Raw genomic sequence first — 124,994 nt, forward strand, 5'->3', positions numbered from 1 at the left:
TTGATTGATCACACAAAAGAGGAAAAATATTTTGCCGTTATTTTGATAATTAATAATAGTTAAAGTCGTTTTAGTCTTTTTTTCAAGAAAATTTTGGAAATAACTGCCAAACAATCTCTGGTTGCAGCTTCCCGAATTAGAAGATTTTGCTGCTTTTCTTTGTTATTATTTACTGTACACTAACAATGTCTAAAATTCATAAATTTATGGCTTTACCTCTGGAAAGTTATGGTGTTCTTTTTTTTTGTTTTTTTCATTTCATAGATCATTAGTCATGAAACTAATCCTCATATGGATAATGAAACACTTTGGGCGACATGAGCTTCAATATTCAACTTCTTGAATAGTAATCAGAAAAGACATCTAATCAGAAGAAACACTAACTGGCAAATAACAGATTCAACATACTAAACCTTTCTCTCTCCCTGGCCATAGTAAGCCTTAAACCACAGACCACACCTGTTTGCATGGGTATTTTCTTTCCCTTCTTGTTTGCCCATGTACTTGATCTGCAGAGGGCAAGGTGTGACCATTAGGGTGTGTGACTACATGTGCACATGCAAAAGGAAATCAACCACCAAACTAATCATATTTGGCTTCTTAACCAACAAAAAATACATCTGAAAAAGATAACCCACATAGGAGTAGAATATGAATATATTTTATTGGCACTCTTTATTTTAACTTGAATAAAATTACTAACTATTACAATGTTCACATCTATGCATTATTTTTTAGCAGTTATTATTTAGCAGTCAAATCTTTGTTTTCCTTGTTTTAGCTGTAATTCTACAATATATTCTGCAGTGACAGCAACTGAAACTGAGGCATGTGTACACATACTTGTCCATTAAAACGGTTTTATTCTCAGTAGAGTCCTTGTCAAATGCATTGCTCTCCTGTGCGTGAGTATTTTGTTAACTGTGAAATATTTCCAGACCATGACTGTCTGAAAAGAGAAACTAAAAGACCCTGCGCACTCTTGCAAGAAAGAACTGGTATTTATCTTGTAATATGCCACGAGAATAACAAACAGGTACACAGTCATTGAATACATAAAAACAGATTTGAGTAGGAAAAGCGTATTAAAATGTCCAGCATCTGCCAGTGACTCCTCCTGCAGCCTACCTGCGGCTCCGCAGTCGGCACAGTTTCCATTCCCAGGTTTCCCCAGAAGCTGTTTCACACGCTGCCTGTTCTTTTCTTGATCTGAAGCCATTGTCCAAATGTTTCTGCCCAGATGCCTCCTCAGCGGCTGAAAGCCTCAAACTCTCGTGCATCGAAAGTAAAAACTGCCGCCAGGCTTGGTTGAATTTGCGAGAAGTAACGCGCCTAAGCGACTGACGAGAGAGCTGTCATTTTTAGGCGGAGGGTGGCTGAGTATTGGAGCATGGTCTGTCCACTGTAGATGCTGTAAACCCCATTTAGATGCAACAACAAACACATTTCAGTCACATCTCCGTCTTTCTCTGGAGTGAGACCTCCAGTGGTCATTGTGATGGTAGGAGACACGTTCACGACACTACCAGACACAAACATTTACCCACTCCTCCACTTTAACGCGAGGAAATATTTACTTAAAAGAAACTTTTCCCTGCAGATATTTCAACGAGCTGAACAGACGCGGCTGGTGACGCGTCTATAAATTTCCTGGACTTCATTACTAAATTTTATTTTGCCTAAAATGCTCAAATTCGATCTGAAAAGTGGAGTCAGGTTGAAGGTGGGCGGGGCTACGTTGGGGTTTACCTGAGGTCACCTGATCACGTTGGATAGCGTGGATTTAGGTACGGTGGGACACATTTACCCAGAAGCCTACTTGCCAAAATCGATTAACCCTTTGAAACATGAGCATGGTTTGATTTCTTTGAAAAACACATAGAGAAAAGGCAGTGACCCATCTTGCAAGATATTTTCCACAAATTGAAAAGAAATTTGTGAAAGGTGACAAGAAAATGACCTGAAAATGTTTTTTAAAAGGGGGACTGTAGATTATTCAAAAGTCTGTCGAGGATAATGATTATAATTTAATATTTAAAATAAATTGTGTCACCAAAAAAGGTTTTCTTTTGTTTGTTTGTTTTTAATGGATAAAAAGTGTATAGTTTTTTTTTTAATTTAACAATTTTTGAGTCATTTTACTTTTCTTTTTATTTTGATGTACTTTACCCTTTTTTAAACCTATTCTCAATTAATTTTCCTGTACATTTTTTTCTTTTTTTCTTACTAATTTTTGGCTATTTTGGGGGCATTTCTTGTTAAGTTGCCCATGAACTTCTCACTATGTTTTTATTTGTTTTGTTTTGTTTTATTAAATAAAAATAAAACTGATTTGCTCAGTTTTCTTAGGGTTAACTCAGTCAAGCAGTGTCACCATATATCATCTGAGGCCTTGCTGAGATCATTTAACAATGGAATGAAATGTTAATATACATTTTTTTTAAGGTACACACCTTCAAACATACCATGTCTACCTCTCTCACTCAGGCTGCACGATCAGGTTAAATGGGACAGCTTGTGTGGTTAAGTGGGACAGTTATTTTCATATTTTAAAAAAAAGGCAGGCTTCCTGGCTACTAATTAAATGCAAAAATATTTATAAAAAATATTTTTAACAGAAAATAAGTATGTAATTCAATGTAGAAGGAGCTATTCATTTGAGAATGTTTTGGCAAAATGGACTAGGTCTATACTTTTTTTATCTGTATGCTTGTAACCCTTGTACCTTTTTCCAATCTTTTTTTTTCATCATTTATTTACTTATTTTGTCATTATACAAAGACTTGTTGTCTTTTATGTGTGCTGCTATCATTTACCTGATGTTTTGTAGGCCCACATGTTCATTTTGTTGAATTTAAAAATTGGTGCCAGTAAAATTAACTGTTGTAACTGTATATTTTTACAGTAAAACAAGTTTACAGTTGTTATTATCATTTCGAGTCATCATTAGCAGAAGTAATTAGGAGATTCCTACTGATAAAATGTTTGTTTTTTTTTCAAATTTTAACTATTGCATTTGAACATTGTACCAACCAACGCCCTGATGGAACTGATGTGGCACAAATGCAAATCACCTAATTCTTAAAAATAAATAAATAAACAGTTGTGTACATTAAAACCTATTTATTTATATCTGAGACTTTACCTTTTGATGTGCTGCTGGTTAGAATATCCTAAATTAAATTATGTTATATTATGAAATATTGAAGAGAGTGAAAAGTGTGCCAACCCACAACATCTCCCCCAAATGTGAAATATGTCCCACCCTAAAAGCTGCAACAAAACTCACAGGAGCCTGAGGGCAATGTCAGTTATGCACAGTTTGTACAGACCCACAAAGTTCTTCATAAACAGTCTAATCAGCCAAAAATTATTAGAACTACTTGTGCGCAACCCAACGTGAAATATGTGTAACCATAGAACGGCCTCTCCTTCATGCTTTGTTACAAACCCCCCCCCCAAATTTCCAGAATTATAACAGGGGATAACAGGAGTACTCAGTGGCTCTGGGGTGGACATAACAAGTACAAGACTGGATGTTAATAACTATCTGAACAAAACTGAACATTGAAAGCTACACAAATTGACTTATTCCAGGGGCTTTTGACATACATTGTATTTATATTGTGTTCCTGTTACACACTACCTTTACAGTGTTAAGCCTACAAGCATCCACAGTATTTATAGCTATAGTTACAGCTTCCAAAAATCTAAGGTACACTAAAGAGGTACTGTTTTTGTGCACACTGTTCCCCTTGTACCAACATTACGTTTAACGGTGAAGGCCTCTTACAATCTTGACCTGATTGTTACACAGTGAATACGTTTCAGAATTTTTATTTTTCAAAATGTTTAAAAATTCAGTACATGGTAAAAAGAAGTTGCACCTTATTAAAAGAAATATTTGTAGATCTCAGTAGAGCCCTAACTCTGCTTGAAACAAAACAACAAAACTGACTCAGCTTTTAACAATCAGCCTAAAACAAAGTAAGAAAAGAAACTTACATTTGCACAAAAAACAAAAAAAAAACAAAAAACATTTCTGCTTTCTATATGCACGCAGATGTTCATGTTGGCTACAGTGCAGATGTTTTTATTTCTGGTGAGTCCGTGAGGTCTGAAAAGCAGAAACTTCAGCTGATCTGGTGTCAGAGAATCTAAGCGATCATTTCGTATCAGGAGGCGGGATATTCGTCTATCTGGAGGAGTTAGAGCTGGAACGAGAGCGGTGACGTCTGCGACCAGGAGATCTGGAGCGAGAGCGGCGACGTATTGGGGACCGCCTCCTTGGAGAGCGGGACCTGCAAGGACACAAAAAAAGTTTAAAAAAATAAAATTTAAAAAAAAAAACTTAATATAAGCATATTTTCACAAAGTAGTGTTTAAGTCAAATATAAATGGACATTCATTCAATGTACCTTCTCCTCATGCGCGGTGGACTGCGACGCCACATATGCTGCGGCGGGGGCATCCTGCGGGGTGGAGAAGGTCTACGAGGTGGAGGACGCACTCGCTGAGTTAGCACAGCAGATGCAGTGATTTCCTGTCCGTCAATCTGGCCTGTCAATGACAAAGTCATCACAAACATATATTCAACTAATATACCCAAAGTCACGGTGTGAGACAACGAAAGCCTACCTCCGTCCATGTGTTTCAGGGCTTTCTGGGCCTCCTCCGGATTCTCAAACTCCACATAAGCGTAGCCTCTTGACAGGTGTGGGTGGACCCTGTCCATTGGCATTTCAACCATTTTGATTTTTCCATAAGTGGAAAAGATCTCCTGGATGTGGTCCTGTGCAGAGACAGCATACAGTATGCGTATCAGAACCATGTTAAAAATTGTGATTATCTCTCAAACCACTGCTGGATTGCCTCAAGGACATCAAAGCTTGTATGGCGCTAAATTTTCTTAAATTTCAATAAGAGTAAAACTGAAGTCCTGTTACTCGGACCCAATGGTCCATGTGATTCTGCCCATGTAGACCTGTGTTCCCTTACACCATGTGTTAAACCCACTGCCAAAAATCTGAGTGTCATAATGGACAATGACTTCAAACTAGATATACATACATTATCAAGCTTTTTCCAACTGAAGCTGTCATCTGTGGTCAATCCTTTTTTTTCTTATAGTGACTTTGGAAGGGTTTTACATGCTTTTAAAGAGTATTGTCTATCGACAATTGATATGCTCGTTATTTTGGTGTTTGCCGTGCATTTATTTCATGCTTGCAATTAATCCAGAATGCTGCAGCACGACTTTTAACAGGAACAAGCAAGCGAGAGCACATTTCCCCCATACTGGCCTCCCTTCACTGGCTCCCCGCTGGTTTTGGGACTGATTTGAAGATTTTAGTGTTTATCTACAAAGCATTAAATGGGCTTGCTCCATCATATCTCTCTGACCTTTTACAATTGTACGTTCCGTCAAGGTCTTTGAGGTCCGCTGAGCACTTGTTCCTAGCTGTCCCAAGATCAAAGGGAAAACGCACCTTTTCAGCTGTAGCACCCAAACTCTGGAACAAGCTGCCTATACATATTAGGTTGCCTGTTTTTTAAATCCTGACGTCAAACACATTTTTATTCTCTGGTTTTTCACTCACTATGAGTACAGCTTTTACATATTATTGTCCTTTTGTCTTTAAAGCTGTGTTTAGTGTTACTACTGCATTGTTTACATTGTCTTGTTATTATTTATAACAAGACTATTATTTACTTGTTATTATTGTCTTATTTTAATACAGCAATTTATGATACGTGAATTTGGACAGCACTGAGCACTTTCTGTAAATGCACCCTCAAAGTTCACAAGTCCGCGAGTGCGTTGTAGTCCCGACATTTGGATCACTATCCGCTCTCTGTTTTGGATGCACATTGCTCGACACACTTCCTGTGTGCCATAAATCAAGCCTTCATTGTGCCCTACATAACTACACGGTGAAAGAAAGGCTTATAATTGAAACGCTGATGTCATCATTATTTCTCTAGCCATTGTGTTGCGTAATCAACATTTACTTCTTAAGTCAAAACACTTGTCTATTTCCACTTTAATTAAAATAAAAGCACCTTCTCAAAAATGTCTGTGTTCTGTAACTTTGGTCCAGGATATTAAGAATGTGATGTTCTTATCTATCTTATTGTGACATTTCTGAGGTAGTGTTTTTAATCTCAATATATCATTCATTCTGCTATGAAAAGTTTAACACTTTCTCATCTGACCTTGGTGACGTTCCTGGTCAGCCGCCCTAAGTGAACTTTAGTTGGTTTGGGGCTGGGGCTTCTTTTCCTTCGCTCCTTATCATCTCCCCTCTTCTGTGTTTTGGACCTGCAGAATCACAAATGCTTTAGTTTCATCATGATAAACAATTAAAAAAAAACAAGACTTCACAGTGTACAAATATCGTGTAGCTGCGTTAGATGAAGTGACTTACGTTGAGCGAGAACGGCGGCGGTTGTCATGGCGTCTACGGCTGGGGCTAGGGGAGCCTGAGGAGCTGGAGGAGGAGGAGGAACGAGAGCTTGAAGATCCAGAGCGGCTGGAACCAGATGAGCTGGACCCACTGGAGGAGCCTGAGCTGGAACCAGAGCTGCTGCTTGAAGTAGAGCTAGATCTGGATCTGGTTGTAATGAAAACATAGAAAAACATGTTAGGTAAATCAAAAAGTCATATTTAAGAATTTTTGTCACTGCCATAAACAAACCTGCTGCTGCTGCTACCAGTAGAGGCACTGCGGCGTTTCCTTGCTTTCTCCCGTCCTCTCTCTTTGTCTCCTTCCTTAGCACCAGTCTTTTCTTTGCCTCTGTCTTTTGCTTTTTCCTCCTCCTTCCGCTTTGTGGGTGATGGTGCCCTAAAGTCAGAGGCAAGCTGCTGTTACTTTGACATCAGATACGTTGTTATCGGTGGGGGCCACAATATACAATCATTTTAATGAGTTTAGTCTACAAAAAGTCAGCAAGTAGTCAACACTGCATGTAACAATTCCTCAAAGACCAAGAGAATGTATTTCAATGAAATTTAATCAAATTAAAAACTTTTGGTGTAGAATATAAATCCTTTCATGAGGGAAAAAAGGTAACGCCTGCACACTTACTCCATGCCACACAAGTTTATTAAAAACAACATTTTTATCCTGCTTGGATCTTCTTCAGGTCAGGTTTATATCCTTTTTCTATAGGATAAAAATCCAACACATCAACAACAAACAAGCCACACCACAAAGCAATACCATACCACTCATGTTCATTATAACAATAATTAGACAAATAGTCAAAAAATCAGCTTTAAAAATATCCTCTGTTGCTGACCAGAACTTATGCAATATATTTTTAAAATAAGGAGCCTGCAACACATCCTCTTCAAGCTCATCCCAACAAAGTGTGAAGAAGTTTTTTTTCTCTTTTCAGAGAAACAACTTTGTGGAAGTACTTTTAAGAAGTTCACTTTTAAATCATATCCATTATTTCAAAAGTGGATAACAGGCTCAGCTGAAATGTCATATACTCTGTGAACATGTTTACTGATCTCAGTAATGTTTCCTCTATATATTAATGTAACAGTGTCTGACTAACAGATCAAATACCCAAAGACAGTGTCCCTACTATGTCACAAAATGGGACTTGCAAAACTTTTGAGAAGCTGGAACCAATAATGAATTATATTTTTGACATTTTGATAAATAACAATTAATCACTCATTAAAATTCTTGGCCACAATTTTTTCTCTCGCCTAAGGGTTATTTATGAGAGGAGGGGGGTGGTTTAAAATGGGGAAGCAACTTCAGATTTTTTTAAGCAATGAGGAGGGACTTTCAACTTTAAATGGTTGAATTTTGTATTTATTTTGAATAGCCTCAAAACCTGCAAGTAGGTTAGAGAGGCAAGTTTTCTTTAAAAATGTCAAAAATCACACAGTTTAACATAGCCAGAAACTGTAAACTATTGTTATTTATGGTGGAGGGTGGATTTGTTAAAATGCTGAGTTTGGCACCTTGTTTTTAACTATTTGGCAGCTTATTTATTACTATTTATATTGATCTTTTGCTTGCTTATCCTGTACACAACTGGCTGCTGTAACAATGCAAATTCCCAACTGTGGGATTTCTCTAATCTTATCTAATAAAGTACTGTCTGAAAAGTGAGCTCGGTGTTTCCTAAACACATGAACCTGCAATATTCTTGTGACAATTATCAGGGACATACAACTAAAAAGGGATTAAGTAAGTAAAGAAAGTCACGTATAGAGAGTGTAAACCAGTGAATCGGAGCTAAACCGCGCCAGTGTTGCATGAAAACGATATTTGCATTTTTAATATTCTCGTCGGTTTTAATTTAAATATATTGGGAATTAATGTAAAATCTTATATTATTATTATTATGACGAAGCTATATCAGACTAACAAACTTAATTGCCACTAACGTTACTATTGAACCGATACCCGCCGCCATTGATTTTCATTCTCCTCAAAACAAGGCGCCACGGGGACTGCTGTTTTATCGATTACCAATGTACTAATAAGTGCACAAACGGTTATAAAAACGTGACTCGACCTTCGCTATATAATAAAATATGACCTGGAGTTGAAACTAGGTTGACGGCAGTCAATTAAAACGCGAAACTTACATATTTTTCAAACGAGGTGATTTCGTTTCAACCACTTGCAGCCTGAGAAGACGTCGCTCGGTGATGACGTCGTAGCGGAAGTTACGTATGCACACGAGCCAACTCATTTGTTTATTTATGTTGTCGATTAAAAAAAAATGTGACTTTACGTGTGTATGACTACATCGTTGCTATGCTAAAGCGACATATTTAATTTCAGTACCTGAAATGATATAAAAACCAATCGATCTTCCCTTTTGTCGACAAGGTGAGCGTTTTACTGATAAGTTAACGTTAGTGTGATAGCTGTTGTCGTTAGCTAACGTTAGCTCAGCTTCCACCGTTGTGAGAAATATTTTTCACCAATTCTGTACAACTTTTATAATCTGGATAAAAGTGTAATGTTACTCGTTATGTGACGGTTATTTCCATGTTCAGATCCACTAAAAATTAGCCAACCCGCTTTGCCATTGATTAATCAAGCAAATATATGCGACGACAGAATAATTGGGCAGCTGTTAAGATGTAAGTTAGTTTTTTTATGTGTGTATTAATAACGTTAAAAGTGGCTTAAGTTCCTCTTTTTACTGAGAGACTTTAATAACGTATAATAGCAAGAGCGGCACACAATATAGCATGAAGTAGCATGTTATTATAATGGGTGGGAAAAAGTTATTTTGGTATTGAATAAAAACGGGGAAATTTTGAATAAAAGGTTCTTATAAACTGATATTACTGGTATTTTCACATACGATGACATCCGAAGCAGCACCTATAGTCACAAAATGTTCATTTTTTCTACCTCTATTTTTCAGTATTAAATACAGCCAGGAATCAGCAGAGGCCCCACATTACAATACTTTGTTCATGATACATCATTGTGATTTTAAATGTTTTGCAGTACGCTGAGTATTTCAATAACCTATTGAGATATATTGCTATATTTACTTTTTTTTCAACAGTAAATTATGTTCTCAAAGAAAGAAAAATCTCATTATCTGTTTTATCTAATCTAATATTTTCAAAATAAAGTTTCCCACTTGATATACATGATTTTTATTGCATGTGTAGCAGCAGCAGCAGCAGCAGTATCTAATGGAGTAAAAAAAGAAATTTATTTTAATATTCTAGTAGCCTACCAAAAGTTAAATTTGTTTTTGCAACATTAATAAATTGTATCTGTGGTGTATAATATCACAATACTATGCTGTGTCAATTTTCGCCCCCATTCCTAGTATTTTTAACTATTTGTAATTTATGAATCTTTTACAGATTACCAGCCAAATTCTGAGAGGCTCTCTGGAGTGAGAGACCATGGGCCGACTGGATGAAGCTGCCAAACACAAAGTGGTGGAGCTGCGGAAGGCTGGTCTCAGTTTCCGTAAGATCAAAGCTGTGCTGGAGTTGGAGAACATCAAGGTATCTGCCCAGGCCATCTATCTGTTCCTGAGGGAGTTTCAAGGGAGGCCACCAGGGAGAGTCAGACCTATAGAGGCCGGAAGCAGCACATCATCTGCACAAGTGCAGCCTCGAGCCGGGTCAATGCAAGAGAGCTGGAGTAACGTTCATCTCCAGAATCTTCTGCGAGAGGCATCTCATCATGCTGGCTTTACATCAGCTGCAAATTTTGCCAAACAGACTTCCGCAAATCCAGACACTGGTGCAAAGCCATGTGGGTCTGGGGAGACTAGCGGAGGCAGCAGGTCGGAACAACAACAAGAGGGAGATAAGGAGGAAAATGACATCCAGATTGTTAGTGTCACTTCGCTTGCACAGAACAGCCAACAGAGAGGTCCTCAGTCCACTGTAACAAGAGCAGAGGCTGGTGCTGTGACTTCCACACAAACAGCTTCTGGTGCATTCATGAGGAGGAGAACTACACCTTCTCCTGCCATTAATTCAATGCTTGCAGCTCGAAAGAGGCTTTTGGACAAAGCGCTGTCACACAGGATGAAGGTAACAGCTTACACATATTTGTCAAAATTTCAGTTCTTATGTTTGTAATTATGGTCCGCAATAGCACACATCCTGTGTAATATGTTGAATATTATCATAACCAAATCATGTGCCAGTCTCAACTTGCATGTGTTGTATTTCAACAGTCATTCCACCAGGTGGCGTCATTGTTAAGGAGAGATCACTCAAGTGTCCAAGGTGATGATTTGAGAAGTGCGATGCCACAACCACCTGAAACATATGATCTGACAACTGAAAAGGTGAGAAAAGAGCAAACCTGACCTCTGCCTTTATTCATCTTGACTGAAGTCTGTGTCAGCACTTTATCGATGACAGACATCAGTCACTTCTTGTGACCAGGCCACTGTACATGTTAAGTCAACGGGTAGATTTGTAAATGAGCTTTCACATCAGTTGCTGGTACCGGGGAGTATTCCAGCATATGTCCTTATTCTGGAACTATTTAATGTTATTCTAAGTTGTATCTTAGTAATGGCCAGGACACATGCGCCGTCTTTAACTGTATGAAAAACGCAAGGTTGGGCGCTGCTGAGTGCTACACTTGTGCCACCTTTTAAGGAGGCGGAGGCAGCTTGCATCTGAAGTTGCAAAGCGACTATAACCAGCACTATATCATGCCCTACTTATCAGAAATCCCATTAACTTTTTATAGGTTTTCATTATTGTCATTTTATTTTGTTCTTTTGCACAGACTGTTATGGAAGGTCAGTCTGGTGGAGGCAGTGCCCCCAGGCGTTTCCTCACACAGAGACCAGGTCTGTCGGTTCGTTCTCTTCACCCTCTCCCTCGGGTTGGCATTCGTCTTCCCAACCGGTCTCCAGCACCTATAACATCCTCAGCTCCTGGGGTTGCTGTCATCCGTCTGCAGACGCCTGGAGGCCAGGGGACCACTCGTAGCGAAGGGAACCTGAGCCCCCAGCAGGCAGCCCAGGACAACAGTGGGAGAGGGGGTCTACAGGAGCAGATTCAGACCCTGGGCTCTGAGGTGCGCAGCTTGGGTCAGGCAGTGAAGATGCTGGTGGAGCAACAGTGCTCCCTGGAGAGAGAGCAGGTGCAGCAGACACACATTCAGAAGCAGATACTGAGCACTCTACAGAGCCTTGCTGCTAAACTGGGACATTGTAGCTTTGTCCAACAACAGCACAACAAAACTCCATCACCTTCTGGTTTGCCAGCAGCATCTGCATCTACCTCCTTCAGCCAAGACACCTTCAACTTCAGTCAAGGCACGTACACTCAGTGCAGCCAAACCCAGCCAAGCTACAACTCTTTAGAGAGTTTAGAAAATGTAGAGGCCTTTAAACTGCCAGGACTGAGCCCTTCAAGCATGAATGGCTTTCCACCATGTAGCAATTCTGATAGCCTCCCACTTACTCACACTCCCCCTCAAACACAACAGTATGTAGCTGCATACACACAGCAAAACAGTCAAACACTCATGCCACCCTACACACAGGCCTATGTCCCTTCATACAGCCAGCCACATTCTCAGACTTTCCGAGGGTCAGAGAGCAAAACATCTGATTTCCCAAGCAGCTGTTCAGCAAGGACTCTCCAGGACTGCAGTGTGTCCACCCAGCCTGCGATGAACTCGAATCATTCTTCACAGGATCAGCAGCTCAATATTATCAAAGTGGAAGGACCTTAGAGGCCTTTGGATGCCACACAGTGTTTTGGGACCATAAGGGCTTGGATGTGCTTTTTTAGGGTCACATTAGAAGTCTTATTTAAGATAAACTTTTTTTTTTTTACAATGAACACACGTTGTACATTTCCTAAATGAATTCATTTAATTTCCAAAGTACATTGTAGGAGAATACAAACAGCAATAGAATGCAATGCTTTAGTAATAATGTGTGTATGATTTGTCTTTACCAATAGGCAATGATTATAAAAGTAGCAAAAATGATTATGTGCTGGCACTTTGTCTTTTTTTTTGTCTATCCTGTTGGTTATTTTGTATCTATTATTTTTGTACCATTAGGACTGGCGTTACAGACTGTTAGTTTTCATAATTCTATGCTAACCGGTTCAAAAAATAAAGAGATGGTTAAGATCCAAAGCGTGTTCCCATTTCAGTATGCAAGGCAATTTATCAGAAGCTAACAGATTGTTTGTGGATATGTGTACAGCTGAAGCTTAATAAAAAGAAGTGAAATTTACATCAGATGCTAAACTTAAGATCTTGTGAAAAATTATTGTAAAATTTCTCAATGGAAGATAGCAGTGTTACACCCTTCTGATAGCACAGAGCTCGTGAGGTGACGGGTTCTTGGTGAAGCCCACATCTGGAGTCATATCCAGTTCTTCCCTTGTGACTCCAGGCGGAGGTATGAAACAAAAGTGCTGGAGAAGGGCGGTGAAGAAGAGGAAGAGCTCCATTCTAGCCAGACCTTCTCCCAGACACGCCCTGTGACCTGCGAGAGAACATGTTGAGTAATCTGAAATCTTCAGTTGGCACTGACAAGAAGTGTTTGCTAAGCTAACTTAGCTGAGCTCACTAACCTGCTGAGAAAGGCAAGAAGGCATCTCGCTTGACAAACATCCCATCCTTGTTCAAGAAATGGGCAGGATTAAAGACGTGTGGGGTCTCCCACTCACTTTCATCCCACAGAACAGATGTCAAAAGAGGGTACACAACGGTCCCCTGAAAAAGACATTTTATTAATGATAACAATGTTTTAAAGAGCAATACAAACTACCATCTTAAACAGTTTTCTTAACTGGGAGGCCAGTTTTAATCAGTAAGATTTTGTACCTTTTGAATAAAGTAGCCCTTGAAGGTCATATCTTTGTTGGTTGTGTGAGGAAGAGCAATGGGAAGGATATTCGCCATTCTCTGTGTCTCATGGATGACTGCATTAGTGTAGGGCAGGTTAATCCTGTCCTCTGCCAACACCTGACGGCTTCCAACCACCCTTCTCAGCTCCTTCTGGACCTGGTCTGGAAAATACAAAATCAAAGAGGACACAGTCACTAAAACAGAATTACCACTGCAAGGTTATATGTCTCCACGCACACGTTACACATCTTAAACGCAGCAGCACAGAAGCACATACAGTCAGGACAGTTTCAACGTAGACACCTAAGATTAATGTCACCAATTCAGTATCTGACCCAATGTCTTACCTTCTGTTCCCGATTTATGCTGTTATTATGTCACAGTGAAGATGACCTTTGACCTTTTGCATAAAAATTTCAGCACATCATTGTGATATCCTGGTAGACATTTGTGTGAAATGTTGTCATAATTAGTGTATGAATTCATGAGTTATGGCCAATAACATGTTTTGTGAGGTCACAGTGACCTTTGCCTTTGACCATCAAAATCTAATCAGTTCATTCTTGAGTTCAAGTGAGGTTTGTGCTAAATTTGAAGAAATTCCCTTCGATGTCAAGTTCACGAAAACATTGTGGAAGGACAACCTGAAAACATAATGTCTCTGGCCACGACTATCACCGGGGCAGAGTGAATTTAATCTGTGATCCATTGTTTGAGTTCAACAGCATGTCAGTCTGTTTTAATGCAGCAACATTTATTCTTTGTCATGCCAGGTCACAGTGACATCGGGACAAAAGTTACTGATTTACTTATCTTGGTTTACCTGTGGAGATTCAGGGTACAAAATCCATCAAAACAAATGATATGGGAATAATAAAACAAAAATACACAACATCTCAATCTAAAGCATGCCCAACAAACTTAAACAAATGAATTCAAGAACTTGAAAAAAATAGATTGCAGATTGCATAATGAATACCTGTTTATTCTGAAGTCAGCAGCCTGCACCTCAGTGCCACAAATTTCAGACCAACTGTGAAATAGTAGTAATTTTTTAGAAGTATTTCATGCTGCTTTCAGTGCCTGTCAGCTCAACAAAACTGTCCTTATTAAACTCATTAACAAGCTTCTCTTAATATATACTCATATTTCATCCCTGTACTTTCACGACCAGATCTTAATGTAGCTTTTGCCAAATTTTTCATTGTATTCCTGTTGACCAATCAGAAAACAAATTTGGTGTCTGTGGCCTGGCTCTCACATGGCTAAAATCTTACTTATCCATAATGTAGCAACTTCAAATTACCATGAGCTGCTGACAGGCTGCAACAGGTACTCCATTTGTAAGTTGTCCATTTTTATTTGTTCTTTCTGTATTTATTTAGTTTCACCTTTATGAGAATTCATAAGATTTATCAATTAAAGAGCTCACAAATATGAATAGATTTAACAGGCAATGTGATATCACCTCTAGACTAATAGTGACATGAAGGAGCTTACGTGACCTGGTTTAAACTTCTACTGCAGTATAAATTAATATTTCAACTTGAACCATTATGTGAAGCACCTCTGTTGGGAATTGCACCAGGAGTGCAATGGGTTTGACCCAAGCATATTACTTACCTTGTATTTGAGGATATTTGGTCATGAACAACACACTCCATCTCAGTGTATTTCCTGTAGTGTCAGTACCAGCCGATAAGAGGTTCCCAATACATGACACAAGGGTTTCCATGTTGTAGTATGAGTCTGTAATCCCAGAATCCTAATAAATAGGTAAAAAGTTAAATATGTTTAATTTGAAAGAAGCTCTTACCATCCAATAATCTCCCCCTGCTACTTTTTCATTGACATGGAATGGTGATAATTTACAAACTAATGTTGAGTATAAAATCATCAGTCATAAAACTTTGAACAGAAACAGAATTTTTATTTTTATTTTTTTTAAAAAAACATGATAATACACCAGATTTTAATACCTGCAGCTTCTGCATTTGGTTCAAAAATGAGTCCACATATCCTCTGCACAACTGAGGATTCAAAGTTTCTTGTAAATGTCCAATCAGTTGCTTTATTTGATGTCTATTTTCAGCAACATTCTTCATGAAGAGCACCCTTTTGCCCACCCATTTGAACAACCTGGGGAAAACACTGTACAACTGAAAATGAGAATAGAAAAAAACAGTGTCAGCTTGTTTCTATTGTTTACTGTGAACATTTTCGATGAAATGGAGAAGAGGGATTTGACCAAAGTGCAAACAGTTGTAGGCAGCAGGATGAATTCAGTCTTTGTTAATGGCAGAGTACAAATGGCAGGTGGGTAACAGGCAGACAGAACACAGCATTGCAATGATTGCAACGATGGTCCCACCATGCACAGGTAATTTAGAAAATAATCACACCAACTTGCTCAGGGTTCAAAGGGTTTCCTTGGTTAGCTTTACCAGTGAAAGGCATCTAAAAGTTGTACAGGAAAAGTGATGTCACTCCAGGGTTCAAAGAGTTGAACCAAAGAGTAAAGCTGAGTAATGTATTGCTTGGGAGTGGGGCAGTTAAATTTATTTAACCACTGAATTTATTTAACCACTGATCCACTCACATGGATCTTTTTAGCTGTTTTATTTTGGTGGCTATAAATTAACCAATAAAGACAGTATTTACCATTTTTTGCATGTATGTCATACAGGGGTTTTGTACCTGCAAGTTATTGTAAACAAACACTGTGAATCAGCTTATATGTCAACACTAAAACAGTTCCAAAAAATCCTTAGCCCAAACGAAGTTTTACAAAGGTTGAGTTTTCAGTTACCTGTACTGCAGTTTGCGTGTGGTCAAAAAGCCAACATGTATAGAAAAAAATGGGATTTCAGATAAACACGTACATGCGAATTAGGCCTATGACTATCTGACAGAGGAGTGCACCGGCATATTTGGAGTGTGGCAGACGATGAAATGAGATGCAGGTGATGAGGTGGGTGGGGATGTCAGGTGACCAGAGTCTAAGGGTGACTAGTGGATGGTTTGAGAATGGCAGTATTTGGGAGTGAGAGGTGAGTACATGGCCTTTAGGAGGTATGCAAAGGCTAGAGATGGGCACAGAGAGCAAAGCCGAGCAAAATAATCAACTAATAATCAGCTTTAAAGTCCTCATGACAAATTCATCACACAAACAGCACAATAAAAGGTACAGATCCATGCTAATGGATCCCAGAGTTTGTACTTTGCATCACACCAAAACATACATCTTATGGTTGATTTCCACATAGTGGTACCTGCATTGAAGGACAGCCTGTAAGTTTAAGGTTGTCATTGATCCGGTCCACCATACGTGTAAACTCTGGATCACTGTATTCAGACCTGCTGCCATAGATCATTGCACTGATGATATTGGCAACTGCATAATTTACTGCCTTGGATGGATTGAAGGGTTTACCTAAAGAAAAAAGGGGAATAAGTTGAGTAAGACAACAAACAACATATATTCCCAAAGAAATAATACAATAGAAGGGAAGAGTTACCTTCATGCTTTTCAAACACTTTGATCAGATAGTGACACTCCTCAATGATTTTCTCCTCTGCTGTTTTTCTGCCCATCCCAAAGTCTTTCAGGTTGGTCAGAGTAAAACGCCTCATTTCTTTCCATAATTTTCCATTGGAAAATAAAGGTCCTCTGTCTAAAGAGAGATCAGGAGAACATGTTGTATCAAAATCTAATTTGTGCTGCTTGTAATGTGATTACAATATTCTCAGAAAAAAAGTGAGTAAGTGTTTTATAGCAAGAGTTTTTCTACTGCACAGTGAAAGAGTTTTCCAGAGATATATTATATTCTCCAGGAATATAATTAAAAAACAATACAATATGTTTGCTATTGGGGAATTTTAGTGTTGTAACTCAAAGTACTACAGTTGTAGGGATGACAATGTCAGTCCACTGCTTAAGTCCAGACTGAGATATCTCATCAACTATCAACTTGGATGAATCGCCATTAAATTCAAGGTCCCCAGAGGATGAATCCCAAAACATCCCTTATCTCTGTGGTAATGAGGGTCTTGATTTTTTAGGATTTCAGGACATTTCTAGGATTTTAGCTCATTTCTAGGATTTAAGGACAAGAGGGGCTTAGCTAGGATCTCTATCGGGGGATCCTCCACTAGCACTTTTTTTGATAAACAAGTTCTATTTTGATAATGTTTTATGCATTCTGGCACATTATATATACTTATAGTACCATAACAATTCCCTGTGTGAATCAGTTGATTTTTAATGTGTTTTTATTGCGTTTGCATGTGCTTTGTGCATTGCCCAACATGGCAGTTATCGAGGCTGTAGACTGATTGACTGATTCAGTTTAACATCACTGAATCAACTGACTGTTTGTCATCTTAATAAACTAATACTTTGAGTGGCTGTCTCTGCTTTACACTTACAACATGCATCACATAAGTCATGGACTATGGGATCAACGTATCTGCCTCCAAACTCCTCAGCATGGTTGACCAGTGCCTCCTTCACTGTCTTGTATCCTGAAAGGACTACAGTTTTCTGGGGCCCAAAATAAAATATGAACACTGATCCATATTTCTTGGAAAGCTATGGAACACAAAGCAGACAATGTTGTGATCATTACAACTTTGCAAAAAAAGCCAAGCTATTATGACACTATTTAAAGTTTTACTGCCATAATTTACCCAACCTGGACTCTTTATTAACTGCATTAACAGATGTATTCACCTGTGCACACACTATCAGGGTAGCATCAGAATGGGGATAATTATTTCACTTTTCAACAACATGGATTGCACCATAGCAAAAGAAAAATTATGTGTTCTTTTCCAAAATCTAGCAAACCACAGTTAATCAGGAAACAGTGTAATAACCAACACACAAAACCAACTGTACAAAAGCTTGATATGGCACAGTTAGATGGTTGTGAGAACTATGCTGTTTTTTTGAATGGTCTTTTATGATTGTAGGTTGTAGAAACTTCTCTTTAAAAGAAGATGGGTTTTTTTAAGTGTTAAAAAATCTGTTTTTGTCAGGAATAACAAAACACTGTACAATGGCTCAATTAAACTGTCAACAGAAGGGGCAGAAATCTCTGAGAAACTGGAAAAACCAATAAGAATTCAAGGAATCATGAGCTACTGGTGAAATAAAGCTGGGCACCAGAAAACAAATTAAATCAGATTTAAATACAGCATCTTGTTTAGTGTCAAGTGCACAATAATACCTATAACAAGTTGGATTAAACAAGTTTGTGTTGCTTTCAGTAATAAGGGTTACTGTGTCTTTTCTGGACTAGAAATCAAGTTGAAAAATGCAACTTGGAAAAAACATCAGTATTCTCCCATGTAATGCAACATTGTCAGGAAAAGATGGAATTCTAAATAATCTTAATATATAACAATATAATATAGTGGAATCAAATATTATCTAAAGATAATAATTGATTGCACACTTATATCTACCTAATATAACAAATGTATCTTCCCATATCATTTACATACCTTGTAGAGGGTACTGCTGGGTGTCTTTAAATCCAGCTCCAACAAATTGCCCAACAAAGGCAGAGGCCTGGGTCCTGGAGGATTCTTTCCTCGATTATCAGAGTTGGAGAAAAATGTGTACATGACAAATAGGATCAGAGCAGTGCCCAGTAGAATGGATGAACTGGTGGACTGCAGCAAAAGATTTTCCATGAAATCCATGCTTTTAACAAGACCAGAGACAGTATTTATATTTTATTAGCTTTAGACTAAAGCACAGTGCAGCTGATTAGATCCAGTTCATTCTCTGAAATTCTAGATGATGGAGTGGCACATATGCACAGAAGGAGGGAGAAGGGGATGACATTTGGATAGGCTCCATGTTTGACGTAGCTTCACTGAGAGCGCACACACATGTGCCACATATTTACTTACTCTCTTCCTTGTTGGCGACACCATGTAATTACCTCTCTCCCCTTAACTGTTTCAGCATGACCAAATAAATATATTACATTTTGTGCTGTAGATTGTTTTGTTAAAAATCCTCACTAAGAAAAAAAGCAATGGAAAAAAACACCCTGCACAACTGCACAACACGAACAAACAGCAACCTTAAAATATGTGTATTAAAAGCATTAGGTCACTGATAATGATGCTGAGAGAGATTCACAACGGTTTTTTTTTAAACAACTGTAAATGTTGTGACAAGATGTCCAAGACACACACAAACTGATTTTATGTCAAAGTTTATCTGTTCTCAGATAGGCTCAGAGGATAATAGATGATCTATCACATATCATCCACGCAGAATATGAGCTCTTGCCCTGTGGCAGACGAGTTCCCAACTGCAAACTCAAGCATCCTCTATCAAACTTTTAAACCGTGCTGCTTAAGGCTGCAGGGATTGTGCATTGGTTGATGTTTTTTGCAGCAGGGTGTGTGCAACACTGTTATGTGCAATGAATGTCCAAGAGTTTGTGTTTGCTATTCGGACTATGTGCAATTTATTGGCATGATTTGGTAGTTAGTGCTGGTTGTTTCACAACTGTGAAGGCATGAGTGCAGCATCTGAGTACTAAACAAATTTCTTTATAGGAGACAATAAAGTATATTATGTCATATTGTATTGTATATTCATAAAAGAGCAAGCTATTGAAATTATAGCTTTTCTGAGGGCTCTTTTCTAGGCTAACACTGACCCCTGGTAGAAAAAGTCTTTCACTGCAACCTTACTGGACTTCATTAGAGCAAGAGGAGCTTGACTAAAATTCTATCCATTCTATTTGGATATATTATTAGCCAACATACACACTTGTTTCAATGTAAGACAGAACATTTCCAAAGCAACACAAATGTAAAACAAAGTAATGGGTAATTGTACTGTAAGATAATTTCTAGGCTTTCTTTACATTTCATATAAGTAACTCTACAATTTACTTTGTGCATAACAGCTGTTTGTACTTGATATCTATTTTTTCCCATTTTGTCTTTTCTTCCTCGTATTTCTCATCTTACCTTTAAAGTCACACTTTTGTAACATTTTAATGACATTCATTTTTTTAATTTCTGCTGCCTGATACCATCAGCACTTCTTTAGTTTCTAGTTAAATGCTGATAATCGGTGGAATGTCCACACAGAATTCTCACACAACATCCCCTCCCACGTCATAGGTGACTGAGTGACCCATGTGGCATAGCAGTTCCCACTCCTGCCATTAAATAAAAACCATAAATACACTAAACAATAATCAAGTTCAAATTCTCTTCCTCATCAACCACTGACAGCACACAGCTCATGAAGTAAAGGGGTAAGGGTGAAATCCACAACTGGTGTTAGATTCAGTTCATCCTCTGTAATCCCAGGTGGAGGAATGAAACGAAAGCGCTGAGGGAGGGAGGTGAAGAAGAGGAAAAGCTCCATTCTGGCCAGACTCTCTCCGAGACACACCCGGCAACCTGTGTGTACAAGGAGTTACAGCAAATTAGCCTGGATCACATCTTTTAAATTTTAATATATCAATTCAAAGTTGTTTTACCTGCAGAAAAGGCCATAAATGCATTTTGTCCTCTTTATACAGGAAGTGTGAAGGGTTGAAAGTGTGTGGTGTCTCCCATTCACTCTCATCATACAGGACAGAGGTAAGGAGAGGAAACACAGAAGTCAACTGCAGGCAAAAGAAGAGAGCAAGGTGCATTGTTTAAAAACTTGGAACCAAAGAGAAGAAAATGCCTAACAAAATCAAATGTGTGTGCGTGACTGACCTCTTTGATAAAGTAGTCCTGGAAGGTGACGTTTTGTGAGGAATGGACAACAGGCCAATGTTGGCCAGTCTTTGTGACTCGTGGATGATTGCATCAGTGTACAGCAGGTTCTTCCTGCCCTCTACTCAAACCAGATGGCTTCCAACCACCCTGTCCAGCTCCCCCTGGACCTGGTCTGGACTCAAATAAAATTGAGATGTATTTAATCCTCTGAAACCTCTAATGACAGAATTCTCGTGCTGCTCTCAGATGCATTTAATCCTCTGGAACCTAGACAAATTGATTTAACTTCTTTTTAAGGAAGGCTAAAAGCACTGAGAAACTTGGCAAGAGATGTCCTACAAATCGCAAGAAATTAGAAAACAGTGAGAGAGACATTTGTGGAAGTTAATAATAAATAGGAAAAAAATCCAGACAGTTTGGGTTTTGTTATTATTAATAATACTAATAAATACAAATAAATAGTAGTAGTAATAATAATAATAATAATAATAACCGAAGTGTATTTCCTATAGCATCTGTCCCAGCTGCAAACAGATTCATCACACTGTAGACCAGGTTTTCATCATGATTGTGTGATTCTTTGATTTCAGATGCCTTTAACATACAGAGAAGAGGGATTATTTGCTACAACTGATTGATCACTAATATCACCCTAAGAAAGGAGACAACTCACCTCCAGATTTATCTTACAAGTCAGAAATGCATCAACAAAGCATCTGAACATCTCAGCGTTCAGAGTCTCCTCCAGCTCTGCTACAATGCTTTTAAGTTCCCCCCTGTTATCCTCCATATTCTTCATCAAATCCCTCTAAGTTTTAAGATAAGAGCCAAACCAAGGAATTACATTGTAGATCTGTAATGCAATACAAAACAGACAATCAAATGTTTATATTTTAAGATATGATACACATCTGTTGTAACATAAACCCAAGGAGCTCCAGCTGTTTGCAGTGTATTTTTTGTTTGGTTTGACATCCAGTTTTTGATAATTTAAATTAGAAAAATATTTTTTTATGGGTTCACAAACTCCAAATACTTGCTCAAAGACAACTTTACAAATTGGTATGAATTTTAAGCATATGTATCTACATTTTGTATGCAGTAAAGCGTTGGCAGTGTTTAGCTGGTACAAATTTGAAGAAATAACATCAACATGGTCTTAGGGTATCGTGTCACTTTGGTACCTGAATGGATGCGGATCCAGCCAGACGGATAGACTCATGATCTTGCTCCACCATAGCTTGGAAGACAGGATCTACTCAAACCTCTTTCCAAACATGATAGCTGATATAATATTTGATGAAGCATAATTAATTGCCTTGGCATTGTTGAAGGCTTTACCCAAGAGGAAAGAGTTAGATAACATAAGTATATATAGATATCATTATCATTATATGATATTATTTAAAGAAACATAAGGGCTGACACACATACAGTAAACAAATATCTTTTTTTTCGATCTTCAAATCTTTCTAAAAATCTGTGCTTACTGGTTAAAATGTTGTCTGGTCAGCTAAATAAACTTTGGTCAGTTATAGTCAGTTTAAGGTGATTGTGTAATCAGGGGCTGTAATTAGTTTTGGCTGAATGTGCTAAAGTACTGACTTCAAAATTTTGTGTGTTAAAGCTGACATATTCTGGGGAGTGCTGAATAAATCTGTGCAGTGCTTCGAAGAAGATAATGTTACCTTCATGCTGTTCAAATTCTTCAATCAGGTAGTAACATTCCTCAATGATTTTCCCTTCACTAATCCTTTTGCCCATCCTAAAATCTCTAAGTGTGGATCGTGCAAAACGTCTAATTTCTTTCCAGGTGTCACCATTGGACAATAATATGCCTGGAGAAAAAAGGGGCAGTTGGCTTCTTTAGACAAGGACAAAGCAAGTTACTTAAAAAAATCTCAAAATAAATTCTTACTGTGTCCTTTGTTGAAATCATGGAATATGATAGTGACCCCTCGGTCTCCAAACTCCTCAGCATGGTTGACCAGAGCCTGTTTAACTGTCCTGTATCCTGCCTGGGACTGGGACCCAGACTACTGGGACAGAATCATTGATATCAATGTAGATACTGATAATCATTAGTAAAAGCAATGTATGTACTTTCATGCAGGGGAGAGCAGTGTCTAATAATGACAGATGTCCACACAAACATTTTTACTCTTGATACAAATGGGTACAACATAGAAAAGAGAAACTCATCCTTTTTTACAAATCAATCCCAGTATCTTTATCACTATTTTGGTATCAATCCATCCACTCCTGTAAAATATAGGCAGGAGTGGAGTGAGAAAAACAAGGATATGCAAAGGCTTTTGAGTCATATAGGGATGCAGCATAATGTAAAAGCTTGGAAACATCATTTTACTGCTTTGTCCTCAGGAGACAAAACACAAAGCTTCACAAACATGAATATGTGGGGAAAGTAGCTAAGAACAATTTTGAAAATGGATTCAGCAAAAATACAATCGAACAATTTTCTTTGGTGTATAATTAATGTAAAACAAGAATCTTTTTGTGTTTATTACCTTAAAATAAGCCATTGATGTCTACCTGCAGGTCCTTGTCCACAGTGATTGCCATGCTGCACCACCATGTTTCTACAATAGTCACTTATTACTGTAAGTCTTTTGGTTAATGAGCAACTGTTAAATCCATCGCAACACCCAGTCCAAAGGTTTGTAAGCAAGACAAAACTTTGGGTGAAATAAGGTAATCATTGGTCAATGTTTTGTCAGCTGGGAGAACTTGTATAAACAAGTGTGTACCTTTCTTAATTATGGCCAATCAGTTGAATTTGCCACAGGTGGACTCCAGTCAAGGTGTGGAAGCATCTCAAAGTTGAGCAGGAGAAATGGAAGGCATCTGGGCTGAATTTCAAAAGTCATAGCAAAGTGTCTGAATAATTATGTCAGTTAAACAAAGTCAATTATAAAGCAACCATGTGTGTGACAGAGAAAAAATATCTAAGTAATGTGTAGTATTATACATAAAGTCTGTGTAAAGATATCCTAGTCTGGACCTGGCAACACTTGGTGCCGTGACAACAGTGAAACTTCTTTGCACTTGTCTGGTCCCTAGGGTGCAGCTGCTGACACCCTGCTCCATCTCTACTTTTCCCCGACACCAGAGTTATTGATTTGCCTATAAATGTTAACTTAGTACGTCAATTTTCAAGTCACAGAATCCCCAAAATATGGTCTGGAAAAATACAAAAACCCCCCCCAAAATATCAACTAAAGCATGCCCAACAAAATTACAAAGGACATGAATAAATTGAAACAATAACATAAGCCAAGAGCAGATGATATAATAAGTATACTGGAAGTCAATAATGCAGCCTGTGCAAGACCTCCCTTGACGGGAGTAGCAGAAGGCATACATAAAAAGTGCCTTCCTCACAATTTTAAATGGGTTATTATATAAATGCTAATGTCAGTATTTTAAAAAAGTATATATTGATCCAAAATCCAATTTCTTCACAGCGGCAAGGAAAAAAAGTCTCTGCATACAGGGTGCCTGCTTTACCAGGTGAGCTAATGGGCAACCTTTCCCTGTGTTTTTTTGAAAGCAATCAAACCAATTTGCTTAGATTTCAAAAGGTTAAACTTGTTAAACTGTAGGAATTATATATATACAAAACATGCCAATGTCTTTATCTGTGTATGACAGCATTCATTCATCACATTACCATTCTAGATAAGTTGCTGATCTTGAGGTGTGGAACATCTGCGACCTGCTCTGATGTGGGGGGTGAGTTAAGGCAGTTATCATGGCACATTTTTTCCTAAAAATGTTTTGGCTAGCCCCGCCTTGCTGTGCTGTGATTGGCTTCTCCTCCAGCTCTTTTGCTTATTTGCGACTGATGGCACACAGCTCATGAGGTAAAGGGTTTAGGATGAAGCTCAAAACTGGTGTGAGATCCAGTTCATCTTCTGTGACTCCAGGTGGAGGGGTGAAACGAAAGCGCTGAAGGAGGGAGGTGAAGAAGAGGAACAGCTCCATCTTAGCCAGACTTTCTCCAAGACACACCCGGCGACCTGTGTGAACAAAGAGTTATAGCAAATCAACATCACATCAGTAGTTATTTACTTTCAGCAAAAATGTGCACATGCATGTGTGTACCATTCACAGGCACTTTGCGTGTGCGAGATGTGGCACGAAGAGGTGAGGCTTACATTCCCATTGATGAGGCTGGTGAACTTTTTGTATACATGGACTTTATGTCATGTGAAGGGAGGGAGTGTTTCCGAAACCGTTGAAACCATTCATTTAAGAATTTATGAGAAACTCGAGAGTTTTAAATAAAGTTCAACTGAAAAACACAAGCACCCTTCCCATTTTACCAGTATGCTAAATAAGTTTGTCTGTGAATGTGAACAGCGTCTCTCTTAATAAGAAGTCTGCTGCAAAATAGAAGCATTCAGCTGCTTAACAGCTCTGCTCTGCTCTCTCTCTCTGCTATGGTCAAAATCAAGGGGAAAGGATTTTTTTCCTCATTAATGATGAGTGATTTCACACACCTGGAAACCCATCAGCACATCCCCAACAAACAAAGCATACACAGGCTGTGAATCTGCATATGTGGGCGCATCTTGCTATCTGCCTTTTAAATAGCAGAAAAATACTACGCATTCACTTTCTGCTGCCCAAAAGAACAATGCTCCATTAATGCGCTGTACCACACTTCAGTTTACAACCTACACTCCCATAGGTAAGGTAAGGTAAGGTAAGGTAAGGTAAGGTAAGGTAAGGTAAGGTAAGGTAAGGTAACGTAAGGTAAGGTAAGGTTAGATAAGGTAAGGTAAGGTAAGGTTCGATAAGGTAAGGTAAGGTAAGGTAAGGTAAGGTTCGATAAGGGCTTTATGACAGTTATAATGTCGCATTTTTGATCTTCACATTTCAAAATGGCTGTTTGGCCTGCATGAACTGTTCTGGCACTTAATAACCGATGCGTGAGAAGCAGTGATAGATTTAACCAAACATATTTATTTTACGGACACAGGAGGATGAGCTGATTCATGTGTCTCCACAGTAAACTTAGTTTTTAGCTCCAAACGTTATTCTGGCAGTGTTTGTCCCATAGCACAAACTGAAGTCCTCAGGGATGTATTTGACAGCCCTTAAATGTTTTCATTCACCAAATGCAGAAAAATGAATTAAACAAAGTTTTAAAAACTGATTTTATTTTTCAGTTGCTATTTATTATTTTTAACTCTTGATTTTTCCTGTAAATATTTCCTAAAATAAAGGCTTCAACAGTGTCAAAAACACCCCCTCATAATGCCACGCCAGGACGTGGGGGTGAGCCAGGTGTGGGGGTGACGGGTTCACCCCCATGCCCCAGGTTTCGCACACGCACACACAGACACACATCAAATGTGACCTGTAATTTCGACCCAAGTCTTGTTATAGTAATAATATTGTAATATATCCATACAAAGCTGTTGTACCTGCAGAAAAGGCCATGAATGCATCTCGTCTGGTAAATTTACCCTCCTTATTCAGGAAGTGTGAAGGGTTGAAAGTGTATGGCGTCTCCCATTCACTCTCATCATACAGGACAGAGGTAAGGAGAGGAATCACAGTAGTCCCCTGCAGGCAAAAGAAAAGAGCAAGTTATATTGTTTAAAATCTTGGAAGAAAATGCCCAAAAATCAAATGTGTGTGGATGACTGACCTCTTTGATAAAGTAGTCCTGGAAGGTGACATCTTGGCTGGTTTTGTGAGGAATGGACAATGGGCCAATGTTGGCCAGTCTTTGTGACTCATGGATGACTGCATCAGTGTACGGCAGGTTCTTCCTGTCCTCTATTTGAACCTGACGGCTCCCGACCACCCTGTCCAGCTCCTCCTGGACCTGATCTGGACTCAAATAAATTTGAGATTAATTTGAAAAGTGAATCCCAATTTCATATACACACTGTAAAATTAGTATCACCAGAGATGAGCATGTGGGTATGTTTTTGCACCTTGAAAATGAGGGTACTTAGCCATGTAAAGGAGGCACCACTGAAGTGTACTTCCTGTAGTATCTGTCCCAGCTGTAAGCAGATTCATCACACTGAAGAGAAGATTGTCATCATGATAGTGTGAATCTCTGATTTCAGACTCCTGTAACATACAGAAAAGAAGGATTATACACAACAAAGTTATTCATCAGTAATATCAGCCTCGAAGAACGTTCACTGGAGTCAGACAACCCACCTCTAGTTTTATCTTACGGGTCAGGAATACATCAACAAAGCATCTGCACATGTCAGGTTTCAGAGTCTCTTTCAGCTCTGCAATTAAGGTTTTTATGTCCTTTGTGTAGGCCTCATTAGCCTTCATCAAATTCCTCCAGTTTTTAAGACAAGGGCCCAGCCAAGGAAACATGTTGTAGATCTATGATGGAGCACAATACAAACAATGCATGGTTGTAGGATATAACATAAATATAACATAAATAACAGTCACAGATCCTAAGCTCCAGCCCGTTCAATCAATGTTTACGTTTGCTTTTTAAATTCAGTTGTTTATCATTTAAATTTGCTGCTGATTTACTTGCAAAAAATGTTACATTTGTCTTGCTGTAGTTCCCAAGTTCCCAATAAACAATTAACAAAAAATTGACTGTCTTTCTATATTCCCTTTAGTTGGTGTCAAATTTGATTGTTATTTCCAGGAAATTTCTTAGGGAATTACTGATTAGGTTAAGAGTAAAGAAGAATCTACAAAATGCAGTTTTACCAAGTACTTAAAGGACAAAAAAAGCAATATTATTTTTCTCTTTAGCCTTAAGTCAAACAAATCTGTTTTATGCACAGCACTTTAAAATGTCCTTGTAATGAGTGAAAGTTACTCAGTCTGAATGTACCTGAATGGATGGCGATCCAGTCAGACGGATAGCCTCGTGATCTCTGTCAACAACATCCTTGAAGGCAGGGTCCTTGTACTCAAACCTCTTTCCAAACATGATGGCTGTCATAACGTTTGAGGCTGCATAATTAATTGTCTGGGTGTTTTTAAAAGCTTTACCTGAGAGAGAAAGAGTTAGAGCATAAGTAGTACAACTAATGCTAGGGAGTGCTGTATAAACCAGTGCAGTGCTTTGAAGAGGATAATGTTACCTTCATGTTGTTCAAATTCTTCAATCAGGTAGTGACATTCCTCAATGATTTTCCCTTCACCAATCTTTCTGCCCACCCCAAAATCTCTCAGTGTGGATAGTGCAAAACGTCGCATTTCTTTCCAGGAGTCACCATTGGAAAATAGTAAGCCTGGAAACAAATCTGGTTGATTAATTTAGAAGAGAACCAAAACAAGTCAGTAAAACAAAGAAACGAATTTAAAAAATGTTTACCGTGTCCTTTGTTGAAATCATAGAATATGGGAGTGATCTCTCGGTCTCCAAACTCCTTAGCATGGTCAACCAGAGCCTGTTTGACTGTCCTATATCCTGCCAGGACCACCACCTTCTTCTGTCCCAAGTAGACTGTGAACACTGGTCCATATTTTTTGGACAGCTAAAGAGATGGAGGATGGTAAAACTTAAACTCTAAGTTCTATAAAGGAAATGTTATTCACTGGAATTCACTGAATATGTATTTATTTATATAGCACTTCGCCCGTACGTTACAAATAGATTAAAAAAAAGAGAAAATATATAAAAAAAACATGAATAATATAAATAAATAGATTTCTTAATAAATAGATAACTAGATAGATACATACAATTCACTATATATATATAAACTATATATATATAGTATACTATATATATAGTTATATATATATATCATATACTATATATATATATATATATATATATATATATATATATATAAAAGCTTTTCTCCAAAATAAAATGAGAGATGTAAAAACAGTGGTAGATTTAGCAAACCTAGAAATGGTGAAAGGTCTGACTAGAGCTTTCTTTTGCTTGGACTGACAAGAGATGGTCCAGCAATTTATATCAGAAAGGTATGCTGGGTTAGGGTGCTATGATTAGGGAATTGTAACAGGGCATATGACTGGGCATACATGGACAACAAAAATGGACCAAAGATTAACCCTTGAGGAACACCGTGAGTGCAATGAAATAGAAGATGGGGAATTTCCAGCAACAACAGAAAAGGTTAGACAGGTAGGAGGACATAAAGCAAACCCTTTCAGACCAACCGAAGTTCAAGATGCTTCTTGTTTTTTTTTTTTTCAAAGCAATGAAAAGAGCCACATTGTTTTTCTCACATCAACAAGGGAGCAGTCGAGTCTCTTGAGATCCAGCTGAAGCAAGTTACCAAGTAGGGGAAGAGGTTTAGGTCCTGGAGGCTCCCTCCTCTTTTCATGGGAGCTGAAGCAGGAGTAAAAAAGGTGGAGGACCAGCAGGCCCATAATGGCCACCAACAAGGAGACTGAAGAGGAGGACTGGAAAACATCTTCCAACATGATCCTATCATCACCTGGAACTGACTCCTTTAAGGAAACTTTTCACTGAGCAGAAGGTGTATGTTGACGATGACTCAGTCACCTCCTTCGGAAGGGTTGATGACAAAGAGTCCACACCTCTTTCAATGAAGACTGCACCAAACACATCATGAAAAACACCACTCTTACCTCTTTATTAGGTGTGAATCAATAGATCAGTTAGCCTGTCACAGATATAATCAAATTTTCAGTCATGATTAAGCACTTCAAGTGCAAGGTCTGGAAAACACAGGCAGGAAATTTCAAGAGTAGATTGAGAAAAACAGTGCAAAAGGCATTTAAACCTTTGATGGATAGGATCATGTTTAAGGGCTTTGTCCTCAGGGGACAAACACAAGTCTGCACAAACATGAATGCATTTGTAAAGTTAAACAAATATCTGATACCACAAAGTTTGCATTTTGTGCTGTCATTTAGTAATACAGGATTTTCCTGAAAGGTTGTACTGATAGAGTGTGCTCTTATGATGTGTGAATTGGCTTGCACCAATTTTATTTGTTGAGAAGATTTATCACAAACATAATAAAGGTAATTTGTTTGAATCTTTGTACTCTGATTCTTTAGAGTCAAATGCACCTTATAGAATTCTTCTTCAAACACGAATTCCACATGAAAGAAAGTATTGACACGCATTGTGTTTATCTAAGCAGAATCAACGTTCCTTTATTTTTTTGACAAAATAAACTGGGCTGCAATGACTGATCACCAATCTGCAGATTGTTGCAATTAAATGGCAGGCTATGCAAAGGAAGAATGTGCTCAATACAAGATAGCAAGATGAAAAATTAGGGTTTGGAGTAACTAAATGAATCATAATTAAAAAACTGTTTAAATATATTTTTCCCTTCAGTAAAATCTAAGAAGTACTTCAATGTTGTCTTTTCCCTCAGAAAGTACTGAAGAAAAAAGTTTTTTTTTTTAAATTTATTAAGTAATTCCCTAGAAGAAGAATAAAAAACTAATAGTAACCATGTATCAACTATATAAAGAGACAGGTAAGAATTTCTTTATAGTAACATTTTGTAAATAACTTATGCCATTTGCTTCACAATGCAAAAAATTGAACCTCTGACAAATTACAATCTACATAATAAAGTACATGTGTCTGTGAAAATAAGCACAGATATACAGGCTGTGTCATAATTAAAATGAGTAGTTCAAAAGTCCAAATCCAAATTCCTAAAAATTGTTCAAAGGGTCAGTGTAAGACCTAAATAGGTAATTTAACTAACTATACAGTATTGTCATTCATAATTTGTACACTGGATGACATTGCACTTGTATTTTGTATTTTTGTAAGATTTGTTTGTTCACGCTGAACTTGTACATTCTGTATTTTGATGAAAACAAAGAAATGGAACATTTATTAATATCTATGCATCATACTGTACATATAGGCCTATAGTAAAGGGAAAGGTGTGGCACCGATCTGAAGTGAAGCGTGTCATTCAGGTCAGGCCAGGTTAAATACCTCATTAGCTGCGAGTAACAGACACAGGTTTTACATCTATTGTGGGATTTAGTGGCATACTGGTTAGGTTGCAGAACTAAAACTCCAATGTGCCGAGAGTGTATTGGAGCTACGTTCATGTGAGTACACAAATGGTCCTGTCTAGAACCAGTGTTTGGTTTGTCCATTCTGGCTACTGTAGAACAACACAGCAATCTCTGTGGAAGAGGACCTGCTCTGTGAGTACGGCTCACTCTAAAGAAACAAAAACACAACATTTCTTATCTCCAGGTGATTATAAGCTAATGAAAACAATATAATGAATATAATATACCATTTCTGCCAACAGATGCCCCAAAATCTTGCATACTAGATGTGTACAAACTAAAAAATACTTGTCAGTATCTCCACCTGTGTATGACAACATTCTTTTGACTCAGTGTCATTTCAGGTAATTAGCCGACCTGAAGTCAACTTTCTGTCTCCTGGTGGTATTCTTGAGGATGGGGACATCTGCTGGCTGCTAAGTGTGTCATGCCTCTGCCATGCCATGCTCTATCTCTCTTTCTCATTGACGACTGACGGCACACAGCTCATGAGGTGAAGGAGTGAGGGTGAAGCCTACAGCTGGTGTCAGATCAAGTTCATCCTCTGTGACTCCAGGTGGAGGAGTGAAACGAAAGCGCTGAAGGAGGGAGGTGAAAAAGAGGAAAAGCTCCATCTTAGCCAGACCTTCCCCAAGACACATCCTACGACCTGCAAGAATGAAGACATTTGCAGTTAATCTGGATCAAGTTGTCCAAAATACCTTGAATCTTTAAACAAACAGAACATGACAAAGTTGTACCTGCAGAAAACGGCATGAAGGCGTCTCTCCTAGTAAAATTACCCTCCTGATCCAGGAAGTGAGAAGGGTTGAAAGTGTGTGGGGTCTCCCATTCGCTCTCATCATAGAGGACAGAAGTAAGAAGAGGAAACACAGTAGTCCCCTGCAGACAAAAGAAGAGGACAAGGTGTATCAAACAAAGTCACTTTTCAAGTTTTTTTAGGTCGATGGAGAGAAGTGAAACATCTTAGCACCTTACCTTTGGGATTGAGTAGCCCTGGAAAGTGACATCTCGGCTGGTTTTGTGAGGAAGGGACATGGGGACAATGTTGGCTAGTCTCTGTGTCTCATGGATGACAGCATCAGTGTAGGGCAGGTTTTTACAATCATCTACACTGACCAGACGGCTTCCAACCACTCTGCCCAGCTCCTCCTGGACCTGGTCTGAAAACATAAATTGATAAATTATTATACCTTGTCTCTTTTTATTTTAAAATGAGTTTACAACCACATAACCAGCTCTGTGGAGCGAAACTTTTGGTTGATGGGAATGTCATAAACCAAAGTATTGGACAAAGGTAACAAAGGACAAAGAGATATGATACAATACAATATGATGCCCTAAAAAGCAATATATTAACTCTATATAAACATATGAAACTTTTTTTACTCATTATAAAGGCGCATACCCCCACAGCGAGAGAGACACAGGGACAAAAAAAAAAAAAACAAAACACAACGTCAGTGAGGCGAAAACCAAGAAGAGTGAGTCTGAGGTTGGCTTTTACTCTTACATTTGCTGGTGAGCGTGTTCAAAATCAGTAATTACTATTTCATTTCACTCTGAGTGGGGCATGAATGTGTGCACCAAGTCCTGTGCTTGTGTGACCCATCCACCACCCCTGCTATCCACGCTATAGTAAATATTACACAGACTTTGTCGCTTTCTTTATCACATCATGTCACTCTCTCCTCTGCTCCTGTGGTTTGTGTTATGGCCACTAATGTGCGCCGCCTTTCAGAAAGTAAGCGTGGGTCGTAATAACCTGCTTGGGAAGTCGGTCCACATGGCTGAAAAAATGTGTCACTGAAGGCTAGCACAGCTTAAAAAAACACAAAAAAGGATATTTTAATACATCTACACCAAAAAAACAATCCATAAGAAAAACTTTAAGTGATAAAAAAGAGGTGTAACACCATCAGTGCACTCAGCACTTGTAAAGCCACATATTTTCTTGAAATGCCATCGCTAACTGTAAAATTCAACTCCTCTCCTCACCTTGTATATGTGGGTATTTAGCCATGAGCAGCAAACCCCATCTCAGTGTAGCAGCTGTGGTATCAGTCCCAGCAGCAAACAGGTTGTTAACTGTATTAATCAAGTTCTCCTCATGGTAGTGAGTGTCCCCAACTGAAGAGTCCTGAGAGGAAGAACACCCAAATATCACCATAAAACATGTGCAAAAACAAACAAACACAACAAAAACAAAACAACTACAGATGCTGTCGTACCTCTTCTTTCTGCTTCCGAACCAGAAAACAGTCCACAAGCCCCCTGCAGTCGTTAGGGTTCAGTGTGTCTTTCAGATGCTTGATTAAATCTTTGACATCTCTGAGAGTTGTCTCAACATTTTTTATTACCAGCTGCCGGGTTTTCACCCAACTGACAAACCTGGGAAACATGTTGTAGAGCTGTGATGGAACAGTGCAAAAACAGTGGTTAATGAAGATAACAAACCAAGTAGATTTCATTGATAAAAATTCAATAGCACACAATGCTTGGCCTACTGTTGGACTAAAGAGATGTAAATACTGCTATATAATGCTGATTCTGTTAACCATTCTGCACATTATTCAATAACTGTATCAAAAGATCCAGTGTGTGGGATTCAGGGGAATATGTTTCTGCAGTCCCCTTAAAACAGCAGCAATTTTAAAAGTAGATATAAAATCCACCTGGATTGCTGCAGAGCCGACAACACGTATGTTCTCATTGGCTCTCTGCACCATCTTTGTGAATCGGGGGTCATCATATTCAAACCTGCTGCCATACACAATAGAGCAGATGATATTCGATGTTGCATAATTCACCGGGTGGGCTGTGTCAAATGATTTCCCTGTAAAATGACATTGAGAATTAAATATTTAACACTTCAGTAGAAAATGAAAAGTGCCATTTTGTACAACTTTGAGGTGTCCTGACTGAGTGGAGTAGGCTAAATGTCAGCTCGGCATTACCACGAGACCTTCTTGACATTATCTCATTTTGTATATCTGAATGACCTGTCACTTACATACCTTTGTGTTTTTCAAACACTTGAATCAGATGTTGGCATTCCTCCAAGATTCTATGTTCAGCCAGTCTTTTGCCCATCCCAAAGTCTCTCAGGGTGGTGAGAGCGAAACGTCTCATTTCTTTCCATGATTCTCCATTTGCAAACAGAATCCCTATCAAACATGGCATTCGAGTTAATTTGAGTATGTATTAGTCATATATATATTCAATAAAATACTTAGTTTTGCCTAAATACTGTAAAACAAAGTATAGATTAATAGACTAAACATTGAAACAGAAATAAAATTGCAATATCAAACAGGTGACCAATACATTATTTGTGTTTGTCTTTTGCCATAACTGTGCATTTATATAATTTGATTTTGTGCTTATATGTGCTGTATATTAAGTATATTGTAAAGATAGATCTTACCGTGACCATGACTCGTATCAGAGAAAATAGGGGGGATTTCTCTGTCTCCAAACTCCTCTGCGTTGCTGACCAGAGCCTCTTTGACTGTCTTGTAACCAGCCAGGACCACCACTTTTTTGGTTCCAAAGTACACCGTGAACACAGACCCATGTTTCTTTGAAAGCTAGAAAAATTACAAAAATGTGGTCTAATATGTCAGAAAATGTGCAAGGACATTACTTATTGCACAAGACTTTCAAGTAAATGGCTATAACTGTTACAAAATGCATTTTCTCTACAGTAAGAGTGCTTAACTCACCTCACAGAGAGTATTATAGGGTCTCTTGAGATCAAACTGCAACAAGTTGCCAAGCAAGGGAAGAGGCCGTGGTCCTGGAGGCCCCTTCCCCATTTCCTGGGAGACAAAACTGCTTGAAAAAAGATAGAGCGCAAGCAGAAGGACAACAACACCCAGCAAAGTGGTTAAATTAGAGAAAAGGGATAAAGTAAAATCTTCCAAAAGAGACATTTGTTTGGCAGTTGCTGGTGCTCCTCTGACTGAGTCTTGCAGTTAACCTAACAGGTCTTAAAAGCTAAACAACGATACTTCTGTTTCTTGCCTACTTAGCCCTACAAGCTCTGTTGACTGACTTACACAGGAGGCGAGTTACCTGACAACAAAAGTAGAAAAACTTGTTTGGCCAGAGTCTGATCCCACTTTTTGTCATGGGATAATCAGGGTAATGTAAGGTAAGTACACCATAGCCTCTATGATATCAGTTGCCAGTATATTTAAAGATTCTATTGTTTACTTTTAAAGCACTCCATTGTCTCTGCCCCATTTATTATTTCCAACCTTTTAGCTCCATACGATCCAGTATGCACCTTGAGATCCTCAGACAGCAGCAGTTCCAGATGCTCGGCTGAAAACACGGGGGGACGGAGCGTTTTCAGTCCGGGCCTCGAGGCACTGGAATGGGCTGCCAGCTGAAATCAGGTCCGCTGATTTAGCACGCTCCTATTAGTCTCTTCTCAAAACCTATTTTTAATTGAAGAGCTTTTCCTGATTTTTCTTCAAATGTAATTCGATATTTCCCTAAAGTGTCTTGTGTCTACCTTCCTTTTCTACATGGTGGAAATGGGAGTAGCTGATTTGACCCTTTGAAATGTGGATTGTAAACTGGTTTGTTGTACACATTTAGTTTTGTTTGTTATAAAGCACTTTGTAACATGGATATTGAAAAGTGCTCTATAAGTAAAGTTTATTAAATTAATTATTATTATTATTATTATTATTATTATTATTATTTAACTGTAAGATAAAATATAGGTGACCTATATTGTGGGTTCAATTTTCCTGACAGAGGTCAGGGTTCAAAGTTCAGCTGCAGTCTCTTGTGGTGGAAATATAAAACTACATTATTATCAACTACATATTTTCACATATACCACACACTCTACTCTACATTTCCTTTTTTCCTAACTTGTGTATGACTCAGCTAAGTTCTGTTTATTGAAAAAAAAAGTTTTAGGGAATGGTTACAAATCTAGAGGAGTGATTCAATGTATCTTTTGATTGGTGTGAAAAAGGACCAGTCCCTGTGAGAAGTTTTATCACTATCTGTCAGATGTGGCATGTTTCAGTTGTTTTGCAAATTAACTCAGGTCATTGTTTAAAGATCTTTATATTTCTTATGACTACACCTCTGAAAAGTTTCATTTTGAATTAATAAGTTCACAACACTAGTGCACTGTTTTTCAGGTGTCTACAGGGTTCAATGTCCAGCCCAATATTTTTGAAGCGCAAAAGGAAGACCCTCTAGAACTGCTTTCAAATTTGTGTGCAGGACAGCTGGTTATTCTCCATGCATTGAGTGCAGCCACCAAGCAATCAAAGCTGCTTTAAACAAAAAGCAGGCAACCATGTGTACAGAGAGCTATGTGTAACTATGTATTCTATGTGATTATCTATGTGAAGTTTAATTACCTGCACATACCTGCTGCAGCACACCCAACAGCCAATGCTAAGCGAAAAAGCCAAAGGACTGAGCTCTGCCAGCAAGGGCTATATCCAAACCTTGATTAGGAGAGTGGTTAGGTAATGAGGCCTGAGGCTGCATTCAACAGCGCTACATGACCACACTGACAAATTGGAAAAGAGGAGCACTTCACCACACAGGGATGATATTGAGGGTCTGTCTCACTGCATACAGGGTTAAATTTGTTTCTGTGGAAGAATTCTCAGTTGTTTTTTTGTCACTACAGCAGCTCGAGCAATACTGTAGCAGCATTGTTGTTGTTGCTTTCGTTGTCGGTCGGCATGATTGCTGTCAACTTTCTGGGTCACCAATGTGGGAGCGCAGAAAAAAACGAGACGGAGAGACTGAATCCAGTCAAGTCTGTTTATTCTCACTTCCAACAGCAATAAAACAGGTACAGGGACGACCTCGCTGCTAACCCACTGGATGTGTTCAAAGTAAAAAAACTCAGGTATGTCAGTGTCACCACCTGTGTATGACAACATTCATTTGTCTCAGTGTCATTTCAGGTAGCTTGCTAACCTGAAGTCAACTCTCTTTCTCCTGGGAATATTCTTGAGGATGGGGACATCTGCTGGCTGCTTAGTCTGTCATGCCTTATATGAGGGTGAATTATAGACTGTATATAAAGATGGGCATGACATTTCCCCCAAAGTCAACATTTCAGTTTCAATCGCCCCCTGGTGTCTGGCTGCAGTATAGGTCATAAAGCCCGCCCCTCCATGGTAATGAATGGGACAAATGTGCCAAACTAAAAACTCAGAGTACACACTAAATACTTTTTTCCCAAAGATGGTTTCTGTCACTGAAGATAGCTCTCATCGCCCTGTTGTCTGTTCAAGTGATCATTTTTATGTTAAATTTGGGTTCATCATAATTATTTATATACTTCCTTTGGGTGAATAAAGGCAGTTAAGATGCCATGCCATGCTCCATCTCTCTTTCTCATTGACGACTGACGGCACACAGCTCATGAGGTGAAGGAGTGAGGGTGAAGCCTACAGCTGGTGTCAGATCAAGTTCATCCTCTGTGACTCCAGGTGGAGGAGTGAAATGAAAGCGCTGAAGGAGGGAGGTGAAAAAGAGGAAAAGCTCCATCTTAGCCAGACTTTCCCCAAGACACATCCTACGACCTGCAAGAATGAAGACATTTGCAGTTAATCTGGATCAAGTTGTCCGAAATACCTCAAATGTTTAAACAAACAGAACACGACAAAGTTGATGTACCGGCAGAAAACGGCATGAAGGCATCTCTTCTGGTAAAATTACCCTCCTTATCCAGGAAGTGGGAAGGGTTGAAAGTGTGTGGGGTCTCCCATTCGCTCTCATCATAGAGGACAGAAGTAAGAAGAGGAAACACAGTAGTCCCCTGCAGACAAAAGAAGAGGACAAGGTGTATCAAACAAAGTCACTTTTCAAATTTTTTGAGGCTGATTGAGAATAACAGAAAAAAAAAACCCAAATGTTTCTGGGTGTTTTTGTGGAAAAGTAGTGACTGTCTGAGCACCTTACCTTTGGGATTGAGTAGCCCTGGAAAGTGACATTTTGGCTGGTTTTGTGAGGAAGGGACATGGGGACAATGTTGGCTAGTCTCTGTGTCTCATGGATGACAGCATCAGTGTAGGGCAGGTTTTTACAATCATCTACACTGACCAGACGGCTTCCAACCACTCTGCCCAGCTCCTCCTGGACCTGGTCTAAAAAAACATCATTTGATAAATTAATAATCCTGGTCTCTTGTCATTTTAAAATGAGTTTAAAACCACACGACCAGCTCTGTGGAGCGAAACTTTTGGCTGATGGAAATGTCATAAACCAAAGTATTGGACTGAATTTTACTACATTATTTCATAAAAACCAATATATAAACTATATAAACAATAAGAAACTTTTTTTTTCACATTTTCATTGCTCAGGACATTTAAGGGCGCATACCACAGCAAGAGACACAGTGCTAAAAAAAACTCCTGCAAATTCAAGTGAGGTGAAAACCAACAAGAGTGAATCTGGGGATGGCTTTTTTTCTCTTACATTTACTGGCAAGCATGTTCACATCGGTAATCACCCTTTCACTTCACGCTGAGGGGGACATGAATGTGTGCATCAAATTTTGCAAAATTCCAATAGTTCCAACAGTAAATTCCAAACTTAATGTCCCCTATGCCCTCATGGTGGCTCTAAAGGAAAACTCAGGGGATCATTGACACCATTAGGATTCATTCTCAGGCATCATGAGCTCTGAAAAAATTCAACGCTCTGTTATACCTTAATCCACTCTATAGTATTACACAGACTTTGTAGTATTTGTTATGGCCACTAGTGGGTGCTGCCTTTAAAAAAGTAAGTATGTGTTGTAATAAGCTGCTTGGAAAGTTGGTCCACATGGCTGAATAAATGTGGTAGTGAATCGTCTGAGTGACAGAGTGCTTTGTTAAAAAAAAAAAAAAAAAGCCTTAAGTTCTCAAAAAGAGGTGTAACACCATCAGTGCACTCAGCATTTGTAAAGCCATATATTTTCTTGAAATGCCATTGCTGACGGTAAAATTCACAAGCCTCATTTCACCTCTCCTCACCTTGTATATGTGGGTATTTAGCCATGAGCAGCAAACCCCATCTCAGTGTAGCAGCTGTGGTATCAGTCCCAGCAGCAAACAGGTTGGTAACTGTAAAACTCAAGTTCTCCTCATGGTAGTGAGTGTCCCCAACAGAAGAGTCCTGAGAGGAAGAACACCCAAATATCACCATAAAACATGCGCAAAAACAAACAAACACAACAAAAACAAAACAACTACAGATGCTGTCGTACCTCTTCTTTCTGCTTCCGAACCAGAAAACAGTCCACAAGCCCCCTGCAGTCGTTAGGGTTCAGTGTGTCTTTCAGATGCTTGATTAAATCTTTGACATCTCTGAGAGTTGTCTCAACATTTTTTATTACCAGCTGCCGGGTTTTCACCCAACTGACAAACCTGGGAAACATGTTGTAGAGCTGTGATGGAACAGTGCAAAAATAGTGGTTAATGAAGATAACAAACCAAATAGATTTCATTGATAAAAATTCAATAGCACACAATGCTCAGTCTACTGTTGTACTAAAGAGATGAAAATACTACTATGTAATGCCAATTCTGTTAACCATTCTGCACATTATTCAATAACAGTATCAAAGGTCCAGTGTGTGGGATTCAGGGGAATATGTTTCTGCAGTAGCCCAAACCAGACAAACCAAACACTGGCACACTGGCGCTGGCTGCCGTAATTAGCAGCCTCTCCGTGACAAGCAGTGTTAGAGAAACACTGATGCTGAATGTAATGTGTAATGGGAAGATGGTTAATTCAGTGTTAGTATGGGTTTGAATCATCGGGTCTATTTGTTTTAAAGAGGAAGAGACCTCTGCGGATAATTCAGCTCTGCATAAAAATCTTCTGAACAATCAACACTGAAGGAATTCTAATCCTGAGGGAAGTTTTAGCTGGTTGCAATCTGCAAATCTCACCACTAGATGCCACTAAATCCTGCCAAATCTTGCACACTGCTCCAACAATTTTGTCATAAATTACAGTAATCAACTTCAATCCCCTTAAAACAGCAGCAATTTTAAAAGTAAATATAAAATCCACCTGGATTGCTGCAGAGCCGACAACACGTATGTTCTCATTGGCTCTCTGCACCATCTTTGTGAATCGGGGGTCATCATATTCAAACCTGCTGCCGTACACAATAGAGCAGATGACATTCGATGTTGCATAATTCACCGGGTGGGCTGTGTCAAATGATTTCCCTGTAAAATGACATTGAGAATTGAATATTTAACACTTCAGTAGAAAATGAAAAGTGCCATTTTGTACAACTTTGAGGTGTCCTGACTGAGTGGAGTAGGCTAAATGTCAGCTGGGCATTACCACGAGACCTTATATATCTGAATGACCTGTCACTTACATACCTTTGTGTTTTTCAAACACTTGAATCAGATGTTGGCATTCCTCCAAGATTCTATGTTCAGCCAGTCTTTTGCCCATCCCAAAGTCTCTCAGGGTGGTGAGAGCGAAACGTCTCATTTCTTTCCATGATTCTCCATTTGCAAACAGAATCCCTATCAAACATGGCATTCGAGTTAATTTGAGTATGTATTAGTCGTGTATATATTCAATAAAATACTTAGTTTTGCCTAAATACTGTAAAACATAAGATTCTTTGCAGTCTCTGGCGAAGCTACAGGGAGGTGGGAAGCGGATCTGGATACTATAGAGCCTGAGGGCTGGAGTGCCCTGTGTATATAACAGCGACAACAGTTGAATGTAATTTTTAAGCACCAACTACATCTTGGTGCAAGAACTTGCCGGTTGAGACTAAATCATGAGTTCTTCACCGGTTTTCGCAACAGAGACCTTTTGCATCTTCTGCTGGACTATAACGACTGTTGAGCACAAGAGCAGCTTAAATTGGATGAAATGCACAACTGACCAACTGACTGAGGAGGTTTATATTGTGATATTACTTTAGTGTTAGGCAGTAAAAACCTCAGAAATGTATTATGCTCACGTCGATCACCGCTAAAGCTCCCACTCTTACTTAGTGGCTTAAAGCATCATTCCATTTGAAGCTTTCTCTACAGCCTAAAAGGATAAACCCTTTTTTCTCTACCAGACCTGGTACCCATTTCTTAATTACCTGGGTGCCTCTGCATCTCGAAGAATGAGGTTGGGGCTTATAGAGGTGGCCTGGAAAAAGAATGTGAAGCCATAGCTTGGGATGATATCGAAATGCAATGTGTAATAGGATGTCTTCTGTAGACTTCCTGGACTCCAAAAATCTTTACTTTTATTTCATTTTATTTTTACTTTTTTTTAAAAAAAAATCTATTTATCTATGTATTTTTATTTATTTTTGTCCATCTGTTTTTGTTTGTTTTCTTGTAAGGTTTAGTTGCCAGTTATTTGTATACCATTTGTATTATTGCTGTGTATTATGTTTTCTTTGTTTTCCCTGCTGCAAAACGTTCAATAAAAATATGTTTGAAAAAAATATTGAATACTGAAACAAATGAAATTGCTATATCAAACAGGTGACAAATACAGCATTATCTGTGTTGGTCCTTTACCATAACTGTGCATTTATATTAATTGATTTTGTGCTAATATGTGCTGTATATTTAAGATTTTGTAAAGATAAATCTTACCATGACCATGACTTATATCAGAGAAAATAGGGGTGATTTCTCTGTCTCCAAACTCCTCTGCGTTGCTGACCAGAGCCTCTTTGACTGTCTTGTAACCAGACAGGACCACCACTTTTTTGGTTCCAAAGTACACCGTAAACACAGACCCATGTTTCTTTGAAAGCTAGAAAAATTACAAAAATGTGGTCTAATATGTCAGAAAATGTGCAAGGACATTACTTATTGCACAAGACTTTCAAGTAAATGGCTATAACTGTTACAAAATGCATTTTCTCTACAGTAAGAGTGCTTAACTCACCTCACAGAGAGTATTATAGGGTCTCTTGAGATCAAGCTGCAACAAGTTGCCAAGCAAGGGAAGAGGCCGTGGTCCTGGAGGCCTCTTCCCCATTTCCTGGGAAACAAAACTGCTGGAAAAAAGATAGAGCGCGAGCAGAAGGACAACAACAACCAGCAACGTGGCTGAATTAGAGAAAAGGGAGGAAGTAAAATCTTCCAAAAGAGACATTTGTTTGGCAGTTGCTGGTGCTCCTCTGACTGAGTCTTGCAGTTAAAACAAAGTGGTGAATCCTCTAATCATCTCTTTGCAGCAGGGGTGACTAATCATCAACCCACCCCTCTGTACACAATGCACAGAGGTGGCGAGTTACCTCCTAAGAGAGGCAGACCTGACAACAAAAGAAGAATAACTTGTTTGGCCAGAGTATGATCCAACTTTTTGTCATGGGATAAAATTAGATTCAGGAATAAAGCTCACAGCTAACCAACCGGCAAAGGCTAATCCGCACCAACCACCCATCATCTCTCCAATCAAAACCATTAAGAACTGGACTACTTCCATCTTTCTCACTAAGCCCCAACCTTTAGAGGACAGTCCCAACTGGGGGTGTCGTCTGGGACGTCTGTTTTCTCAAAAGCCCCAAATTTATGCTGTAACCTAAAGAAATATAATATAACTGAGTAAATGTCCTGAGAGAAAAAAAAACAAATTTGTGACACTCATGCATGGTGCAAGAAAAAAATCTGTTGAATTTGGTTAAAAAGTATTCAGAACATGGCTATTTGCATTAGAAACACTGGCCTTCACCAGGTCTTCCTGAAGGTGCAAAGGGAAAAACAAGAACCAAGCAAATGATTGACAAACTTGGTTGTGGGTGTCACCCAATCCAGATCAGTAAAGTGAATGCAGGTGGGTGACACCACGTTGAACACGACACACCTCCAAGTCTTCAGAGAATATTTTTTTAAAAATTGGAATTTTGTTTGTTACTTCCCATTTACAAAAATGGGAGGTAACTAAACAAATGTCAAAATTACATAAAAAAATAAAAATAAAATAAAATGATAAATCCATTATTCACATTATTTTAATTGTATCAGTACAAAAACATGTTTTTGAGTGCCTGAAGTTTGTTTATTCCTCCATGTGCCCCTTTCCCTCAAGAGCATGTTTTTTTTTGTCTGAGTTTCATATGAAAAAGACAGTCCTCAAGCACATCTCAGCCTCATTTTCACTGAGAAAATGTTCTTTTGCTGGACAAAATTTAAATTCAGAGTATTGAAGACCACACTTACTTTGGATTGTTGGGGATCCTTGATTTGTTTAAGCTGTTTGAGCAGTTCAGATTATTACAGCATGAATTTAAATGTGGCAGATTTGACAGTTTAACGTTCATTGAACTGAACTCCAGCATATATAAAAAAGATTGGTTTGAAATTAGTAATGCTGTTCACACCATATCCATCAAAGAGTGAAAATGAGTCATCCTCAACATTTGTTGTGTTGGTTTCAGAATGGTGAAGACAGTTTGAGAACAACTAGATGCAAAATAGGATTTAGGCTATACAAGATGTTGTTTTAAAAAATAAGCTGCATACTGTCTACCTCTGAAAAGAGGGGACGGCTGGGAAAGACATCACACATAAGTTGATCACGTTTCAAGTTGAACTGTTTGATGAGTGAACTGAATTTTTGTTTCTAGGTGCAGTTCAGTCTGAAATTTGAGAGACAATAATGTACTGTATACCTGACTAATTTTACATGCAAATACTTATTTAAGTTTTTACTTTAAACACTGTAGGTACTTCATACTTGCTAGTGGTCTATTTACTGTGGCGGAACAATTCCTTATTCTATATTTGTGTAGTGTCACTATTGTGATTGGTAGATCTATATATCTCTTAAACTTAAGTATAAACAGGAATATAAGACACTGCAATGTTTGTAATTAAAGTAGGTAGGGAAGTGGAGACAAAAATGTCATTTAAAGCTATTGCCATGACGAGCTGTGGCATCATGTGTGTCACTTGCTGGAGAAATCAAGACAGTGGTATTTGCTACCATTTGCATAGAGCATTATTTAATTTAAAAAGAATAGCGATACATATACAGTTGACAAGGTCAGTTTCATGGTACAGTACAGTACACAATGACAATTATGTAAATTCCCTTTTTTTAAATATGATACACTGCATTTCAGCATAACTCAATTCTTCAACATCAGCAGCGCAAACCTCTCCGCTTCTCCTCAAACTATGTATCCAACATTGTACTTGATTCAAGTCGTACATGTAATGAGAAAGAAAAGTGCAAATACACAAAAAAATGTAACAAAAGTAAAAATTAGGAAGTCAAATCCTGTAAAGACCAACTAGCCACATAGATCTGTGTCTTTCTGGAATGTCAGTCTCTTACTTTTCTACTCACACGCACATCTGGTGACACGAAGAAAGCAGTGCAAATCATATGAAGCTGTTAATTAAGTTGAGTGCTTTTTGCTTTTGTGTAAGACAGCGAATACATTCATCTCACTTCTGTGAAGTCAGTGATCTTTTTCAGAGAGAAGGAATGTTATTTCCAGTTAAAATGATTATTGATTCACCCCAGATTATAATATTAACCTCTAACATGGATGAAAAGCAAGAAATTGAGATACACGTCTTATTATTTTGGGGGGAAAATTCCCTATAGAATACATAATTATTTTAACAACTTCTTGAAAGTACAAACAAGACTGAGTCAGTGATTAATTGGGCACGCTCCGAGAAAAGGTTCATAGTAGCACATCCAGTTGGAAGAGAGACAAACATTACGCTGGTCATTCTTTCTCAGAACAAGGCATCTATTTGTATGCAGGGGATCTGGTGATGTTTTTATTATTTATACTACTGTTGGCCTTTTTTATTGCATTCCCTGGCGTTCCCCGAAGGAGCAGCTCAACATTAAAGATGACATTGGGTGACCAAATTTCAATATCAGTACGTCTATGACATAAAAAATTGATGACAAATGATGTTTTGTTGGTTTTAAGTTGTTAAGTAACCAAAATCCAACTCCAAATTCCTCGTCGCAACATCATCTTGACATAGAAAAATTACATTTAATTGGAAGGTATGGAGAAAAAAACCCAATGTCTACAAAACATCTTATTAATAACCAAACAACATGAAATTCTATCTTCGCTAAGCATTTAAAATAACATAAACCTGATTTACATTCCAATCAAAATGTGCCTGACGTTGGAGTCAAACATCCTTTGCATCCACACTAATCAATGTAGTAATAGTTATGCCTTTTAAAACGAAAAGATATTAATGTAGATGGAGTTTGGTATAGCATGAATGAACTCCAAAATCATAAGTTGCTATTTTCTTGGTATATCTCTGTCTCTCTCTCTCTCACGCACGCACGCACACACACACACACACACACACACACACACACACACACACACACACAAAGTGTACCATGTTGAATGCATAGCTGCAAGATAAAAGAAAAAAAATGTACAAGTACACCTCAAAGGTCATTGCAGTCTTGCTGTTTTTAGGTCTAAATCACATGCATGCAGTGTGATACCACTTGATTAAATTATGTGCGTCACGGGATGATTTCTTCCTTAAAAACTTCCACATGAACTGTAATGGCTGGATATCCACATGGTAACACACCCCTGCTGTAACTTGTTTGGCAGGAAAACCGAAACCTTGGTTCACAAAACCTGAACTTGGAGACGTATCAAATGTACTGAGACTGAACTGAATGTACTCTGAGGATTAATCCTCAACATGGACGGCATTCTAGTGATACCTAGCAGCTCTCTTCTCTTCCAGTATCATGCACTCTGTAAGTCGTATTGTATACATGCATTCATTAATGTGCCCAAAACAGTCTTTAAATGAGTAATGTTCTGCTCTGGCCTGAATGATTAAGTGTTTTTTTTTTTTGTTTGTTTGTTTGTTTTTTTTAGTACCATGAACACGTCACATTATTTACATCTGGCAACAACGTTAAGAGGCTCTTAAGGACAACCAGGCATTTTGTATAGGTCAATATAAAGAAAACAACAACCCTCATTGGTTAGATAAGGCGCAGAGGTGTGCAACGATTTCATACACGTATCAAATGGAGTGGTTCATTCTCTTGTGATGATTGATGATCACAGAAGGAAAAGTAGCACAAATTCTTAGAAACATAATCAAGAAATAAAATCATAAATAACAAAAAAAAAGACAAGCTGTACACGCATAAGTGCACACACACGAATAAACTCTGTCACACACAATTTAGAGTAGTGGTAGTATCTAACGACTGGTATCTTTGACCTCACTACAAAGGTGCAGTACTCAAGAGTTCATTACTTGGTATAATCCCATAATCCCCGTTCTCCTACATCCTCTTCACACAACAACCACAATGACAGGGGCATGAATGACCCAACAAAGACACACCGACATGGTACAGTAGTAGAAATGCTGAAGTTGATGCAACTGTTTGTGGTCAAGGTAAAAATGGAGCCGGAGATGCTCCAGCCTATGTACACACCTGCTGTGTAACTGGGGCAAGTACTGTATGTGTAAATAGGTCCTGCACACACACACACACACACCTCTGGAGAAAATGGAAATTCATGGACGGACTCCTCGCTCCTCTTACTTCCTCCTGCTCTCTGTGCAGTGCTGGAACTGGGCAAAGCTGAGGAACACCTGCTCCAGTGATATCTGGCTCACGCAGTAGTCTTCAATCTGGTATTTCTCTTTGGCTGCCTCCAAAGTGCCAAACACCTTAGTGGGAGTGGAGCACGAGGAGAGAGAAAACATGGAAATGTGATGAAAGCATCCATGGTGTCATCCAAGACTTTGTGCTGAGATATCTATTTAAGCAACTGTGTTGGTTATTTCCATCACTGATTAATCTGCTGATTTTCTTGATTAATTGTTTGGTCTATAAAATGTTAGAAAATAGTGAAAAAAGTCCATCCCACTTCCTGACAGTCCAAGATTAATGGCCCAAAACAAAAAGATATTCAGTATAATATGTTATAAAATATGAAAACGAAGGAAATCTCAATGTTTGAGAAGCTGAAAAATAGCATATTCTGCCATTTTTGCACAAAAGTTACCCTAACAGCTGCTCAAACATCAAAATAGTTGACTCTTTTCTCTTTTCAAAGCCAGCTGTTCAGTGTTGTTTGGAGTGTATAGCATGTCAACACTGCCCTATCATCACCGTGAACATGTACTATTTTTGACATCCATGTTAAACCTCTGCGACATTTCCAACATTTTCTTGAGGCTACTGACAGTATATCATTGATTTCTTAAAAAAAAAAAAAAAAAAAACATGGGAAGAGGCGGTGAGCAACTTCACAAGACATTGTTAAAAAATAAGCAAGAAATTGGTAAAATATTACAAGAAAATTACAAGACAATATGCAAAAATAAACAAACAAATAAACAAACAAACAAATTAATACTTTTTTTTCTTTTTTCTGTAACTAATAATTTTAATAATATATATTAAGAAAATTAAAAATCTAGTTTTCTAGGACATTTTTTTTTTTTACCATTGTGTTCACTGTGGCCTAACACAGCACAAGTGCAAAGAGCATACTGTATTTCTGGATGAGTTAGTTACCTGGGCCCAGGTAAGTGTTTTGTCAGTCAGATGATAGTGCACCATTCCCTGGTGCTCATCCTTTAGTTGACTTCCTGCGGAGGGAGAAAAAAAATCTGGTCTCAGATTACCTGAACAGCAAAACACCCTTAACAGAGCACAAAAATCTAGAGAACTATATATATTTTTTGACATCTTCATGAGAGAATTATATATACTTTTTGACATCTTCCATTCAAATGTAGAATGATAGCTTTGCATGTAGTTTAAGTAATAAATTGTGTTTTGTTGTTAAAACCTAACAGTTATGGTCTTGGTTATTTTTACTAAAGTGGCAGTACACACACACCTTGTTTATTTTGAGTGATTTGAATTAGTTCTAGTTATCTTTATAGTTCACTTTGTAAATGTTAACTGTATGTGTCTGACCTGGGAAGGTGCTTTCAATGAAGTCTTTAAAAAGCTGTAGGTCGCTGTCCTCTAACTCAGCCTCTATGTGGACTTTTGCCAGCAGCGTGTATCCACTGCCAAACTTGCTCTTTAGGTGTTGGGGACTCCCGAGGCACTTGAACTGACCGTTGACCATCACTGCCAGCCTGGTACACAGGGCCTCACACTCCTCCATACTGGTGAGGAAACATATCAGAAAGACAGGTAAAAGGTGTGAGCATCCTCAGCTTCTTCTGCTTTTCATGTATAAAAATCTACCAACACAACTTCTTTAAAGGTGTTACACATGTTCATATATGCGTTATTTCACCAGCATTCACATATTCATGTACAGTTTAATTTGCAAATTTTACCTCATTTTATATATATCTTCTTTCAAATATTGTCTTCATAATGTTTTATACATATTTTATCTGATATTTTCCTAATGTCATTAATTATAGCTCTATGTACAGCCCTTTGAAACAGACTTTCTTTGTGATATCAGGCTATAAGAAACTGACCTGACTTGAAAAGTCATGCTAAATATTACTGAAGTAAAAGTACATTTATTTGTAGAAAAACATGCTTAAAGTGCTAAAACTAGCTCGTGAGTTAAATTATTATTAATATCTTACTATTAATGATGCATTAATGTGTATGTAGTATTTTATCAATATAGGTGGAAGTAGTGCTAATTTTAAGTACTTTATATACTGTTGGGTAGATTCATCTATGATACCGCATCATACTTTGTTAAGCTCATTATATGTTTTGCATGTAAAATATTCATTTGTAAAGTAACAACTAAATGTATTAAGATGGACAATATTTCTAGTGGTGCAATGTAACTGAGTACATTGATTCAAATGATAAATAGCAAACTTTCCCTGGTACCTCATAGCCTACTTCTTACTAAGATGTATGTTTTCCTTAAAAAAATGTCAGCACATATATCTTGTTGCAACTCAGTCTATTTCTCTTTTCATCCAAGATGTGAGACGCAGAGCTGAACAGCTGCTAAGTAAAAACAAACATGAAAACAAACCACACATGCACCCGATGGTCTCTTACGTCGTGCCAGAGTCGAGTCCAGCAAATAGGCAGCTGGTTATGCAAGCTATTGTAGCAAGCTATCAATAACCAAAATATTTAGCCAGTGCAAAACTGTTGTGACACAACATGAAACATCAGCCATCATCATCACAGAATGTCATCTTATTTGCCAAAAGGCTGATGGCAGTCAACAAGGCGAATATCCGCTGATATCGATGTTCAGGCAGTAAAAAGGTGCATTCCCAGTTTTTACATTGGGGTGCGGGTACTTTTATTTAAGTAAAGGATCTGACTGCTTCTTCCACAACTGAATATTTCCTTTTGAAATGTGCTGAAGTAAAGATATAAAACAACAGAAAATGAAAATACTCAATAAAGAACCACTAACTCAAAAGTACACTGAAGTACATCTGCTAATACCTAAAACATACTATCAAGCTCACCTATGAGAAGTGATGATTACGGCCTTTCCAGACTCCCGTGTGCGTGTAACAGCATCCCACAGCAGCCTCCTGGCCACAGGGTCCATACCCGTCGAAGGCTCATCCAGAAAGATGACCGGAGGCCCGCCAATCAGAGCCATGCCGGCACTCAGCTTCCGCTTGTTCCCACCACTGCACATGTTGATGGTGACATAACATCATAATTTATGCTCAGCTAAATAGAGCATTATTTAAGCTTGTATGTGAATCACGTGCCACGAAACAGAAAAGGGAATGGCTGATAACGGTCTGCCTACCTGTAGCTGCGGACCAGTTTATCAGCATGAGGCTCCAGCAGCAGCGACCGCAGGACATTCTCCACGCAGCCAGACACGTACCTCTCCGGTATTCCTCTGAGGCGGGCGTACATACTCAGAGTTTCTCTTCCTGTCATGTGGTCCAACACAGCATCAAACTGAGGGCAGTAACCGATGCGCTGCTGCACCTGCGACCCAGAGATAAACGCTGCCTTTCAAATTTTGGTCTTTTTAAAGCAGCAGACTATCTATTCATCTTTGAATTTAAAGAAATGTCCTTTCTTTCTTCTTCCTTCTGCTCTTACCTTTTTAATGTCTCTCAAGATGCTGTATCCATCAATGTAAGCGTCCCCGGAGGTAACGCTCTCATCCCCTGTCAGCATCTTAAACGTTGTGGTCTTGCCTGCTCCATTAAAGCCCAAGAGGCCGAAACACTCTCCTTTCCCCACAGCTAGAGACAGCCTGTCAACAGCCAGGAGATTCTGCCCGCTGCTGTACACCTGAGAGAGAGAGATAACAGCCGGTCTGATCCACTGTGTCATATCTCACAGAGACACACACCTCTAAAGTCTCACATATTTCAACACTGATGCAGTCTGTCTCATTCAGACAAGGAAAACCCTCCTGTGTCGCTTACCTTGCTGAGCTCCTGCAGTATGAGGGGGCTGCCAACCATAGACTCTACAACTGGCTGGCACTCCAGGACCCTCTTCCTCTCTTCAGCCACATCCCTGTCCTCTGGAAGCAATGCTGCATCCTCTATTAGAGGTATCTAAAATACACAAATATGTATAATTAGGTGAAGCTCTGAATGTCTGTCATCATATTTTGATATCATCACCCTAAAAAAGTATTTAAAAAAATCACTAAATACTCAAACAAAATCTCAACAACAAAAATCTCTCATCAGTTTGCTAAAGCTATAGAACAACTTCAATTTGCTTGTGGTGATGAGAGGCTTTATCCTGCTCCCATCTGGATGATGCTATTGCTCCCCTCTTTTCACAAAAAAACAGATCCAAACTGTCCTTTGTCCTTCCACGGGCTATTACATTTCTAAACACATACAAACAATAATCAATATGTCCAGCTGGTCTGGCAAAACGTCATCTGCGTCCTCTCGCTTAAAAGTCTACTTTAAGTGTGTTTTGTTTACCAATTTGTTCATTTTAATATGCCAATATGGAAGTATCAAATGATTGCTCCTGCAAACTAATTTCTCCACGGGGACAAATAAATAAATGATCTATCTATCTTGTTTTGTCTGAACAGTCTCATAGCTGAGAAGATGAAACACGGCAATGTTTGGATTTTTATTTTTTAAAATGACATTAAAGATTATTCGATTTAAAAATAGTTGCATATTAAATTTCTGTCAGCTAATCAGTTAATCAAGTAATCATTTCAACTCTTAACAGTTTTACTGTTTTCTTAAATCAGTTGGAGGAGTTTCAGTCTTTCAGATGAGATATGTCATTTTAAAACGTCAAATAATCTCTGTGATTAAGTCTCTGCGCTGATGAATGCAGAGGCGGTTATGGATCATAGAAATGTGAAGAACCAGCTCGTTGAATTCATCTATTCCCTGAACACTGAGTCAAATCTACAGGATCAGAGGCCATTCAGTTTGAGGATCTACGCCCACTACTCTAGTCGTCTTTAGAGACTTCTATTTTTCAGGCTTCAGTTTGAATATATTTAAGCACACTAGAAAATAATTTCCCAGAGAGACCTGCTGTGTGATTCAAGCTGTGGTTTCTGGGAAACCTCTCATGAAACTGGAAAGTTTCCATTTTTGAAAACAAAACAAAGAAAAACAAAAGAAAAAAACTTTACTTTGTTCACTGCTCCAACAATTCATCTACCTGTTTACGTCTTCTTCCCAGAGAGGTGAGGAGTCGCCGGAGAGTGCGGACGCACTGCAGTTCAATGACAAACAGCAGAATAATGAAGACTACGCCTTGCACCGAGAAGGCCACGAGGAAGCGCCCCACACCAGGCTCTGACATGGAGAAGTAGTTTTCTTGGTATGTGATGTCTAGAACCAGAAAAACACAGTCATGTCAAGTAAGTTAAGAGCAGACAGTTTTTTGATAAATGAAGTCCAGTGCATTATGAATCTTATTTGTTCTTTGTTAAAAGCGATGATCCCTATTAATAGAATACATCATCATTATTCATGCAATCATTGTCACATAAAAATGAACCACCACCATCATCCCAATATTCAATATGTAATACTGACACCCACATTGTGACTCATTGTTACATAAATATCTTCTATATCGTCACATAATAAATTGTAAATTAAGGTGGTGGACAAAATCTTCATTGTTTTATGACTGAAGTATACACTGCAACACCTCTACTTCAGTCTCTGAGGCAACATTTCGGCAGTACTTACTTAAGATTTGGCACACTTCCCGGGTAAACATGCTGGAGGTGCAGAATGAGATGAATTCGTAGTTCTGATAGAACTGGCTGAAGGACATGCCCAGGCAATAGTTTGGGAAGATGAGAAACACCTTATCCAGTAAGTGTGACATATGCTGCAGGTTCAGCTCTGAAGAATGAAATTCATAAAGACATCATCAACCGGAATGAAAGGAAACATTTTTCTCCTTTTTACATGTTTTTTTTTTAAACATTTTATTCCAATTATCTCCTGATTTTGTTGTGAAATCCCAATATTGAGCAACAGCTATTACTGCTAACTCCCTCATTGACCTGTGTAGCCTTTGTAAAGCCACGTGCCTCCTCATTACCATATAAAAGCCTGCTCCTCTCCACATGTCCACCCAAATCAACCTGTAGGAGTTGCTAGAGCATGATCCCTTACTAGCTTAAATCCAGAAATACTGCAAATTGTATTTGATAAGAGACAACGCCAAGCACGAAACACTCAGGCTGGGATTTTAACCCATTTATCTGAAGGAGTGGGTAATTGCTTTTTCCCTTTGTGCCATTCACTGATTGCACTCCAGATGTATTCATCCAAACACAAACACTCCTAAAGTCCTTAAAACTGGCACAAAACATACTTGCCTAAATATAGACAGAATATGCACGGATAAAAAAATTCCTAATGCTGTAAAAACATCTTGAAAAGAAGCATTTCATGTTTCGGGTCTCATTTTTGTACTAAAACATAGGCCCTCCAGGATATTATGGGTTGTTTTTTTAATTTCATAGCAGGCTTTAAAAAAAATGTGATGTATTACCATATTTTTTCAAATAAAAATTGCAAAAAAATGTTGCTTTACTGTCTTTGATTTGGAGCCAATCACTATGAACATTTGATCAGCTGTTGATGCCGTTCAAAGAAGCACAAAAGACTGTCTGTGTGCTGTTCTCCTGTTTTCTCCTACCTGGTTAGTACAAGCTAACACACCAGCAACAGCTAGCATCCAAGACCGAGCCATGAAACAATCCCAACAATCTCACACCAACAGCAAGAAAACAGCTCCACTCTATCATTAAATCCATTAATTAATGTTGGGTAACATTAGCCATGTGATGCTAACAGTTATCCCTGTCACTGTGTGTGTGACTCTCTAAATAGCCCTGCAGAAGTCTCATGAGAAACAAAGAAAGCTGGCCAAATAGGGGCTGATCAGATGAATATGCTGCGTAGCTCTACATTGAAATGAGATTTTACCCATTTTTAATAGTCAAATTTGTGGTTAAGTTGTTATGAGCTGCAAGGCAAAGCAGAATTCATGAGGACTGGTTGAATGTTAACTGCTGCAACTGTAACATCCTGGAGGGACTAAATGGTACCTCAAGACGACTGATATTGTTCCTTATCTTCAAAAGTTTTTTTCCAAAAACAGCTGTCTGAAAAGAGTGTCCATCTTAACTTTAACATCATCTAAATATACTGTCTCCACTATAGTAATTTGAGACACTCTAAACATCTAAAAGGGCTGGAAGCCCTGTGTCTCCTCTCACCTGGGATGGTCATGATGGTGACAGCCAGAAAGGTGGCTGTGCCAGAGATCATGTTGAAGATGGTGAGGCGTGTGTAGGCAGTAGCGGCAGTGGAGAAGAAGAAGCTGAGCAGGTACATAAGAGGCACGACAGCCCAGCCATACAGCAGCAGTAACAACAACACATCTACCAGGTGGTTGTCTACGAAAGCCTTGATTCCGAATGCCTGAAACACCACCTAAGAGCATAAAATGAGTTGAGACATGGCACAACGTATGCATCAATTTTGCACATGCTGTATTCTCTACCTTGACAGCTCTGTTTACACTAACTTATCAGTCTCAGTGCCTTTATCTAACATGTAATCACATCATACTGACCAGCATGAGGAGACAGGGCAGCAGAAAGTTGACAAGGTCCCACAACAGGGCAGAAAACCAAAAGTTTGACAGGTAGACGCCGCTGACTTGCTGCACATGCTTGGACTTGATGGAGGACTCTGTTACAAGCAGCAGGGCAAATGTGCTGGACAGGGAGGCCATACCATACATGAGGTTGATGGCAATGGCGAAGCCTGTCTTGCTCCTAAAAATGAGAGAGAAAAGAATGAGACAATCAGGAGAGAAAAAAAGAGGAGGAGCTAAGAAGGGGTTTGACGACAGAGGAGAGATGAAGAAAGCCAGAAAGAGACGTAAAGTGACTGAGAAGAAAACAAAAATAATGTTGGAACTCTTTATTTCTTCTCCACCACTCACTCTGTGAGCTGGCTCTGGGCGGTCTCAGACACGTTGCGTGGCATGGGATAGTTGCCAGTCTGGATGGAGGCATTCGGCCCTGCTAGAAGTTTGTACAGAGCATTGTCCACCATCATGAGGGCCGTGGCAGGTGTATGGTAGCCCTCGTTGTTGAAGTAGGCTGTTGCTTCTGCATATTGGCTGCTGCTGCCACGGAAAGCAGCACCCACCACACAGCGTTCATTAAAGACACCTCCTTCCTCCTCTGCCTGGGTCAGGATGTAGTCAGTAAAGTCTGAAGAAAAGGAGCACACGGTTAGTTAATACTTAGGTAGGCATTAAAGTGAGGTTCCTGTCTCTCTCACTGTGCTCACCTGTGATATTGATGAGCTGGCCCTGCTGTTCAGGTAGCTGTGAACTGTATGTTTGTGCCAGGGCAGCAGCCAGGGGTCCCACCCCCGGCGGCAGAGCCACAGGGACCCTGGTGGAACCATAGCGGCTGAGTGCCAGCCTCAGCTGAGGAGCATTCTGGTGGTTGGGAAGGGTTCGTGCCACGACTAAGGCCACAACGGTGAAGACCAAAGGGACCAAGAACTGAGCCACCATCACCTTCCAGTTTCTCCAGCTGTACAGCGCCCTCTTCAGGAACATGGCATAAAACTGTTGCAAGTGTAGTCTGACCTGATGGGAGAGAAAGGGGGAATGTGAGCAAAATGAACAACATGCAGAAATATAAAACATAACAAGCATCAGATCTTCTTCTCTCACCCCAGTGTTTAGCTTGATGTTGGAGCAGTCCTCTGAGATGAGTGTGCCACTGTCTGTGAAATCAGTGGCGTCGGTCATGCCGCTGATGCTGCTGGCATCATCTGTGGTCCAGTCATGGGAGCGCCTCTCATGTTGATACTGCAGGGCTGGCAGCTGGATTGCCTGGATGTCCAAACTAGAATCCACCAACTTTCCCACCCTGAACACACAAATCGATCTGTTGTTACACGTCAACTTACTGGAAACAGGAACAAATGGTGCACATAATAAGACAACAGGTTTTTGTAACTATTTATGATGAATTCCAGGAAGCAGATGGTCTCTGTATAAACCTAAATCTACAGCAGTATCAGTGTGATCCCAGTTAGATCTTCCTACAAGTCCAGCATCTTTGACCTTTTTGATTTAAAATCATCACAACATTTGATAATTAGATATCTTGAGTTATGGCCAAAAACATGTTTCGTGAGGTCACAGTGACCTTTGAATACCAATTTCTCATCCTTGAGTTCAAATGGACATTTGTGCCAAATGTGAAGGCGTTCTTGAGATATTGCATTCATGAGAATGACATAAGCAGAAGGTCACAGTGACTTTGACCCCAGTACCAACTAAATCTAATCAGCTCTTTGTTGAGTCCAAGTGGATGTCTGCGCCAAATTTGAGGAAATTCCCTCAAGCTCAAGGTAATCTTTATTATCCCGATGGGGGTAATTTACTATACGTTTACTGTTTAAAGTGTTCTTTAGATACGGTGTTCATGAGACTGAGACAGGTCACAGTGAGGTCACAGTGACATTGACCTTTGACCACCAAAATCCAATCAGTTCATTGTTGAGTCCATGTGGATGTTTGTGCCATATTTGAATGAATTCCCTCATGGTGCTCTTGAGATATTGCTTTAAGCATAATGAGATGTGCATACAAACAGCGAGAAAATGTAATGCTTTTAGATACAGTTATCAGCAGCACAGCGGCATGAAAAAGTCTGAATGGTAGCAGTATTGCTGTCTAACTGACACTGAATTTTACTTGGCTACAAAATACTGCACACCAGAAGGAGCTAAACGACCAAATGTTCGATGAGCAGCTTTTCTTGGTGTCATGTTTGATGTTTGGTGTTTATAGCCAGAATACACTGATGGAATCTCTGTATGACTCATAAATGTGAGACAGACATTCTTGGCAGCAACAATTACAATGATATACACTCATGCTAGTAGAAGTAGCATTCAGTATTAGCAGTCTGCAGTAAAAAGGGCTCTCCGGCTTGTTGCCACAGATACACATATGAAGTCCACAGGGAAGCGGGAATAACTACTCAGCGAGCAGCAGGCATCTGGGACTGAAATGTGTGAGCATCAGCCATAGCACTGATCTGCATGTACACTAAAGTGAAAATTATTCCTTTTCACACAAAGATGTAGCTCAATGTAAGTGTCATAGATTCCAAAACAGATATATGACTGCTATAACAGGTATTTTGTAAGTTAAAGTAGTATATGAAAACCACTTTTTCTACATTATTAAGTCTCCTCTTGTACATTAAAATGATTTATTTGTTGCTAAATTGAAAATGTGCCTTGCAGTAGGAGAGTTACTCCTTGAGTCAGATCCTACTGATATGGAAAATTAGACAGAAACATTCACTGTTTTTCCTGTTGTTGTTATGTATTCTTCACTAATGGCAGATTTGTTTGCTACTTAATTTTTTCTTTTATTTTGTTATTTTTATTGCTGTTTCCAACGTTTGACAGACATTGCTGCTAGTTATTTGTTTTTAAGGAATTTATCGTATTATTGCGATGGCTATCATATGTTACATATACTTTTAGCCAACTAATGTGAATTCAGGGCATTGCATTTAAAGATCTTAATGCTCACTCAATTTTCCCAGAATAAACAATGGTTTAAAGATGATGATGATTTAAAAGCTTTCTGTGAACAAGCTTTTAGGCTATGCATTTGAGTCACATATTCAGCTATGTCTTGCTTTCCTACCTGAGAAAAACTTCCTCCATAGTGGTTACCGAAGCTCCATAGCTGGCAATGCCCAGTTCCTCTCTGTTCATCTCCAGCTCAGCAAACAACAGCTCAAACCTAAGAGCAAACACACAAAAAATGCATCAGGGAATCACATTGCACACTACTGTACCTCACAGTGGGATGAAACTATCACTCAATATTACAATATGAGCTTTTGATGAGTCTAAGCTTCCAAATCTCTCTCTCAGTGCTCCAATCTAATCATCAGTGGTAAGTGTCACTGTGGAGCGGACGTCTGATTTGTAGAGAGAAAAGTATTGATTTTTCAGTACATAAAAAGAGCATAAAACAAGGTAACAGGAGAGATGGTTATGAAGGAAAAATAACCTGAAGCAAGAGAGAAATTCAAAGGTCAAGATTCACCATTTCAGTAGATATTAACCACATTGATTCTGTTTTTTTCGTATTGCTCTAATGAAAATATAAAGAGTTTGAAGCTTGGAGCAAAAGAGAAAAATAGCCTGTATTTATTGTAATTATACAACTAGTGTAGGTTGGTCACTTTCAGTCAATATGTTCGCGCAGGAGGGTCTTTCTACCCTTTAGTCCACTTCATACTTCACACTGTGTTATTGTGAGTAATCTATATATGAACAAATACCTGACAGACTCACCTGCTGGTGCTTTCTTTGGGCAAGATGTATGAAAGCTCGGCCCCCGCACTACTCTCCAGTGTGGCATTAGGAACATACATGTGGACAAGGCGGGTGATCTCGGACACGTTACAAAGAGCGTCCTTTACTATCACCATGTGGTAGCCAGCACCTGGGGAGTAGAAGAAAGGAAGAGGCATGTATAATTAGTTGTAATGACCTTGTATGTTCCCACTTTTAATACTGGATTTTCATCTCTCCTGAATGTCCAGGTCTGCTATATAAACCAAGGTAACAGCAGTACTCGACATCACAACTGATGGTGACATCGTGCTGCAGCTATCACCACTCTTCACTTACCATATTTGTTCTTAAGGAAGAGTGGCGACCCGCAGCACTGCAGCTCTCCTCCTGCCATGATTGCGATGCGGTCACCGAGTAGGTCTGCCTCGTCCATAAAGTGCGTGGTGAGCAGGATGGTGCGACCGCGCTTCTCCCCTTGCAGAAGGTCCCAGGTGGCACGTCGAGCTGATGGGTCCATACCTGATGTGGGCTCATCTAACATCACCACCTGGAGACATATAAAATAAAAGATGGAAAGAAGAGACAAGTTAATGTGGAGGAAGGATGGGACAAAAATAATAAGACAGAATAATGCTCATGAAGTTGTTCACCTTGGAGTCTCCAATGAGTGCAATGCCAATAGAGAGTTTTCTCTTCATGCCACCTGAGAGAGTCTTGGAGCGAGCCTGTCTCTTGTCCTCAAGGTTCAGGATACGGATAATCCGGTCTACTTCATCTGGAATCTTGTCTTTGGAAAAGCCTTTCAGCTGAAAATCGAGCAGATAGACACACCTATGATTTACATATTGTTGTCTTAAACCTATCAGACAGTTTCAACAATAACATGTCATTTTAAACTTTGTAAAGATAGAATTAATGGCACAGTGACTGTACTGAATTACACTGAAGGGGTACCTAATAGATTTAGCAGGAGAAAAATAAAGTAATGACTACATAGCAAGAACAAAGATTCAGCTTCAGTATATACTGTATATGTGTGTGTGTTTTTGTGTATAGGTGCATGACTGTGTGAGCACCTGTGCATAGAAGAGTAGATGCTCTCTGACAGTAAGGTTATCAAACAGTACATCATGCTGTGGGCAGAGTCCCAGACTGCGGCGGATCAGAGCCATGTCCTGACAGATATCGTAACCGTTGATATAGGCCCTGCCACTGGTGGGAGGAAACAACCCTGCAACAAACACACAGAAGCAGTCATTTCAGATTATTTAGGTGCCATGTAGTATGCTTGAATGCACGTGTGTAAACTGATGTGTTTCAGAAGGTCACCTGTCAGCATGGACAGTGTCGTGGTCTTCCCAGCACCATTGTGTCCCAGCAGCACCGTGATCTGTCCCTCAAACATGTTCACCGTAAGATCCCGCACAGCCTGTCGTGTCTTGTTGCCCACTTTAAATTCCTGCAGAGCCGATACACCCGAAACATTTATGTGTGTTACCAGAGTAGAGTAGGATTATTGGTTGTATGCCTCAACCAACCAGTCAAGTTGGAGTGTACATACATGTCAGTGTGTGGTGAAAACTTAAAGAAATGTGATAAAAGCTATTAAGTGTATTTTTTTGGTGAAACATGGATATCTTACAAACCTCTTTCCTCCAGCAGCACAGAACCTCCTTACAATCAGCGATCAAATATTATGTCACCAATTCAGTACCTGATGAAATGTCTCCCCTTCTGTTCCTCAGTTATGATGTTGAATAATGGCAAGAAAAGTATTTTTGCATTATGACATTATGACATCATACTGAAGTTCACCTTTGACCTTTTGCATACAAAATGTCATCACTTCATTATTTTATCCAATTAGACATTTGTGTGAAATTTTGTCATAATCAGGGTTTAAATTACTGAGTTATGGCCAAAAACAATGTTTTGTGAAGTCACAGTGACCTTTGATAACCAAATTTAATCAGTTCATGATGATTCTAAGTGGATTGTGCCAAATTTGAACAAATCCCCACCTGCTTTCACGAGAATTGGACAGACATGAGGTCAGAGTGCCCTTAACCTTTGACTATCAAAATCTAATCAGTTCGTCTTTGAGTCCACATGGACGTTTTTGCCAAATTAAGAGGAAATTTGTTCGAGGTTTTTCTCAGATATCTGGTTAACATGAATCTGAAAAGATATGATGGGAAGACACATTGTTGCTTATTTTCCATCTCACTACTGCAGGAGATCCTTTAATGACTAGCGAAATTTTGTTTTTGAAACTTGCATCTGAACCCCTTTACAGTAATGGAGTCTGACTTTGTTTCCCCAATGGATGTCTGTTTTGCTGCTAACCTTAGCGAGGTGTTTAATCTTGACCCCGGAGACGAGTCCAGCAGGTTCCTCCTCTATAAACTCCCCTTTCAGAGCCTTTTCTGCATCTTCTTCTTCCTCTTTCTCATTCACCAAAGCCATGCGGGGGCTGCTGCACCAATATGAAGGCTGATGAAGATGAGACGAGAATGTGAGGGATCAAAAAGTGGTAGAAAAAGGAGTGGGGTGAAACAGGCTTCAACCAAATGGTAGAAAATAGTGAATTATAATTCCAGTGTTCATTTCTAACCTATTTCCACAAGATATTTCATAGAATTAAAGTTAAAAAATTGCGCAACGTATTACACAAGCTGTACCTATGTCTTTCTCAAAAGCTTTTTCAAGGAAGCAAAGTAAATTACAGGATGCAACAAGGGAAGCAGAGGAACAGGATAATTCAGAAAAACACAAAAAAGAGAGGCGGGCCGATATTAACATTGTTCAGCGTACATGAACAATGTTAATGTCAGCCCGCTCTCTCTTTCTTACATTAGAGGGGACTGTTTCCCGACCAAACCTCCTTCTGGTGCACTTCCTAAGAACCAGAGTCAGACCTCCACTTTCTAAATCTCACACCCACACATACAATGGACATAAAGTGCGTCAACATCTAAACCACACCCTGCTGGCAGTCTCTTGAATTCCTACTGGGAAATGGGCTAGCATGAGTTTATTTTTGTGTGTGTGTGTGTGTGTGTGTGAAGGCACGTCATTTCGTGATCGTCCATAGTTGTTATAAACATAAACCTTATTTGTGTTGGCCACACAGACTCAGACGCTTCCTGTTATTCTAGCCAGCTGAACCCAAGGACTTCCTGCGGCCGATAAATTGTGTCCTCACTTTTTAAATCCCATCCGCTGTCACTATATCAGAGCCACTTTCACTGAGTGCAGCAATTTCTTTTAATCTGAGGCCATTTTTCTCTTACAGGAGACCTCAACCTTGCAACTACCTGATGGCGCTGTAAGTGCTGAAAACCATCCACTTGCAGCATTTGTTCACATGTTGATGTGTCTGTACAACACAATGTAAAAGCCACACATCAGACCTGGGTTCAATTCCTGTTAGTAACAGTTCCTTTAAGAGGCATTAAGTATCATGTTCCTCATTAAGATGCATAAGCAAGTATGTGTAAGAAATCTTTAGAAACCCAAGGGCAAATAGCTTTTCATCCACTAGTACTGGAGAAAATGTGATATATATATTTCTAGTTTATACAAAAATCCATGCTCACAAGCTTAGGTATGTTAAAAATAATATTATAAATGGGTTTTAATTTGTTAATTTTGAGTTTTGTAACATTACAGGTGCTTGTGCTTGCATGTGCAGCTCTCATGACAGTGTCAACGCGCCCTAATACCTCTGTTACTTATGTACATTTGTAAATATTTTACTACTACTTTTACTACTACTAAATATTTTTTTAATTTATGAACAATTATTTCTTAAAATCAACAAAGGAAGAAGCTTTCAAAACAGCTGTTGTAGCATGTCACATGCAGAGCACTATGTCATCAAATTTTACCCATGTGTGGGCCAAAAAACACAGAAAGAATATATTCATTTCAGCCACAGAAATACAATCAGATTAAGTGTGTATGGTTATTCTGTGCTGATATTTTACTATTGAATGGATTATAGCGGGGTTGCACCACCAGTCTCAGCCAAATTGAAACCACTTTGCCATCAGGCCAGTCTTTTCTGATTAAGGCTGTTACATGAGGCATTTTTATTGTGAAATATTAGAATACAATACCCCAGTGAATTTGTGTGGGCGTGCAAATGTGAGCTGCTTAGTTTTGATGCATACCAGTACAAAGAAGTAAGATGGTAGAGGCACTCCGTACTCTCCAGGAAAAACTGCCTCCATGTACCAGGCCACCAGCCCATAAAACACAGCGTCAAACAGCAGCAAGCCCAACACCTGGGCCAAGGAGAAGTCATCATCCACCGTCACAGAGTCAAACATGTTTGACCACTGGATTCCCGTTCCTACAGAGGGGAGAGAGAAACATTTTTAAAATACGGTTTTGTGGGGCACGCAGGGCCTCAGCTGGTGCCCCAGGTTTGACTCCAGCCTCGGCCCTTTGCTGCATGTTGTCCCCTCTCTCTCCCCCTTTCACACTGACTCTGTTCTATCCATTAAAGGCCAAAAATATCTCTAAAAAAATATATATATATATATGGTTTTGTAATAAATAAACAGGGAAACTGACCCCAACTTCCAAATATAAACAGACAGTTCAAAATGTATGGAGTGTGAAATTCAATTTGACCATAACCTTAAGTCTTACCTTTGCCTTCAAACATCCCTATGAGCTGAGCTCCCATGGCCATGGCCACGTTGGAGATGAGGCAGGCTGACACCTTCTGTGCATGGCTCAGCAAGTCGTAGCGTGGCCACAGGAACAAATAAGGCAGGTAGCTCAGGAAATAGATGAAGCCGCCCGCTGCTGCTGCCACATTAGCTGGAATCGGAACCAGAAAGGAAAGAAGACAGGTTGAACAATATTAAGACTTGTGTAGCCTTAAGATAGTGAACTGAACAGCGCAATCATCACTCTTATCACTCTTTGGCTGTCACAGTTACAGCAGGTGATCATTGCTGTGCTGCTAGACAAGCTCACACACGCATGCACGCACGCGCATGCACACACACACACACACACACACACACATGCATTGGAGACCGAAGCAAAAGCAAAAGGTAACAGGTGAATTACTATGTGAAGAAAGTTGCTTTTGCTGCAAAAACCTATTTCCCTGATTGACGGCGACAGTCTGAGAGAGCTGTTCAGATGAAGCATTACTGCGAGATGAGGAAAGAAAGTTGAGTGCTGTGGATGAGGCCAATAAAGGACTTTAAGGGCTGTTTTTGCTTTTCATTTCTAAATAGCAGGACAAGACTTCTCAAAAGAGCACTTGTGGCAAACAATGTGACATTCTGAGCCTGTGTGGAACACACATTGAGTAAGTGCCCTTACCTACTCCTAAAAAGTACATCAGTGGGCGCAGAGAAGTGTCCAGATAGCTGTTCACACAAAGACAGCTAAGAGGGAAATAAAATCTTTGTTCAAAAATGGGCACTAAAGGAACTTTTCTGTTGGTTTGGCCTATTTCCTGTAAAAGCCTTTTATTTCTGCCTCTTTCCTCTTTGCTCAAATCATTTCTTATAAGGAACTCTCAAGGGCTGTATCAACTCAGAATTACGTCAGTCAAATCAGATTTGGCTGTTGAATATGAATATTTGACAATCCTTTCGTGTTTTTCCATGGAGAGTTTTGGGAGTTTGAAACATAGACTGTATAAATAATGGACATAGCTACAGAGATGTTTTTTTGGACTACCATTTTGAAGCTTCAAGTTTGACATTTTGCTGTCGCCATCTTGTTTTCATGGAATCAGAAGTGACCATATTTGGAAAAAAAGGCTGAAGCTGTGGAGGAGTGAGTGGTGGATCTGACTTACAGACTGTAGCAACGCCTCACAGACAGCCTGTCACTAAACCAGCTCGACCCTTAAATATGCTGAAATTTGGGCCTTAGCAAATTGAAAATGGGTGAGTTATAAAAACAAAAAATATTCCGCTCATACAGCTGTCATAGATATTGAAATTAGTTACAGAGACGAAAACAATTTTTTGTACCAGGCTGTAAACTATATAAATGAGATTATATACCGTCTTAGATATTGGATATTGTTATATTGTGATATGGAATAAATGGTGTTTTTTTTCCTGATTTTGAATTTTCAGTAAAGTAGGTACTTTTCTCAACTTGCCAGACAGTTCTACTTTTTTTAATACTTGCCTTTACCCAGTTAATGATATTTTCTACATCACTAATGATTATAGATCAAAAATTTAATTGTGTTAATATTTTTTCAAAGTAGGCTAACAATATACAATATTGTCACATCCAATAGGGAATTTGGAGGAAAAAAATTGGATTGTTCGATTCTGTCTCCCAGTTTTAGCATTAATAAAGTGCTTTTTGAGGAGATTTAAAAATACCGAGATAAAGCCAAAAAATATCGCAATATAATTTGCAGGCCATATCGCCCAGCCCTACCGCTTAGTTTAAACAGGGTTTGGCAGGAAGTTCAAAGTGACAGCTACATTCACATATAAAAGTAAACAAGCCAATTTAGCCCTTCGAGCTAATGCTAACTGAACCAATGACATATCGGAACTGTGCAACATTTTTTGCTAGATATCAAGCAAAAGCCAGAAACTGTATCATATTAACTCACTGCAAGCTGTAAAATCACCACTTCTGAGCAGAAGGCAGACAATAATGTTATCCTGGAGCCTGAAAGGACAAAGCCTCTCTTCCTCTGGGCAGCTGCCTCCATCTCACTCAGACTCACTCTGGGTCTGCAGCTGCCTGGAGAGCAGTGTCAGAGCGAGGAACACTCACTCTGCAGCTAAATCTGGGGACCAAAATATCCCAAGGAGTAGGCTAAACTGCACACTACCAAAAAAACAACTGCTCTTCTTAAAGAATCTCTGAGGGGTCTCCAAGTGATACTTTTAATCTTTGATTTTAGGTGGTAGCCATACAAAATTCTCATCTTTGTGTTTTGATGACTATAAATTTTTTGCTCAGTATCAGAGGGGAAAACAAAATTATGCAGTTTCTTTAGTTCAAGTTATTGATTCAGCAGTAACTGATGCAATTTAAATGACTCAGGTCAGGCTGTAAAATTCCACATACTGGATACTACTTAATGGGCCAGAGACAGACCAGGAGGAGGGATGGGAAAAAGCAAGAAGAAGAAAAGAAGAGCAGGACAGGGTTTTAAAATTTTACAAGTACCTTGGCTCATAATGTCAAAGCAAAATAGGAAGACTGTCTGAGCAAGTGACAGAGCAGATTACACTGCTAAAGAGGACAGAAATACAATATGATTAATGTGAAGAGAAATTCAATACATCAGGCTTTTATCTGTCCTCTCTGACTCAGCCCCTCGGGACAAAAGGCTTTAAGGCTTACTTCAAACTGATTATAATCAGGTGGATTTTTCTTATAATGGTAGTTAAAAATAAAGCCAAAGAAGACCATGAACTACAGCATTGCTAAGCAAGTTCTGATGTGCAATTGCTTTGCCGAAGGCTGCATAAAACAGACGCCGTGAGAAGTGCTTTCAGCCTGAGCTGCTTTGTTGCAAAAAGCTGGGGGGAGATGGTTTCATTCAGATGCCGGTCTGAATGAGAGAGAGTATAAAGAGGGAAAGAGAAGAGGAACATGAGGAAGGAGAGATTGGATTAAAATAGTTTTCTTTATCGTCGTGTTGGTCAGGCTGGACACAGTGTTTTCTTTTCATGAGGGTGAAGACAGAAAGAGCTCAGAACTACTCAATATAAGAAACTTAGTTTCTAAAGTAAACTGAACCTTTCTCTTCACCAGGAAAAGTTTCATGTCGGAACTAGCTCACCTAGCACCTCTAAGTTAGCTAACATTACAGCTCAGCCGAGGAGGACACCATTGATGTTTACATCTCGCACCGTCACAAGTACTAGCCCATAAGTAGATGCACGCTTCCTTTAGGAAAATCGACATCTGAGAGAGCACACAGTGTTGCACGTAATTAACATTTCCGCAAAATGGAGCCCACAGAGTACTGTTGAAAGGGCATCTCTGTCCTCTGTCAATAATTATTATTCAGAACAGAGTGGAAACACACACAAAAACACACACCTCGAGAGAAGAAGGCACTAATCATGAAGCTGAAGTTGATGGTGGCCACAGTGAAGACGAGCAGGAAGACAAAGACCAGTGTGGGGTCACTGTAGGTCAGCACTGCTCCGTTAGGGCTCACCTAAAACAACAGTTAAAAACATGCGACTTAAGTGCATCGTTGTGATGTGAAAATGGACGTGATCATGATGTGTGAAACAAACTAATTCCTGCAATTTATGTTGCAATCAGAGCATTAGTCACTACACTGCTCAATTATTAGGATTTGGTTAGTATAATAAACTTTTTGAAAATTATAAATTTCTCATTTTCACTTTTTTTTCTTGGTTTTAGACGTTCCAAAAACGTAGGGGCCGGACAATATATCAATATTATATTGATATTGTGTTATGAGACAAGATAGCGCCTTAAGATTTTGGATATAGTGATATCAGGAGGAGAGAATTTCCACACAGTGTGGGCAGGATTTCTTTCTTCTCTGACACTTTCTCCTACGCACCTGTCTACCAAAAGAAAGAAAGTGAGGATTTCTGAACTTGCCAGACTGTTCCAGCTTTTTCTGTTATGTTCCTTTCCTCACTTAGTGGTTATTTTCACATTACTGATGACTATTTATCAAAACTCTTGATGTTGTTTTGACGCAACAATATCACTGCAATATTGATATCTATAGATATTTAGTCAAAAAGACTGTGATATTTGATTTTCTCCAAAGTGCCAAGCCCTGTTGTAAAACACAAACTCCTGTGTCTTATTAGTTAAGTAAAGTTTGATTAGGCAGTTTCATTTTGGTGTCATTGAGCAAAAATCTAATTGGTACATAATCAAATTCCAGTGGGGCTCTGCACCTCCTCTCAACTCTGTTTTCATGTTGTTTATTTTTTCTTTCATTTTTATTGTGTTCTTATTTGTGACTTTTAAAAAACCACAGCTTCAAAAATACAGATTATTTTCCAATACTTACCAATCATAATGCCTGTGTAATGCAGACATAGTACAATTTACTGGATAATTGCATTTCTTTTCTTTCCTCTACTTTCTTTTTTCCCCTTGTTGGTTTTGTTAAAAAAAAAAAACAAAACAAAAAAAGTCACTGGTCAATTTAGAGAAAAGGGCGTTCCTACTGGTTGTTCTACAAATGCAGATGCCTGTGCACATCTGTTCAATGAAAGCCTGATTCAATGGCAGAGAATCATGCAGAAAAAGTTGCTATTCCAGCATTAGCAACAACTGCCTACACTGCATAGCAACACAATAAAATCAACCCAGTATCATCTAATGTAAATGATTCTGTTTTATCTTTTACTTATCTAGGAAGCTTAAATATTGTGTTAAGGTATTTTGTGCTGGAATGTGGCTTTTGAAACAAAGATTCGTAGCACCAACTCACCTGGATACAAAGGAGCAAAGTCACAAAAAAGACTGAAATGGACAGGAAGAGGAAGAACATGAGGAACCAGGCGCTCCAGTGGAGCCAGTTGCTGAGACCCATCATCCTCATGTACTCCTAAAATGCACAAGAAAGGGTAGAAAGTAAGGATTAGTTTCATGATTGCAGCACCAGGAACAACAGCCTGCATGAACACACATAAACAAACCTTGAGCTTCCTTTCCTTCTCCTGCACCACGGCTCGGACTATGTTGAGGGAGGTGTACGTGAAGCTGAGCACCAGTAGCAGGGGCAGCTGGTTCTGAATGGCCAGGATGAAGACGTCATATATAAAGGCAGGGTAAGGAAACCGCGACAGGACCACTCTGGTCTGTCGCAGCAGAGAGGCGGCAGATGTTCTGTTGTAGGAGCGCATGATGGCTCGGTCCACTGCATGCTGCACTGCCAGGAATCCCTCTCGGAAGTACCCTGAAAAGAGAAAAGAGACATAAACACTGAAGAAAATGATGTATAAATGAGTCACGGCACAACCCCTCATACAAAGTGACCTGTTCCACAAGGCACAGTCCATCTAACTGCCCTCTATAAGTTAACAGAAAAATGGGAAAGAGGCCTTGAGGAACAAAAGTGGAGCTGGAGTCATGAGTTATTATGCATGTGGAGGTTGGAAATTCATATTCATGGGACTGTAAAAGCTTGTCAGTTCTATTATGCCGTGAGGTTGACTTCATCTTTTGGAGCATGCCTCTTTTGCCTCTTAACTTCACGATTAAAAAAGGTCTGGGCTGCAGCAGAACAGTTTCTTATCTGATGCTATTATTGCAGTTATTTAAAGAGGATCTGTTGTGCCTTTCCTTATTTTCTGTTACATATAAAATGCCACAGTGTCGCATGATCATATTAAACGTGCTTAAAATAATTCAATAGCATCAGGCTTCAGACCGTTCTGAATATTCTGTTTCCAACATTTTTTTTTCTACTTTTGCCACCAGCTGACATCAGCTTGTAACAGATTTCTTTAAATGATCACCTGTTCCATGCACGCTACTGTAAGCATTTAGATTATATAGTGGAGCCCTGCATTGGAATCGGGGTCTCACAAGACCCAATCCAAATCTTGCGGGAGTGGGTGGTGTTAATGTTGCTGTGTTTGGGGGCAGGCGGTCAAAAAAAAAACAGAGGTTAGTTGGGTGAAGTTGGGAAGAAAATCAAAGCTGGAGTTTACAAAGTAAAAGGACAGCAAGGAAAATCAGACACTTGAAATAACTTCAGTATGTTGTTAACAAAGAAAAGAGGGAGCTGGAGTTTATGAGAAGTGTGGCAAAGTGCTCACATACAACGGGCACAAATCGGTATCTCAGGGTTAAGGAGACACACCTGCTCCTTGCTTTTTTTCCAGGCAGAAATCATTCACAGCGCACTGGGATAAAAGCCATGAGAGAAAAATATATGCTGCACATGATTAAAAACTTTCCATGTCTACAAAGCAGAGGCAAAAACACAACACTGCTACATGTAGCTACATGCTAACATCAGTGGAACATAGTCTTGGTTGGAGATGTTAATTTTGCCCTCAATTCGGAACATATTCCTGCTAGAAAATGTCTGCTTGTGAAGATTTTGGACTGTGCTTCTTTGGAGGGAAACTAAAAGAGACAGGTGTTAAAACAGAGCATGTACGAAGTACGAACATGAAAATGAACATAATAGGTCCCCTTTAAACCTGACAGGTCAAACAACTTGAGAAACAAATGTACAGATAAAGTTAAGAGCATTTGGTGCCTGACACCTCGTGAATGCCCCAAAAATGTTGTGAGGGCACATCCTGACAGTGACAAAACTAGATGTGCAGGGCTGTGGTTGCCATGGAAACACAGTCTGAGTAGAGGGCTCTCACCCCAGGGACTGTGAAAAATAAGTGCTTTTCATCAATCATAATCTCTGTCTAAACAGAAAAATAAACTTTTTAATTAACTAAAGCTCATATTAATAACTCCTAAAGGAAATTGAAAGTCTTTAGGAATATATAACATTTACATTTTTTTTGAAAATATTTCTCATGAAGGTATAAAAGCATCAAAGCAGACAGGATGTTTTGGCGACAGAAAGAGAGGCGAAAGAGGAAGTGGGAGAGATAAAGAAAAACAAAGACAAAGAAGGTCAAATTAAAAAAGACAGGGATTCTCACCAGGCGTGCCACCCTCCTTGTCATACTGCTCCCTCGGCCCTGGCAGCTGAAAGAGGGGATAGAGACTGAGCGTGTGCCAGTCCAGGTCACTGTTTGGGTTCAGCTCCGACCGCTCCTTGGGCGGGGCGTTGCGTGGGGTGAAGCTAAAACGCAGATGGTAGCTCACCTGCATATAAGGGTGCAAAAAGAAAGCAGAATCAGTAGATAAGATTAGTGTGAATTTCACACAGAAATCAGGGCTGTATTTCAACTTGGCTTTGAGCAGGGTGGTCTAAAACAAGAAGAGAAGATTACAGATAATGTGACAGATAAATAAATTAGTATTTTACAGAGGATTCTGGTCTTGATTGCAAAAAAAACTTATAACAGCCTTCTTGTTAAAGCCACAGCCCCCCAGCAGGATAAAAAATGTCTTAAGTATGGGAAAAAAATCACAGCAAGATTGCATGCTTTTTTTTCCAATTTTATAACCTTATAATAGAATGACTATCACTGTTTTGTTATACATTTATGTATATTTCGTGTGCTCTTTTATCACACTGAGTGGTAAACTATGGGTTATGATCCAGGTGTATTTTGGAAAGTTATAGCAGTATAGAAGATATATTTATCACTCTGGACATGAAAAGAGTACAACAAGTATGTGAATATTATTGTCTTGTGATTTGTGTAGAATAGATAAAAAGTTACAAAAAAACACAAACAAGGAAACAGGAAAGATGGTGCAAAAGAGAGTAATAAAGATTTACTTGTCTTATCAACCTTTGTGTATTTTGTTTATGGTTTTTATGGTAGATGGAAGAACTTTCTACATGGATAATAAAGTAATAAATATGAGAAGATGATTCACCAAAAAAAGCAACAACATCTCTCTCTCCCCGTGCGCTTTGGGCTATCTAAAGCCTGAAGCCTATTAAGTATGTCAGACTTCATCATCACATGCAGATAAAGCTTTTCCCATATGGGTTCACACTGAAAAAAAATGTAAATTCATCCGTCTTTTGTTTGTTTTTCCAGAGCAGGCATGAAACTGGTTGTTATAATCATATCATATCATACAGTTAACAAGCACAATAAAGCTTTGTAATAAACCTGAGCAAAATATGATCTCGTTGTTGGTTTGAGAATCCTCCTTCTATGTTTAAACAATAAGCTTGCCAAAATAAACAAAATAGACAAACAGTCAGGGAGCAGAATAAAGTGCCTGGACCAGTATTTCAGGTAACACATGCTGCTATTCTTTCCTCCATACACCGAGGTCAGTCAAACAAACAGCAGGTTATTTTGATGCATATATCACACCTCCCTAAGTCTTTATGCTTCAAACCCAGGGATGGACAGTAATGAAGTACACTGACTTAAGTACCTGACTTTAAGTATCTGTACTTTACTTGAGTTTTTTTTTAAACTCATCACTTTTACTACACCACATTTGAAAGAAAAATATATTTTTAACCCTACTACATGTCTATGAAGTCTCTAGTTACTCATAACATTTTTTTTTAAAGTCAGTAGATTTTTATATGCAAAATCCATAACCTGTGATCACACAGATCTGCATGTGTTTTGTTTAGTGTGTTTTTTTGTTGAAGTGGTGTTCCTCAACCTCTATCTTGTGCATGTGCTACTCAGATTGGGCAGCTCGTCGATACAGACAGGTAGAGAAGATAGGTCATCAGCAGGCTGTTGTATTTGGTTATGTGGTGTTATTAGTGGCTACAGCAGCAGATGGAGATGAAGATTCGCCGCTATTACACCCATGGCTTCACCTCAAGTCCATGTTTGAATTTTTTTTAGATGAATGGCTCATATTGTTATTATTCTTATTGTAAAAATATTAATAATAAATATTTTTAAATAATTAGTAGTATTTTGCTCTGTTCATTCTGAAAAAAAAAAACCTAATCACAACCTACAACGATTTGCCGTCCAGCCTGAGAAAGCAGTTCAAGGTCTTTTTCCCCTCAAAAAATACAAATGACAATTTTGGTCCTTCTGTCAATTTTTATGTCTATCGGCATTACTATAGGCTTTTCAGCTTTTTCAACAAGCTTTTTATTCTACAGGCTCTACAAGCCAGTCAGTGCATTCAGTGGATTGTTTTAGAGTCATTAGGATCTGTTAATGTATTGTGACAAAATATTACAATGTGTTGAGATTTTCAAAAAGTACTCTGAATACTTAAGTATTTTCAAAAGCAAGTACTCCAGTACTCAACTAATAATTTGATTCAGCAACTTTCACTTGTATTGGAGTAATATTTGACCAGGAGTATCAATACTTTGATTCAAGTATTAAAGTTGTGTACTTTGTCCACCTTTGGTTAGAATACAGAAAATAAGAATTTACCACTCTTGTTGCAGCCAGACTGTGCAGTGTCCTTGATGAAATTACCAGACATGAAAACAATACACAGCTCCTCAGGTTCACGAATCAACCATCTACCTGCTACAGTGTGTGACAGTGCAGCGTGTTGCCTCTAACCTTTAGCGGCAGGGGTTCATCATCGTGGGTGAAGGGGTGCTCAAACACTACAGCAGCCAGCAGCTTTCCTCCAGGGTCATTTCTCACGTAGTCCTCAAACTGCTCCTCAGTCTCAAAGCCACGCACTGGAAAAGAGACGTTCACAAACACATGCAAACATCATTACATTAGTTGTGGTGTGGTATTCATCTCACGCACGGCTGTTTTCGTGCCTGTCTTATTGCCAAACACGACCTTGGTGCTCATGTTTCTCACTGACAGCCAGGAAGTTGGTCGAGACGCTGTCAGCATACTGAATTTAATGGCCAGCATTACTGATACAGCAGGTCAAATCACTGAGAAAAAAGTGCACTTAAATCTACTTTCCTTGACACACATGCAGGATCACACAAAAATGGAAGAGATAAGCATACAAAAGATGTCAAAACCCAAGCAGTCCAATGAAACTGAATAAAAACAGAAAACAGGAAATAAAGAGACTGATTTCAGTTTTCTTTTCACTTTTGATATTTCATTCTTTTCCAGAACTGGATTTCTCATTTGTGTTTTTTATTGCATTTATCAAGCATAGCGCAAGTGCATATTCTGGATCTGGCAAAGGATGTCAGTATTACACACCAGTCCATGAGGTGCATATTTGTCAGTGTCATAAAATAAACACACAGTCAAACAAAGGTGCACTGAGGAAAACAGGTCAAGGACAACCAGCTGCCAAACACGCAAGTTCAGACATGCAGCTGTCACACTGCTCTTCATTTCAGCTGTCTGCCGTAAAAAACGCTGTATGGTTTGTAGTTTAACATAGTAATTCCCATCCAGGGGTTACTGCTGCAGTCACCACAGGGATAAATGGAAACAGTGTGAGGAGTACCTTAATTAATTAAAAAAAAACATATATATCAGGATTTGCTTTACATTATACATATATCTATCTATCTCTGTGTTTAATAAAACATTAGCCGTCCAGTGAATGAAAACTAAGGTATCCCAGTAAGGTATTGCTACACTGACTGCACAGTACACATCTCCTATCAACCCGAGACAGCTTTAAGTAACAAAAGGAGATTAGTGCTTAACCAATACTTGAAATCAACAAGTGAACATTTGAATAATTAGCCAAGTAATGGAAAAATTGTTCAACTTGTTGGCTAGAAATAATGGATAAACAGTTAAAACAATTAGAGGCAAGTAATGGATAAAAGTTGAAATAAGAGGCTACAAGTAAAGGCTAAACAGTTAAAATAATTATTCCAGCTTCAGGTACTGAATAAACGGATAAAATAATCAGCTGAGTAATAGTAAAAGTTTGAATAATTACCTAAAATTAATGGTTAAAAAATGTAAGTTTTTAGGTAGAAGTAATGGTAAAAGGTTAAACATAAGCAAAAAGTAATGGTAAAAATATAAATAATTAGCTAAAAGTAATAGATAAAAAGATTACATAGCTAGGCTAGCCAAAAGTAATAGCTGAACAATTAAAAGTTAAAGCTAAATGAAATTGTTAAAAATTTAAAAGTTTAAATAATTAAAAAGTAAAAAGTAAAATGCTAAAATAATTAGCTAATAGTAATGGTTAAGTTGAAATAAGTGGCTAACAGAAATAAATACACTATTAAAACAGTAAGCTAAATGCAATGGATAAAAAGTTGAAAGAATACTAGTTGACTAACTGATAAGTTAAATCAACTTTTTAACAACAGCAAACATTTATGATTACACAATATAGGAAATCTTATTTAACGAGTCACTTTTTTCTCAATACAGCGTGTGATACAAATAACAACTGTGTTTCAACACCTCGTATAATTATAACACAAACACCACATATTTGCTTCCCCTTTCAGCAGTCCCAGTTCAACGATCATTTGAAATATTATGGGTTTTTTTGTATTTTTATAGTTTTTAGCGAAGAACATCGAGGCCACATTTTGGTGGTCTCCTGTGTGGATGATCCAATTCAACCTTGATCATCTCCCTCCACCTATCCCTCCGAACGGAGAGCAGCTAAATTATTCATTAATGGCTGAGCTGGGATCTCACACTTCTGTGTATACGCCAACCTGCAGTTACAGATCTGTCTACATCTACATCTCTGCCTTCAGCCTCACACTGCTGCTATTTTTCTACATTGTTCATCGTGTGTCAGCGTGAAAACAAATATGTAAACAGCCTGTCTGCATGTTTATCTGAGTAGGTGATCACGTAGAGGCGTGTGCGCGTGAGTGTGTGTTTCAGAAGATTTAGTTGTTGGTGTCCTAAGAGAGGAGACAACCATGAGCTTCCTTTATTTCCTTATCTAAACTCCCGGCTGATACAATGTGACACAAGAGAGTAGGGTGCGGCCTTCTGGTTCCCCTGAGGGTTGTTTCTAGAGAAACCAGTTTGCCCACTCCTGTCCCCGATTACAACTGGTGTCAAAGCTCTGGTATTTGTATCACTGGTTAAAAATGGTGTTACTAACTAATTGGGAGAGCAGTAAACATTAGGCTTTGCTCCAGGTTTTTAAAGCCAGTGATCCCTATATTTTATTTTAAATGCAGAATATAATGTGATAATTCCTCTTAGTTATATCCAGCAAACTTAAGAAAATTGCTTGTTTTAGGATAGGAGTGCTTCTTGGGTATTTATCCAGGTGATTGTTTTTTTTTACCAAGGCCAGTGTCTGTGTGCTAATAGACTTGTATCTCTTACAAGCTAAGAAGGCAATAGCTATAGGATAAAAAGATGGGAACAAACCAAGAATAAAGCAATTTATTTAGGATTTATCAATATGTGTTATTATGGAAAAAATGACATATATTACAAGGGGAAATCTGGCAGTTTTTGAAAATATCTGGAGGAGCTTCATGGACTTAAATAAAATCAAAGACGGGAGTGGGGTTGGGGTAACCATAAAAAAGAATATAGTGTTGTAGCCCATGTAATCTTCAAGACTTCTGTATATCATTGTAACTACTGTAACATTTGTTTTTCACCTCTGTTTAAATTATATTTGTTGTTTTTGTTGCTGCGTTGTTTTGTTTTACCTTTTCATTTTATGGTAAAACTATATTTGCTGCTAAGACTATTTTATTTTTGTGTAACATCTGTTATAATATATATATATATATATACATATATATATATATATATATATATATATATATATATATATATATATATATATATATATATATATATATAATATTTTTTTTTAAACTTAAGATAGAATTTTGTCACCAAATTCAAACATGTTTTATGAAGTACACAGGAGGGCATTGTAGGCACTCCAAAAATATTGAAAACTAGCATGGCGAATATTAAAAAGCCTCGACTGCAGTGGCTAAGTGGCTTAATTTTTAAAAGAGCCAACATGTTTCTCCCACTGCATGTCCTTATTTGGGCTTGTAGACAAACACCTGAAGTGGCTGAAACATTTAGCCACTGCAGTCGAGGCTTTTTAATATTCGCCATGCTAGTTTTCAATATTTTTGGAGTGCCTGGAATGCCTGCTTGTGTATCCTGTTGTTTCAAAAGTCTTTTTGGGCCTTACGGCATCAAGTGATGGACCCTGATGCTGTATTTCTACTTTGCCCTGCTTTTTACAAATTTGCATGACAAGTTGCTCTTATATCCATTTCTTGCCAAACTACTACCCACCTGAGGAGAGAAACAGGCTGCCTCGCACATCCTCTGCCACCTGACGCACCACACTGGAGTTACCAGGCACATAGGCCAGCTGCAACAACGTGAAGAAGTGCTTGGGTAGAAAGTCAACGGTGTAGCTTTCGTAGACCGTGGCATTTGGGTAGTCCTTAAAAGGCACCTTCTGACGTAGCACAATGAGGATGCCAGAGAAGAGCAGGGGCAGGAGTATCTCCACCAAAGTTACCAGAATTTGACGTTTCTGGAGAGAAAGATTGGAGATAATCTGTCAGATATTTGATAGGGAAAGATGAGGTAAGATCATAAGAGGCAGAGATGAATAAGACTGGAAGAGGAGGAGTATGACTCATGTATTGAAAAGGTGTTGAGATTGATTAACTACATAATATTTGACAGAATATTTATGACTTTTAGTAACTTACGACCCCTATAAATATAGTAATGAATGGCTCCATATTTCAGCCACAGGTGAGCAATGAACAAAAAAAAACCCTTTTAGCCCCTCAGACACAAAACTGAGAGAACTGCAACCTTGACACGCAATCACAAACCCATTTCCAGATTTTTAATATGCTTTTAAAATGCTAACTATGTGCCATTTTTAGACAAGATGAGGTCTGGGCATCAATTTATTCTTTTCACACTACTCAGAATTGAACACAAATAATTTCACAGACAGCTGACACGATGTGACGGCCTCCCACTGTTGAGTGATTGGAGTACAAAATGACATGGACAGTTTCAGGACATTACACTCAATCTCCGAGGGGCACTAATATCAGACCTTCTCCCTTCAGAACTCAATCAAAATGATCACTGAGAGGAATAAATATGAGTCAGGAATAGAAATGTTCTCCTTTTGTTCATGTTTATAAAGTGTGTTTTAATGCATAAATACTTTTGGACATATCATTGTTGGCAGCCTTCAACTTGGAGCTGAAAGCTTGACCACTGTTGTTTATTTTACTCAGATATTTATGTTTTAAATAACAGAGTTGTTAGATTTTAGGCTCTATTTTATGTATTGGTTGAAAACACGTCTATACCCAGTAAAGTAAGGACCAAAATTCATATTGTTCTGGTATCAGCATGGGAACACAAAACCTCCAGTACTATAAACCGAATGATCGTGACGTCACACTAACAACAAAAGTCACCTCCAGGTAGAAAACTGGATAATGTTTTGAATTGTGGAGACATGTAAATTCAGCAAACTTGTTTATTTCTGTTGTTATTTTCAGTCAATTAATGCAAGCCTCTACAGTTAAGCTGTTTTGTCTTGTTTTCAAAATCTAAATAATGCAATGCTACGATTGTGGAGCACAGGTCATGTCATCCTTTTTTATAAATTTTTTTTATTACCCATCACCATGTCTGGTTTGGTTTGCTGTACAGAGGGGCTTCAACTTTGGTAAGCTTTGACTGGCGAAGTTGCAAATTCAACAAATAACAAAGAAGAACATGCAGAGGAGACATTATTTGTTGCTGTGTCTTATCACCCAATGTTTTATGAAATTGGCTGTGAAAAATACAAACTGCCACACATGAGACATGCCAGGCTGGCAGTGAGTGAGGAGACAGACAGGGAGCAAAAATTTTTTTTGAAATGTACCAATAACATAATATTTTTCTGTATTTATTCATAAGCTGGGCACAGATATCACACATATATATACACATATACATATATGTGTGTGTGTGTGTGTGTGTGTGTGTGTGTGTGTATGCTTCCACAAATGAATAAATGAATGTGTGGGAATCCCTGGTAACCTTGCTTGCATTTCTTGTGTGTCCATACTCTTATCAAGTCATGACACCACTGTAACTTCTAAAATTAGATATTTATAAGTGTGTATGAGTGTATGTGTGTGTTCTGCAGAAGATCCACAGTTCATCTGATGCCAATAGGACAAGGTCCATGTAGAGATAATTAACCTTATCAGTTTCGTGAGCACGACTGTTTTTATTGAGTGAATGAAAAAGGTTCTCTCAATAGAGGTGAAATATGCTCTTATAAAGGGGTTAGTTGCATGTAAAACATTAATTTTCTTTAACTCGCAATAAAGCTCACACTATCTTTTCTGTTGCTCTAGTTAGGCAACATACCATTGTTGAGCAGAGATCAGGCCCGTTGATAACATTCATGAGCCCAGCAAACAATTAGCAGAGAATTGAAAATCTCATCAGGTATCGAAATCTGCTGTAGCCGAGCTGGAAATATGTCAACATGACCTCAAGTTCTCGAAATGTGGCCACTTGTTCACGAGAATGAGGACACCAAGAAACAGGATGGCTCAGAAATACAAGGTCTTTTCCATTAGCTGTTTTTACAAGAGGCTTTTACATGCCTGAATTACAATGTCCGCAATTTGCCTGAGGAGGTAAAATGTCGTAATGCATGCACTACGTCTGGTAATACAGCTTAAGAGATTGAAATGCACTCTGTGTATATTTTCTGCAGCCAAAATGAACGAACAAAACAAAGATGAACTGTATATTTTTTTCTGATCCTAATGGTGTCTCTGTAGTCTCAACAACCACAACTAGACAACCAGGGAGTGGAATAATAATAGCATAAATAATAGCAACCACCACGCATGCTATAATGCAGCAGATAGCCACTTTCAATTCTGCAGCATTGTGCAACCATCAACTGATATTAATGTTAAGAACTATGCAAGGCGCTATTCAGAGCAATACACTGCCACTGTCTAGAGTAAAAATTCCTTCCTATCTTCTGTAAACTGAAGACTGACCATGAACTTTCAACGAACTATAATTGTGCAAATGTCGAGTAAAGTGCTGGTCTTTCTTGGAAATTTCGAGCTGTGATCAGATGCATCTACCCTGAAACATTAAATCTATTTACATGTGTGCATATATATCACCGGTATATGTTGGATAAAGAAATTGCTAATAACTTTTCACCCTCTTTCCACCTTTTTATGTTTTTTTTAATTTATTGTTGCTCATTTTAGTGTGTTTTGTTTTTTTGTCTTATTTTGTCTTAAAAAAAAACATAACCGTGTTTCAGGAGAAGCGCTGCTTGGCTTTGATAGCTGGTCTGACAGGGGCTTTTTGGAGAGGCAGATAAAAGTCCGCAAACCAATATACAGTAAGTCTTCTAATGGTGTGCTAACATTTTTACATTGCCAGCGCTTAAAGAATAAATACATGATGTTATTTTACCAGAAAACAGGGTGCCTTGTTTTTTTTTTTTTAATTTTTTTACCAGTTTAAAACTTCAAGATTCATGATTCCTTTAGTGTCATTCATACTCTATCCCAGACAGGTACACATTTAAACGATACAGTATTACGTTTATAATCTGGCTCAATAAAAAAAACCTATTCATATATCTGTGTGTATGTGTATGTATGTGTGTGTGTGTGTGTGTGTGTGTGTGTGTGTGTGTAAGAGGCAGTTCAATACAAAATAAAGAATTTTATTGGATCTTTTTTTCCAATAAAATATTCACAAAAATGTATCTATGTAGGCACATGAATCTATAGTTATAGAATACAAAATCTGACAGTGATGATTCCTGTCTCATGACTAAGTCTCATGATAAATGTCACAATTAAAAAATATGAGGAACAAAATAAGCAAAAGACAGCATATATTTGAAAAGCATGTGACAGCTACTAACATGTTGCTCGAGCCGTCGACCCAACAGTGCAGCCGCACTGTATATTACTGGGGTCAGTCAGTTTTCAAGTAGCTAGATGACGTCATATGTTTTCGAGATGTTAAGACAATTTACTGTATTTATGACGCCCCATACGCCTATGAATTAACAAAAACTGTCATGCAGACCTCTGTTCTCTAAACACAACTCCTTCTGACGATTCACAGTTGCAGACAATGTCAGCACCTAAAAAGGGCACATACATGCTGAGCATATGTCAAACTCACCTGCTGAAGATAGTTTTTCCACACCAGTAGTCCAAATTGTCTCGCGATGGCCATTTTGAGCAGTACACAGGACACGATCAAGTCAGCCTCCTACAGTGGCTGGAGGTAGAAAAAGAGCAACATTTTTAGTTTCAGGTTAGAGCTCAAGGCTCATTCGATCTTTGAAATGTTTATGATGGTTTCCGGAGGATTTGTTGCATGTTTGAAACCAGTTGTGAGGACTGTAAAGGTTTCTGATCTCAGTTCCAATTTAACATGAAAAAATGAACAAAAAAAGAGAAGTGAAATTGAGCAATCATCAGGTTCACAATAACATGATGTTGTAGTTTTGTTTAAAAACTGTACACAAAAAAGAAGTAAAAAAGAAAATAGACACACACAAGAAAGCCACAGGGAAAAACTTGGCAGTAATTATAATATATATTCACATGAAAATTCACATATGCTCAACCTTCCAATATGTTGATAAAAAAAACATTTTTTACATTTCTATACGTTGGCAGGCAACCACACACTGCCGTGGAAATAGAAACCATTATTCAATTGTTGAGAGAAGTTACAATCAATGTCAAACATTGATTGTAACTATATCATTATTTCAAAGTATTCAAATTGTAAAACTATAAGTAATATGAGTGTTATATAGGCTGTAACACTGTTGGCTGTTTTTGTAAAATATGTCATAAAAAGTCATAGTGTCTACACTTCTTTGCAGCCCTAAATCACATCCCATTTTCCTAAAATGTCACTCAGACAAGACTTTGATCCAATATTTTTCTTTCAAACAGCTCTAAAATAATCATTGGCATGACAAATATTTTTTTAAGCTCTGGGAAAGGGAGGTATGTTTTTATTTTGGCTTAGGGGAGGAGCATAATACTTTAAGTAGCTGTATTGTGTATTTCTTTTCCTTAAATTTACACCAATTATCATAGTCACAAACTGTAAAAACAGAAATTATTCTTGGACTTCCAAATTTCTTTTGGTCCTTTAACACAATATATGGGACAAACTCTTCGGTCAGAAAAAAACACTTAAGTTTAAAAGGGGGATATTTCATCAAATCACTTTATTCTACATGTCTCATTTAAAATTTTGCCAAAACTAAAATGCATGAACTAGCCTACAAGCACAACAATTGGGATTGTTTCAACTCAAGGATTTGATCTTCAACTTTTCACTTTTAAACATCAAATGGTTAGTTCTTTTGTTTTTTTTGTCTAACAAATCATTTGCTTCTGTGAGGGTCAAAAAATAGAAAACTAAATTAAAAAACACAAAAAACGCAGTCACAACCCAACCACCCACCTTTCTCTGATAAATAAAGAACAGTCCCTCAGTGGTAGTATCAAATAAAAGGAGAAAAATAACCCTTGGATTTAGGTCAGTTATACAAAAAAGAAAACAACAGGAAAAAAATTGCAAAAAAATTAAAAGAGATAGGCCTTTAACTTCCACATGCTGAACCAGTTACACAGGTCAATTGAGATAATCGTTTTAGTGAAACAAAGGATATAAAATGTTGTCAGAGATCTCTTTATGGCTGATAAAACTACTAATAAACCTCCCTGCCAAAAGAATAGGAACTTTTGCTATTATTGACGCTCACAATTGCAGGTATAGTAACTAGGAACAGTCCAAAGAGATCAATAAATACAAACTGTCCAAGCTTCCGCAAGTCTGAAGTCCCATTTCCCTACGTATGAGTACGTAGGGAAATACGAGTTAATAAATTTAATAAAACTGGTCCTACTGGGACAGGCTGAATTCCACACTGTTGCCTCTATTCCTTTATGATATAACGGGGTCGTTTTTTGTATTATCCGTGTAACTGAATTCAGAAAACCATACTTATAGCTACCGTTTATCTATTGGTATTTTCTAGCTAACAATATAGCTATTGAAGACGTGAACGTTTTTCCCTATAACTAAAACCTGCCTTCCTCCTCTCTGATTGGTCCAAAGCAGCTTTTCGAAGCTCCTGATTGGACCATCGACTTGCTCGTCAATCCCTAAGGGTTCTGATAAATGCTAATGATGGAGCCGAGGAACAAAGCTAGGTATTTCCACATTAAAACGTGCTGACTCACTACATTATTTAATTTAACACGCTATTAATCATCAGCTGTCTTCACTGAAGAACGTCTCTGACAAACACGTGTCAAATTACCTCTCAAAATAGCAGGTTTCGGCACATTGAATTAACGAGCTGCGGACCCTCTTCCTGTCGAGGTGAAAACAATTCCTCCTTTTTGTCTTAAACCGACAACAAAACCATCACTGTGGTTCTTCTTCCTTCACTATCGAGTCTCGGCGAACATCAGTGGAGCCGTGGACGTCTCCTGCCCGGTCCAGTGTCTTTTCTTTATCCCCCAGTTTGCTGCCTGCTAGCGAAGCGATGACATTGCACCATCCCGAGAATTCATCGTGCAAAATGCAGCGACAACCGTCAACAAAACACTTCACGTGATCACGGTGGAGCAGAGTGTCACGTGACCTCAACAGCTGGGGCTCAATTCATCCATGCTGGGGGCTCCCCGAAAACTATCAATAAATATGAAAAAAAAAGTTTTTGCTTATATGTATGTCATTTTTTTATATCGACGTATTATCACAATTATCACTTTCATCTTTTTTGTTTATGTTTTATCTATTTTATTTCCTTGTATTTGTGGTTTGATTGCTTTTATTGTCTCTGTTGTTTTTTGGCTATTATTTTGGAGTATTTTATGCTGACATAATGTGTCCTGCGTCTTGTATTATTTGTCCTCTGGTTTTAATTTGATCTATTTTCATTGATGATAACAATAATATAATATAATAATAATAATTTGTAATCAGCCTTTTCTGTTCCAGCTATTTCTATGTTGTAGTCATGTTTTGTCCTAAAGACTGTTTACCTTTTTTCTATAATTAAAATAATACATTGATTTATTTGTGTCATTTATTTGTTTTTATGACCTGTTTGTTTGTTTGCTTGCTTGTTTGTGTGTTTGTTTGCACATACATAAGCTTAGAAAGACAGAAAAATAAAATTTTAAAGTTTAAACACTGTGCAGGAAAGGTTGGAAGCCAAAAATGGCTTATGGAGATTCCCCCCTATTAAATTATTATAATTATTCATAAAAAGATAAATAAAAAGATTGCATAATTGATAAAAATGTCAAGATGAAACAGTAATAAAAAGTTGATAAAAATGTACAAATGGCAAAATGTTTGTATTTACAAAGTGAAATGGATTACAAACGATGCGATGAAGTGCTATGAGTCCCTTTCAGATGTTTTTTAAAATAACGATAATGTAGATGACAATTTGACTTTGTAATCTCCAAGCTCTAACATGAACACACTATGTACAGCCAGTGGTGTCATGTAACTAAGGACATTTACTACTTTGAGGTACTTTAGTTGAATCTACTCTTTTCATGTAACTTGTACTTTTATGCCACTACATTTCAGAGGCAAATATTTTACTTTTTACCTCACCACATTTATCTGACAATTTTATCCACTATACTTTGCACATTGAAATTTTTGTATGAAAAAGAAAACATACATAAGTTTATAAAATAAAATGTTTTGTTAACTCCAGGAGATTTTTAGGATGGCATGTTTCTAAGGTCTCAGTGTTACATTTTATATATATTTATATACTTTTATGTGCGTATGTGTGCTGAAGCATGTGCATGTGTATATATTATACTCTTTCTATACTGTATGCACCCATTTGTGTGGATGATTGTATATATTTATACACTTTTACATATATATATATTTGTTTTATGTCTCTACAAAGGCAATAGCCATGGCCAGAGTCTTAAGGTTTAGGTTTACAGGATGTCCAGATGTCTATTTACCATTGTCCTGGACTCAATATCTCAAGAATGCCTTGAGGGAATTTCTTCAATTTAGTACATGTATTGATTAGAATTTGGTGGTCAAAGTTCAAGGTCACTGTGACCACATTATATTTTTGGCTGTAACTCAAAAAGTCATACGCTAATCATGACAAAATTTCACACAAATATCTGATAGGATATAATAATTAAGTGATGACCTTGCATATCCAAAAGGTCAAAGGTCAACTTCACTGTGACAACATAATGTTCTGAAAACAAGTGACATTATGGGGGAGGATTTGGTCAGATACTAAATTGACGACAGGCTGTAATTCCAGTTATTACCTAGATGTACCACTTTATTTTAGTTACACTATTGTTTTTACTCCTTACTTTACTTGCTTTATTTCTTTTTGTCTTGTGAAGCACTCTGTAAAACAGTTTTAAAAAGTCTACATAAATAAAATTAATTACATTGGAAAATAAAAAAAGTAACGTTTTAATATCCTTAAAATAGTTACCTTATGTTGTATTTAAATTACGTGGTTAGAGTGTGATTATTGGACTTCTATTCGTGACCTCAGTATTTTTCCATTATGTGTACTGCCCTGGTTTTGATGAGCTCTTGAACACAGCATGAATGCAAATTTTAATTAAAAATTTCTAGGGTCTTAGTTGATTTTGCTTATGATTCTCATTAAGTCCAAGAAGAACAGCTTGTTAAGGTAAAAGAGCAATAAGGCAGACTACAATAACCCCAAAGATTCTAATTACAAAACTTAATGGTGCTGAAGGAAATAATTTTGGCTAAATCTATTTCTGTGTTTGTCTGTATGGTGCCAAAGGCACACAAAGTTAACACTGACAGCAAACTTGCATGATGGCTTGTTTTATTTGAAAAAGATTACATATTCACATCATAGGTCTATTGAAAAAACACTGTACTGTAGAAAAACAAGTTTCACAGAGAAAACTTTTTGGAATGAAGCAAAAACAATTTCAAGTAGTAGTGGCATGTTCTTTGTCTTTCTCCATTTATACATATAGTACTATGTACATTTATAAAACACAGGTGATAACCAGTCTGGTGTAACAGTTTAAAATGTATTTACAGTCAGTCACAGACATTTAGACATTGTGTACTACAGTTCTTTTTAAAACCCCATACGGTGACAATTTCCCATTAGTGTCTGAACTTCCCTTTCGCTCGAAGAAGGCAAAGCAAATCCATCCAAAAATACTTTAGTATTGATTGTTCAAGCGTGGAAATGGTTGCATTTCATTGAATTGCGCCTCCTCTGTGATGATAAAAGTGCAAGACCGAACTCAGATGGGAGGAAAAGTGGGTTAACTTATGAGCATTAAGGGTTTCATGTTGCATCGTCTGTGTCATTAAATTTGAGCTGAATAGTTGATGCAGCACTAAACATTTGGAGGGTGAGCTGATGTTCGCACGACACTCATCCAGCTAGTGATTCTCGATTAGCTCCATTATCACAGCACAACGTATTGAACACAGTGTGTCGATATCTCTAACATCCGCTGTTCCTGATGGGATTAGTGTGCTATCGGTCTGTTAAAGCAATACAAAAACATTAACAGCACAACTGGTGTTTATGTAGAAGACTGTAGAAGATGCAGACTACTAAAAGATTCATTTCACAGCTGTTTCTAGTTTAAGAAGATGCCCATGAAAAAAAAATAACAATGGCACAGTACCTTTGGCAAACACACGTAGAACTAAAGGAATTCATACAATCACTTTTTGTAGGCTTCAAGATGCAGACATTTCCACCAATAACAGTAGTCACCTATTGATGACATTCACCAAATACAAGATAGTCTTGTACTGACAGTGCATATCAGAAACTATAATAACCAAGACAATCATTATCAGGACAGCTATGTTTAAGGTTTTTCCACAATATGATTTTGACAATGAACACTTTTTTCCCCCCAAAACAAGTCCATGAGGTTTCATTTCTTCGACAGCTATCTAATGCGATATGAGGTTGTTGCAGATGGCTGTAAAATAAACGGTCCTGAGGAAAGTCAAGTCATGTTCCAGTGGTTTCAGAGCTGAATGTGAGCCTTGATTTATGGGAGGTATTTTCTTGTGCCATGCCTGTAAACATGTAAATGAAATGTACTGTAATAGAAATGTAAGTTTCTAGGTAATTCATTTCTTTTCCCTTACTTGCTTGTCTTTAAGATAAGTCTCTTGAACTTCTGGCTTTTGATAGATCAGTGCAGACTGACATGAGTGAAGAACAGCGTGGGGAGCTAAAGAAAAGTGCTGGAGGATAATAACTGAGCAGGAGGTCTGTAAACAGCCCGAAGCCGCTCAATAACCACTGTCTATAGGCTCAGAAACCCCGCACTGGCAGAATACACGTCTCCTTCCTCTTCCTCTCTTTCCACCTCACCTCCACTATGAGCTGCTGAGTTCTTCCTCTTCACTTGCCTGTTGGAGGTGCCCCGGGGCCTCTGCATGGGCACCAAAAGGCGGAAGCCTGGCTGGGCATTGGCAGAGGCTGTGCCCAGGGAGGTGGTAAAGGTCTTAAATGTGCAAGGCAAGAGGGAGGAGGAGGAGCAAGTGGAAGAAGGGCTAACGCTCTGGACAGAGGAGTATCCTGAACTGTGAAGGTCAGTAGAGACGGATTCCTGGTCTTGACGATCCTTGCTTGCTTCCTTTTCTGCTTCAAAACTGTCGTCATCGCTGGATAAGGCTCTGCAGTGCTCCAGTCCTCCGTCTGCGTCCGTCAGCGAGTGCAGATTGATGGATATCATGGAAGCTATTGAGAGAGTTTAAAACATGGGGTTATCAGGGTTCCCACACATTTTTAACAATACATTTTCAGAACTTTTCCATATTATTTTACCCTATTACCAAAGCATTAAGCCATTTAAAAAGAGTAGGACTAAAAACCCTCACTTCCCAGGCATGTGTGAAAAGGCAAACTGCTAGTGTTTGCAATCTTTACTCACAAATGAGACATTCGCTTCGTATGCCGAAAGATCAGACCGGCAAAAACGGGTACTTTGCGAAACACTGAGGCTCCTTTTTGGGGTCAAGATAACTGATGTTCCAATCAACTGCCATGCAGTGCAGTACTAAAGCCTATTTTACATTTTTTTCCTTTCTATTTAATTTTCCAGTCATTTTCTTGTACAAATTAATAATTTCTTGGTCATTTTTGGGACATTACTTCTGATGTTGCTCATTGCTGTCTTCCCATGTTTTTGAAAGAAATCAATCCATTTTCTTTTCAGGTTTCAAAGGATTAAACAATACCCAAAACAATTAACATTTAAAACCTCTGTACAACTATCATTTATCCTCATTTGTCTGTGACACTAAGCCTGCATACTATGGAGGCCTAAATTTATGTGCTAGTTTATTATGCTGGACGTTGCAACTGCTGCATCATCACTAGTTACTTAATGTCCCACTGAGAGAGTGACTCATGCATTATTCTCCTCTCTATATGCATCAGCTCATTTATATGCTTCGCAGAGAAACACCTTTAAGACTCTGCCAGTAGCTGTGCTGGAACAAACGTGCCCAGCCCCATTCCCTTTTTTCAACTCAACACTCACAATTGCCATCTTTTTCACCCTCGCTCTCCTCCTCTCGGTCTCCCTCGTAACCAGAACAGGAAGTGTCTAGGCTCCAGTCCAGAATGTCACCTAGAAGCCTCTCCTCCTGATTGGACAGCTCTGCCGTGGGCGTGGCCACAAAGCTTGCTCTTTCGGCCGGCATGTCCTCATCGCGTCTCCTTGGGAGAAAGTGGACGATTAGTGTGTTACAGTGAGTTACAGATGGCAAGACGCTTCACAAGTCTTTATTTTACACAGCAAAGGAGACTCATACATGATAAAAGTGCTAAATTAATAAAGACGAGGGCACATAATGGAATTCTCAGCTTGTCTTTTAATGTCCTGTCACATAGGAGCCATAAATGTTACGGTTTACTGATTTTATTCATATGTATTACTGAGCTGGGAGCTATATAATATAAAAATTATATACAGAAGGCAAACTCTGCTGATGTCCAGACAGAGAGATTGAAACAAATTTGTCATATTAGTTAGCTGTTCCTGTCTCAGAATTATTTGAGTCAAACCAAATTTGGCTGTTCAATACAAATATTCTTTAAGCATTTGATGTAACGCGATATGGTGCGATAGCCGTAAACCCGTTTGCTTTTTGGACATGGCATTATAATGGGGAACCTGTGTGTTGGTATGTGGTTTACCTCTTGTTGGTGCTGGATGGCGAGGCGAGGAAGGTATGGATGTCTGCTGGTTGACCAGTGGGACTGGGAGGCTCCATCTGAGGCTCCACCTCTGGAATCTCCAAGATCTGACACAGCTCTTTGTAATCCATCACCTTGTGGAGGCCATGAAATAATATCAATCAATGACCAGTTTTAGATAACCAATCACAGACTGCGCTACAATTCAGAAAAGCTATTGTTTGCTTTCCTGAACCTGCTGTAAAAAAAAACAAAAGTACCTTTTCTTTGCTGATGTGCTGGTAGGCCTCATCTTCAAACCGTTGCTTGACGCCAGTTAGAGATACATGCCTGTAATCTTTGGGAACGTCTTGACTGAAACTGAGGAGAGAGAGCGAGGGGAAAACAAAGCCAAGAAAACTGAGTGAGTCTGATCCACCTTCCTTGCTGCATCTCTATAATCAACCCTTTGGGACAAATCTTGTTACTTGTCCATTTGAGAATTACAGTTTGCTGATGCGATGCTCACCTATCAAAGTGACTCACTCTGAGGCACGTTTCTATGACTCATTTGGTAATTCAACAATGGTTACACACACACACACACGCACACTCACTCACTCACTCACTCACTCCCCCTGTCCACTCCGGGATATTCAGTCCAAATGCTCCTCCTATCTCTTATGACTGCAGCTCTGTCTGGGCATCACGTTTGCTTTAAAACCTTAATGGCCATCCATTTTCCTGGTCACCAGACATTATAAACAATCTTATATCTAATCAATGTGGTTATACGAGGTCATTGAAAACAGGCTACACATCACCAATCAATTCTTGTTATCTCTTTCCATGGAGGAGAGCATGGTGAAGCAGGAGTCCTGTATGAGCCAAGGTACAGTTGCAAATCAGAAAAATTGACTGGAAGGTTTTTTAGAGCCATTTTCTAGCTTGGAGTAAAATGTAATTAGTGTTCATTTATACATTTTGAAAAGCTGCCAGCAGTTGAATAAATTTAACTAATTATCAGCACTTTTTAAGAGAAAGTCTGCTGGTTTGTTTTTTTGTTCATTGCTATGCTGCATCCACAGTGATACTTTAGGTTATCAAACAGAGCTGTTAGTTTTACCTCTTCAGGCCTTTATAAATATCCCAATCAAACCATCTGAGAAGAAAAAGATATCCCCCTTTGTTTGAAGCAGATTTAATGGTGATGGTTGTAAGTCAATTGTTTTAAAGGCTCACAAGAAAAAAATGTTGGGAACCCCCTTTAAACCATGCTCACATCACATGTTTGATTTATCATGTTCAACTGGTTAATTAATACTTCCAGCTCATCAGCATCTTCATCCTATCCCTGCTGTGAAGGAAAGAAACTGCATATAGAAAGCAATGCAAAAATTAGCTTTTGTGTAAACAGTATGGATGATGATTAGAGCAAACTTTTCAGTTGCGGGGGTTTTACAATAACAGCCACTTCAGTACACAACCAGTCATATTTCCACAAAATGCAACCTGCAATTTACAACAGAAACACACAGTACTAAACAATAACAAATATGCAGGCTGGGTAATGCTACAGTTCAGCTGGAAATGTGCTGCAAACTAGTAATCAACTGAGAAACAAATTGTGCCAATCAGAACCTATTTCATTTGCTAACCTGGCTCATCAAATGGGTAGCTACTAGTGTGCAGGTGCCAAACAAAGGATGATTTTTCTTTTCTTTATAGATACGACCACTCCAAAAACCTATTTTCTGAACCAATTACACTGGTCACAAGGGAGAGACTTCACCCCTTCACCCTTCACAACAGATTAAGTGTTTTTCTCTGTGCCTTTCTATGCTGGCTCTCCATCTTCCAAGGACATAGTAACAATGTCAGGATTAATAGAAATGGACTCATCAATGCTTCACTTGAACTGAACTGAGGGGAAAAAAGACCTGGGTGTGCCGAATGAGACCATGGCTACCAATTGAGTTAAAACGCACACGCACACACTGTGAGAAGCTTACCACTTGACATAGAGCAGCACAGACAGGGAGGTGAGGTCTTGTTTGGAGAAGCCTGTGTAGTCTACTAACTGTCCTGGCCAGAGTGGAACTGCAGAGAGGGAGACAGTAGACATAAGTCAAGGTGAAAATAAACGCTCGAAACGCTTTAACTGTAAATTCTGTTGTTTGTTATGATTATTTGCATTACTTGTCGTGTTACAAGGGTACATCTTTTGTCAACAGTGTGCACGTGTGTGTTTCAGTGAGTGTTATTACCATAGTGATGTAGTGCTCGAGTAAGCAGTAGAACAGCGCAGGCCAGTTTGGAAGGAGGCGGTGTGGCGAGAGCAGAGTAGAGCAGCGACAGCTCGCAGATGTAGCTGAATAGGTGAGTGGTCCGCCTCTCCAGAGGGAGCAGAGACAGCAGCACCTCCCCGTAGTCCAGCAGCGTTGGGCTCTGATGGGAAGAACACAAAAACAATCTTTACATTTCAAATGTTCAAATATATTTCTTAAATTCCCACAAAAAAAACTATATTTACTGGGGCATAAATACTTCACTAAATAAGGATATTTTCTACTCACCCTGATCTTTCCCTCAAGCACCGAGACAACCTCCCCCATCATTCGAACCAGGTCCTCATATTTGTAGGTGTTGTCTGTGAGCCAGACAGCTTCACGTATTGTCAGGATTTCTTTACTCATATAGCTGAAATGAAAAGACCCAAACATTGTCCTAAATGTTAAAAGAAAAAGAAACATTTAACTAATTTGTTTGTTTTTTTTTTAATTTTTAAAAAATTAAAAAAAATTATACATTTTCCCTTTAAAACCAGCCATGAAATACTTTTACACTTCCCAAAAGAACCTAAAAATACTATTATTGTTTTCCCGTTTTCCATCATATAATGTTACAATGTCGGATGTTCATATTAAACCTGGCCAAAGTTTAAAATAATGAAGAATACTTCTTTCGCTATATGAAGCTATAATAATATGATAAACATGTTGTAGTCGAAACCTAAAATATACATTTTTACCTCAAAAGGAGCATAATAGGTCCCCTTTAAAAGGAAAACACATAAATATTTCAGAAGAGGCATGTGTGCATTCTCACCGTGTACAAACTACCATGCAGGCGATTCCCAGTAACTGGAGGCGAGCCTTGGGGACAGAGCGCAGACCCAGGTAGCGGTCCACACAACCCACTGTCACATGCAGCGTCAGGCTGGAGAAATCCTTCATGGTGGTCACCTCCACAAGCCAGTCCACCAGGATGTACCTGGACAGGCAGAAAGCAACAGAGATGGAACAGAACATGAAGGTAATGTTCATAAAGAACAGAGATGAAGAATCAAGATTCTAGTCTTACAACTTTAACTTTAAACTTTTGTCAATATGGACATATTACTCACATCATTAGCTTGGTAAGACTCCACAATTCAGTCACAGTTAATTTTAAGTGAAATCATGAGCACTAAAGAACACTATTACCAGCAGAGTAAACAAGAGAGATGAAAAAAAGTTATTAGTGGACAGACTATTTTTTTAAAAAGCAAGAGAAAAATTTCCAGTGACCTTTATTTTGTATTATATATTTCCAATTATTTTAAAGAATTATTGCAATTTTCCCTCTTTTTTCAAGCCATTTCTCACTTTGGATTTCTTTGTTTTACTCTATTTCTGACAAATTTTCTGGTAATTATCTTGTACTTGAGGGCTTCTGTTGCTCATTACCTTATTCCCATGTTTTTGAAATAAATAAATAAAGCCAATTTGCCCAGGTTTCAAAGGGTTAAATAAATAATTTGATTGCATTTCTGATCTTTGCTGTGCAAGTTTTGTGTGAAAGGAGATAAAAGCCCATCCTATATAGACGCCTGTCCCAAATATAAGCCTGTTGAGTTCAATGACTGAAGCCAGGGCTATTATTTGAAGTTTTACAGTATTGTGCATTGCAGTGCTGCGAGAGGCAAAAGATTGAAGTCGCCTTAGAGCTTTGACCTTGCAAACATTATCTGATCTTATTCAGCCACGATGGCTCTTCAGTAACGTCATTAAAGAAAGCCGTGATGATCAAAACAAAGTGAGTCATCACAATGACTAACAGGAACATTTAGCTGTCTAGATAGTATTCACCACCAGACTGTAACCATGCCAGTAATATCACTGAGGAATTTCCTTTCCCGTTTACCTCATGGTGTCCTTAATGCCTCGTCTATGGATGCCCTGAGCACAGTGTCGTGATGCCGGGTTAGAGGAACTAAAAAGCTGAGCCACTAAGTCAGAGCAGGCTTTGGAGTCCAAGCCCAGCGGATTCCCACTGCTGCACACTTTAGCCAGGGAGAGCTGTTTAAAGAAAAGACAGTGTGGTGAATAAATGCGTCAGAGTGGCTCAAAATGGCTTGACATCTTGTTGAATTGGATCACACTGCAAAGACAACAATGAGGTTGAGTACCGCAATAGTTTGTTGCTGTAAAGAGCTTGTGATTTTGGATGAGTCAGATTTTTGTGATTTAATGGTGGAGATTGGGAAAAATGAAAAAGGCTATGAACAAAGAAAAAAAAATAAACAATAAGGCAACAACTGTCAAGCCCTCTTGATAATGACTGATAATGCTTCAATGGGAACAACCTCCGGCTCTGGCCAGATGGAGCAGTGGAAGATGAAAAAGAAAAAAGAAACAAAACCGTGACCAATGAAAAGCTGTCAAGAGAAATACACTTGGCTGTCTTTTGTATCATTACAGTGAACGACAGAGGGCAAATAAAGAAAAGGCTGGCCATCATGAGACTAAATTAACGTAACACATTGAATCAACTCCTGCTTCAATATAACAGCAAAACTGTCTTCAATCACATACACACCTGTGCCTCCCAGGATCCCTTGCCAGCATAGTCCCTGAGGGTTCGGATACACTGGAGGTACCTGCCTGGATCTGCCATCTGAAATTCAAATTCAAACTTAAATAAATAAATCTTTAAATTTAAATGGTTTTATAGAAACCATGTCCTTCTTGAAATCTTCCATGAGAAAAAGTGGGTGACGTTAGCCTGTCCAGAAATGCACCACAGCAATGATGATGCTCACAGCAGCGTGCAGTTTAATAACCACACGCTATCGTTTCATGACTCAGGTAGCTACGATGCCAAATGCAATTGATGGAGACAGAGAGCAGTGACAACCAAAGGAAGTAACTCCGATGGAGAAAAGTCACGGTGCAAATCTGTCCATTTTTCCTTGCATTACGATTTTTTGAAGCAATAGAACATGACACATTGGACTTAGTGTGGAAGGGTTCTATGCCTAACGATTTTTAAAAAATTGCCAGATTCATAGAGACATGGTGTGCAAAGGCCATATGTCTTTAATTTTTTAATCAGTGAGTGCCTATAGGAGCTTTACTATTAACAAACATGCCTGTGTTCCAGTGCGATAGGAGAAACTGTACAGGAGCCTAAATCAATGTATCCAAGTGTAACTGTGATTATAAATTAAAGATTTAGACTTACAGCTGCTTTCCGGTTGTGCTCCCACAACAGATAGGAACTCTGTATACAGCCAGCCTGTGACGACTCCTCCAACATAGATATGGCCTCTGAACGTCTTTCATCGCCCTGGAAAAGTTAACACAGTTCAAGATGGGAATAACAGATCATGCTAATCAAACTGAAAAAATGTTCTGTTCCTGGACATGAAAGCTGTTGTCTGTTTAAAAAATTTTGTTATTCATAATACTGAGAAACAAACCACAGTTCTATGTAAGCGGTGTGAAGTAATTTGTCATGCTAATAAATTACAAAGCACACCAGGGTGTGAGTAAGAAGAATCAACAGGGAGTATTTCAACTGCAGTGTTATATGAAGGAAGCCGAAAACAACAATTATCCCATCGGTGCCGTTAATAACTGGCAGCAGGACAAAGCTTTAAACTTTGATTAGAGGCGAATGAAAATGGAGCTAACAACACCCAACACACTTGAGACAGAGATTCACTTTCACACTCACTTCAAACAGCTGCAAAACTCTGGCCAAACAGTGCAACAAGGGTCCTCTCTTCTCCTGTGGAAACAGGAGAAAAAGACATTTGTGAGCACTTGAAATCATTTATATATTAACATTAGAGCTGCAACAATTAGTCAACTAATCGATTAGTCAATCAGCTGAAAAATAATTGCCAACTATTTTTGATAAGCAATAACGTTAGAGTAATTTTTCATGCAATAAATGTTTTCAGACTCAGATATGGAGATTTGAATATATTTCATTAATATCAGAAAATTAAAGATTTAATAACATTATCAGTGTGGACACAACCTAAATATGCTGATTAAAAAAACAACAATTTTACTTGTCCTCTAAAATGGCAATAGCCAGACCTACCGCGTTGATGTCACACTCAGCCTTGAGACGGTCGAACACCACGGCCTTGCAGCAGCTGCCAGTGGGTGACCATGGGGGACGGATAAACACCCAGATGAAGGGATCTGCTGTGGGAGAGTGCAGGCTCTCTGCCAGGCTGAAGAAGTGAGAGGCCTTGCGACCACACACATCCGCTCGCCCCTCATCACTTAACAATGCTGGTGGAGAGAAACAAGAGGTGTTAATCACTTGTAGAAATCATTAAGAGGGTTTTATGTCCCCAAGTTCATTCGACCTTTAGTAAAAGGTCCAGTGTGTAGCATTTAGGGAAACATATTGGCAGAAAAAGAGTATAACATCATGGGTGTGCTTTCTTGAATTTATAATCACCTGATAAAAAAAGATTTGTTGTGTTTTGGTTACCTTACAATAAGTCATTTATATCTACATAGGGAGCAGCTAGTCATCCACAGAGACCGCCATGTTGCACCACATGTTCTACAGTAGCCCAGAATGAACCAACCAAACACTGGCTCTGGATAAGGCTTTTTGTGTTTTCGCGTTGGCCACTGCAGTATAAGCAGCCCTTCTGCGAAGAGCAGTGTTGGAATAACTAATCGTTTTTTTCCACGCGAAACTGCTTTGTTCAATGTTTTTACCAGTTTAAATCACTGGCTCTGTTTATTTTGGTGATGAGGAGACCACTGCAGATAATGTGAATCCTGGTAAATACATCCGAAACATCTCGATCTTGAATGATCAGAGAAAAAAAGATGAGCACACATTAGCAGGTGCTGGGCTAATGGCCTGTCTCTGATCAGCTAACAGTGTAGGAGGAACACTGATTTGTAACGTGAAACTGCTTCATTCAGTGTTTTCACAGGTTTTAGTCTCCTGGTTTGTTTTGGAGAGGCCTCTGTAGATGATTTTTCTCCTGTTAAAAACAATGAACACTGAAGGAATTCTAACCAGGAGAAGTCTCAGCAGGTTGTAATCTGCAATCTTCATCACTAGAAGCCACTAAATCCACCTACATCTCACAGATGGAAAATTTAACCAGGATGCTCGTGTAGGAAAGTAGTATAGTGTTAAACTTACGTCCTTCATTGTACAAATAAGCAATCCCTAGCTTCACAGCAGCTTCAAAATTCCCTTTCTCAGCAGCCCTGAAAGAAGAGAGATGTTTCAGGTAAAAATCCATACACAGGAAAAACAATACATCAGTTTTTTGGTTTTTTTTTTAAATATAAGTTACTGTACCTTTCAAAAAGCCATAAGGTGTTGGGGGATGGCCATGTGTCCCTGAAACTGACCCTGGCCCATACACTGGAGTGGTTGTCAACAATGTCCCGCAGCTGGGAGTGAACCTGAAACACAAGTCAATACAATTAATCAATTAAAGAGATAAAATTACCAATCAAAACAGGTGGTTGCAAGATGCCCAAGCCAGAGCAAAATTGAGATAACATGGCACATACATGCTAGAGGTTGTGTGGTGGTGTTACAGTGTTTATAGTATGTTTACTCACTGCTCTGACAGACAGCAGGTCCTCAGCAGAGAGGCACTGGAGCACACAGAGGAGGACCTCCTCAGGTAGAGACAGCAAGGTTAGGGCTGGAGTTCGCTTACGGACCCGCTTCCTTGTTGGAACCGAGTAGCATTTTGAACAACGGCAGTGGACTACAAACAGAAAGATAAATTTAAAGTTAGACACTTAAACAATAAGTTCACATTGATTTACCAAGGTTCTCATATTCAGTGAAAGAAACAGCATGTTGCAAACACATGAAATGCACACACCAAATCCCAAAAGCATCTCACATCTTAGTGCAAGGCTCACAAACTAATTCTCACATTATTGTGAAACAAACATTTGTACTACATTTAAAGCAGGCAGGTTAATATGCTAGGCTAGCTGATAATCAGACACACCAAGGTGTAGGTTATGGCTCCACATTGAAAACGTCTAACGTAAGGCATCTCCGGGTGGTCTAATCAAAACCTCTGTTTGAATACCAAAATGTTTAAATCCGTGGAATGATGAATACCTAAAATGTGCCACAATAAGCATCAAATATCATATAAACAAGTTCTGTAAGCATTATTAGCTATCTAACGATGGGGAACTGAGCATCTGACTGGGAAGAGTCAAACCAAGTGAGCGCCCAAATTTCCCTCCTGTGCTTCAAATGCAACTAACTTTAAATTACGACTCGTTTTACTGAACTTTAACATTATCTTATCGTTTATGATTGCCACAATTTCATAAACTGCCAAGAAGAAACACATTTTATATAAATATTGCCTAATTTAAGTTATCGATTTGAATCTAACGTACGGTAACTTGGAGCAGGAATCCATGGCTACCCCAGTTAACGTTTGAGTTGGCTAGGAGCTACTAACCAAAGCTAACTCTGTCAAATTGCAAACATCTTTAACACACCTCCACATGCATTCGTTTTATGTTATGTCATGATCATATTTCTGGAAGTAACAGCTAGTTAAAGTTGACTCAAGTTACTTACCACCCGCTTTCATTGCAAGTACGGTGATTCCTCCTCAAACAGCGATGCCTGTAGCTACAGCACTGAGAAGCGATTTAAACGTTAAGGCGATATTACCAACCGTCACACACAAACAAACTTACACACTGTTTCACCACAAAAATGGATGAAACGGTCTTACGATATTGCTCACTGGCCGTGTTGTGCTCTACTAGTTGACTAATACCTTAACAAGTTGTTAGCTCTTTTCTGAATTCAAATTCAAGCACGCGTCCTCACTTGTTGGATCCGCCCCGAAGCTACTCTAGGACCGCCCGCGCTTACCGTTTAAACGCCACATTCAATCTGATTGGTCAATATTAGTGACGCCCAACTACTACATAGTAGGTCGTCGATTGGCTAGTGTCAAGAGCGGTCACACTGATTGGCTGGATTTTATAAACTGTAAAATAGCGTAAGATCATTGGACATCGTAACGCCATTTCGAACTACGCGCTCGTAAACGAACGTTTATGATTGGTTGACCTGATTATGAAGGACGTACACAGACCCACCTTTTTATGTGGATTGTGGGTAATGTAGTTGATTGTGAAAGGCCGTTTAAAGGTACCTCGTTTAAAGGGACAGGCACACGGTCAGATCCAGAATTGATTTTGTGTTATATTAGTACCGGATTAATCCAACAAGCAGTGAAAGTGCTTTGAACAGTGGGCCTTGTGCCTCTTTTTTGTGAAACTGATCTGTCTTGTGTCTGTCTGCTGGGCACAGTGAGAGATAGCAAATGTTGCTTGAAAGCAAATTCATTGTATGTTTGTTCTTTATTCATAAAAGGGGAGGGGTAATTGCAGAAAGGGGGAGGCTTGTCAAATCACTTTTTAAGCACTGTGGGGGGACTTAATTTATTTATTGTTGGTAGAGAAGGCGCATATGGCAATGTCAATGACACAAAGAGGAAACAAAAATATTGAAAATCATCAAGAAAAAACAGACATCTTGAATCATATGGCATGAAGGTTACTTTGGCGTTCTATATTTGTACATCATGATACCTGAGATAGTACTGACCACATTGACTTTTGTAATAAGTGAAGCTGATCAACCCGTCAAATGATTTTGGGAATTAAATTAAAAGAAACTGCTAAATGATGATGGTGAGAAGAAGGTAGGATTATGTATCAATATATGAACACGCACAAATATTTGAGAGAATATCCAGTTTCCTGAACAGTGATACAGAAGTCTTGGTAGAGACTTAATTAGTGCATTACTGGATTTTTGTCTGTTTGGGCAAACCAACAAGAAAAAAACTGAAAAGCATTTATTCATTTTTTTTACATAGTTTCAATTATAGTTTCTGTTAATTGTATCTCCCTACATTATGGTCTAAATGTTTTAAAAAGCCAGCTCTCTAACTGAGGATGAAATGAATGAATATTGCTGAATTTGTCTTGCTAAACAGAGATAGGAATTTAAATAAGAACCAAGAATAGCACATTTTTTAAATGATTATAGGAGCTTGATTTTGTTTCATTTAAAAGTAAAGAGAAGGAAAGAAAATTGTATTGTCACGCCAAATGCACATTACCATTTGCAAAATGAGACACAGGATATAAAAGCAGGGAAGTGCCTATCAAATTGCTATGATGCTTGTAGGGTTATAGGTTATTTAAGAGATGTACGTCAAAGGTTAAACCCAAGGACCAAAAATGAAAATGTTGGTAAAGAAAACAAGATTATTGATGTGTTCCTTGGAATGGAGAACAATAAGAAATCATGACGTCAATTTCCTTGTCATTTTGTGCATCTCTCACACACACACACACACACACACACACACACACACACACACACACACACACACACTTATCAATTCATCAATATTTGTGTGACCAAGCGGAGATGTAAACGAAAGCAACAGATTAGTTTTGGACTCCAACGCAGCTGCCTTTGAGGAAATTACTGAAATGACAGGATGATTTAGACTATTATGTTGGGTCCCCATTGTGAATAAATAGATCACTCTCATGACTGAATAGTGTCCTCTTCACTGACTCAAGGAGCAGAGTACACTACCAGTGTTAATCATTTGTTCCTTTCATGGACACTATTGATCTTCACCTCACTCAGTCCCCTCATCACCTTTTGTTAAACATCTACCACTGCCTTTGAGAAGACTAGAGGAAAATGGTTTTTCCTCTTGTCTTCTCCCAGCGTTGAATCTGCCACTGTTTTGTAAATGTGCATGAGTGATGGTGAATAAAGAAAACACATTTCTGCCATTTTTCCCCCGTGTCCATTGAGGCGTGTAATTCCTGCTGCATTTAATGGAGGTGTTGTGTGATCAAATTATCCTGTAGCTGAGTGACCTCAGACAGGGCAGAGGCTGTGGCATCCTCATTTGGATGCAGTTACTGTTTCCATAGAAACTCCAACCATTTTCTCAGTAAAACACAAAGTGACCAGTAATAGCTGGGGAGAAGTGATCGCTTGGTGCATTTAACCTAAATTGAAACTAATTATAGCAATAAAATCGAACGCGATGTGCTCACATAACCGTGGGAGCCAAGTCTACCATTTTGCTCCCTGAGCAGTCATTATTTCTTCGCATAATTTCTCTGAAAAGATGTGTCAATATAAAGCCGCTGCCTCCCACAGGAAGTAATTGTGTTTGATCTGAGAGGTAGATGGGAGTGCGGTGACTTCACGCCTTTGTAAGAGCTGCCCTGATGCAGCAATGTATTAATTAACGAAATATGGAGCATTTTTATAAGAGCTTTTGTGGTTTGAAACATTTGTTGACTGACTTTTCAGATGAAAAGAGACAGGGGAAAAAGGGAAGATGGGAGGTAGAGCTGATTCATGTGGGGAGTAGAAAGAACTTTCTTTTTGCTTGTTAGTAATTGTTTCCAAATTGTGCTCATCAAGATATAATCAAAAATAATCAGTGCTCAGTGCGTGTGACATGTTATTCCAGTACTCTCAGGTTTGCGAGTGATTAAATCCAAAGGCTTATCATCACATTTGTATCTATTACAATACCTACACTGAGTTATAATTTCATTTTGCCGGTGATTTAATTTAACAGTCTAGCCAGGCGTGTGTGATTCATATCCACACCTGCCTCCAAAACAGGTGGCATTATATCTGAGGCAGAATCTAAACTCCATCCTACAACAAAAGAATCATTGGGAAGCAACAGCAGGCAGGCAGTGACTAATCAAACACATGGACTGAATTGTCTATAGCACAGATGCTGTTCATCAGGAATTTGAATAAAACATAAATAAAGTCATCTGGCTCCAGCAGTGGCGTTGTTCAGCCTTGGTGTCCGAGCCTTAGGCCCTGAATTTTTTATGCATAGCCCCAAATCTAAATATACTGTATATAGGCTAAATATATATATTTCAATATTAAGAATAGGCCTAATAAGAGAAAAGCCCTATTCTATTCATGCATGAAAGTCCTCAAAAATAACATATCATTAACAAAATTGCAATTTTAACTACATCGATACATTTTTAATGATAGAGGTTGTGATGTATTCTGTTTCTATCGGCAATACTAATTAGTTAAGTTATTTAAGGTAATTACTCCTCAAAATACAGGACATACAGTAAATCTGTTGTTTGTCTTGTTTCTATCCATCTTTTATCAATTTCATTACTAATATCATACATATGTGCATATGTATGCATATGTATAAATGTGTCTATATATGTATATGATTATGTACATGTATAAATACCTCCTATGTGTGTATGTATACATAATACACTATTTTATCCAGTTTTTTCAGTCTTTTTTATCCAGACTGTGCTTTGAAAAGTGCTATACAAATAAAGTTTAAGGTTATTAGTAGTAACAACTGCTAATACTTTTACCATCACAACTCATAATTAATCTGGAGTTTTTACATTTTTAAGGGTACATAAGGTGCCAGGATGCATGGAAAAGCATAGAAAACAAAGCTTGTTCACATCAAAAAAAATGTCAAGAGAGAGGATTCCCCTCCAGACCCCCAAACACAGATCTAGGCTAAGGCCCAAATGTCCTCAAATTCTAGAAACGCCCCTGGGCCACAGTATGGCTGTAATCCAGACTTTTCATCATATTACATTGTGCTGCTCTTTCTTTCTGGCTTCGCTTTTTAAACTGATGTCAGTTTTGTATTATTCAAAATATGATAAAAGCCAAATAGCGCTGAACATTTTGGGTTTGAAGCCAAGTTTTTGGAGATTGAGAGGCGGATGAGTTGCTCCCATCTGGTTTCCTGTAATCTTTGCTGATCCTGGCAATTCAACTGACCACTTCCACTCCATCTGCACTTTGCCCCCGTTGGCCTCCGCACCCTTTATCCAGACCTAAACCCTGTTCCCGCCACGCCCACGGCCATTTCCCAGCGCTGTTGCCACTGAATGATGAAATGTGTTCATACTTAACAAACAAACTTATGAAACATGCTAGTTTTATTATTTTGCCAGTAGGGGGGGTCATATATTTGCTCGTTACTGGCCGGTCTATTTTCCTAACAACCAAAGGATCACAGTCTCTAGGTATCTGACCAAGTCATCCAAGCTGGCAGGGCAGCACATGGCAATGTGTCTATATACAGCATCGAAATTTCAAACACAGGGGAAGCAAAGGTGGTCTCGTGTTTTTTTATTTTATTTTATGCAAATAATCAAGCATGTAATAATTCTAATCTAATGTGCACATTTCAAAATAGAGTCAAAATAATGTCAGTCCATCCACTCTTGTTCTACCATATCAATCAGGTCAGACGTTACTGCCTCTGAATGATTCTGAATAATCTCCCAAAGCAAAGTAGCTTAAAGGGACAGTTCACCCCACAATCAAAGATACATATTTCTCCTCTATTATGTGGTGCTTTTTATCAGTCTAGATTGTTTTGGTGTGAGTTGCTGATTGTTAGAGATAGCAGCTGTAGAGATGCCTGCTTTCTCTTTAATATTATTGAACAAGATGGCACTTGGCTTGTGGTGCTCAAAGTGCCAAACCCCCCCCCCCCAAAAAACACATTTTATAAATTTAAAAGCAATGTGTCCTTCCAGAAATCATGACCCATTTACTCAGGTTAATCCACAGACGTTGCTGTGAGCAATTTCATAAATGAATTATTTCTTTCTACTAAATTACACCATGCAGCTATATCACTACACAGACGGATATGTGCATCTACTTCTAGCTCACCTAGCACCACTGAGCTAGCTAATTTACAGCTCAGCCGAGGAGGATGGCATTAATGTTTACATTTCAGGCTGTCACAAGCACAAGCTTCTCCTCCATGAGTAGATGCATGCCTCCTTCTGCACTGTGATATAGTTCACGTGCGTAGAAACAAATAGTTTCTACATTAAACTAGTCACAACAAGGTCTGTTGATTATCTATAGTAATCTGGTCTTGAATTCTGAAGAGAGACCTTGCTGTTGAGTTTTTGGCACTTTGAGCACCAGCCACTGGACATCTAGTTCTATTCGAGAGAAAGCCCGCATCCCTACAGCTGATTTCTCCAACACTTGGCAACTCAAACAAAAACAATATAGATTGGTAATTAGCACTACAGTAAGAGGAAATATACGTATATTTGATTTTAGGGTGGACCGTCCTTTTAAAACATGTAGTTTTATAGTATATAGTTATATATATAGTCTAGTTATATTCAATAAATAGTTGAGGTTTCACCTCAAGTTCCAAACTAGAACCTCACAGACCAATTTGTTCACAAAACATTTATTTAATATGACATTTAAAATGAACATATAAGTAGAAATATACAGTAGAAATATAAAATTGTCATATATACAGCACCAAAAAATAAAAGGGCACGCAAACAAACAATATTTTGTTTCACTCGCTTGAGTGAAGAACAGCATCGGTGAGGGACGTAGTTCCCCCACAGCAGAGAGAGGTAGATTTTCCCCTTTAATTTTTTTTTCAGAAGGCAGACGGGAAATCATGACACATCTCTAACAAACAAATTCTGTTCACTTGCCATCGAATTTTTGTGTCAACACATCGTCGTAATATAGCTTGAAAGTTATCAAGTGTGCAACCACAATGTACTTCATTGCACTGAGCTAGAAAAAAGGACATAAATACTCTTTATGAACATTTCCTTTGACTTGAAAGAGATTAAGGGCTGCTGTGGCTGTACAGACTGATCCATTTTAATTCTATTATTTATCAGTAGATTAAGCTTCAGACTTACAACACTCCAGTTAACTTGGCATTTTTTTACTGATGTGGCTGCTTTCAGTGATGCACCATATCCCCTAAGAATAATACTGCTCTGTTCAGGATAGCTGATCCCAATTTAACTACGGGGCTCCCTACTCCCACATAAAAGTGAAAGGAATGACTTCCCAGGTCCTGCTTTTGTCCCCTGACATTAATTCCTTGCTCCCTCTCCTTCTCTTTCTTCTCTTTGTTCAAACTGAAAGAGTTTGGCTGACAATCAGTATGCAACACAACATCTAAATGCACATCGAGTGAGACAGGACCGATCGATTGCATGTCTACTGACAAGACGGTCTTTGGCATTGTGTTAACTGCTACCTCTGAATGCATAGACACATTTTACCCGGCGACAAGCGTCACTAATCTGATAGCCACAATCGATGCAACAGTGATCAATGACAGTTTCACAAGGGTAAAGGAGTGTGCGTACACAGTCCCTCACATGGACACAAACAGGTTAGACATACTGCATGTTGCACTTTGTGTTTTCCATCCCACGATACATTCAGTGACAGAAACGAGAATATTTAAGACGAGAATCAAATGCCATTGTGTGTCTCATCCGGTGAGACTATGTCAAAATATATCACCTATTCACAGATGTGGAGCGCAGCTACATTCACTTATTCTTTTTTAAAAGAAAAATTACATGAAAGGGAAACCCCGGAGTTTCTTAGAGCACAAACATGAATCAGTTTTCACTCGAGCACAGCCTTGTACCATATTTCCAGATTGACAAAGGGATTTGTCACTCTCTCAGTCAATATTCCTTCCACTGTGAGAGAGTAATAATGCACTTTCTTTGGCACACTGCGATATGGACAATGTGGGGCTTAGATTTAAATGTATGTGTGTCTTCATTTGAATGTCAAAAGGTTGTACACACTTCCCTCTGGACTATGTCACACTGGGGAAATGAGTGGCATCAAGTCAGAAAACTGGGGATGTAGGATAGAGGACGGTGATTGGGATTATGGGATGAATGAGGAGAGAGAGAGATAGAGAACAAGGGGGGAAATTGTCAGGGGTTCAGATGGAAACGGGGGAATGCGACAGAGCCTTTTTCCATGAGTGCTTGCTCAAGGCACCAAGAGGGAGGGGCCCCAGGGGAGCAGGATCAGTCAAAGTGTCCCTGCAGTGGCATGTCCCCTCGGATAGTGTCCTTCAATAATCCTGGCCTGCCCTGTGTGGGGCTGAGGTGCCCCACGAAGACACCAGGCTGGGCGTAAATGCTCACACATTGACAGGAGGGCAATCAGTCAGTCAGAAAGTCAGTGCCCCACTCCTTTGTAATGTGAAGCTGAAGCTACAAAAGGCCTTTCAGAGTGCTTTACTGGAAGTGTCTCTTGTCTGGCGTGGACATGGCTTTATGTGCAAATCTGTTGTTCCTTAGTCGCGAACAGTCTCTCAGTTCACCAAAATCTTTACTTGAGCACACAAAAAACACCTTCCACTTCCCCAGCAGGTCCTCTGCCCTCTCCGGCTCATCGTCCACACAGATGCCAGTAAGATCCTGCTGGATTCAAGTTCCACTCTCCCATTGCGTAAAAAAAGCCCTCAACACATTGCTGCGGTGTCACAGGACGAGTGAATGACGCTGGCCGCTGACGCGGGTGCGCTGCTCTTTCAGCTGGGTATCAGGTTGCCGTCTTTGGCCCACTTCTGGCCTCTTGGAGAGTCACCTGTCCTGGCAGGAGGAATGCTGTGACTGACGTGCCTAGTGACGCCAGCATTGACTCCGGCAGCAGCTCTGCATAGCGTGTTGGGTGTCCGCGCAAGCTCCCACTGTGACTGCCAGTGCATACGTGTGTGAGGACCGCGAGGGCCATGTATCCTTGCGTGTAAATATGCATGTAGTGTGCAATGCATATTTGTGTGTGTCTCCTCCGAGGTTGTTTTGACACTGGACACCTGCTGTCTGATGATAAAAGAGCATGTGAGGCATTGGTGATCCCTCCTCGCCAATCCAAAATGGTCCAAACTTTACAGACTAAACAGTGTCCTGTCTATCTGTCCTGTTCCACACTCTATGATTTCTCAGCTCTCCTGTATGAGCTGAGCTGTGATAAAGAATAGAGGGGATTCGGCACTGGGAGGAGGTAAAGTGGCGGTGTCTTTCACCAACTCTTGAGCTCCCAGCCTTGAGTATGTCTCTGCTTTCCGGTTCCTACCACTGTTTTTCCCATATGCTTCACAAAGGACACTGCTCGGAGGTGAACGAGCCTCCCTCTTTCTTTTTCCTTCTCTTTTTCTTGTGGACAGTCCAACAGGCGGTCGCCATCAGTAACAGCACAACACCCATGACAAGCAGCACCACTGACACCACTTTAGTCTGAGGCAGGTCGTTATAGGTGTAGGTCACCCCAGTTCCTGCTACACCGATCACCAAAGAGATGATTCCAAAGGGAAAGATGCAGCGGTACCAGGACTTCTCCATGCCTCCAGTGGCCTGGGACAGACGCTCCAGGGAAGAGAGCACCTCTGGGACTTTGGCCCCACCAGCCTCCAGGGACTGACCCTCCTGCCCCATGCTGGTCTGGGGCTGGGTTTGGCAAGCCAGGTGGCCCGTTGTGCAGCCCATTCTGATAGTGAGGGCTGGTGGATCCGGAAACCAGGTTGCAGCGTTGGCCTCTTGGATTAGCTGTGGCCTGGAAAAACAGAAAGAAATAGAGAAAGACAGAAAGAGAAAGAGAGGAGAAGGAGGTCTGTATAAGACCGAAGAAATGACTGAAGCGTGTCAGATGAAGGCTTCCAAGTCAGCGCTGAAATCCACTCACACTTTCCCCTCCCTCTCTTGCTGTTTCTCTGTACACTGCCTGCTGGCTCCCTGGCAGCACATTGTGCACTCTGCTGGATGTAGTGGCGGGGCATATATAAAGGGAAATGGGAAGGGGAGGAGCCAGGGAAGAAAAACAGGCAAGTCCAAGTGCTCTGATTGGTCCTCTTTGTGTGACGTCAAACACTGAAGCAGGGAGAATAGGGGTTGACGAAGCACAGGAAGGGGGAGGGGAGAAGAGTTGACTGCTCCCTCTTTTCTTCATCTCCCCATCAATGTCTCTCAATTGCAGTCTTTTTTATTGTTTTCCTGCAGTATAAAATCCTTCCCTGGGGAATACAGAGGCCTGCTGCTGACTGGAAATCAGAGGAGAAAGGGGAATCCCTCATCTCAGATTGGAAAGTGTCACCTCCATATGGCAATATATATATGTATATATATATATATATATATATATATACATATAGTAATGGTGTTCCCATTGCACCACATCTTGCATGGACATCAACAGCAAACAAATCCTACAACCACCTACACAATCTTCCTTTTGATATATTCCATGTGAATGCAGACACCCGAAGATTTTCAGGCGGACATCAAACATACTATGCTCCTATAATGTGACTGTGGACACACTAATGAGTAGAACCACATGTGATGGAAACACACTCATGAAAAACGCATGCAGCACCCACTGCTTTCCCGCCCACACGCACACTGCTGGTGCCAGTCCTTTTTGCATGGAAGGCAACCTCATAGTTAATCTCCCAGCGTCTCTGTCTTCCATGAGAAGAAAATCAATCCAGACAGCTCTCATCTCCCAAACTTGCTTATCGCACCTCATCCGAAAAGCTACGTTAGGGAGGGATAAATGTGTGTGCACAGCTGAGTGTCTGTGTTTTTATCTTCAGGCATTGCTGCATTTACTACGGCAATGTTTGATCTTTTTTCTTTCCACGCTATAAAAACCCCCCCCCCCCCAAAAAAAACAACTGGATTTAACCATGTTCAAGTGTATGTAAAGGGACAGTTCACCCCAAAATCAAAATACTTTCCTTCTGACCTGTTGTGCTATTTAATAATCTAGATTGTTTTGGTGAGAGTCGCAGAGTGGTTTGAGATAACAGCCGTATGGTTATCTGCCTTCTCTCCAATAAAGGCTAATAGAACTAGATGGCACTCAGCCTGTACTGCTCAAAACACCCAAAAAATACATTTGAAAAACTCAACAGCAATGTCTCTTTCCAGAAATGATGACCCTGTTTACTCAAGATAATCCACAGACCTTGTTTTGAGGAGTTTCTATTTCCTGTCTTCCACCCACCAAGCTTATCACTGCGCAGAAGGAAACGTGTCTACTGCTAGCTCACCTAGCATCACTGAGCTAGCTAGCGTTAAAGCTCCGCCAAGGAGGAAGCCAAAAATGATTTCATCTCGCACTGTCAAAACCTCAAGTCTCTAGTCCATGAGTAGATGCACTCTACCTTATGCATGGTGATATGGTTGGCGGATGTAGTTCGGTAGACAGAAAATACTACCTTCATGAAACTTCCAAAAAAAAGTATTATCTTGAGTAACCGTGTCATGATTTCTGGAGAGACACTGCTGTTGAATTTTTCAAATGTACTATTTTGGCACAAGCTGAGTCCCATCTAGTTCCATTATATAAGGCAGATATTTCTATGGCTGATATCTCCAATATACGGCAACTCACACCAAAACAATCTAGATTGATAAATAACACTGCAGGTAAGAGGAGAAATATGTATTTTGATTTGGGGGTGAACTGTCTCTTTAATGAACATGTGTTATGAGACAAGGCGCCTCTTGGATATGAGGAAAAAGATCATTTCAAAAAAATGACTTGACCTCATAACAGGTTTAAAAAAAAAAAAAAAGTCATCTCTTCGAGCTTTGTGGGCATAAATACTATACCCAGTGACAACTTGAGTGTCTAAAGAGAAGAGATGTGGTTGAGGGTGACATCTCAGCACACATCATTCTATCTAGAGATACCTTGGTCCTATTTAACCATCGAATGGCCTGCCCAGGGGTCTTCGTATGGGCCACGGCCTTTCGTATGGCATCAATTTAGGTTTTGTACACGAGGAAAGCTTTTAAATAGACATTTCTGTCTTTGCTGATTTGTTTTTCAATCATAATAACACATTCATTACATTATTTTAATCTATTTCACTAAATGCACCTGGACAAAACACTAGAAAAAATGTTTAGAATAGGTATTTTCTGTGATATTGTTATTTACTTTAAATTTGGCCTGTAAAAAACCAGTTTTTACTTTAAAAAAAAAAAAAGCTTGTGTCTGAGATCCAAGGCTGCCCACACATTTACTTTTTTAAGTTAAAATAAATAGTTTCTTTTCACAGTGTATGGTCCCAGCCAATAAGCCCCAGTGACAAAACAGTACAGAACAGCTTTCAATTTACTTTGGGTATGCATTTGGTAGTTATTTTATGTGAATTTAGGTAAATTTACAGGAATGGTAAGATTTTCATTCTAAATACCAAACACGCCTCTGTATGAACAGGACAGCTGCTCATTAGTTTAGACACTGTCTTCGTTGCAGTGACAGAAAAATTCAATTTGATGGAAGAAGCCAACTTATACTGGCTGAATTGTGGGTGGAAATCAAATAATGAACCCAAATGCAGCCTAACTGATGACCACACTGACTTAACGATCTCTTCTGTTGCTCACTCTGCAACAGAGCTGAGCAAGAGGGGAGTCAAAGAGGGGAAGTGAGGAATGTGTTTGTGAGGGGCGGGGTGCAAGAGAAAAGAGATGTTCAATGGGCATTTGAAGAAGAGAAGTGGATTCTTGGTAGCGCTGTTCAGTTTCTGTGGATTTGTACTTGGACTCCAGCACTACAGTGGCCTAAAGCAACAAATAAGAAAGTGAACAAGTAGGAAGGAATGTGGACGACAAAGAAAAGCCTATTCAATCCTGTCCCTCTCTGTGTGATGTGGCATACAGCAGTGAGATAGGGGAAAGAAAATGAAGCTTCCTCCATGGAAAATAAAATTATGAGACAAAAAGAGGCGTGAGAAAAATGGGACAAAGGCGTGAGATATGGGTAACCTGGGCAGGGCCAGGCCACGCTGCTGGGAGTGGAAGAGCTGTGCTGGTGACAGCCAGAGCCAGCCAGCAGCTGATGTATGCAGGTCACAGGAAGGCTGAGTTGCGTAGGCGCCACTCCCTCTGGGACCTGTGTGTAGCGTTGACGTGATCTCAAGGATGCTTCTCTGCCTCCTTCTTGCTCCCTTCACACACACTGATCCAAGACTGTATGGGCGGACAAGAAGCTCGCAGCACATTTCCACAGTCCCGTACAGATAACTTGGCTCCAATCCATGAGTGGTGGGATGCTTCTGGTGCTGGAGATCTTGTGAACATGTGTGAGCGAATTTTGGATTTGAGCCCTCGTCATTGTGCTTGTTTTTTTAGACACAGGTTAAGCTGAAATATTCCTCTCCTTTTGAGAATCTTGTTTTTCCTCTCCTCAGGGAAACATGCCATTTCCAGCTTGCAGCATGCAGAGAGCCAGGCCCCCAGGCATCTTTGTGACTCAGCCGGCTTTGAGTATGCTCGTCCGTCCCCTTGTTTGTGTGTGCACGAGGGTTGGTGCAGCAGGGCTCAAACACCCACGTCCTGCTGTGTGAACCCAGCGCCACCTGTCGCCCAGTCTGGCACAGCCCCTGCCATCCACACGTCATCTGTGGGCACGGGCCCTTTAGGTGTCTCCGAGCCCTTCTGCGTCTCACATACGCCCTCACATAACATTTGCGGCGAGCTAAACCACCAATTTTCTCAGATCACATACTATCAGCCCCACATGTGTTATATGTCATTCGATGCCAAATAATAAAAGCCCAGAAGGGAGCTAAAGCAGATCATATGGAGAAGCATTATGTTGGAGTATCGGGGGCATTCACAGTGAGCTGAAACATACTGGAAAGGTTGCAGGACTGTCTCATGACTATCATTCACGCTGTGAGCTCTTCAGAGACCATTATTTGCCAGACAGTAGGAAGAAATTGGAACACATGGAGGATGACTCTGAAGTCATAGCATCCCTGCTGCTTTCGGTGAAAGACAGGATTAAAATAGGATGAAGCGCTTCCATTGTTCCTTTAAATCACTTAAGTCCACACACCAGCAGGCATGAAAGTCAGGCAGCACACTGATTAGTAACTTTAAAAAATTATGCATGAAAACAAGTCTTATTTCCACATGTTATTCAAGGCCACAGACTGATTCCAACAGAGAATTTATTGATTGATTTTGATGCAACGGTAATAACTGAAACCATTAATAATAAGCACCTGCTAGTGTGTTCAATGGTCACTTCCTCTGTGAGTTGAGTGCCACCTGCTGGTAAATTTAGAGTTGCAAGGGCTCTATTACCAAGCTCAGTTTAATTTTTTTCATGACATCTCACGCTAGGTATTAATTGTTATGCAAGATAAGAGATAAGACTGTATTGATTCTACACCGGGGAAATTCACTCATTACAGTAGCTTAAGAGTCAGAAGGAAAAGAAAAAAGGAAAGTGTTCGAGTGCTGAAAAATGATAGAAATATTAAAAAATACAATAAAAAATAAAATAGTAGAACACCTGGGGTGCCTATTAGCTTACCTGGTAGAGCGAGTGTCTCATGTACAGAGGAGGTGTCCTCGCCACAGTGGCAGCAGGTTCAACTGTGACCTATGGCTCTTAGCTGCATGTCATCCCCTCTCTCTCCCCCTTTCATGCTTGAGCTGTCCTGTCATAAAAAAAAGGCAAAAAGCTAGTAAAAATAATTTCAAAGAAATTATATACAACTGTCACTTCAACATATACTGTATGTCCTTGTTGTCCTTTTTTTACACTGCCTACTCCACCCTGTAATGACTGCAAATTCATTTTTAAACTGCACTTTTGCTGTTTTAAGGGAAATTATAAATATTTTATATTAAATATTATATTAATTTTTTTTAAAAAAAGAAATTCAAATGATGCGTGCGAGAGACATGGATCAAGAGAGGAAGGACAGGGGGGCCACTGAGCCTACTTAAGCATAGGGCCCAGAATTTGGTGCTATGTTCCTGATTACACGTTACTGTTTGTATGTATTTTTATCTTCTATGTATATATGCCACTCTTTTTCTCTCATTATTTCACCAACTATTTAAAAAACTAGATAAATTAAAGGTTTAAATACCCCTTAGGTAAAGTAAAAGAAACTTTAATGTCCCTAAGGGGTAACTGAAATACAGACAGCAGTCACAATATAACAAAACAGACAGTACAAAATTCATATACACACAGCACCCGGAATCACACACTGTCCGGTACAAATCATGGATCTTAAGGGACAATGCTTGTTGAAATAAGGAATATTTATTGGTAAAGATCATCCTCTTAACAGCACTTCACAGTAAAACAAAAAAAAAAACAATAAACAACCACAATCTTTTTTCCCAGTCTTACATTACTGTTTGGCATCAGACACTGAATAATCACAGCACATTAAAAAACATAAATTCTTCAAAATAATCACCTCAATTCTTGACTGCTCAGTCTAAAGCAACATAATAGTCTTGGAATAGGATATGTTGAGATGCAACAGCAGGGAAAGCACAGGTGTAAATAATGACATTAATGATGACTTAATTCCATTTAGCTGCTTTGATTTTAGGGCCCTCGCATTGTGCATGCTGGCTCACTGTCACACTCACTGGGACTCTGAAATATATCAGAGCCATCATTAGTGTCATTAGTTACACCTGTGCTTTTCTTACTGTGACAGGTCAAAATGTCTGCTGTGAAAAAGTCTGTTGTTTTTTTTTTATTCCTTTGAGCTTTATGTTGTAGTGTTACTGACAGTGCGATTTTACCGGTGTTGCACTGGAATGCCTTATACTGAGAGGTCGTATCTTATTTCTTTTATGTGTAAAGAAGAGGTGGACTGGGTTTCATGAAATAGTAAGTCAGTGTGATATTCTCTGTAGTCAGTCGGGCTCAGAGTCTAGGACTATAGCGGGGAAACGCTCCCCTCCTTCACCAAGCAGGGAGTACATGTCTCTCAGCAGGCTGATGTTAGGACATCCGGGCCCAGGTACTATAGATGAAAGCTGAGGGGACAGAGTGTCCAACAGAGCCTGTCACAGAGAAAGGACATTATTTCTTAATAAGTACTGACCTCTACTCAGCAGAACACAGCCCAATCAGGTATCTGATGAACTATTATTTTAAGATGCCTAAATGCTCACAGCCCTTACCTGCTCGATGTCAATCTCCTGTTGCAGCAGCGCCACACTCATCCTCAGCTTCTCCAGCTGCCTGAGCTCTGCCTCTGTGGTGTAGGTTATAGTCGGGGGCAAGGGTGCAATCATCCCATCTCCCCACACACCACTAACCCCAGTGGGGCAAAGACAACCTCCCTCTGGCCTCCATCGATCCCATGCTTCCCACTCTGACGGAAAATACGGTTATTTTTAGAGCGTGAGCGTGAGCAACCGTACCCTAAAACGTTTTTCTGCTCTGCTGCCTCAGCTTTAAATAGCTAGGCCCTCGCCTTGCCGCGTCAGGATAGACAGCTTTTAAAACCCCACCATCACAGGGTGGGATGGTGGGGGGGTGTTGGATCTGTCGAGGCCAAGGAAACTAGTGATCTGGCACTGAGGTTTCACTGCGGCTCTGTTTTCATTTTCCATCCGCCAAGATGGAGAGGCTGCATTAGCTCGTTAGCACGCTACATTCATCACAATCATATCTCAAATGCTGTTAAAATGCAATAAATGATTTATCCCGCTCTTGAATATTAAACCCACTGAAATAAAATACTAGATTTGAGATGCCACACTGAATACATGTGCTCACAACGCTTGATGGAGGTGTGCAAGCTAAGCAGGGAGCTAGAAATGACTGGAAACTTCCCTCTCACACTGGCTTTAGCGACATACTTGCGCTGCACTTGAGCTATAACTGGTAAACATAAACAAAACTTGCACCGTGAAGGTGATACAGTCATTTGAGTGGTGTGAATGGAAAGTCTCTGAGCATTCAGCTTCATTATAACAGCAATGTTGGAGGTAATGGAAATTGTACCATGTTACATACTGTAGGTACTGACAACCAGAGACGATAATTCAAACACAGGGACATGATTTCTCTTCCAGTGTACTCGTAATTATACAAGACTGTGCTGTAGAATAAATCATTTTCAATAATGTAAAAGTTTTCCTCTGCTCATGACCAGCTTTATATAACCAAAGTTTTTCTGTATCAGTCTGTGGAGTGAAGCTATGGATCAGTTTCAATGTGGAGGTAAAACAATGACCAAACATACAGTTGTATAAAAACATGATTTCCACGAGGTACAGGGATGAAGAAGTGGTTTGACAGTCACCGTGTGTTTACAGGGGTTATTTATTTGGTTACTTTATTAGTATTTTATCTTCCTCTTTTTTGTGTAAATGATGAAAAGTTGTAGATATTTGTTTTGGGGTATCTGGGTGTATGTATATGTGCTTAGTTAATAAGACTATGAGTTTGTATTAATAAGAAAGCTGGTTAATAAATAATTCAATGATTTATGGAGAAGGGGTGGGATGAAATAAGTTTGTACTTTTTCTCAATCCTTATCGAAGATGTAAACATCATCATCATCATCATCATCATCATCATCATGTGTTCATGTGACAATTTCTTTTGCTTCATGTTTGTCATTGTATGTAAGTATTATTTTTTTTTGGTCTGTCTGCGTGTTTGTATAATCATTTCTCTATTTTCTTTTTAACATGTTCAAAATAAATCTAATCAAAAAAATAAAAAGTCAAGTTATAATGTAATTCTTTAAGAGGAAACACATGGTTTGAAAGGGTAGGTTATGTTTTGTTTAAACAGTACTATTTTCTTACCTTGTTTCACTTGGTGTGCAAAGTTCTGTAACTGTACTGCTGTCATCGGTGACCTTTCAAGTGTCAGACATGAGTCATACTTGTTTACCTTAACACCTGTAAAGAAATACATAAAAACTAGAATGATGATGATGATCACACATATCTTTTCCCTAGCAGCACAGAGGATCTACACAGTCAGCACAGTTTCAAGATCAGTGTCACCAATTCACTATCGGACTAAATTATCTCCCCCTCTGTTGCTGAGTTAATGAGTAATGGCCAGAAAAAGGTTTTTGCAGAACATCGTGATGTCAGAGTGATGCTGACCTTTGACCTTTTGGATATATAATGTCATCACTTCATAAGTGTATCCTATTTTTGAGATTTGTGTGTCATTTTGTCATAGTTAGTGGATGAATTCTTGAATTATGGGCAAAAACATGTTGTATGAGGTCACAGTGACCTTGACCTTTGACCACCAAAATCTATGTCACAGTAGAGTCCAAGTCGATGTTTGTGCCAAATTTGAGGAAATTCCCTCAAGGTTTTCTTGAAATGTCGCTTTCACAAGAACGCAACGGACAGGATCACCGTCACCTCGACCCATGATCAATAAAATTGCATCAGTTCATTGTTGACCCCTAGTGGACATTTGTGCCAAATTTTGACAAAGTTCCCTCAAGGTGTTCTGCTATTGCCAGAGTTGAGGCATACAAAACATTATTACAACATTATTTCAGGAGGTAGTGGAGTTGTTTGGTTTAATTACAATGTTTATAAGTCCAATGTTTGTAGTCAGTGCAATTGTTAAATATTTCAGCTGCTCATTTCTGGGTGCTGAATGTGATTGGCAGTGTTACACGAGTTTAAACAGCTCTCAGAAAGTCACTTCCTGCCAAATTATCATTTTCTCACCCACATACTTGTGTCATCAATTGCCTTCTTTCATCTAATCCTAATTTTGTGTGCTTGCATGTGGAATCTGTTCAAGCTTTTTACCCAGCTCTGCGGCTGCTGCTGTCGCCCGTTTGGCCAGAAGCTCCTTTGTCTGGCACTGCTGGGTGAGGTCATGTCCTTGGTGAGTCAGTCTGTCGACCAGAGCCCTGGTCTGATCCGGGCAACCACATGGCCAATCCCTGGGGAACTAGAGGTGTCAGAGAGACAGGGTTAAGGACAACACATCAGGTATCAGGCTGTTCGGAGGAATTAAGGTGTATTAATCAAATTTGTGCAGATACAAACTCTGCTTTGTTGTTATAGCTTGGCAATGGATATCAGTGGAACTTTAAAAGTGCAATACTGAAAAATATCAAATTTCCATGTCTTTTTTTAAAAGTGGGTATGGAAGCTATTTAAATACTGTGAGAGTATTAAAATGCTAAATCCACAGAGTAATGCACGCAGTCAACATTCAGTATTTTTGCCTTTCAACAAGCCATCAGGACTTCTGTGAAGTTGTGATGTCACAAATAAATTACAGACCGAATCAAAATGTTAATTTAAAATAACTTCCAGATAGAAAATCTTGTGTCACAAACAACACTGAGCAAACACTGCCTCAGTTAGTTAGTTTGTAATTAAAATAAAATGTCAGTTGTCTACCCACAAGTGCAAAGTCACAGTGATTTTGTCTATAAAGACAGAACGTGCTGCAACAGTGCAATTAAAGTCATTGCTGCAGCTGCAAAGTCAATGCAGGGATGCAGAGAGCACAGAGGTGGGAAACACTAACCAATCAGAGAAGACAAGGCATTTTTAGGAGAAGGGCTTAAAGAGACAGGCCATTAAACCGAGCGTTTCAGACAGGTAAATTCAGGCAAACAGTATAAGAAAAAAGTGTTTTTTAACATTAAAGCTTGTAAACATGTTTTTGTAGCGAACCAAAACACAAGTATGAACCTGGAAATGAGAATAATATGGGACCTTTCACTAACACTAGAGAATATTTCTAAGTTAACATTACACAGTATGGAAAACAAGTCTGAGGCTTCCCAGCCCATTTTGACAGGCTTCACTAGGAAAAGGAAGGATACCGTAGCTCTCATTCTCTCCATGAAGTGACTCCTCCCAGGCACAGGTTTCCTTTGTAGGGCAATGACTTTGTCCCATAACCTAAAGATAATATAGAGAGGGAAATTTAGTGCCCAAACTGAATCTGTGGAATCAGCTTTAAATTTTTCACAGTACTAACAGTCATTTTGGTCACCTGTTTTGCTTGCTCCTTAGAGATTTCCATTTTGCTGTTTGATCGGAAGCATTCCTGCCAAAGCAAAGGCAAACTATTATAGTAGAAGAGCAGTCAAACCTTCACTCTCTTCTGACTGTGACTTTTTCATGGTCCAGTTGAGTAAAAACATACCCATTCTGTTGAGGTAAACTGTGAGCTTCGGCCTCCGTATGTGAAACAGGCACTGTGTTATTTGAAGGAGTTGGGATGGCTGCAGCTTTGCCCAGGTCATTTCCAATGAGCATGTTGCTTCTTATAGTCTTGTTTTTAGAGTGGAGAGTTGAGGTGTGTAACTGACCCCGATCAAGAGAGCCAGACGCTGAGACAGCCTGCTGTGATTTCCTTGCAGCTTGGTGATGTGCAATTCCAGCTGAAGAGACAGGACAGTTCTGGGTTATGTTTCCATTGAAGGAATATCTCACCACCGTTGACCGCTTGTATATCAGTTACTCACCGTGTGCTACACCGAATTTGTGAAGAAAACTTTGCGTCTCTTGCACGCCCCAATGGTGAACAAACAATTGAAACATGGAGGAAATTCTTGATGAATTACATTCATAGGAGGCCACCTTTACCAACAGCATATTATCCGATCATATGCTCAGTACTTCCCAAAAAGACAGCCCTTTTGGTATAAGAACAGAACCAAAAATTACACTTATTTATGCTCTTTTCAAAATCAAACTCCATTAATAAAAACAATAAATCTACCTCAATGAAAGCGAGAGCTACAGGAGAACAAACTAAACTAAACTAACTTTAAAATAACAAAGTCACACAATAACACAAACTAACTAACCAATAAAGGCAGCAGAGATCAGCAACCCGTGCTCACAGAGGTTAAAGTACTGTTTTAGTCAATGGAGTCTGGCTTTGAAGAGAGCATAGATAAGTTTCACTTGTAGTTCAGTTCCCAGTCCGAAAGGGCTATCTGTTTGGAAGTACTGAGCATGCAAGTGGACAAATCAGACTTGGATTATACTGCAGGAGTTGGGTAAAAGTTTCTAATCTGATGTTTTGATAGTTGCGCTGGTCTTAAACGTGGACCCCTGTGACTTCAATTCATCAAGATTTTTCTCTGTTTTGGGATACTCTGTTTACCACAGGCATGTGGGAAAAATAAAGTTTTCTTCATAATTTCATGAAACAAAGGTTGAGTAACTGACATATGATCATTTGGTGGGTGAAGTATTCCTTTAATTGTGGTTCTGCACTGTCCATGTTTGTAGCTTGCTGAAAATGTTGATGTTGAGCCCAGTGTGACGGATGCTGACTTACTGGATTTTTTGTGCTCTTTTCTGTCAAGACTGGCAGATTTGGAGGTTAATCTAATGGTCATTTGATTTCCTTTGGATGCTCCAGATGCCTGCATTCCCTCTTTGGATGTGACAGCTGTAATGCCAGGTTCCTTTCGATGTGCAAATTGTCCTGCGCCAGTGCGAACCCGAAGGGCTTTCTCCAGGGCTCGCTCAAGCAATTCCATATCCTCTTTCTCCTCTGGTGAGGTAACTGTGTCTAAAGATAGCAGCATGCACACACGTGGTTACAAGTTAAGATGTATTATTATTTAACCTTTATTTAACCTAAAAGTCTATTTAGACACATGAGCTCCTTGACGACCAGAATGAAAGAGATATGTGATATACATCTTACATCTCTCTTGACTTAGGTGCATTAACCAAAAATGCTCAAATGAACAATTTATTTTATCATATATTACATGTGATGTTTATAGAATCTTTTTGACATACAGTGACTGACAACAAATGAAAAATTGCCTTCAAAGCCAACTCATTCACAGGAGTTTTTTCTCTAGTGATGAACGAGCATTTTATCTCACATACAACCTATGATTTTTCAAATTACCTGTAGCAGCATCATCTGCACATTTTGATTCACCAGAGCCCGTCTGAGGTTGTGGCGTTCTGAGGGCAAAGAATTAATGTTATTACACAGTCAAGGTAACTGAGAGGAGCACAATTATGAAAACTTAGGCAAATGGTATATGCACAGCCTACGTGTTTACAAAGAAAAAAATTGACTTTTAGTGTGAACAAATTCTAAGTTGCAATTCTGTATGAAACTTAGTTTTGGTAAGACTTTTCTGTCAATAGAATTCAAACTTAATTTTATTATCTCATGTACTGTAGATGCATGTTGTTTACCACAAATCCCAAATAATAGCGGATTTTAAAGGCTGCTATCGATTTGAGAGAAAAAACACTTACAAGGTATGCTTCAATATTCCTCTTTTAGCATAAACATGTAATATAACCCAGCGTTTTTGATAAAGACTCTTGAATTTGATAATGCTAGTGACACAAATTACCTCATACATGTCAATAAAAACAGAATGCATTTAAAAATGTAGACAGAATGGAATGAATGAAACACTAGGCACACTGTAAAAACAGGATAAAACTTATGAAAATGTCCTACAAGGTAAGTAAAATCACCAAAAAGCAGTTCTACAAAGGTGGTTTTTTTAAAGTGATTTAAAAGATGAGACAGAGTTTGAGGCCCTGATTTCCTCAGGCAGGTTATTCAAAAGGCTCTATCACCTTTGTGATTTTTTCTGGATCTGGGAACAAGGAGCAAAACATCTGAGGATGTCAGGGTGCGAGGAGGGATATAGGACGATGACAGATCAGATGAGTAACTTGGAGCTAGGCCTCTCAGGGTTTTGTAAGTAATCAGTAAGGCCTTAAACTCTATTCTAAAAGTAACTGGTAGCCAGTGTAAGGAAGCCAGAGTCGGTGGTCACGTTTCCTTGCTCGAGTCTAAATCCTGACAGTACAGTTTGGATGACCTTAAGGCAGGAGATGGATTTTTTTGCTGATGGAGGAGAGCAGGGAGTTACAGTACTCAAATCTAATGGTTATAAAGGCGCAGATTACATCTTACAGATTTTTGGTTGAAATAAATAGTTTACATGTGTTTCTAAAATGAGCAAGACTGCACCAATAATTAGACATGTTCATCTTAGCCTCAGTTTTTCTTGACAACGGCACCATGATTTCTGCATTTACCACGTATAACTATCGCCCATTAATTTACCTACATGCATTACATCTCACGCATGTACAAACTAGCTTCTGCGGTAAAGTGGACAAAGCGCCAGTTTAGACTACTGGAAAAGGCACTGCTGGGATTCGAACCCAGGATCTCCTGTTTACTAGACAGGCGCTTTAACCAACTAAGCCACAGCGCCGGATGAAGGTCATCTGCGACAAATGCTCGATTTATGAAATCAATCCATGTGACTTCTGACACAAATTAAAAAAAAATCTTTTGGTTTCACGAAAGACCGCTCCATTAATATTTACTTTTTAATCTCTGCGACTTCACGGAATGTTTCAGAGACCAATAAACCCAGTTGTCACGAGAGGTACAACGCACAACAGACACACAAACTGGATTAAACATCTGCATCAATAATGTATTTTTGCATTCACATATTATACGTTATCTTACATACTAACAATATACAAATAATTCTTCTTGGTTACGATTGTTTTGTAGTTCTAAACTTACAACTGTCTTATTTTAAACGGCAGGCTTGAAATGAGAGATTCTGGTGACAACAGTGAAATCGTGACTGGTAATTAATTATCAGCAAAGTGTTAATGACACAGATTTAACGAGCAGTACTTACAAGGTCTGTAATAGTTCTCTGTAGAGTTGAATACTGTCATCAATCTTGGCTTGTTCAGCTTTGCAAGACTTGATAGCTTGCTCAACTACGGACAGCAGCGACATGTCTCAATGTCGCACTGTGGTGACTTTATTGTTCTGCCGCAAGACACTGTTGGTTTAAAACTCTTATTCAAAGTCAACAAAAGTTTACAGAAAGTGAAAATCGGTTACAAAGGGACGGAGACATATTCTATAAAAACATCCAACACTGGCTTTTTCGTGCCTACCCGCGAAACTGAAAACTTAGCGGACCCGGAAGTCAAATTTCTCTTTTCGTAGTGGAAAAAAAAACGTCACCGTGAGGCAATATGAAGGTGTTCAAAAAGGTACCGTCGTCGATTCGTCAGGACACGTATCTTGCATTTATAAGCAAACATGTACACATAAGGCTAACACTAAACCCTAAACGCGACAAGAAACTTTTAGCTTTAGCCATGACACACTTTGTACTTCTCGCGAGAAGTGTCGTGGTTGCCAGGCACGCTGCTCCCTGATGTTGCCACGACAACAGCTCATATGTACCATGGTTTATAAATTGTGTACGCAGTAGTGGAACATAGACTACAGTAGTAGAAGAAGTATTCACATCCTTTAATTAAGCAAAAGTACAAAAAACACTCTGTGAAAATACTCTGTGACAACTATGATGTCTTGCATTGAAAATGTACTTAATAGTCGAAGTAAAAGTACCCAATGTAGAAAAAAACACATCAAATTTTATAAAATCTTCTTACATTTTTAGACAAGTTCTTTAATTGTAAAGTAATTAATAACTAAAGCTGTCAGAATAATGTAGTGAAGTAACAAGTACAATATTTCCCTTTGAATTACAGTGGAGTAAAAGTATAAAGTCGCATGAAAAGAAAATACTCAAGTAAAGTACAAGTTCCAGTTACCTGAGTAAATGCCCTTAGATTCCACCCCTGTGTGTATGGTATGTAAAATTAAAATAGCGTTGGGTTATATGAATTGTACAACAATTTTTTAAATTTGGTGTCACTGACAAAGATGCAAAAAAAGGGATTCATCTGAAGACTCCGCTCCCACATTTTATTAATTAGGTCCCACTTATACACTTGACTCATAATGTGTGAATTACCAGTTGCACATGATTACTCTAAAGAGCACTGTTTTGCTGTTTCGATAACAACAATCATTAAATTTTGTGATTATGTTCCCAAGAAGCATCATTTACATGTACACTTTTGAACAATTGCTTTCCCTGTGAGTGACAGTTATTAAAAACAGGATATGACTAACTCCAGGATAATTTGGTATTGATTTGCTGTTTTATGTAACATTGTAAATGATCCAACCAAGGCCCGATACTGAGGCAAAACGAGTCATACACAGAAGTTGTTGACCGCATAAATGTATCTGTAGCACGATGGGTCAGAGCCTCTTGTGCATGCACAGTGGAAACTATTGCATTTGCTTTGTGCACTTGGAGTGGCTTTTCCACAGAAGCACCAGTGAAGTAGGTTGACTTCATAGTCATCAATATTTCCTCTAAATTAGCACTGCTTCACATGCTCCTCACACCAAATTACCAATTAACAATGTGTGTGTTCCCACACTGTCTCAGGATTTTAGACTATGTTGTATAAAAAAATAAATACATGTTCGCTATGAACACAAGTATTGACTCTTCTCACAGCCACAACCTTGGCTTTCTTAAACACAGGTGTAACTAATAATGGCTGAATTACATTTAGTCACAGGTGTGTACTCCAGTCACAAAAAAACTAAAAAAAAATACAAAAACATACAATATCACTTCAAAGGAAGAACAGTCTTACAGAAAATGGGAAGGGAAAATTACAGACATTTTTACAATATGGGGTAAGTTAAATGGAGCAAAATATGCGAGGTCAAGCAGTCAACTCGAGACTCTCGCACACACACACACACACACACACACACACACACTGACACACACACTATTCTCCATATTTCATCTAAAACACACACCCTCCCAATTTGGCGGTATATTTAAGCTGCAAAAATATGCCAACTCTCCTTCTGCCATGTCAATGCCGCTGCTACTCGGCTGCCTGCTCAGCCAACCCCTCAGCCCAAATTTATTTAATCATCACCCCCCAATATCTCATGTAAAAATATCTTCGGGGTGTGATGAGGCCAGAGTCTAGATGCCAAACTCTAACTGTGCTCTGCTGTATAAATGAACATTTCAAACGTGAGTTGCCTGACTGAAATACAACAAGTAAAGACTACTGTATGGTTTGTTTGTTGTATTTCCACCTGGTACCATCCCTTTACCCTCCTGCTATACTGACAGTAAACTTAAGTACAAGATAGGGTTTGTGTCTATTGGTGAGTTTCACCATTTTTCCCCCCTTGCTGTCAAAGCACTGTTCTTGATTGATTTAACATTGGTCAGAAAGCTTTTTTGCAGCAGACATTTAACCTGTCACAAGGAGAAAACCACAGGAGGAGCTAATAACCGTAACGATCCTGCAGTCCCGCAGTGCAGTAGTTGCTTCAAGTAGGTGGATTCTGCGCACCATTTGACAATTATCAAAGCCGGATCGGCTGCTATAGTTGTCAGCGGTGAGATGGTGTTTACGTCACCTCAAACACATGACCCATACGAACACAAATAAGTCAAGGGAGATTGCTCAGACAGAGTGATAAGTGTCATTACATGTCTTACATTAAATCATATTGTGAACATTACTATCCATGCAGGCAATTATTTGTCAACAAGCCCATGATTTTTGCCATGTAGACTGACACTGATGGCCTCTGGGGTCGTTCCCACTACAATTGGTATCACCAGGACAACATTTCGCAATAACACACACACACATTAAACTTTGTATACACTCCATATTTTACCCTGTGGTCTTGTGTAGCAAAACAGATCTTATGATGTTTCATTTTTCTGTTTCTCCAATATTATTGTCTTTTTTAATCTTTTTGTTGTTGTACTGTTTCGTTATTTCCTTCATTGTGTTCACATGTATTTCACTCGGTTATCAAAAGCATCAGATCACAAGTGTTTAAGAGTGGTATGGTTGGGGAAGGCGCCCCATGTATTGAGGCAGTGGCCGCGAGCTCGATTTCGGCTCGGCCCTTTGCTGCATATCACCCCCTCTCTCTCCCCCTTTCACACTTGTGCTGTCCTATCAATTCAAGGCAAAAACGGTGGTATGGTGAAGTGGACCTCCTGCTGCTTGTCCGATGGGTTGCGTTTATGTGTGTTTTTTAAGCAGCATATGAAAGCTGTCCAAGCCATCAGCATATCACAGATGAGTCCTCAGTAGATCACAAACAAAACCAAATGGCAGCAATAGAGTCAAAGAATCATTCAGGAAGCATGACTGCCAAAATTTTTGTTTTGTGTGTTTCTCATCTATAAATGGACAAATTAGCATCCGAGAGAATATGAAGTTTGCCTCTTCTGTTATTGAACTGCATCAGTGGCACAGGATCAATTCCCAAAGCAATTTAATGTAATGGCAACAGCTTGCTGGCCCTGTTGGAGGGAAGTGAATCATCTTGTTATCTTTCCCCCCACCAGCCTCCTGTGGCTCAGCAGAACAAGGGGGGGGGGGGGGCACTCAGCTGCCCCGCCAACCCAGCATCTGACATCAGCCCGCTGCCAGACTAATATCAGGCTCGGACATTCACACACAAATGCTCTTTCTGTCCTTCACATGCATGTAGGCACAGACACACTCACACACAACATACGCAGGCTTTCAAATACACACTGCACACAGTCATCACCCGATGGACAAATCTGCTCCGCAAACAAACAACCACCTCATACATAATTCATAAGCAGCATGTGTGAATCCTGTGTACACAGAAACACCTGGATAGTCATTATTATACTATAATCTGTAATTGGCAGAATATACCAACAGCATGTCATAAACAAGATAACACGAAGAAAGCTCGGTTAGTTCATCCCAAAGGGACAAGACCATCACGTTACGGCTCAAGTCGAGGATTCTGGTTGCTTCTGTGTTCTGGGCCGGCTCAGGACAAACACCTGTTTAATCTGGAAGCACTCATTGTAATTACACAGTACACTCTGTGTTCAGAGTACATCCAGTGAAGCTCATTATGATCCCCGCTTCAGCTCAATCAATCTATTTGTACCTTTAGTTTCCCAGATGTTTTTGTCTCCACAACGAGCACTTAGTGCCGAGAGTTGTTGTGAATCCAGATGCAAAACTCCTCAGTTCAACTCTATAAAAGCAGTGGTGGACAGTGAAGAAGTACTTTTTTTGGGAAACATATTACTTTGACTCCACTACATTTAAAAGACAAATCTTGCATTTTTGACTCCATGGTATTTCTATAAAGGCTCTTGTTAATTGTTAAATTTGCTTTGAAGGCAGTGGATGATTTTTTTTATCCTTTTCCAAAATGCAAAAGTCCATAAACTATGATCATGCATCTTGTGTGCTTTGTTTGTCAAAATGGTGTTCCCGTACCTCTGCCTCACCCATGCAATACTCAGATTGGGCAAATAAAAATAAAAATAAAAAAGAAAGAAAGAAAAAAGAAAATGAAGAAAAGGACAATGGTGGTGGGCAGTGGACATATCCCCTTCAGTATTTGGTACATGTTCATTTTTTTCCCCCTTAATAAAAACATTAGAGTAGTGTAGGCCGTGGGATTCGCAACACAATTGCATACATTTACATCATAAATGGATGGAGAAAAGGCACAAATTGGTGGGGTTTTTTTTGTTTTGTTTTCTTAACTAAAATGCAGGAAATTGTTTGATGCTCAAAATCATGTGTATACAACACTACAATAAGCTCTGTCATAACAGAGATAATTGCATGCTGCTATGTGGTTATGTAAGAACTACAACTTATTCATCACTGAAATGAGTCCTTAAAGAGCAATAGTAGAGAACAATAGAGGCTGTTGCGAAAGAAATTAGGAACATTCAATTTTCTATTCCACTTTCAAAAGTGATGGATCATTTTTTAAAGAACACAGAGAAATATCTCATACATAATATAAGCAAACAATACAAAATTAGTGTAATTTCAGTATAAAACATCGCTTATTACTGTAGATTAGCCCAAAAATTGATTAGACTTTTTGATCAATATATCCAAGCTGTTTGTGAAACAGAAACCTGCCAAACTGTGGTATTAGCTTGGTGGGAATGCCATCTTGTGGTTATTCTCTTCGTGCCTGCTGATGTTTGTCTTGTTGGTGATTTTGGGGTTTCTGGCCTCTTGCGACGTGTCATATGATGCAATATTAAAAGTAAACATTCACTCTTGGCAATCATGTCAGCTTTGCACTAGAAAATGGTCTGAACAAAAGCTTTAGCCAACAGCTCATGGTTGTCTTGTGATAGATTAAAACACGGCCCTCAAGAATATGAATCACTCATTTGTGTTAAGCATGTTACCAAAAGAGAGCATATTGCCACAACACGAGTATCTGTTAGCATGACCTTAAGAGACACTGTTTGTTTTGGACAATTCTCAAAATTCCTTGATTTGTGAATGTTGCTTTTTGCTGTGCCTGTGTTTATTAT

General features: G+C 39.1%; 9 protein-coding genes, 1 non-coding gene and 1 pseudogene across 11 annotated transcripts; 1 reads left to right on the forward strand and 10 right to left on the reverse strand.

Annotated features, from left to right (window-relative positions):
- Nucleotides 1-3,821: 3,821 nt before the first annotated feature.
- On the reverse strand, nucleotides 3,822-8,696 carry LOC121956553 (RNA-binding protein with serine-rich domain 1-like). Its single transcript, XM_042504824.1, has 7 exons — nucleotides 8,618-8,696; nucleotides 6,699-6,845; nucleotides 6,429-6,614; nucleotides 6,217-6,322; nucleotides 4,639-4,792; nucleotides 4,419-4,560; nucleotides 3,822-4,301 (listed from the first exon to the last, which is right to left on the reverse strand). Coding segments are annotated over exons 1-7 (843 nt in total). The 5' UTR covers nucleotides 8,620-8,696; the 3' UTR covers nucleotides 3,822-4,195.
- Nucleotides 8,697-8,715: 19 nt separating this feature from the next.
- On the forward strand, nucleotides 8,716-12,526 carry LOC121956556. Its single transcript, XM_042504828.1, has 4 exons — nucleotides 8,716-8,864; nucleotides 9,869-10,552; nucleotides 10,699-10,812; nucleotides 11,265-12,526. The coding sequence occupies exons 2-4, from the start codon at nucleotides 9,911-9,913 to the stop codon at nucleotides 12,219-12,221; spliced, it is 1,713 nt and encodes a 570-aa protein (XP_042360762.1). The 5' UTR covers nucleotides 8,716-8,864; nucleotides 9,869-9,910; the 3' UTR covers nucleotides 12,222-12,526.
- Nucleotides 12,527-12,612: 86 nt separating this feature from the next.
- On the reverse strand, nucleotides 12,613-29,537 carry LOC121956555 (cytochrome P450 2K1-like). The gene is made up of 14 exons (XM_042504827.1): nucleotides 29,340-29,537; nucleotides 28,453-28,615; nucleotides 28,220-28,369; nucleotides 27,967-28,127; nucleotides 27,315-27,494; nucleotides 18,864-19,034; nucleotides 17,787-17,946; nucleotides 16,874-17,029; nucleotides 16,628-16,788; nucleotides 15,335-15,514; nucleotides 14,979-15,120; nucleotides 13,332-13,516; nucleotides 13,079-13,220; nucleotides 12,613-12,990 (listed from the first exon to the last, which is right to left on the reverse strand). Exons 1-14 carry the CDS (start codon nucleotides 29,535-29,537, stop codon nucleotides 12,803-12,805), a joined length of 2,337 nt encoding a protein of 778 aa, XP_042360761.1. The 3' UTR covers nucleotides 12,613-12,802.
- Nucleotides 19,075-23,852, reverse strand: LOC121956558 (annotated as a pseudogene).
- On the reverse strand, nucleotides 24,960-27,250 carry LOC121956557 (cytochrome P450 2K1-like). The gene is made up of 4 exons (XM_042504829.1): nucleotides 27,080-27,250; nucleotides 26,788-26,972; nucleotides 26,561-26,702; nucleotides 24,960-25,147 (listed from the first exon to the last, which is right to left on the reverse strand). The coding sequence occupies exons 1-4, from the start codon at nucleotides 27,228-27,230 to the stop codon at nucleotides 24,960-24,962; spliced, it is 666 nt and encodes a 221-aa protein (XP_042360763.1). The 5' UTR covers nucleotides 27,231-27,250.
- Nucleotides 29,538-30,266: 729 nt separating the features above from the next.
- LOC121956559 (cytochrome P450 2K1-like) lies at nucleotides 30,267-42,840 on the reverse strand. The gene is made up of 15 exons (XM_042504831.1): nucleotides 42,054-42,840; nucleotides 41,756-41,918; nucleotides 40,520-40,669; nucleotides 40,197-40,357; nucleotides 39,385-39,564; nucleotides 38,569-38,594; nucleotides 34,859-35,009; nucleotides 34,561-34,723; nucleotides 34,151-34,300; nucleotides 33,809-33,969; nucleotides 33,365-33,544; nucleotides 33,132-33,273; nucleotides 32,112-32,296; nucleotides 31,874-32,015; nucleotides 30,267-31,782 (listed from the first exon to the last, which is right to left on the reverse strand). The coding sequence occupies exons 1-15, from the start codon at nucleotides 42,261-42,263 to the stop codon at nucleotides 31,595-31,597; spliced, it is 2,352 nt and encodes a 783-aa protein (XP_042360765.1). The 5' UTR covers nucleotides 42,264-42,840; the 3' UTR covers nucleotides 30,267-31,594.
- Nucleotides 42,841-45,293: 2,453 nt separating this feature from the next.
- abca3b (ATP-binding cassette, sub-family A (ABC1), member 3b) lies at nucleotides 45,294-82,089 on the reverse strand. 2 transcript variants are annotated; one of them, XM_042504825.1, is made up of 31 exons: nucleotides 81,831-82,089; nucleotides 79,657-79,757; nucleotides 75,736-75,982; nucleotides 72,097-72,221; nucleotides 69,613-69,778; nucleotides 67,633-67,892; nucleotides 67,425-67,541; nucleotides 66,035-66,155; nucleotides 62,630-62,803; nucleotides 62,146-62,327; nucleotides 60,317-60,463; nucleotides 59,300-59,429; nucleotides 59,047-59,201; nucleotides 58,621-58,776; nucleotides 58,307-58,517; nucleotides 57,968-58,118; nucleotides 57,309-57,407; nucleotides 55,308-55,506; nucleotides 54,914-55,220; nucleotides 54,561-54,834; nucleotides 54,186-54,390; nucleotides 53,827-54,043; nucleotides 52,280-52,438; nucleotides 51,741-51,913; nucleotides 50,513-50,647; nucleotides 50,181-50,375; nucleotides 49,876-50,063; nucleotides 49,580-49,750; nucleotides 48,081-48,277; nucleotides 47,673-47,746; nucleotides 45,294-46,819 (listed from the first exon to the last, which is right to left on the reverse strand). In XM_042504825.1, the coding sequence occupies exons 2-31, from the start codon at nucleotides 79,708-79,710 to the stop codon at nucleotides 46,688-46,690; spliced, it is 5,121 nt and encodes a 1,706-aa protein (XP_042360759.1). In that variant the 5' UTR covers nucleotides 79,711-79,757; nucleotides 81,831-82,089; the 3' UTR covers nucleotides 45,294-46,687. The 2 variants fall into 2 exon arrangements, with proteins under 2 accessions (XP_042360759.1, XP_042360760.1); XM_042504826.1 differs by having other exon boundaries at nucleotides 79,657-79,755; nucleotides 81,827-82,089.
- Nucleotides 82,090-84,368: 2,279 nt separating this feature from the next.
- On the reverse strand, nucleotides 84,369-96,851 carry ccnf (cyclin F). Its single transcript, XM_042504265.1, has 17 exons — nucleotides 96,614-96,851; nucleotides 95,617-95,768; nucleotides 95,348-95,454; nucleotides 95,186-95,253; nucleotides 94,109-94,305; nucleotides 93,734-93,787; nucleotides 93,239-93,343; nucleotides 92,594-92,671; nucleotides 91,919-92,073; nucleotides 90,842-91,006; nucleotides 90,310-90,433; nucleotides 90,001-90,181; nucleotides 89,746-89,833; nucleotides 88,015-88,114; nucleotides 87,755-87,888; nucleotides 87,096-87,274; nucleotides 84,369-86,290 (listed from the first exon to the last, which is right to left on the reverse strand). Exons 1-17 carry the CDS (start codon nucleotides 96,624-96,626, stop codon nucleotides 85,854-85,856), a joined length of 2,337 nt encoding a protein of 778 aa, XP_042360199.1. The 5' UTR covers nucleotides 96,627-96,851; the 3' UTR covers nucleotides 84,369-85,853.
- A 5,366-nt stretch (nucleotides 96,852-102,217) lies between these two features.
- On the reverse strand, nucleotides 102,218-106,017 carry LOC121956145 (transmembrane protein 100). The gene has a single exon (XM_042504267.1). It carries the CDS (start codon nucleotides 105,430-105,432, stop codon nucleotides 105,043-105,045), a length of 390 nt encoding a protein of 129 aa, XP_042360201.1. The 5' UTR covers nucleotides 105,433-106,017; the 3' UTR covers nucleotides 102,218-105,042.
- Nucleotides 106,018-111,008: 4,991 nt separating this feature from the next.
- LOC121956144 (tubulin epsilon and delta complex protein 2) lies at nucleotides 111,009-119,882 on the reverse strand. The gene is made up of 10 exons (XM_042504266.1): nucleotides 119,415-119,882; nucleotides 117,626-117,684; nucleotides 117,038-117,274; nucleotides 115,892-116,129; nucleotides 115,739-115,792; nucleotides 115,566-115,644; nucleotides 114,532-114,676; nucleotides 113,551-113,646; nucleotides 111,910-112,103; nucleotides 111,009-111,789 (listed from the first exon to the last, which is right to left on the reverse strand). The coding sequence occupies exons 1-10, from the start codon at nucleotides 119,516-119,518 to the stop codon at nucleotides 111,640-111,642; spliced, it is 1,356 nt and encodes a 451-aa protein (XP_042360200.1). The 5' UTR covers nucleotides 119,519-119,882; the 3' UTR covers nucleotides 111,009-111,639.
- trnat-agu lies at nucleotides 118,897-118,970 on the reverse strand. Its single transcript has one exon. It is a non-coding gene; the product is annotated as a tRNA-Thr (tRNA).
- Nucleotides 119,883-124,994: the final 5,112 nt, after the last annotated feature.

The sequence above is a fragment of the Plectropomus leopardus genome, chromosome 17, assembly GCF_008729295.1.
Source record: "Plectropomus leopardus isolate mb chromosome 17, YSFRI_Pleo_2.0, whole genome shotgun sequence".
Taxonomy (NCBI): domain Eukaryota; kingdom Metazoa; phylum Chordata; class Actinopteri; order Perciformes; family Serranidae; genus Plectropomus; species Plectropomus leopardus.

Excerpts from the sequence above, each read along its gene's own strand:
- LOC121956553 (XM_042504824.1), bottom strand. Across the intron at positions 6,323-6,428 it reads CGCCGCCGTTCTCGCTCAAC|GTCCAAAACACAGAAGAGGG; the intron begins GTAAGTCACTTC and ends GTGATTCTGCAG. Across the intron at positions 4,793-6,216 it reads TGACCAGGAACGTCACCAAG|GACCACATCCAGGAGATCTT; the intron begins GTCAGATGAGAA and ends GTCTCTGCACAG.
- LOC121956556 (XM_042504828.1), top strand. The coding sequence starts at position 9,911 with ATGGGCCGACTGGATGAAGCTGCCAAACACAAAGTGGTGGAGCTGCGG. Across the intron at positions 10,553-10,698 it reads CGCTGTCACACAGGATGAAG|TCATTCCACCAGGTGGCGTC; the intron begins GTAACAGCTTAC and ends GTATTTCAACAG. Across the intron at positions 10,813-11,264 it reads ATGATCTGACAACTGAAAAG|ACTGTTATGGAAGGTCAGTC; the intron begins GTGAGAAAAGAG and ends TCTTTTGCACAG.
- LOC121956557 (XM_042504829.1), bottom strand. The coding sequence starts at position 27,230 with ATGTTACAGGAGTCTGAAATCAGAGATTCACACTATCATGATGACAAT. Across the intron at positions 26,703-26,787 it reads AGGACTACTTTATCAAAGAG|GGGACTACTGTGATTCCTCT; the intron begins GTCAGTCATCCA and ends TTTTGCCTGCAG. Across the intron at positions 25,148-26,560 it reads ATTCATGGCCTTTTCTGCAG|GTCGCCGGGTGTGTCTTGGA; the intron begins GTACAACAGCTT and ends TTGTTCACACAG.
- LOC121956555 (XM_042504827.1), bottom strand. The coding sequence starts at position 29,537 with ATGTTGGAAGATGTTTTCCAGTCCTCCTCTTCAGTCTCCTTGTTGGTG. Across the intron at positions 28,370-28,452 it reads TGATTTCAACAAAGGACACG|GCTTACTATTTTCCAATGGT; the intron begins GTAAACATTTTT and ends ATTTGTTTCCAG. Across the intron at positions 27,495-27,966 it reads CTGGATCGCCATCCATTCAG|ATCTACAACATGTTTCCTTG; the intron begins GTACATTCAGAC and ends GCTCCATCATAG.
- LOC121956559 (XM_042504831.1), bottom strand. The coding sequence starts at position 42,263 with ATGTCTCTTTTGGAAGATTTTACTTCCTCCCTTTTCTCTAATTCAGCC. Across the intron at positions 35,010-38,568 it reads CCAGATTCACTCTTGTTGGT|TGTTGTTGTCCTTCTGCTTG; the intron begins TTTCACCTCACT and ends CACTTTGCTGGG. Across the intron at positions 31,783-31,873 it reads CTTCATGCCGTTTTCTGCAG|GTCGTAGGATGTGTCTTGGG; the intron begins GTACAACTTTGT and ends TCATTCTTGCAG.
- abca3b (XM_042504825.1), bottom strand. The coding sequence starts at position 79,710 with ATGGCCATCGCGAGACAATTTGGACTACTGGTGTGGAAAAACTATCTT. Across the intron at positions 75,983-79,656 it reads GGAAAAACTATCTTCAGCAG|AAACGTCAAATTCTGGTAAC; the intron begins GTGAGTTTGACA and ends CTTTCTCTCCAG. Across the intron at positions 69,779-72,096 it reads ATGAACCCCTGCCGCTAAAG|GTGAGCTACCATCTGCGTTT; the intron begins GTTAGAGGCAAC and ends CCTTATATGCAG.
- ccnf (XM_042504265.1), bottom strand. Across the intron at positions 90,434-90,841 it reads TGCATGGTAGTTTGTACACG|CTATATGAGTAAAGAAATCC; the intron begins GTGAGAATGCAC and ends TTTTCATTTCAG. Across the intron at positions 89,834-90,000 it reads TCGAGCACTACATCACTATG|TTCCACTCTGGCCAGGACAG; the intron begins GTAATAACACTC and ends CCCTCTCTGCAG.
- LOC121956145 (XM_042504267.1), bottom strand. The coding sequence starts at position 105,432 with ATGGGCTGCACAACGGGCCACCTGGCTTGCCAAACCCAGCCCCAGACC.
- LOC121956144 (XM_042504266.1), bottom strand. The coding sequence starts at position 119,518 with ATGTCGCTGCTGTCCGTAGTTGAGCAAGCTATCAAGTCTTGCAAAGCT. Across the intron at positions 115,793-115,891 it reads AGTTTACCTCAACAGAATGG|GAATGCTTCCGATCAAACAG; the intron begins GTATGTTTTTAC and ends TTGCTTTGGCAG. Across the intron at positions 114,677-115,565 it reads TGGAGAGAATGAGAGCTACG|TTCCCCAGGGATTGGCCATG; the intron begins GTATCCTTCCTT and ends TGACACCTCTAG.